We start from the raw sequence: 110,488 nt of genomic DNA on the forward strand, positions 1-110,488 counted from the left end.
GCATTTGTTCATCTTGTCCTTTTCCTTTTACTACGTCATTTATTACGGAGTACTTTTCGCAAATTTTCCATTCAAATACATAATGGCAAATATGTAATCTGCTACCAGAAAGATATAAATACAAGACGGCTCAACGACGGCTTAAGCCGAGCCGGTGACGGTGGAGCCGACTAGTAGTTAAAAGAGGCGCAGTGGCAGAAATGGAAAATTATAGTATCACGCAAGGGCAAAAGGGGAAAGTCAAAGTGAGATTAGAGTTTGACGGAAAGCGGTAACGGTGTGAGTTGGCAATGGACGGATAAGGAAAAACCGCGTATGGTTCACTAGGATGAACAAACGGAATCTTTTATTGTTCGGTTGTGGGCCCGGGACCCACACTCCCAATTCTCGCTTGGTAACTCCCATTTGCGGACCCCACTTTTCACCAGCCTCAATGTCTCATTATTACCACAAGCAACTATACACAACAAACTCCTGAGTGCGGTTATTTTTTTTGTTACTAATAGTGACTTTGTTAGAATCTATTTCGACATACTATCTGTACATAATTACTTTCTTAATATATTAAAGTATAAATAATTAATATTATTTTTATTAAAAATCAAATTTATGACTTTACATTTGTGAGAGTCATTAGATCATAAGATCATTGACTCTGAACGGTATTTTTATGTTTTTTTAAAAATTTTTATTGCATATGATATTTATACCACTATAATGTTGATCTAGATTCGATCAATGTCATATTATTCTTCTCTGATAGAAATTAAACCAGTTGAAACATATATTACAATTTAAATTTTTATCAATATGTAGAGTATGAGCGGTGAATGATATACTTAAGATTGTGGTTCAAACTTATAATATTGAGCAAAAGAAATTATGTTTCTTTACTTAACACTGATTTGGGTCAAAATAAATGTTATTAACATTGGGCATAAGGAGACCAAATGGAATCACAGATTCATTAGATTGGGCTATCCAGTTTTTGGTTGTTGAGTTACAATTTAGAAATAGGCCCAAGGGTAAAACTGTCAGACTCAAAGCAATAACTTAATATATTTCTTAATTGAGTTAATTCCAACAATGGTCCTCCGACTATTACAATTTTTCAAAATTGATTCTCGACTTTTAATTTGAACGAAAAACACACTTGACTTTCAAATTTATTCCAGCAATGGTCCTTCTGTTATCCATCCGTCTCTTAGCTGATAGTTTAGGGGGGGGGGGGGGGGGGGGGAGGGTGATCTTTTCATTATCTACCTTTCTTCTTCCTCATTTGCGTCAGTATTATATACTATATTTGATTTTCACGGCTGTTTGCGTGCGGCAGCCCTGGAAGGCGAGGGAGGTCCGACGGTGAAAATCACAACTATCATCGAAGGAGGTGGGGGTGGCGCACGGATACTGATATTGTTGTTCTTGCTGATGAGACTGGGGTGGCGGCAACGGAACATGATTCCTCGGCGGAAGAGGGCCGCTAAAATGCGGCGGTGCATGTTGATAATTACCGTATCCCCAATTCAGGGATGGCTGATTCCCTTGCGGCTGCCGTGTAGTGGATGCTGGCGGGGCAGTCACATATGTTAATATTCCAAATTGGTAGTCACATGATCGAACCTCAGTTGTATTCTTTGTAAAGAATCATTGAACGCCCGTTAAATATAAGGTGATGAGGCATTATTGATTCTTTGTAAGGAAAAAAAAAAGATTACAAATAAAATAAACCATTAAATTTAATTTTCATACTCCAAAATTCATGTTAGAGGTTAAATCAATTGAATATGTTCTAAAAAAGGTAACTAAACATGATTTTCGTATCTGAATAATCACAAATTTAATTTTTAACAATATTTTATTAATCGAGCTCATTAGTAGACACTTGGTGAAAACTTAAAAAATAAAATAAAATAAAAGTGAAAGCAAAAGAATAATTGAAAATTTCAAAATGTGTATATTAAATTCAATCCCAGACTTCAAGATCTGTCCACCAGTAAACAACTTTTGACTTAATCTGTTTTTAGGTGTGAAAAGTTAAAGACTGCAATTCACATTGACTTAAGTAATGACATATATAATATTTAATGATGAAGAGTTGTATTCAAAAAGATTTTATGTTGTAATTAAGTATTAAAAAAAAAAAAAAAAAAACAAAAGACTCAATGACATATATATCATAAGGTAAAATATATGTTACTTGATACTTTTGTTTGTATAATTTATTTATTACATCAATCAGAACAATGTCAAAAATTAAATACTGTTAAATGCCCATAATAACCAACGCTAAAAGTGTTGTTTGTAGTAATGCTTAGCTGGTAAAGGATCACAAGTTGATAAATTAATCTAAGTTATTTGATTGGCCATTACATGGTTATGTCCCAACTAGCTGAAGCCTACTCGTCTATCTTGTGACCTTAGAAGGCATTCCAGGTAAAATACCACAAGGATGTTACCTAACTTAGGTTGTTTGCTTACCAGATCAAATCAACAAGAAGACCAATAGACATAACTTATAGAGAGTTGAACTTGAATCTTGTAATGATTATCAAACCAATTGTTCGAATAACTTGGTTGGATTGCCCCGACTAATTCAATTCAAAGCTGAGTAATGATGTGTTATGTGATTATAATTATGTGGGGCGATTCGAAATCTTTGAGCGGAGAATATGAAGTTTGATAATTTGGTTTAGGACTAGGAATGTCAACGGGGCGGGGTGGGGGCGGGGGACATACCCCATCCCCGTCTCCGACTTTCTTCCCATTCTCCGTCCCCATCCCCATCCCCGCCGGGGAATGAAAAATTCCCCCCATCCCCATCCCCACGGGGATTATTCGGGGACGGGGAATCCCCACCCCGTTAACAAGTTATAAAAAAAAAACATTAAAAAATATTTAAATAAATAACGCATATATATCCATCCCCAACTCAAAGTTGTATTCAATATTTTACAATTAAACATTTTATTTAAATATGCATGACATACAATGACAAGAATACTTCTAAAATTATATATATTGTATACAAAGTACTACATTTGTGTGTGTTGTGTGGCAATATATATATATATATATATATATATATATATATATATATATATAGGGGACGAGACAGGGAGGGTACTCCCCATCCCCGCCCCCGTCCCCGACGGGGAATTCAAAATTGTCCACATCCCGATCTCCGATCCCCTACTTTTGTCCTCATCCCCATCCCCGTAGGGACGGGAAATCGGGTTCCCCGTCGGGTGCGGGTTCAATTGACATTCCTATTTAAGAGAACATAACGTTCTTAAACAATGCGTAATATTGAACCATCAAATCTACAAGTCGAAATCTTTGATTGGAGATTATGAAGTTTGATAATTTGGTTTAGGACAACATAACGTGCTTAAACAATGCCTAATATTGAACAATCAAAATCTACAAGTGATATCACATTATTTTGGACAGTTTGTGGATTTTCTATCGTGTCAATTAACATTGTATCAATAGTATCAACTATAATTATGTGTATTTTAGGTTGAACATTTGCGTTTGAATCATTGATGAAGATCTTTTGTAATCCTTGATTAGTAATCCTTATTTCTTCCGATTCATTGATGAAAATTTTTTGTAATCCTTGATTAGTAATCCTTATTTCTTCCGAATGAAGACACTTGTTAATCCATATTAATCATCATTAATACTCATGTTTATAGATCTTTAAGCACGCAGCAGGTATTATGGTTTTCTGCTTTTAATTAGGATTATGCCAATCATAAGCAAGAAGACAATACCCCAATTGATATATCATAGACCACGGTTTATTTTATAAGGTGGATCACTGAAATAAGTTTCATTTGTAGTATACTAAAAGTTCATTTTTATTGTATTATATGTTCTTTTTAATATGTTTGTTATATTTTGATACAAGTTAAATTCATCTGTAAATTTCTTTTTAATATGCTACCTAAAAATGAACATGTAATACACTAAAAATAAATTTGTGTCAGTGGCCACGTTATGATCGACATGAATCATGGTCCAAGATTTAAATTACTCAATACCAATAGTTATGTTGTGCAACTGTGTGCACCATAAACGACGTCGTTTTGACTAAAAACGCGCGTCCCATTTAAAAAAAAAAAAATTCAGTTTCGATTCCACTCAACAGCATTATTGTGGATATATAGTTATGAATTATTGTGGATATATAGTTATAAATTTGTGGATATTTAGTTCATTCATTCTGGATTTTGTGTTATTTATTCAGTGTGGATATCTAGTTATGAATTTGTGAATATATAGTTATGAATTTGTGGATATATAATTCAAATTATGCACACAAAAATGTTATTGCCGAGAATTGAACCTGAATTTTTTTTAAAGTGGGACGCGTGTTTTTAGTCAAAACGACGTCGTTTTTGTAACCGTGTGCACCATACATGATGCACACGGTTGCACAGCATAATTTGCGACTCAATACCCCCAAGTGGGCTCCAATGTAATTTGGGCCGGGTTTTATGTTCAAAGATTGGGCCATTCCACACACTTTTTCTTGGAAGATTGTACTATCTGTCCAACTTGTGTGGATCCAATGTATGTATAATGGGTATTGAATTACTTAGCACCAACTTGGAGGGACAAAGTATAATGAAGCTGAGTACTTGAGATATATACAAATGGGCTTGGCCCATGTAGTTGGGCCAGCTTGATGAGTTGGGCTTTCCGACCCAACTTACTGTACCTTCCATTTCTAAATGGTTGCATGCAATCGTTATACCGTGCACCACGGTGCACATAGCACTGTGCTCTCCGCGCTTCCCAAAACGACGTCGTTTTGTTAAGTTGTTAAAAAAAAATCATCTATTTCGAATGCACATAAACTCATAACAGAATACACATAATCTAACATAATACATAATACACATAAATTTTTAACTGAATACACATAATGGGGTTTGGTTAACATAATACACATAAACTCTTAACTGAATACACATAAACTCATAACACAATACCCATAAACTTTTAACTGAATACACATAATGGGTTTGGTTAACATAATACAGAAACTCTTACACATAAACTCATAACACAGTACACATAAACTTTTAACTGAATACACATAATGGAGTTTAGTCTGTTCGGACAGACGGAATGGCGTCTGTAAGAAACGCGCGCGTTTTGTGCTTGGGCGCACATTGCTATGTGCACTGTGGTGCACGATATAAATTGCTGGTTGCATGACATGTAACTATAAGCACACTCGTTATATTGTAGATAAGTATCCAGCAATTGTATTGTGAATAATCCAGGTCTAAATATGTATTTGTAGGTAGTAGATAATAAGTCATATATAGCCGTTGCCATTGTCATGAATATTATTATATCTGGATGGATAATAGGGTAGGCACCCGACCCAGAATCACCTGAAGAAATAAAGGTCTGTGTAACAAAAACATTTACTCTATTGATCTATTCAAGAGGGAATAATTATAGTGAAGACCACACTCAATGTAGACTTGGCTCTTCATTACTATGAAACTGTTACTTGAGCAGAGAGACATTGCACACATTAGTAGAAATAGAAAACTTTTCAGTAGGCAAAGACAGATTCTAATTCTTGTACACAATACTCTTATAAGTAATACGACTCTGATTACTTTTCAAATAGTATTCGATAACTTATTTTCCGTCAATATCATTAACTAAATGAAAAGAATTCTATATAATACTAAATTGAAAGAATGATCTATAGACTTCAACTAAAATCTTAAACTCATAGTTGGACCACGGATTTATTATTTATGGATGTGTGTTGCTCAACAGAATCTATTATAAAAGAAATGGATTGTGTGTCTATTGAAGATTTTTTTGTCTTCTTTTACTTGAATCTTTTATGTGCATATTACAGATTCTCCAGATTCTTGCCATGCAAGCCCATGGCTATATATTTACCTGCATCACTTCCGGCTACTTCAATTCATCCTGTAAATTAATCATTATATTTTTCATTCTCAAATCGAGTTACAATCCATTCACTATACATGAAGTTGATGAAACAACGCTTTCTAGGGTCTGGATCAAACGGAACAGTAAACTTGACCGTCGAACCCGCCGGAAAAACGGAGATTGCAGTGAAGTCCGCCGGAATGGAGAACTCAAGCTCCCTGAGACGGGAAGGACTGTTCTTGCACGCTCTCAGAGGCTGCCCTTACATCGTTCACTGTTTTGGGGAAGACATAAGCGTGGAAAATGGAGAACACGTAGTGTACAACCTTCTGCTAGAATACGCTCCCGGCGGCACCCTCCACGACATGATCGAGGCTCACGGCGGAAGCATGCCGGAGACGGAGGTTGCACGCTGCACTTATCAGCTTCTCAGAGGTATCCACCGCGTGCACAGCCTAGGGTTCGTCCACTGCGACTTAAAGCCGGATAACGTCCTCGTCTTCCCCACTCAACGCGGCCGGAATCGGCTCAAGTTGTGCAATTTCGGGCTGGCGAAGCTGGCCGGCCGACGGAATGACGATTACGGTGATTACCATCGCGGGACGTTACTATACGCGCCGCCGGAATCTTTAACCCGATGGAGGAAAAGATCACGGAGGTAATTTTGATTAATTAATTGTATATGTACATGTTTACGATTGCGATAAGACCTGATTCGACTTATTATGATAAAACATTTATCATACATAAAAAGTTATAGCTAATGACAACTTTATTTTTTTAATAAACCGTCACCATATTTTTGAGAAGTTGGAGTTGGACTTCTGTCCAACAAACTCCAACCACCTCATGCTAGACTTGACCTTTACTTACCACCGTCCAAAAATAATTAATAAAAGAGTAGCCTCATTCTTGTGAAAGTATGACATATTATGGAACCACGTTGATGTGGTAAATACATCGAGAAATATTGATAAGTGTATATACTCAGATATGGTACGTACGTAGAATTGTAGGACTCTGCTTATTGGTTTAAGTGGTAGAGTTCGAGCACGAGTGACAGTGCGTGGGGGAATTCCAAGCTAATTAGGCTTAGGTGGAAAGGCCAAAAGTTCCCCTCCATGTGCAATTAATGCAGTATTTATAGGTAGTGTGAAAGGAAACACATGCCGGGGTCGGGATGTGCGCCACGTGTGACACATGCACGGGAGGTTAGACACATTGCTACTACCCCACTTGTACAAAGATTCCTAACGTTTATGTTCTCTCTGGGATTGGGATGACACGCACAAATCGAGAAATAAGGCTCATCTCTCTCAGACGAGTCTCAGTGGCCTAACTCGGGTTAGTCGTCATGAGTCGTGACTCATGATGACATAGCAAGGTCAGTCCTGATCTTAAGGTAAGGTGAAAGATGCACTCTGACTAGTGCTTTGCTCGGTCTTCGGAGTAAAAGACATTTTTGGTCCTAGACTTATAGTGGCACAGATAATTTTAGTCTTCTTTAAAAAAATCAGACAATTTATGGACACTCTTATCGTAACGAGGACACAGGTTGTCTGATTTTTTAAGAAGGACTAAAATTGTCTGTGCCACTATAAATCTAGGACCAAAAATGTCTTTTACTCTCGGTCTTCGTATCAAGGTCAAATAGGTCTAGCATAACTCATAAGGTTAATCAAGGTCCGGAAATGTTGCCCATGACACACAGGTTGTACCCCAAGCAAGTATATTATAAATACGCTCGGGGAATATTCCCCATCACACGGAAATATTATCAATATATCTCAACATTCTTATTCCGGTTGATCTCAACTTAACTTAACCCGCAGGTCATACGAGGCACCTAAGGATATCTGGGCGCTGGGTTGCATCGTCGTCGAGATGATCACCGGAAAACTTATGTGGCGAGTCGGCAATACCGATGAGTTAACCATGAAAATATCATTAACCAAACCGGAAATACCAAACCATATCTCCCATTCAGCCAAGCATTTCATGAAAAAATGTTTGGAGATAAAACCACGAAAAAGATGGACGGTCGAGAAGCTGCTAAATCACCCATTTGTTAGGGGTTTTGCTGTTCTTGGAGTTGAAGAAGACGAAGGGTTTGTGAATCCGAATGACTATACGCCATGGATTTCCGGTAAGGATCTGTTTGGGTCGTCACCGGCATATCCAGAAGCTCCTTTTCGTGAATATGTTCTGTTCCCTATGAAAGATGAGGAAGATAATGGATGCCGGTTTAAGTTTCCTTGTGGGGAGGACTTGTTGAAACAAATTTATGGATAGCAACGCCGTCGTTTTATTATTCATACATCGATTTTTCTTAATGCATCAAATATCTATCTATCTATAAAGAGATGAGTTAGCAATTCAAAGATCATGCATTGTACAATATAATAAATAAATTTATACTCTTGGAATAAATATTTTAATAATGTTTATTTAAAATAATCCCTTCTAATTATAATTATAATAATTATTGTTGTTATTATTAGACATTAGATATCATGTATGTACATGCATGTGCAATAACATTTCAACAAAAATTGGCTAGGTAACAAAAAATGTCACAATAATGGAATAATTGATTCAATTCGTGTGTAGTGGAGTAATGTAATATCCTTGATCATTGACTACAAGTATGTTAATCAATTTTTTTTTACAACATTCAATATCTTAACACAATATATAAAACTTATTTGAATTCAATTCAAATTATGCACATAGAGTTTTTGTTTTTATTATTTTATTTGTTTTAAAGAAAAAGTTAGTCAAAACTTTTCAACATTATGATCACCGAAAAATATGGAGAAGTTGGCTACCTCTCTATCTTCTTGTCACTCCTCTGTCATTCGGATGGATCAGTTGTCATGACGGGATTCTCTATGTTTTTTTTTTCAAATATTTGATTCATTTATTTGAATAATGTAATTTTGCATTTTCTCATTTTACGTAAAATATCAGAAATAGTTGGCTGACTTAGAATACTGATTGATTCAGTTAAGCGCCTACTCAGTAATGATAGATCATGAAGAGAACATTAGAGAAATAAAAACAAACACACAGAACGAATACTCACAATGTTTACCCAGTTCGATACGGTGTGTATCTACTCTGGGGGACGATCACATATGCGTCCAATCCACTAAATCATAATCCAATGTACAAAGGTAGATATACAATAATCTTACCCAAGTGCCTCACACAAGGTACAAACCCAGTCTACACAGGTTTAGTGGATTGTTGAAGATGGAGAGTCATGCATACAGAAGTCCAATGAAATCCCTTCACTTGGAGAGCCCACTCTGATGCAGTCCACTTCAGTGACGCTCTATAAGGTTGTTCCCACAACAGTGTGATCTTAGTGTCCTTTCGTTTAAGCAGCAGTAACTCTTCTCAAGTTCATCATTTTAATCACTGTGAACATGTTGTATTGAGAAGGTGCATGACAATCAAGGATCTAGTCTCATAAAGCTGATATGGAGTGTTTCTTCTTCTTATTTGGCGTAACCCTAGTTCCCTTCAAGAACTGGTACTTATAGATCATTCAATAAACACTCTCCATAGATATCTTTGAATGTAGAAGGTAGGACTATAAAAGAGGAATGTAATCTTAGCAGATTAGGTCCATTACCTTCTTTGAAGATACGCTGATCGTCTTTCCATACTGGGCTGATAATACCGCGTGAGCCTCTTAAGGAAACAGTTTCCCTAAGTCAGATCTTCAGTGTCAGTTCTTCTGTTGTTGCTTCTGATTGATCAGATATCTGTAGAACCAACCGGACAAACTCTAAACCTATCTTAGTATGCCATAATAATATTGTCAATTATAATATGGGGTTTTTTTGAACATAAAAACACTAATAAATAAAAATATTACCACGTTAATATTTTTTTTTTTTTGACAATAAAAATTCATTAATATAGATCAAAACCAAAATACATTTGAAAAGAAGGAAGGAGGGGATCGGATCTTGATCGAAGACCTCCATCCCATACGATTAGCTATGAATAAAGTTTCTCGCACAAATAGATGAACAGCTTTATTTGCAAACCGTTTAGTAAACACAAAGTTAACATTAGGAAAATCTTTATCTTTATTTAGTGACTAGGAACCAATTCCCTTCTGTTAAATGATGTAAGCGTTAGTACGTAACAATATAATGACTTTGTGGTGTGTAATCTTCACACGTTCACATAATGTTCCAAGTGAGTTCTGAGTCATTTGCCAATATGACAAACAAATTAAAATACTAATAACAAATTAGTTTGATTTTTTTTAACACATTCTCAGTCAAATTCATCATACATGGTCTGATTTTTTTATTGCACTTTATGTATCTTATGTGGTTTGTGAGTTATTACATTAGAGTGAGATTAGTCCGTGCATACTCTTAAATAGTGATTATGAATTTTCTTGACACCCAAAAATATATATATTAGTAACAACAATAATTATGATAGTAACACCATACCCAAGAAAATGACTTACACCATCAACCAACACAGAAAGTGATTGAGGCTAAGAGGAAAGTGTATGTACATATAATGGGTATTGTTGTATCAATTATTATGTATGTTGTATGACTATATTATTTTTTTTTATTTTTTATATTTAAATGGAAAGAGAAACTCGCAGTCACTACTTAATCAAAATATGTAAAATGTACACACTAGAAAAATGGAAAGAGAAACTCTCATGAGAGTAAATATTGAGTAAATGTTGTTTTTGTATAACAACTACAAACCACACAAAATATGTAAAACGTATACACTAGAAAAATTTTATGTGACAAGCTTAACCAAAATTGTATTAACAAAAATTCAATATTCTTACTACAATGAAACAATTCAAATTTAAGTCTAGTCATAGCCATAAAATTTTACTCTTACTTCAAAAAAGAAGTAACTTATAATATTTTAACGTGATAAGTTAGAATATCTTTTAAATAACCATAGAATATCTTTTGTAATCGCATAGTATCCATTATTTTTTGGAATATATCTGGTGATCTTATCATGTTCATTGTTCGAGCCACTCATGTAGCAGGACTGTCAGCTTAAAGTTAAAGAAATACCATTGTCTATTTTATACATAAGCTAGCTATGCCACGTTTTCCACGAGCAATTTAAAGCAAATGTACAACCGATTTGGTGGTTAGGTTTTTTGGCCCGACCTACCATGGCTGAAATATTACACTCAATGATATATATATATATATATATATATATATATATATATATATATATATATATATATATAAGATTAAATTTTGACAAGTAAAAATAGGAATTTCATCCTTTTGTGTGATGATATTTTAACACCAACAAAATTTTATGATATGATTTGACATATAATTGACAAATAGATAAAATAATTTACATAATCAATTAATTAAATAAGATTATTTTAAGCTCTAAAATGGGTTGCAGAGTTGACAAATTGAAATATGATTCTAGATAACAAATTTGAACTCGACGCACATAATTTTATTTATTTTTTTTAGTGTAGTAAGTGTTGGCTTATGGCTTATCTAGTTTACATTTTTATGTAATAATTGCAAATTTTTGTCATCACTCAACAATAACATTATTTTTATTGAGTTTTTTCATCTTTTGAAAACCTAAACATTTTTTTAGATTGTGGGAATAGTATTGCGTTATTAGAAAAAAATTATTTTACTTTCACCAAGTTTTTCAGGTTTTGTCGAACTAATTTTAGACCCTTTGCGGCTAATAGCAAATTAGCAATACTTATCGTTTGATTAGTTGTACTGAACTGTGCAATGGTTTTTTTTTTTTTTTTTGAAAAAAAAAACATATATTGAGCAATTGGAATCAAATGTTGAATACAAGTAGGATAAGAGTAAAACCAAATACGAGGACCAGATTGCGAACTTGCCACCCATGCTAAAACATGAGCTAGCTTATTTCTGATCTAATAATAAACCAACGGATAGACATTGCAATGAAGTGTTGCATTAACTTTTGACATTTCTTGATCACACAACCTGCGTAAGAAAATTCTGTATGTATAGCTTCAAGCATAGAACAAACCATTTGACAATCCAAAAATAAAACCAGACGTTGTCATCCTTGCTCCAAAGCCCAAGAGCGAACTTCTTTAATTGGCATTACTTCAGCCAAATGTGGATATAATAAATAGCGAATGTCTTGATTTTTCGCGGCCAAGAAATTGTTGTTGGAGTTATTAGTTAAACCAATAGACCTAACATTTTAAGTCTATATTAATCTTTAAAAAATCTTTATTGTGTAACTTATTAAGTTGAGAAGTCAATTAGGTAACATAATCGTTTTATTTTTAAGTTAACATAACACATTACCGTCTAAAAAATGGAGACCCGAATCAAGTAAGAATATTAGGCAGGGATATTATTAAGTTAATTAATTCCATTTTAGATATTGGTCGGCGTCGCTCGCTAATGCAAACGTGTCAATCATATAAAGGCGGGGGGCATTACCGTCCTTTAGCTCTAGAATATGTTTATACAACAAGCGTGTAGGTCCCACGACCGGTCTCCGTTAAGCTGTCAGGAGATGACGGCTGAGTCAGCAACGAATTTTAAAACGTTTATCTAAACTCCCTCCCTCCGTCTCTCGCCTTATAAATACGCCTCCTCCCTCCCTCCCCTAAACCTCCCCTGCATTTCATCGAACATCTCATCTCCCTCTCTCTGATCATCGGAAATGGATTCCTTCTGCAAATCAGTTCGCGATTCTTCTTCTCCCTTCGACGCCATCATTTTCGGTAAGTTCTTCTTCTTCTTCTTAATTCTTCTTAGCTTTGAACTGCATTTTTTTTTTTGGATATAGGAAATGCTGAGTTTTTTGTTTTGTTTCCTCTGTGATTTTAGATATGGATGATACTCTGTACTCGTCGAAAGTTGGAATTGGACAAGCATTGAAGAAGAATATTGATGGTTTGATTTTTATTTATTTATTTATTTTGGTTCTGTTTTTTCTTCCTGATACATTTTTTTTATCAGTGATGATTCATGATTCCTGCATAACTGTTTCTGTTACTGATTTTTTTGGGTTTTGAACTAGATTTTCTCGTGGAGAAATGCGGATTTCCAGAGACGGAAGCTTCCGCTTTGCGCGTTGAGCTCTTCAAAAAATACGGAAGCTCTCTTGCCGGTTTACGGGTATATATGTATTTAATCTCTGCTTTGAATCTAAGAACATTTTAATTCTGAAAATAATCTCTGATTGATAAAATTTTCTGTTTCAGGCATTAGGGTATGATGTTGATGCTGATGAATATCACAGGTGAGGGAAACATGGAAAATGGCCATTTTCCTCTTGAAAAAATCTATTTAAAATAAAAAAAGGATTTCTCTAATTTATTGTTCTAATTTCGAATTTTTCAACAGCTTTGTCCATGGAAGATTACCCTACAATCTCATCAAACCAGACCCTGAGCTTAGAAGCCTTTTGCGCAGCATCAACCAACGCAAAATTGTAAGTCAAACATACATTAGCCTGTAAATTTCTCGATTGATTCTCTATTTCTAATGATCTATTGTGTTGATTGTTGAAATTAAAAAAAAAAAAAAAAAATTGCAGATATTTACGAATTCGGACAGAGTCCATGCAATGAAAGTGTTGGATAGAATCGGAATCAAGGATTGTTTCGAGCAGATTATTTGCTTCGAGACCATGAATCCCAACCTGTCTCGATCGTCCCGACCGGACGAGTTCCCCGTCGTGTTGAAGCCGGCCATGGAGGCCATGAACATCGCCGTTGACTTCGCGGATGTTGATCCTCGCCGCACGGTACGCTTCTCATCAATCACCTTTAATTTCAACATATCATTCATTTCGGAACCTAAAGATTGGGATTATATATTTATATATTCCCCTTGTAATTTCAGCTCTTCCTGGATGACAACACGCGAAACATCGCAGCCGGAAACGCCGTGGGACTCCGAACAGCTTTGGTACGTGCAATCTGTTACCACTTTCAATTCCAGTAGTTTAATTACGTATGAAGCTAAAATCTTAACGAATTAAAACAATTGAAGGTGGGGACGGCAACAAAGACGAAAGAGAGTGATTATGCGATGGAGAAAGTGACGGAAATGGTGCAGGTGATACCAGAAATCTGGTTTGAAGAAGAAGTGAGATGCAGCAGAAGCGAAATGGATTCATATCTTGCAACCACATCAGTGGGCGCTTAAAGCATTCATTCCCTGCAGGTTTAGGGTTCGTAAATATGTATGTGTGTATAATGTATGTACACTTCAATTCCCTCCCTGAATGTATCATGTTCATGTATGTATTGAGTTGCCCAGAATGTACTAGAACAAAATGGGCTGGCGTGTTCCACTATATCAATGTAATGTCAAGTGTTAACATGTATTTATGCAATAATAAAATAAGCTTCTGATGACAGACGTGGATTCCTATGAAAACTGTTTGTGATTGGGTGACTTGCCATCTTTATGGACACGAGCCTGTCCACGTTAATACTGGATATGGACGAATTACGTGTTGTTTTAATACTGATACTATATTATTCAAATCATTGATTACTGATTAGTGCATTGTAAGTTCAATTCTTGTGCATAAAAGGTGAATTTCTCTACTTCCAATGTCCTGGCGTTTCAACCCAACAAGAATGTGTGTGTGAGAGAGAGAGAATCAATTTTGACTTATTTGACCATTATTAGCTGTTTGACTTTGTTAAACATTTAATATACGTGTTTGCCCTTAATTAGTTTTTTGTAACAGCTTATTGTTTTAAAATAAAATGTTAAAATTCAAAAAACAGCTCAAAATAGTTTTTTTGAGAAAGTCACTTTGTATATAATCAGCTATTAGCTAAAAGCTAATTTATCAAACTTCTTTTTACAATCAACTAATGCTATCACCTAATCAAACTCACTAACCCAATCAACTAACAACTAACATCTATTTACCAAACACCCCCATAATTTTGTAAGCACAGAGAATTATAAAATTTTCTTCAACTTATTATCAATACATTAACTTTTATTAACTCACAATATGATGAATTGATTCACCTTTAGTGAATGAACAACGTAATTATTAATGGGTGCTTTTGAATAAGTCTTGTGTAAGATCAAATTATCTCACATAATATACATTTTTTATTTAAATTAAAATATATAGTTTTTATAATGTATAAAAAATAAAAAAAATAAAAAGCATTAAACATTTTACTTGAGACAGTTTCACAAAACACCTACTTTTTAATAAATAAATAAATAAAATCAAGTTTAGAGCTATAGTTAATTAATTGTTTCCACGAGAAACACGGGATTGCATTTGTTTAATGGTAAAATAAAGTCATAAAAAATTCTAATGTATCAATTACCGTGACATAAATACACAATTGACAATAAATTAGTATTTTATAGCTTCTATGTATGCTTTCTTTGATGTGATGATGTGAAATGAAGGTGATTGCTTTAATTTCCAGCTTAGAACTGATTCCTATATTTAGATTTAAATAATTGAGGAAAATTGAAATTAATGGTAGTTTATTGAGTTCAGAATAATCCAATGTTATTGGACGATAAAAACAACAACAATAATGCAAAATGCTGGCCCAGGATGTCACCAGCAATAATATAAAACTCAATTATGGAGTATTAAACAATGTTCCATCATCCCTGTTACAATATAAACCATTTTTCATTATATACAAATTCAATTTTATTATATTACAAATTTATTTCTAATGTATTATATATTTATTTTAATATATTACTTAAAAATAAATTTATTATACATTAAAATTGATTTATCTCATTGTGCAGTGATTCTTTATCAGTTAGGTTTATAAGCTGAATTTTACCTAAAATACATAATGAGAGGTCATGGCCTGGGTTCAATCCTCAGTGGAGCGGTACTGACTCTTTGTACTTCAGTAGATTGAGAAAGTAGTTATGAACAGATACTACATTGTAACACAGTCAGTAATACTAAAAAAATTGTGTTTTTTTTTTTTTTTTTTGTAAATCAAAAATTTTCCCATAAAATTGATAATTTTTATTTTTTTGAAAAACCCATAAAATTGATATTATGCACCTAGCTTGCTCACATACACACATTGAATACTGTTCTTTGCCTCCAAAGTGGATACATTATTGCATTTTGTTTTTTGGTATAAATTATAGTCAGTTCTTATCGTGTGAAAAATGGATGTGTCAACCTTCAACTAAAATCCAATCATTGTACATTTGTAGCTTAGTACCCAACGTCATGTCAATTTCATTAATTTTGATTGAGCAGCTTTAATGCGGATAGATATTTTAAGATTTTAATTATAACACTTTCCCTAGATAAAACTATTTTAATGAAACATCATTGATGTTGATAGAGATTTTATGATGACAACAAATTATAACACGTACTTTGATAAGACCATTTTAATTGAAATCATTGATATCAATGGAGATTGATAAAGTCGTTTTATCTAAACATTGTTAATTTAGATGGAGATTTTATCATTTTTATAAACTCTAACACTTTCTTTAGATAAAAGCAAGAAATAATCACACTCGAAATAATATATATTAAAATATCTTTAGTTTCTTACTAATGTTATTCATAAGAATATTTATGCTTTATGTATCAAATTTAAAGTAAATAAGCCAAGCACCTTGTGCTTAGATGACATGTAGTGACTCTTCTATATGGAAGGTCATGAGATTGAGTCTCACTCTTTGTCTCAGGTTGAGAAAGTATGTTTGAACAGATACTACAATGTATTAGAAAAATTTAAAGTAAATAATTGGTTTCCTAATTCTAACAAATAGTGCAATTAGGTTATATTATTACTTATTCGACATGTTACACTTGATATTATAATAAGTTAATACATAGCATCCTATACTTACGTGGATTTTAATTATACAATTATTTTATTCTTTTTCCAATTCTCCACCTTTGTTGGCCTACAAAAACATGCAAAAGGAATACATCTAAGATGGTATAAACCAACACTGAAATTTAAATTCTCACTTTATTCTCAGTAATTCATCTCCCATAGAATTGCAATTCCTTTCCCACGTAAATCCCCCTCCAACCAATTCAAACGCCATGTAAGATGGCTAGGCCACCTTTATTCCCCTAGACGAATGTGTAGTCACCATTATTCATCTGAAATTCGTCACCAGATATGGACCTCTTTGTCACTGGGCAATGGCTATGTATTAAGAAAATTTTAATTTTGAAAAAATTAATATTTAATATTTTTAAACAAAAAGTATTATTTTAAAAATTTTATATTAAAATAATTATATAATTAAAATCCTCACAAGCATCATATTAATAGACAAGTAGGATTAAGATGGGAGCCATGGCCCATGGGGCTACCAGTCACCAGTCTCATCCAAACACTGTTTCGGCAGAGATCATCTAAGTAGAATTAGTGCAAGATATTCAATACCAAGAAACACAAGAAATTGAATAAAACACACTACCAAATAACCTCAACTAAATTAGTCAAATAATTAACTTTAAGAATAAGAGCCAAATTGATCACGGAACGTAATGCAATAGTGCAATCAAACCACTCAACCTAAAAAAAGTACAATTAATCCATTCAATAGCCTAAATACCTCCGGTGGTCAACCATTCTTCCCGGTTGCTCGCTGATGTGGCCTATTATGTTGCATTTTTTATTAGCTTCCTTTTTTTTAGCCAGTGGTGTTTGTTCTATTGGATTATCGGCCACCTAATAGGCCACATCAGCAAGCAACCAGGAAGAAGGACGGATCACCGGCTACCAGGTGAAATTGGAGGCATTTGGGCTATTGAATGGACTAATTGCACTTTTTTTTAGGTTGAGTGGTCTGATTACACTATCGCGTTATGTTCAGTGGCTAATTTGGCGCTTATTCCTTAACTTTATAACCATAACCTCCTTGTGGTCGTTTAACAGCTAGAGTCACAAGGCAGGGTTCACCTAGAGTGCTTTCAAGTTCACATGATTCCCTAAACACTCTAGACTCTGTAAAATTACATCTACAACATTCAATTCAAAACGGGTGTGCACGGCACATAGGCAGGGCATCGTTCTGTAAATCTTTTTCAACGCCACAAACATGTTCGATGAAAGACCTATCGAGTCGCATCTTAACAGTATACACAGACTTTAAAACAACGGTCCAGAAGTGAATAAACTGTTGTAAAGGAAGGCCTCGATTTTCACATTTCTGGCTTCACCTTCACGTCGCCATTTGGTAATGCGTTTTGTGCTTGGGCCAACTGTTTTGCTTCCTGTTTTGGATGTTAAATATCAGTTGTAATATATGTTTTAGAGACAGAAACCAGGATAAAGGGCATATTAGCAATATCAACAAACAAAATACATTCAACAACCTAGTTAGAGTATATCATATGAAGGTCTGACAGAGTGATTTTTGGTAGATCTTATCTGATAAGACTATTTAGACTACATGTTAAATTTATTTGTTTGGCAAAGATCATGGATCATAGTACAGTTTTTAGCTTAACTTATGCCCATAAATCAGTAACTTTTACAATCCAAAATCATGAACTATAATCATAATCCAAATTATCACAAATTTACCAAATGAGAACAATATTCAGGCATACATATTAATTCTCACGAAACCAGAAGTTCTTTATGCAGCCCCGATGGCAAACATGAAGGTCTCACTGCTTGTTTTATGACTTTTATCATATAACCCTCAATGTTAGTACATCCTTTATTCAACCCTAACATTTTTTTTGACAATTCTGAATGTTTAACACTAAACTCACATGAATGACTGCCCTTGTATGATTTTAGCTAATGTGATCTTCTACATTCAATGTTAATCATAATTGCTTGAACTTCTAGTCTCCATATGTTGCAGAGTTTTTAAAGGAAACAAAAAAAAGGCAACCCCACGAGTTATTCTTCTCATCTTGGACTCTCCTGATAGGACTACGGAATATTTCTGAATCGATTCTGACAACTATTATAAACAAAATTTTCTTATCTCCACTTGTAGGGCATTATCCTTTTTTATCTAACTCATTAAATCCCTCAGGAATAGTGCAATTTGTTTCTGTTTTGTGTTTTCATTAAACAGAAATTGTGATGGTGGCCAGCTTGTCAAGCAATGGAACCGAATCAAAATGTTTATTTACCAGTAACCTACCTAAGGCCAGTTCAATATACTGCTCCGGGGAATTGCTACTTATTTAGTGCATAATAGTATTAAGTGCACATATTAAATCCATATAGTTGATGCCAACTAAATTGGGATCAAGGCCATGCTTGAGAGTTGAGTAGATTAGCCTATAGGAATTTCAGCAAGCACAAAAATTGAGAAACTTACTGCTGCAGAAGTTGCACGACTCATCCTATAAGCTTCCACTTCATCAGGAAATGCCTCTTCAAGTTCATCCAAAAGATGCTTCCGCAAACCCTGTGCCACAGTGAGAAGACAAGTAATTTATAGCATTTAATTGAATGAGCCTTTTGGCTCATTCATTTATTTATTTGTTCTTTTTTAATGTGAGGAATAGATTGGAGAATGATCCAATAAGACTTGCAGTTTTATGGCTTCAAGAATGTCAATGGCACATGGATATTACGGTAAGTGATTAGGGGCACTACTGCAAAGGCCTTCACTTTGCTCTCAGACACAGAGAACAGCAGAAGAAAGAATCAAGAATGCCTTGCAATTACAAGTACACACATATAGTCATATAGAGTGCAAATTGAAGTAAAGCTAACCTTGAAAGCATCTGTTTTTCCTTTGGTAATCTGATTTTTGGCAATGCAACTATTCAAAACATCCCTAGTAAACTCATCTGGATTCTTCCCATCATCAATTAAACTACATAGCAATAACCAATTAAAAAGAAAAATGCAATACCAGAATAAGCACAAATTGAGAGAGTAAAATTCACAATAATTAATTTACTTGAAAAACAAAACTTAAATCTTACCTGAGAACCTCCATGGGCACCTGAATATCACACTTCTCTGCTAATTTCGCCAAATTATCAAGCTCCAACACAAGAGCGTTCCTAATTTAATTCCAAACAATTCATAGATCAGTGAAAACTATTCCAATTATAGCGTATTTAAAACAGGTGAAGAATTTGCGGTGCATACATGCGCTGGAGAAATGGAAGCTGGGAGGCGGCGTTGAAGGAAGAGACGGTGAGATAGAGTTGGTGGAGCATCCCTAGGGTTTTCTGTATGGAGCTGATGACTTGGTTGAGATTCTGCTTGGAATCGTCCGCCGGTGAGCCGGTGGTGGCCGACGCTGATGAGTCGGCGGGCGAGGCAACGTTCGACATCGGGAGTATGACACCGTTACCGCCAGCACCGCCGGTTGCCGTCGCGTTCTGCGAATGATTCATCACCAACGGCGGGTTTTGAGTTCTGCGATTGGAATAGCTGTGAACGCTCTCCCTCTGTTTCCGTCGAATCTGACTTTCTCTTCTCTTTTTCTTTATATATATAGTGAGAAACCGGAAATTTGGGAAAATTGGATTAGGAAATTTAATTATTATAGTGTAATTATACTCTTTTCTACATTGTAATAGAGTCAGTATCGTTCAAAAAAATACTGTTTTCTATTATAATTGGGAGAAGGGGGAAGAATCAAATTTCTAAACTTTAGTATAAAATTTATATTTCATTCACTTGATCATCTTTTTAAATGTATTTTTATTGTTTTAAAACATGAGACATGAGAGTTTATCATGTGAAATTAGAGAATGACTTAATGTCACTGAAATCAATACAAATATGAACAAACAAGATTCATAAGTTTGTTCTTGAGCTGATCAACGAGTTGAATTTGTTTCGATCAATATATCTATGATAAAACCAATACATGTGCCAATTCGCTAGTTTTCATATTTTGGGAGTGTTTGGAAAATGACTGATACTATAAGGCAACATTACGAATATTATAGAGATACTAGCATACATCCTACATTTGCAATACATACTAGCTGAGTAAGCACATAAATAGCAATTAAAGGCAACAATGGGATCCAATGACAATCAATTAGCAAGTAATCAGTAAAGCACACAAATCATCTTCCAACCTTATACCAAGTTCCAACTTTTACTCCTCTTCATCCTTATATCAGTTCCAACCTGTACCTCCAAGTCACCCTTATATCGCCTCCCTTATTCCACTGAAGCAACTACATGCCTCACTCTGTAACCACCAACAAGTCCACCAACATGGTAGCACTGAAGCGTCATTCGCATCGTTCGTGCCTCTAGCACCACTACTAAGGGGTCAGCGCATATAGCTCTGATATGACACCGCGGTGCTTATACCCTGACCCAAGCCTTTAGCCAGCAAGTCTAAGGGGTGGTCCGTACCTTTAGCACGATAACCGTGCACTCGCTGTGCATTCCACCAATCACAATCTCATTCTCGTCACTCACATCAATCATGCAAATGTAGGATGCATGCTATCAGTCATTTTCCAGTTGGTTTCACCAAATGTAGTTGATTAACCAAGCCAATCAACCAAAATCAGTGTTTGGTAAAAAAAAATTCATTGGGATAACTTACTGGGATAATCAATTGATTTTCAAAACGCTACTTGGAGCATGTTTCTAAATCAATTGATTCCAATTCCTTCTTAAGCCAAAATTATCCCCCTTTTTCCTCATGGATGTATCTCTCAAATTTTCCCAAAACTCAGAACACATGATTAATGAAACATACTACCAGCCGAATTCAAAAAACAAATTAACATAGCAATGAAATTGTATTAATCATCAAAACTTAAAACACACCGCAAACCTAGATTTATTAAGACAAAAAAAAAACAAACAAAAAAAAAAAGACAACAACAACAACAACAAAAAGACTAGGTACCCGAATCAAGAAATGAGTTAATCCAAGCCGTTTTCTTTGCATCACCATCTTCTTCGTCTCCTTCGACACCGCCGTCTTCTTCACCATCGCTGCCGAATAAATTATTAGATAGGGTTCTGACTTGTGAGTAGGAGGGTTTGACGCGGGTATGAATTGTGGGCTTAATAATAAAAAAATAATAATACTCCGTAATAATGTCATTTTATATTTAAAATTAAAAATAATTCAAAAATAGCGAAATAAATAAAAATAATACACTTACGTATTATATTCTTAGAAAAAGTATAATTGATAACTCAAATTTTAGAATTATTTATCAAGATTAAAAGTTCATACATCATTACTCTCTAATATATTTAAAACTTAAAATAACACAATATATAGATAATCAGCTAATAATAAACAAATAATTTATCAAACACATTTCTACAACAAACCAATCCAATCAATTATCAATTATCAGCTTATTCTCAAACACCCATTTATTCCTTCCAAAAAGATTTAAGTCCTTACTTTCTAATAATATTAGAAAAATCGTATCATAATTTCGAAATCAACCCGAAATAATTCCACATTATAGAATTTCCCGTCAAAAATATATTCTCCAACATAAAAGAGATGATTGGATGTAGTCCAGAGCCCAGTTCCGTGCAACTAGTTTTCAGAGGCTCGGATCTCTTGGGGGAACCGCACACGACGAATTCTCTTGCGTTTTTTCCACGATTCCCAATCTTTGATTTCATATCGTCGTCAAAAGAATCTCCGGGATTTCTCTGTACATAAACACAGGTATACACGCAATCATAGGAGAGAGGGGAAGAAGGGAGAGATGGCATTTGAGTATATGTAAAGAAGGACAGAACAGTGGGAAAAAAATGGGGTCGAAGAGGAAAGCAGCTTCTCCCAAAAAATCACGTAAAGTTACTAAGAAGAAGGACAAAACAGAATATGTGTCGATCGCGGGCAAGTTTCTCTCTTTACTATCTGTATTTGAGTATTTCTCCCTTCCATGAAAGAAAAATGTGAGCTTTGATGTATTGTTCGTATTCTGAGTATTGGGTCTGCTTCAATCTCATTCAAGGAAAGAAATGGGTAAGAATGGAGTTGGCTGTTAATGAATTTAAGATAATTGGATTGCCTGAAAATGTAAGTCCCCCAAAACGGTGTAGTTTAATTGCAGCCTTGCAGGTGCTGTGAATTGTAGTAATGAGCTTATGCACATTACCTCCTTTTAGATTATAGCTATAGATGTGAAAAGTTATACCATACAGAGTTTGGCTTGCAGGTTTAAGAATGGTGAAAGACCTGTTTAGAACTGTCTGCCATATAGTATGTGTTTTTCTCCTTACTGGACAATTGTATTTCAGGGATGCTAGTCTTCATACTTCAACCAAAGATGAAATACATGTTTTTGTGATGTGTTCATGTGCTTTGTTGTTTTGCTTTGTGCTTAGTTAAATTTGAGACAGTTTAACTGACCAACTATGCTTCATTTTATACACAATTTAAGCCAGATTTTGGGATTTGAATTTTGCTTAGAAGCTTCATTGGACAAGTCAAATTTAATTTCAGATAAGAAATTCTGTGGACTAGCTGTTAGTGTTTAGCTTCTTTATATAGATTTTGAATCCATAATTGTATCAAATAATTCTATTTTCTTTCATTTATGGGCATCACTTAAATGGTTAGACTTGAATTAGAAAAACCTTGATTAAAACACTTCAAAGAAAATAATTTCATTTTTGAAAGTCATGCTTGCTGCTAATAGAACTGCTATTGCTTTGCAGGTCTTCAGTCTAAGCACGAACAAGAAATGGCAAATTTGACTCTTATGACACAGCCTTTCAAAACACTGAAGCTTTTTGTTATGGCAGTACTAGAGTGGCTCAGGCAGTCCCTGGCATATCTTTTCTCACATGCTTTATGGTTTGTGCTATTCAGCTGTGTGGCTGTGCTTTCTGGAATGCTGCTTTTGACCACAGATTCAGCCCATGAAAAGGTACGATTTGTATCATCTGTTGTTAAGAATTGCTATGTTTTGTAATGAATTGAAACGTATTGTTATTATGAAGTTTAAGTATTTACTCCCTTCAACCAGCTTGGTTGGCGTGAGTGGCCGTGCACTCTTGTCCCTTAAGAGAGGTCAGGAGTTCGAACCCCCTCTCGTATGGAAAAACCAATCTGGCCAGCACTTTGCCCCTTAATTGGGCCGGCCCAGTGCGAACGGGGATTAGTCTAAGTATGGTACGACCTTAAAGGTGCCTCCTACAGTTAGGACCTGCTCAGGACACCTCATGGTCTGAAAAAAAAAAAAAAAAAAAAAAAAAAAAAATATATATATATATATATATATATATATATATATATATATTTATTTATATATTTATTTATTTATTTATATATTTACTCCCTTCTTTTTTGGGTTCTTTATCCGTGTCACCGATCTGGTAACCTTTCTTGTTGTAATTGACATATGCCTCTCCTTCCCGCCATAACAGATGGAGGAAGTCCTTGAGTATGTACAGTTTGGAGTATGGTGGATTGCTCTCGGTGTTGCATCTTCGATTGGCCTTGGTAAGGCAAATTAATTATTCCCTGCCGATTTTTCCTGCTTGTTACTTCTTGGTCTTCTGGTAATCGAGTGTGCCTAAAGCTAACTGGTATTCTTGTCTTCCCTATAAAATCTTGACTTCCAGTAAGCAGCTTATGAATGAAAAACTCTGATCTTGTACTCTTCGTTTTGGCATAATGCAGGGTCCGGTTTGCACACCTTTGTTCTGTATCTAGGCCCTCACATTGCGTTCTTCACTATAAAAGCAGTGAAATGTGGTCGAGTTGACATTAAAAGTGCTCCGTATGATACAATTCAACTGAAAAGAAACCCTTCATGGCTTGGAAAGGATTGTTCCCAGTTTGGCCCCCCGTTGTTTTCTTCCTCTAATGGCACACAAGTTCCGTTGAGTAGTATCTTGCCCCACGTGCAATTAGAGGCTATTCTGTGGGGCCTTGGGACTGCCCTCGGAGAGCTTCCCCCCTATTTCATTTCACGAGCAGGTAATAACAATTAAACCTCTATCGATCCTTGGCAGTGAAACCCATTTTTCAAAGCAGGTTTTAATTGTTGAAAAATAAAGAGTTAGGTTTATCTATAGGGTTGTGTCTATTAATGAAAAGGTGTCAGTTATGGGTAGTTACCAGTTAGTTTTGGACGTCTTTGAATTGAACATTTCACCTGTGCTTTACCATACCCTTTTTATTTCGTTTGTACTTGCACTTTCATATGCATTATTTTATATATCTAACTGTATCAGATTCTTCTTATGAGCAAAGAACATTTCCGTATTTATTAACATGTTAATATCTCTCCATATCCCCTTTTGCAGCAAGCATTTCAGGAAGTAGTATAGATGAGCTGGATACTTCCTCGACTGAAAATAACGGACATCAAGAAACTAATCTAAATCAAATTAAGCGCTGGTTTCTTTCACATGCTCAATATCTAAACTTCTTCACCATCTTGATTCTTGCTTCGGTTAGTGCAGACTTCTGACCATTTCTTTTGGTTTTATCGCCAACTTTATTTTGCAAATTAGCTGTATTCACCACACAAATGCTGACAAATCTTCCCGTGCGGCCGGTGCAGATTCACCATCAGGTATGCATAAATGCACCACACAATGTTCGGAAATGCACCAATGCACCACAAAACGCACCACACACCAAAAAAATGCACCACACCTCGCCACACCTAATGGTGCATTTCTGAATACTTTGTGGTGCATTTATGCGTACCTAATGGTGAGTGACCGCACGGGAACTTGACTCTATAGATTTGTCTTTTGAGTATTAACAATTTGATGATTGTACTCTAGTTCAATGTTTAAGAGGAAATGCGTAATACTTGTACCAAAAAAAAAAAAGAGGATTTCGGCTTAAAAAAAGGTAAAAAGGAAAGTCATTGGAAGAATTTTCCCTTTTGTTTTTCCTGACGTAGATTTTGTCTTCTCGTTCCATTTTCTTTACCCAACCCTGTTAGGTTAAAGTTCGGGATTGTTTGGTTGCATGTAAATATCTTCGTTTATACTCTATGCATCTCTTGTTGATTATCCAAAATGCTGTGTAGGTGCCCAATCCTCTATTTGATTTGGCTGGCATAATGTGTGGACAATTTGGCATTCCATTCTGGGAGTTCTTCTTTGCTACGTTGATTGGAAAGGCTATCATTAAAACGCATATACAGGTTTGTCAAGTTTCAGAACCCAAACATAATGTTGCTTTGAGATTGAGTTCTTGAAATCTGACAAGAAATTTGGTTCCTCGTTCCCTGGCAGACAGTCTTTATAATTTCAGTGTGCAATAATCAGCTCCTCGACTGGATGGAGAACAAATTCATTCGGGTCCTCAGCTTTGTTCCGGGTATGGAATCCATCCTACCCAACGTGATCGCGAAGCTTCACGCCATCAAAGACAAGTATATGATAACCAAACCGCATTCCCCTTCAAATACTAAGGTGACATAGACTGCAGATCAGATTACTTCCTTTGATAACCCAACAGGGTGGCTCAAGTGGCAAATGAGCTCTCTTTGTGGGGAGAATTCCGGGATAACTCGGGTTCGATTCCCACAACTGACGATTCTCTTTGGGCCAAATTCCCACAACTGACGATTCTCTTTGGGCCAAATAACCCGGGTTCAATTCCCACAACTGACGATTCCCTTTGGGCCAGCTTAATTGGGTGGACCTGGACCGTTAAACGGACAGAGAAAGACCCATACCACCTCGTGGTTTACACCAAAAAAACAAAACAAAAGATTGCTTACTTTGATCACAATTGCTCTCGTTTTCTTTAATCTCAATGCTACTTCTTATCAGGTGAAATGGGACTTCTCATTTGCTTCGATCTGGAACACAGTGGTATGGATCATGCTTCTGAACTTCTTCGTTAAGATCATAAATGCAACCGCACAGAACTATCTCAAGAAACATCAAGAGCGGGATTTTGGTGCTGTGAAGGGCAAGTCATCAATGCAGAGCAGACTCGAATGAATCTTATGAATCATAGAGACGAATACTGTGTTTTGCCTTTTCGATTCATCTCATGCTAGGTTACTGCACAATTACTTACACAATTCACCATTGAACCCTGTGAGGGAACACCCAAAAGGCCAAAACTTGTATAGGATAGAATACAGAAGAATTACAGGCTTATATTATATCAGGTATGGAGTATTACCACCATTCTTTTTGAGTGGCCATTTTTGTTTAGCAAATACATATGTTAATATTTGGCTTTGCAATTGACTTTCCACAGTTTGGAAGTGAAGATTTCATTTTTTATTTCCCCTTTGGTTTAGAGCATCATCAAGACTAGAAATTTGGTTATATTTAGGAGTGTTATGATTTCGGTTATCTTGTTCAATTAACTGAATTTTTTATCATGTGTGCCCGCAATAAACACTAGAAATAATAAGCAAAAACGTAAACAAATAAGTCCAATTATTCTATCAAAATTTTATTTCTAGACGGCTTGTAATGCTGTTTTTTATATCTCAAAGGTTAGCATAAGTTCACCATCTTCTTGTGATTTCCTTATTCAAACCACGGTTTTTTTTGGTCATGTTTTTGTTTTTTTATTCCTTTTCTCTATTTTTAACATTCATGTTTCAAACAGATTGGGTTGTTGGTATTTGATAAATTAAGTCCAATTATTCTATCAAAATTTTATTTCTAGACGGCTTGTAATGCTGTTTTTTATATCTCAAAGGTTAGCATAAGTTCACCATCTTCTTGTGATTTCCTTATTCAAACCACGGTTTTTTTTGGTCATGTTTTTGTTTTTTTATTCCTTTTCTCTATTTTTAACATTCATGTTTCAAACAGATTGGGTTGTTGGTATTTGATAAATTAGCTGTTAGTTGATAGCTTTTGGTGTATATATATATATTTTAAAGAACGTGGTATAATTTCTTTAATCAAAATGCTAATTGATTGAATTTTAGCATTTTGGAGTTACAAAAAAACTAATTATAAGAGATTTTTTTGAATATACAAGAGATGAAGTGACAATATAGGGATCGGAGTTCCAAAGTGATATGAAGCCTTAGTGAACCTTTGACTTGAATTTTGGTTTGATGATAAGTTGGGATGAGAACTAAGTGGTTAGGTTTCGAAGACAAGACATCTTTTAAAGAGGGTAAAGTGTGATACCCCGAATATTTTTACTATATTATTTATTTATGAGACCCAAAATCTTTTAAGAGTACTCTACTTATATTATTTCGAGACAAATATAATTTTACTTGTATTATATTATTCTAAATATATATATTATTTATATGCCTAAATACTAGTCACACGAATCAGCTTTATTTTCTCTAATAATTATTTTATTAATAGTATATTACTAATTTTATTTCTATTGATAAACAATTAATAATGATCAAATAAGTCAAAATTAGCTGATAAGCTAACTATTTTACCAAATGGGGCTAAAGTCTTTAACAAAAAATATAATGTTGGAAGGGACTAGCAAATACATAAACAGGGATTTTAACAGAGTATGAAAATTGATTGAAAGGCAATTACAATGACAAGGGACCAAATTTTATTTTAATGCTCCGTCCAAATTGAATATTATCGCTCATAGCTAGGATGAACAATAGCAATCTTATTGTAAGCATAGAAATGAAAGAGGACTTCATGCATGGCCGATCTCGATCTCTGTCTTCTTCTTCTTCGATCTTCAATTCAAGCCATTTCATAGCTCCTAACATCGCTCCTAAAGAACTTCCGCCACACAGGGTGTTGCTTCCACACTTTCTCCACCATCAAATCCACCGGCACCCCTTTCGTCTCCGGCACGAAGAAGAACACGAACAGCCCCATCGCCACTATCCACGCCGAGAAGAAGAAGAAGATGAAAGCTTGCATCCCGCACATCATTGACAAGAAGGCTTGAGCGATGATGAAGGTGCAGAGCATATTGGTGCTGACGGCGAACGCGAACCCCGCCGTTCTGGTCTCCAGCGGGAAGATTTCGCTGGGGATTAGCCAACACAGCGGCCCCCACGACCAGGCGAACGCCATCACGTATAGGCAGATGAGAATCACTACCACGGTAGAGAGGGTCTTGTCTAGGGAGCCGGTGGTTTTCAGGTTGGTGGCGAGGATTATGCCGACTGCCATCTGGGAAATCACCATCTGAATGCAGCCTTGGAGGAGGAGCTTCCGCCGCCCCGCCTTGTCGACGGTGTAGATGGAGACGAAGGTGGCCAGGACGTTGACTAGCCCGGTGATGATGGAGGAGAGGAGGGACCCATTGGCCTTAATACAAGGGATGAGAATTAGGAAGGAATTATAAAGACTATAGGAACAGGAACTATAAATAAATAAATACATAAACATATAACCAAATATAATATTAGGTACCTTGAACCCCATGGTCTGGAAAAGAACCGGGGCGTAGAACATGACGGCGTTGATGCCGGTGAACTGCTGGAAAACTTGAAGGAGGACGGAGATGATGAGTTGAGGCTGGCCGGACTTCTTCGTCAGCTTCTTAAACGGCCTCTTCACCTGCTTCGCCGCCTCGCATCCCGCCACGATCGTCTCAAACTCCGCCTCCACATTCTCCACCCCCCTTAAATTCTTCAACGCCACCCTCCCTTCCTCCACCTTCCCCCTCTCCACCAAACTCGCCGGCGTCTCGCTGATCACCAGGCTCCCCAGCCCCAGCATCACCGCCGGAACCGCCGCCAGCCCGAGCGACACCCTCCACCCGTTAGGATGCATCTCCAGCGTAAAGTAGTTCACAATATTTGCAATAAATATCCCGACCGTGATGAGGAGCTGGAACAGAATATTCACCGCCCCTCTGTGTTGCACCGGCGCCACCTCCGTCAAAAACAACGGCACCGTCTCGTTCCCAAACCCGACACCGATACCAAAGAAGATGCGACCCAAGATGAGAATCCATTTATGCTCAGCAAAAGCGCTGAGAGCGGCGCCGATGATGAAGAGGACAGACGCCATGAGAATGGTGGGCTTCCGGCCGAGCAAATTACAAGCTTTAGATGCACCGAAGCTGGCCACCAGCGCCGCCATGTACAACGATGAAGTGAAGAGCTGAAGCATCTGATTGTCGAATTTACAATAATTATTCTCCACCGCACGCTTCTTCTTTTCATACACCGCCGGGAAGAATTTTATCAAGAAATCATCCATCCCACTCACTCCACCTATATATATTATTAAATATTAATTAATTTGCATGATAACTATAGTTTTAAAAAAATTAAATTACAAAATAATTAATACCTGAAATCCCGATATCATAACCAAACATCAAACCACCAAAAGCAGCCAGGATCCAGCAAGAAAGAACATAGGCTGTGATTTTGGATTCAAAAACCTCATTACCCGTAGTAGCTGTCATTTTTTACCTCTTTTTTCCTCAAATTTTCAAAAAAAAAAAAAAAAAAAAAAAAAAAAACTAATTTTTTCTTCAAAATGCAAAATAATGGATAAAATTTAATCTTAATTTTTTCTAGGTATGTGTTGTTGGTTGGAGAAACTCCAATTTATTTTTTTTTTTTCCAGAATATGGGATGTATTTTTTTCTCTTGAGTAAAGGATGTACTCAGATTGAAAACTTCACTGTCTATATATCCATCTATTTATACTTAGGTTTCTACTATAATTTAACTAAATTTGCTTATAAAAATGCATTTCCAAGAAAATAGGTTTTGACCCATTACTATTGCTGTTGTTGTTATGCTACTTTTTGAAAAGGTCAGATGCAGAGAAATTTTGATTATTATTACTTTTTAAGATGGGTACGTCTAGCATCTATATAAATTGTATATTAATAATGTTCAAATTATATTATAATTATGTTCGTATTTATTTGTTTACTAATAAAGTCTAATCACTAAATTTAAATTGATCTATAATTTATTACTATTGGTTTCTATTAAATTGTTATTAGTGCTAAAAGTTTAGATTCGTTCAATTAAATTAGAGTATTAAATGCAGTGAGCATTTGTCCAAATTGAACAAAGTTTCATAATCGACAAATTAAAGCTATGTAGTATTGCACCAAAATTGATAATATGTGAAGGGCATTCAAACCCCTTTCAAGATGCAATCGAGATATAGTTAACAATGTTTTAGCATTTGTATTTTGCACTTTATACTTTAATTTTAAATGTGTACTAGCTTTTAGCATTCTCTTATATTATATTGTATATATAGAGATCGAACTCTCATAGAATAAGGCTTCCGGGTGTAGAGAAATGTTAATTATTGATTTAATAGATTTAACGATTGTAAAATAAATAAAATTAAGAGGGAAAAAGATATTGAAGTCAATCAATTTCATATATATTACAAACTTTCAAAAGATCTCACTCTTTTCTCTTATTTCTAGTTATTGATAATTCAAGATGGACGATTCAAATTAGTCCCCCCCCCCCCCCCCACACACACATATATGTTGGGAAAAGTGGCATGAGAGTTTTGAGACTTCTATAAAAAGAGACTCAAGGCTCCAATTTAAAAATTAAACTTGCCCATCTGTTGATGGGCAATCAGTGAGCCAGTTAAACTGGCTCTTGTTATTCAAGGAGTCGAAACGGCTCTACAATGAACGTTTTTTTTAATACACGGGTGTTTTGGGAAAATCATTCTCTAAAACGCTAAAGTGAAAATATTGTAAATTGCAGTGTTTGTATTTTCAGTGGGTTGGAACCACTGTTGCAAAAATCGGTCTAGGCGCTAGGCGCCCCTAGACCGTGGCGATTTCCCCCCTAGGCGCACGCCTAGGTGACCGGCCGCCTAGGCGTCCGCCTAGGCAACCGGTCGCCTAGGCGTCCGCTTAGCGCCTGACTCGGCCGACTAGGCAGCCGCCTAGCGTCTAACTTAGCCGAGTTAACTCGTCCATTCAGCTCGACCTTGCTAATTTTTTTTCATTATATGTGTGTGTGTGTATACATATATACATACATATATATAATATGACATATATACACCCCGTAGACTAAGCTAGTTTGATACTTTGAATCTTTAGATGAATGAAATATTTGAGTATTTTTAATTTTTAATATTGTTTTGATGTTATGACTTATAAATTATCATTATTTCATTTATTTGGATGTGTTATTTGATTGAATGTTGAAAACAATCTCATTAAAATTGTCAAACTGTAAGTCTGCCACTGTTTTTTTTTTTTTTTTTTTTGCGCCCGCCTAGATTCCGCCTAGGCGCAGCCTAGACCGCCTAGGCGCTGCCCGAGCGCCCAGCGCCTACTGCAACCATGGTTGGAACAAATTATTGCTCCATACTGTTGAATAACTAAACACTTTCTATACCATTTTGATGTTTGGGTTACATCATATTTACCACTGTCCAATATATTTGAGTTACATTATATTTAAATTTTTTAAATTTTTACTAGTTCATCTAAATTCCTTAAATTAGGAATTTCTTTATTCATAATAATCCATTCAACAATAATGGTTGAACTAAATAAACACTGAGCTAAACACCTAAAAAAACTAGTACCGTTGATTTATTCATTGATCTTGTATGTGCATCCATTAAATATATTAGAACCCTTTGCAACAAAAATACTTGGTTACTATTTTAAAAAAAAAATTATTGACAATTATAATGAATCTCCTATATTATCTTGTATTCATATACTATGAGTTACATATTTAAATAAACAAATATGACATGAAATTATTTATGTATGAACTTCTCTTCGACATTAAATTAGTTATGTATGAACTTCTCATATTAGTTTCAAATATTTAATTATAAACATTGACTCATTCGCACCGCAATGTACGTGTAAAACTAGTATATATATTTTGGTTCAAATGAGAACATATATGACTTGACTCATTCGCACCGCAATGTACGTGTAAAACTAGTATATATATTTTGGTTCAAATGAGAATATATATGACTTCCCGTGCGGTCAGTGCGATTTACACCATTAGGTATGCATAAGAATGCACCACACATAATGTTGTATTTTCGAACACCGATATATATATATATATATATATATATATATATATATATATATATATATATATATAGGGTGTGAATCTAGTGAGATGACCTAATAAGATGAGATCATAAGATCTCATCTCAACCATTAAAAAGGTTAGAATGGATGGATATGATTAAAAGTCAACTAGCATTTAATCAAGAATATTTTTAAAAGAAAAATGTGAAAGAATAATTGTATTATGGTGTTTAATTTTAGTTATAATTGAAATAAAATATTTACTATAATATAAGGGATCCTATTAATATAAATAATTAATTATATATACTTGTCTAGATTAAATTACTTTCTTAGAGTATAAGTTAGTTTACATTCTTGGGATTTAGGCTAATTTATCTTATGGAGTACGGCCTCAAACAAGGGTTGAGATTTGTTTATTATATGACAATAGTTTATTTTCTCAAGGTCGATTTAAACTGATTTATTTTCTTAAAAGTACTGACAGAGTTTATTTTCTTGAAGTGCTGGACAGAGTTTAGATTACAAGAACTTGACCTCTCAGTATGAGAGAGTTCATCAAAACTTGCATATGCTAATTTATTTTCTCAGACTTCTTTCAGAGCTTGACCTTAGTTTGGAAATGTGAAGGCCGGCCATGCTTTAATTTTCTGTTGGATCATTTCGACCGATCGATCGAGCGGCTTCAATTCAAGCCATTTCATAGCTTCTAGCATCGTTCCTAAAGAACTTCCGCCACACCGGGTGTTGCTTCCACACTCTTTCCACCATTAATTCTACAGGCACACCTTTGGTCTCCGGCACGAAGAAGAACACGAACAGTCCCATCGCCACTATCCACGCCGAGAAGAAGAAGAAGATGTAAGCTTGCATCCCGCACATCATTGACAAGAAGGCTTGCGCGATGATGAAGGTGCAGAGCATATTGGTGCTGACGGCGAATGCGAACCCCGCCGTTCTGGTTTCCAGCGGGAAGATTTCGCTGGGGATTAGCCAACACAGAGGCCCCCACGACCAGGCGAACGCCATCACGTATAGGCAAACCAGAACCACCACCACGGTTGACAGGGTCTTGTCTAGGGATCCGGTGGTTTTCAAGTTGGTGGCGAGGATTATGCCGATTGCCACCTGGGAAATCACCATCTGAATGCAGCCTTGGAGGAGGAGCTTTCGCCGCCCTGCCTTGTCCACGGTGTAGATGGAGACCATGGTGGCCAGGACGTTGACTAGGCCGGTGATGATGGAGGAGAGAAGGGATCCGTTGGCCTTAATACAAGAGAATTAGGAAGGAGTTATAAAGAAAGGAATTATAAATAAATAAATAAATACATAAACAAATATAATATTAGCCACCTTGAACCCCATGGTCTGGAAAAGAACCGGGGCGTAGAACATGATGGCGTTGATGCCGGTGAACTGCTGGAAAACTTGAAGGACGACGGCGATGATGAGTGTGGGCTGGCCGGACTTCTTCGTCAGCTTTTTAAACGGCTTCTTCACCTGCTTCGCCGCATCGCATCCCGCCACGATGGTCTCGAACTCCGCTTCCACATTCTCCACTCCCCTTAGCCTCTTCAGCGCCGCCTTCCCCTCCTCCACCTTCCCCCTCTCCACCAAACTCGCCGGCGTCTCGCTGATCACCAGGCTCCCCAGCCCCAGCATCACCGCCGGAACCGCCGCCAGCCCGAGCGATATCCTCCACCCGTTAGGATGCACCTCCGCCATAACGTAATTCACAATATTGGCAATGAATATCCCGACCGTGATGAGCAGCTGGAACAGAATGTTGACCGCCCCTCTGTGTTGCACCGGCGCCACCTCCGTCAAAAACAACGGCACCGTCTCATTCCCGAACCCGACACCAATACCAAAGAAGATGCGGCCCAAGATGAGAATCCATTTATGCTCAGCAAAAGCGCTGAGGGCGGCGCCGATGACGAAGAGGACGGACGCCATGAAAATGGTGGGGCGGCGGCCGAGCATGTTACAAGCCTTGGATGCACCGAAGCTGGCCACAAGCGCCGCCAAGTACAACGATGAAGTGAAGAGCTGAAGCATCTGATTGTCGAATTTACAGTAGTTGTTCTCTACCGCACGCTTTTTCTTTTCATACACCGCCGGGAAGAATTTTATCAAAAAATCATCCATCCCACTCACTCCACCTATATATATATTAAATATTAATTTTTATGATAACAATATTTATTCAAAAAATGCTCTCACAAGTGACCATCCCCTTTGGGTCAGCTTCTCTGTCTCTCAAAACAAACCAGAGTAGACCTGAACCGTTAAACAGACAAAGACAATTCCTAGACCGCGGACAAAGAAAGACTCGAACCACGTGATTGACACCAAAAAAAATATATTTATTCAAAAAATTAAATTATATTTTTTTTTCTTTTTTTTTTTTGAAAATTAAATTATATATAATTACCTGAAATGCCAATATCATAACCAAACATCAAACCGCCAAAGGCAGCCAGGAACCAACAAGCCAGAACATAGGCTGTGATTTTCGATTCAAAAACATCATTACCGCTTGAGGCTGTCATTTTCTTTACCTTATTTGTTTTTCTTTTCAAATTACTCAAGCAAACAATAAATTTTTATTTTCTGGGTATGTGTTGTTGGCTGGAGAGACTCCAGTTTATTTTATTATTATTATTCTTTTTTTCAGAGTATGGGATGTACAGAGATCACTGTTTTGAAGTTTTCCCTTTTCTATCTATTCCTTTTATACTCAGGTTCTACCATAATTTAGCCAATTTTGTTGATAATATGAAAGAAAATAGGGGTTTGACCTATTATTTCTATTATATTGTTATGCTTTTGAAAAGGTCAGAACAGATGTATCTGTCCCTTGGTTTACAGAATTAGAGGAATTCCAATTGGTTTTAATTTTTAAGGTAAGTGTAAATTTTATATTAATAATGTTTAAATTATTATATTATAATTATGCTAATAATAAAATTTAAATGTACCAGTTTTTTCTTCTCCCAATGTACCAGTTTTTTTTTACTCTATTAGTAGTAGTCAAAGCCCCACATTGAGATTCAAACCTGAGACTTCTCATTTGAGAGACCACACCTATGCTGCTCGACCACAAATGTATCACGTTTACCTAATAATATGCCTATTTCTGGAGCATTTTTTAAAAATAGCTTATGGGGGTAAAAATATGTTTTCTTTAGTTTCTAAGTGCAGAGTATTATTCATACTAAATTAAAATTATATGATTTTATTGCCACAAAATTAAGGGTTCGTAATAAAGTGTTTATAACTTACAAGAGATTGTGTAATACTTTTGATGAAAAATGTAATATTTTTATAAATTAAGGGTTCGTAAATTAAAACTGACATTATTCTCAGGAGCGGGGATTTATCCAATACATACCCTTAGACAATGACAGTGGATTTAATAATAATAATAATAATAATAATAATAATAATAATAATAATAATAATAAAACACTGACTTTATTCTTTCATACAATTCATTGGTAAATTAGAGCTTCAACATTTTCTGGGAAGCAGCTCCAGAGTCTGCGAGATCACCATACATCTCTTCTATAGCTCTAGCAAAGTAAGCTTTTGCTTGCTGTCTTTTGATCTGAAAGAAATAAATTAAAACTAAACCAACTTGTTTTCACACTGTGGTACTACTATGGCAGAGAAAGCTGATCCATTTGCACAGACCCAAGTGGTGCATATAATATAGGGAAATGCTTCCCTATAATATATGTGGGGAAAATATACTGACAGAAATACTGAGTCCCCTAATTATGAAACCTTCTGATTTAATTTCTCAATTATCATCTCATAAAGATTTATAGGAAAACTCGTAGCCGCTATTCAAAGGTGCGCTCTGAGTGAAACTCGCCTTCTAATTGTAACCGACAAATAACCACAAGGAGGTAAACTAGTCCAGATTGTCTATAGCTGACCGACTCAAACCAAAAAGGTCAATAGACAACTCCCACAAGAAGTTGAACTTGGAACCTTGTGGTTACTAAGCCAACTGTCCAACCAACTTAGTTAGGGGTTACCTCCACAGTTATAGTTTCTTAATGACACTTATGACAGGATCAATTTGCCCTTCAAAGTCCTAAATTTACAGGGTTACTTGTGTAATTTACTTCCAAACACTAATATTTAATTGATTCTTGTGTAGTCTCCCTATCAAGTTAAACTTTTAGCTGAAACAAAATACATTTTTCAATTTAATATCAAGATAGTCAAAACTCAAAAGGTCCTAATATTGATGTGTGATGGCATGAAAAGGTGCTGGGATCCATGATATAGTTTGCTACATTCTACAGCACATATCAGTTTCAAGTAGTGTACCTTTAATGTGGGAGTGAGCAGACCATTCTCCAGTGTAAATGGTTCAGGCACCAAAGTCACAGCCTTTGCATATTCAAAACCTCTCAACTGCAAACCATTATGTATTGAGGGGGAACTACCAAATTAAATAAACAAGTTACGGAGTATTTTACTTCCAAGGTTTCTGGAAGAAGAATACCTGTGCTTCTTTTCCGATTGCATCCATGTCAGCCAATACTGCAGACCTTGCTTTTGCGTTGCTACACAGCTCTTTCAGATCATTATACTACACCCATATATTGATGAAATACTACACATTAAACAGGTATGACCGAGAAGGCAACTAAAATAGGAAGACTTTTGGGTTCAGTTGTGGTTAAATCTGATGGGGGAAAGGACTTGGTCTTAAACCGTGAAGTTACCTTGATGCCTTCAGTTGCAGCCCATGCTGTCAGCATCTCTGGATCAACTGAGACTATGGCAACCAAGGAAGAATTCAGGCTATCGCCTAGCATTACAAATGGCGGTAAGCATCAGAAAGGATAAATATGTAGGTAATGGGCAGAAGAGGAGAGTCTTAAGCAACTTTGTATTCTCACCATACACAAAGCATTGGGCGATAAACTTGCTTTTAGCATACACATTCTCTATTTTCTCAGGAGCTACATATTCTCCTTGTGCCAATTTGAAAATGTTTTTCTTCCTGTCAAAACACAGATTAGTAGTTAGTAGTTATTAGTCTTTCATTAAACTCCAAAACTTGAAATATTCAAAGTTGCATTGCAAAAGATCAGGAGGTTAGTCTGGGAAGATTGGGAAGACATTATACCCTTTCTGAACTTAAATCTTTGTAAAAGAAAATGTACCAACCTATCAATTATCTTTAAGCGACCCCTAGGAAGCCATAATCCAATATCACCAGTTCGAAACCATCCATCTTCATCAATTACTTCTCTCCTGGAGAATTCAATCTATTAGGTGATGATTTTAACGAGAATGTTTTCATAATAACAGAGGGAGTCCTAAATAAGAGAAGAGTTTACGTCTGCACTTCATCCTTATAATAGCCTTGGAAGATTATGGGTCCTCGTATACATATCTCACCACGGGGATGAGGCTGATCTTCAGATGTATAATTCATTTCTGGTACATCCACTAGCTTTATTTCTGGGTGATGAGAAGAACATGCAAATCCTTATTCCATATTTCCATCATGTGTCAAAGAGGAGTACAAAGAATCAAAAAATGACTACCAAATACTAACCGCATGCAGGGTTAGGAGCACCAACATGACCAGATAAGATGTCATTCATGTCCATAGTACTTATCGCACAGGATGTTTCAGTCATCCCATATCCTTCGACGACTTGACAACCAAAGCACCTGAAAATACTCAGATGCATAAAATGTCAAAATCTAATTTTTTGCATGACATTAATTAACTAAATTTCATGCATCTGAGTATAACATTTTTTTTTTTTATCAAACCACTACTTTATGTTGTTTCATTTGACTCTGATTATTCAATCCATAGTTAGCACATAGTGGGAAAAACAAAAAAAAAAAAAAAAAAAAAAAACTTACACACGCAAAAAGTCCATGACATCAGGAGACAATGGTGAAGCACCTGAAACCATTAAACGGACTTTTCCCCCTAACCTTGCTTTTATTTTGTTGAACACCAACCTGTCCCACATTTGAGAAGGACTTTTACCTGAAAAGGTAGATTAGAACATAAGAGTATGTATATTAGATCTTTGAGAGAGGAAAAGAGAGGTCTTTTAGAGCCAAAGAGACCTACAATGCTGAGCATATCAATTGAAAGGGCAACACAGAATGTATAAAGAATTTACTTACAAAACCTTATTCCTTACATTGATAGGATACAAACCAATCAATCTGAATGGTTATCAAAACCTATTCTACAGTGACAAAAAGCATGAAAGAGTACCCATATTACTTTTTTTTTTTTTTAAATCACCTTTGTCCTTCTTTGTTATAATATAACACACTAATGCATTGGTGATTGAAGATACTTTAATCTTTACAAAGAGCATTACCATGAATCCAATATAAACACTTGAAATTTTTTTGTCAAGCCTGAAGAAATGCTTGATGAGCAATTATCAAATATGACGAGTTACCAACCAATTACAAACATAGTTAATCAAATACTCACCGGCAAATATTGCATGCTTCTTAGCATTGTAGGCAGTGTTGAACATCCTCTCTCTCAAAACACCAGAGGTTTTAACAACATTCATAATGCTGCAATAAGCAAGAATATGGGTTAATGGCTAGATCACCTCATAAGGCAAAACAAATGAAAGCTCTCATTACCCGGAATATAATCTATTGTATAACCGGGGTACACTGCAAAATATAGTGGGCCTTAACACAACCATATCGTCCGGTAGTTTTAAATTATCCTGCAAATTTAGAAGTACCTGCATAGTCAGCTCACAAAGAAAAAGTCACCCCTTTGTAGTGATCATTTAGCTTTATCTTCTAACTTTTATCATAATTAAACCCAAAGAACAAGAGTCATTCCTAAAATATGATTGACATTTCCAAAATCATATCAAAAAACCAAAATGCAATGTGCTATTGTTCATCTAATAAATATATTCAAAGCAAAAGTTGCATACTCCTTGATAGAATCCAGTTGCCCCTCCAAAATAAACCACCATAACTTGGTTAGCCCGCTCAAATATGTGTGCTAGAGGGAGATATGAGATGTATCTGTAAGAATCAAAAAGAGTTAAATAAAAGCTTGAATATCAAGTGGAAAATTGCAAGTGGTTATTATTTCTTGAAATTGCAACAAAATATAAGGTATGATTGCTTTATCGTATTGCAGTGTGGCAGTAATTGATATTTACATATCTGTGAAATGCATTTTGAGACAGAGACTCAAACCCGCTACATTTGCAACCAAGTTTGCATGGGTCAACACAACTCCCTACAGTATTGCAGAAAAAAAAAAAAAAACAGAATTAGTTGGTGTGTTTAGGCAATCAGTTACGATACAAGGCTAAGTAATATGTTATACCTTCGGTGTTCCAGTAGTACCACTTGTGTAGCATATAGTAGCAACATCATTAGGGTTTGGGGAAGAGAAAGGTTGAAGATTGTCAAGACCCTGAAAGGAAATCATCCCATTTTATTAGGCCCAATTCGGATGAGCTTATTTTCCACTTTTTTGCTGCTTGCTATGAGCACTTATGCTGATCTTTAACTGTGGATGGGCTTATATGGTAAGAGCTTATGGCTTTTGAATAGCTGTTTTGATCTTATTGAAAAACACTTATTTAAGTTGATTATCCAAACTAGGCATTCTTCAAATTTGATTACACAATAAATCTTTTTGGTCCACCAGAAGAGAAAGTGCCCATGCTCACTACAGGGAAGCAATTCATGAAAGAAAGCTCAATAAGACATCAAATTCACATAAAATTGCTAACGTGAAGTGATCCTCTCCTAAAATAGTTATGGACTTATGGTGAGCAAACTGGAACATTTTTCAGAAAGGTCCTATATACAGAAGAATATCAATTAGTTCCATTATTGTTTCAATTAGAGATTAAATATGTTAACGTTAGCAGAAAGCAGTGGGAAGAGATCACACTTCAAGTGTTGCATGAAATGCTTCCTTGATCTAAAATCCATCCATCTACTCACAAGTGCTTCAGGGTGATGGAAATATCAAATTATCAATAACAAGTAAATTTTCCAATGCCTCATAAAAATAAAAGGAAAAGTAATACAGAGTAACTTTTATGAAAGCTTATGATGTCACCTGAGCAAACAGCTTTGAATATGATATCACTTCAACTCCAGTTGATGCTGGAAGTGATGGAATTTTCCCATCTACTCCTCCAACTACCTACTATCCCAAATCAAGTTCACATGAAACACTGGAAGAATTGACACTACCTTTAAGATATAAGGAAGAATCCCGTACCACAATCAACTGCACTGAAGGAATCTCAGACAAGAAGCTTAGTAACTGCAATTTTGAAACAAAAAAAATAACAAATAACAGCTTGTACCAACTAAAAATCTTGTAAGGAAGTCACCGAATATGCTTGTCATGATTTATAAAATATAATCAGATGGTTCAGATTGATTAATCAGAAGGAAATGACTAAATGCTGTTTAGTGTGTTAAAAATGAATATTAACGATGCATGAGGTTCTGGCACAGATTGGAATAAGCACTCAACCACTCTATCCCAACCCACAAACTGATATATGAACATGCTCCCCTTCCTCAATCTGAAAAGACTTCAAACTAAGCCAGTAATCTCACATTATATAACGTTTGTGGCATACAAAATATAGCCTTTATAGCTGCATGATTGGTAATATATTTGGCAGCTTCAGGACCTGCAATGTAAATGCTAAGTAAGCGTTTTAGGAAATTATTTCCATATTTAAAAGTTCTCTGGGTTGAAGAAAGACCAACCAAGGGTATCATACAGGGGAACTGAAACAAATGAATATGCAGAGCAGGCATGGTCTACAATTAACCATTCTGGTCTGTTGATAAAATATATGCCAATAGACGAACCCTGCCACAACAATCAACCAAACATGAAGAAACCCCTCTTAATCAGTTTTTTGGAGACAAAGAACATTTAAAAAAAAAAAAAAAAAAAAAAAAAAAAAAAAAAAAAAAAAAAAAAAAAGTGCATAACCCTCCAACACTTGCAAATGCAGAAAAAACAGAAGGCACAACCAAAATGAATCATTAAAAGTCTTCTAATTTCTAAGTTCTAACAATTAAAGTAAGCTTTTCAAAAGTAAATTGCCTTGGATATTCCACGACAAACAAGAGCTGAACCAATTGCTGACCGTGCACTACCTGCTTCCTCATATGTCATCCATCTGTACCTGTAAAACATATTCCACTAAATACTAAGTTCATGTGCTCTAAAATAGTTCTCTCTCAAGTTCAATTTAAATGACTGACTTACTCCCCTACAGTTCCATCTTCCCCAAGTCGTGTACCTAAGTAATTGCGATGGCTGAAATCCTTAACTGTGCGACTGACATCAATTAAATACAAAAAAATCAAGGTAGGTATCCATATCGGTGTTAAAATGGAAAGGTAAAGGATCTGATCAAGTAAAAATTAGAAGCTCACACAAAATTTTCATGCAAGGTTCCAATCTCAGGATGATCAACAAATCGGCTCACGAGCTTCAAAGGAGACCGTGCTGATCTGCAATTGCAAGTAAATATGTTTCATACAATCATCAAGGAATATATATATTTCAAAAAAATCTTCACTGGTCTAACCTGTACACATTCCATTTTCCAGTCTGCAGTTTCTCGGGAAGCACAACACCGTATCCTTGCTCTGATTACATTCATGATCAGTTGATCACCAATTCACCATCTTAATTAGCTCAATACTTGCATATATACATGAAAAACGTACATATAGTACTATACCAGTATATATACCGTACAATCGTACATCACAGTTCATATATACTACACTACCGCAGCGAAAGGCAGGTTACCAGAGTAATACTCTCCGGCGGTGAGACTTGATCGGAGAAGTGGTGGTGAATCGCCGGCGGTGGTTGTTAGGTGGTGGTGTATTGCTTGAAGACGACGGTTTGCTTTAGTTTCCATGAATGAGACGGTGTCGTATCTCCTCGTCTCTTCCAGAAAGAATATCTACCTAAATTCTATCAGTTTGTTACAGGACCGGAGCAATATAATAAAGAAATGAGTCAAATAAGGTGCATGATTGCATGACACAGGGAAGGGATATAGCCAATATGCCCTTATCCAATTATACTTTTTACTTTTTATTGCAGAATGCCAGAATCTCCGATTAATTTATGACAAAATCAATTAAATTATTAGAGTTGATGAATAAAATAGTTTTCATTATTTTAAGTCGTGAAACGTTTAACTCGTTTAGTAACTGAAAAATTTCTTAAATTTTTTAAAAAATTAGAGAATTAGAGAACATAAAACATAAGATCTTGAAGGAAAAGTAGCATTTTTTTTTTAGAAAAAAAACGTCTATTACAACTTTTAACTTTTCTTCGTTTCCAACAAAAAAAATAAAAATTGAATTTTCTTTTATTTATAAAAAATCTCGTAGCTGCTACACTTTTGACCTTCTATAGTTAATTGTGTTGGTGTAACGTAACTTCGGTTTATATAACTTACTACTGACTTTGATAAAGAATACATTTGATTTATGAGAAAGCTCACAGCTCGTAGTTCATACACCTTTGACCTTTCTTAATAGCTAATTATGTTGGTATAATGTAAACTCAGTTTTTGTAAATTATTACGTAGTAGTATTTCTCTAACTCTCATGTTAAAAAGCACTAAGCTAAACTTTTCGAGTGCGACCCGAAGAACTCTAATAAACGCAATATGTTATGTTAAAAGCTCTATAAAAATTTAAAAAAAAAAAAAATCAAACTCTATAAATACATTTTCATCAAATTCTTCAATATTGATTCTTACTGGAATGATGAATGCTTTTGGAAGGTAGTGTGTTAGCTTTCGTGTGGGGCACAGGAATTGATCCACATCCACCAACCTTATCTAATTTAGTAAAGAGTTAATTCCTTTTTCTTTTTCTTTTTTTTCATAGATTTATTAGGAATTGGACACTTATTGTCTATCATAAAAAAAAAAAATTCTCACATTTTAACCACATTTTAGCCATTCTTATTATGATCATGCCACTTTTTTCTTATTATGATCGTGCCACTTTTGATCCTTCGTCTTCTGTCATTCTATTTCTATGTGCTCTTATTCTCAAACTTTAGCTAAAGGAATTAACTCGTTAGTAGATATCCGGAACATAACATGTAATGACCATATTCAGTAACATAATTAGCTTATTAATTAATTTTAACTTATGTAACCATTATTAACTATTTAACTAAATACAAATATTTGATTAATTAACCTTTTTTAACAACTTATTACTTCAAACCAATAAAATTAAAAAAACTACTCAAAATAACTTTTTCGATCAACTTTTTGAGAAAGTCATTTTACATGTAATCAGCTATCTACTATCAACTAACAACTAATTTATCAAACTAAAGTTATCAAATAGTCCAACCCACTAACTCAATCAGTTATTTACCAAACACCCCCAGTATCACTAATACTTCACCTGAAATGAAATATGTAATAATTTTTAATAAAAAATAAAACACTAATACACTAATATTACAAAAACAAACCAAATAGACAAAAAAATCTACTCCGCAAAAAATTAATTATAAAACCAAATTTCACGTAAATTGTAAATAATTTGAAATCAAAACACACAACACCAACAGAGATTTCAATGTCCATCAACTCCTCTTTACAACATATCATCATAGCATTCAAAATGGACACTATACAAAACAAGTTAACAGGAACAGAAGCACAGCTGCTGTAATTGGAAGCAAGAAGAATCACTGTAAGAGATGCAAGGTAAACTATAATCTCTAGCTATTTGATCTCTTGTGGCATGCTAAAAGAGCTCCATCAATTGTTGCGCAACATCTGCACGATAAACAATCGCACGATGGTTATATGAGACACCGATTAAGTAGATAATGTTAGGACAACAGAAAGAATCAAGTCATTCTTGCCCCCAGAGGTTGAATCCCCAACCCTAAGGGCCCCCACACCCCAACCCTGGCCGGGCAGAGCATTTGAGAAATGTAAATCACAGTAACTCAGTAGCTCAACGGACAGGGCCAAATGCCGATGCATAAAATCAAGACATTTTTTTTTTTGAGTACTATTGACTCTGTTACAATGTAGTATCCTATTCATAAATACTTTCTCAACATACTGAAGCACAAAGAGTCAATGCCCCCACACTGAGGTTCGAACCTGAGACCTCTCATTTGAGAAGCCACAGTTATGCCGCTCGACCACAAGGCCTTTGACAAAACATTCTATTCAGATGACTGATGACCAAAATACCAGCCAAAACGGCGTGTTCAGGTGTTATCAGTCAAAAAGAATGTTATAAAATGGCACCGTTACCAACTGCTATACAGGAAAACTATACATACCTTTGAGTACAGGGGGCGGAGTTTCAAACTCCTGCCAAATTTTGTGGCTTGAAGCCATGTTCATATTTAAGAACTTTGCAGCAAGATAAGCGGCACCAGCAGCAATCTGATGCGGTTTGAATTGAAGCCATAACGAACTTCTAAGCCTGCAATGCAAAGCAGAGACGAGGTTTAGACATACAGAGCGGTGGAATGAATTAACACCTAATCCAGGAGAACGGGATAAATGACCAACCAAATCAATTGCAGCAACAATAGGAGGGACGTTACATTCAGTTCACATTTGCCACGTCAAAAACATGAGAACTAGTAATTTTGGGAGTACTACTTCTTGCCAACGAACAATTAAAATCATTTAAGTCTGATACAGGTAACATTATCGCCAAACAACTTTTTAAGGCGTCAAGTCAAGTATGGAAGTCAAAAAGCAAACCGAAACAATTTTCCCTTACCAACTAACAGAGCAGCAATGGAGATGGATAAACCCAAGAATCTTCTGCAGAATGTCGATAGAGTACCAAGAATATAGCAAATATGTTATAAGCATCTAGAGAGTGCACCAACTCCCAGTCCCAGCTCTGCTGCAGCAGTATATCAACCCCAGAAATATACACAATTCAGACATAAGGGCTAAGAGGGTACGTTGACAAGTCTGAGGGATAGACCGTCTCATCTTCTACTCATGAACAGAACACCCCAATTTGAAATCATTCATGACCTTTCCTAACACAGTTTTCTAGTACTAGAAATAAACCGAAGTCTACAGGGCAGGCAATGATGCAAAATTAGAAACACTATCACATCATACGTAGCCAACTGCCGTATGCACTAGTATCTACAAACAGCAGGATGGAGTTACCTGATAAATTTCTTATCTTTTTTTTTTCTTTTCTTTTTGGAATGTATAAATAACATATATGTACACAAGTGAGCCAACTCTTTCCTTGTTAGAGACAAGTAAAACATCTGCGAAGCACATGATACTCAGCCAACAACACCTTGCTTGAGGGATCCTAATTGGCTGTCGAAGCTTACATAAGATGTTGAGGCACAAACCTAAAGCAATGGAGGCACTTTTCCTATCCAAAGGCTCAGTATAATAGTTACGCATCTCCCCACCCCCAAAGGAAAACTACTACTCAATTCAAGAACCATTCTCAATCACCCCAAGTCCCCATACATCAGCCAATAAACCCCACAAATAAATGACTACTCCCTGCAAGAAGCCCAGTGTAATAGTTTATGCAATATAAACTATTGCTATACTAGGGCTGTTAAACACTTGCCTTAAGTGCCCCAAAAATTTTCAAGCCAATAACTCACCAAACACCTTTTCAGGTTCACTGCCCTATTTATCAGTGTCCTATGTGGACACCAAAAAAATAGGTGATAAGGAAATTAGTGCACCAGGACACAGTAGGTTTCTTCCTTGTGACGTGAAAAACAATGTCATGGCAAAACTGCTTCTGGAGCATCTGTGACTATCTTCTACACCTTTTCAGGTTCACTGCCCTATTTATCATTGTCCTATCTGGACACCAAAAAAATAGGGGATATGGAAATTAGTGCACGAGGACACAGTAGGTTTCTTCCTTGTGACGTGAAAAACAGTGTCATGGCAAAACTGCTTCTGGAGCATCTGTGACTATCTTCTACAGCCAATGAATTGCTATTTACATGTTATGGAAAAAAGCATCCACAAGAAATGGCTAGTTTTAACTTCAGATGAAAAACAAAACATTTGATGAACAGCATATCAACCGCCAGCTAACAATATCATACAAGCGACCAAGATAATCCTTCTAAAGACCCTGCAATTATATGGCAATCCAAATGTATCAACATCAGATTACAGAATGACTACATAGAGTAATTAAGACGGGTAAATTAGAATTTGCACAGAAGTTACAAAGAGTTGTAAGCCAAGGAAGGAAAAGCAGAAGTAAAGAACCAATTTGATCCCATCTATAACCACTGCTCGCAGACTCAACCAAGAAGCAGAAAATTCAGATTCCTACAGCCACGCTTTGGTTGAGCAAATGCCATGATGGAAGCAACAATCTAAGAGAGTCAAATTCTATAAACTGGATATCACAACAACTAGAAGTTCGTAGATATATAACAGCAAAGGAAACAATCAGGCAGAAAAAATAATTGGCCCAAAATACACAGAATCCTCCAGAAAAACTGATGAATGCAACCAATTCACAAGATTGAAATGAAGCATGCATCTTACCCTTCACTGACCAAGTTTAGTGCCAAGTTCACCAAAACTGTTTGGGAAAATCCTAATTTCTCAAGTGTGGAGGTAAGAGAAGTATATGGGTGCTGCACATTGAGCTCAAAATTTAAAGTTGTCAAGATCAATTGCTCAGCCTCAGTAATCCGTTCTCGGTATTGCTCAAACCAGTCCTGTATAAGTTCAATAGACATAAAAACATGTTACAGATACAACTAAAAGCAAAGAGAAAATTATAGAAATAGATAGGAAGTAAAGATACTGACAACTGGGAGTGTATATGATAAATAAGAAAAGTCCTGCTTATGGAAAATCTCAGATGCTGATCTCAACACGTTGTTGAGAGGACATGGAGTCTCTTCTGATTTAGCAGCTAGGAAGAGAGCAGCAGTAGCGACCAACTGCAATAGCAATGATAAGAAACAATCATCCCATGTTGAAATGTATTGGCAGATAGAATTGTCATTTGACACTACAAAAATATTAGCAACTAGAAACAGGACACTTACAAATCTATCATGACAAGCATGAGACCTACGGACAAAGAACCGGTGACAGAGAACCATGGCAGTCCCAATTGTTGTTTGTGGCCTACAGGCAAGTAAAACCAAGATCAGTATCAGTCTAGCAATAGTTGAAATTAAACAACTTATAACAACACTAGACTAAAGACACTGATAGTGAGTTGAATTCCAAAAATGCATTGTTTCGCTCAAAGCGTATGCATGTACACAAGTTCACGCATGAAAGGAAACTCACAGTTCAAGTCGAGCTCCAAGGGTCTGCAGGAATGCACAATACGAATATCGCAAATGCATTTCACACACAGCATCAATACCATCTTTCCTGGAAGGAGAGCACCTCTCAATTTCCTCTCTGGACATAAAAACCACCTCACTGTCATCATCTTCAAATTCTGAGCGGCCACGCTTGTAGTTATTAGAGGCATGCCCATTGGAAAAAGACCTATTACTGGTACTAGTAGTGGAAATTGCAATACTGGAATTATTGTTGCATATTGAGGTGACACTATCATATGCACTCTGATTCCTTGGATGCATGTTGTTATGTGTGCTTGGTTGTCTTGGTGGAACGTTATTACATGCATGGAGTTGCTGATGGTAACTCGCACTACTTCCCCATGAAGAAGATAAGCACTTCCTTCTCTTTGCAGAAGGTTCAACCTCAGGTTTCACACAATTACTATTGTAATTGTAGCCATACTCCATAAAGTTTTTACGGATATCATTTGGATGATCAATATCTCCTTGATGTGTAAAGCTATAGTCAAAATACTTGGTGTTGTTGTAGGTATTGGGAGCAAGTGTGGCATTGTGGTTATTAGCATGGTTTCTACCATGTGAGAATCTGTACTGACCACGCAAAGGACCACCTTTTGTATGGTATGTCTGAGAATAAGCCATTATACCTGTTTAATTCAACAAACAAAATAACTCAATCACTCAACATAAGGCAAACTTCATCCTATGCACTTGTCATTTTCAATTGAATTAGTTCCTCATCAATAAAAAGACACAAAATAACACCATAGTTGAATCTTTCCACTAAAGACAGAGATGGGATTACAACACAGCCTAAGTGAACCAAAATACAACCAAGAAAAATAAAGCTGCAAGTATGGAACTTGATGAAATAAGTTATAGGAGCAACAATCAGGCATTTGAAGTGCTTATGCCTGATTTAAAATAATACAAATTAACATCAAAGGCTCAATTGCTCAAATTAAAAAGTAAACATAAATATTTGATCTTGACTTGAGTAATAGGTACTTAAATTATGCAAATTAACCTCTACCGAACAGTAAAATATAAAAAGATCTAATCTTTCTATATGATGATCTTTTTTTTAAAAAAAAAAAGCCCATAGAGTTGACAATTTGACACTAACGAGTAGAACAATTAAATTACAAATAACTTCCAATTTTACAAACCAAGCAACCAACAATGGTAAAACGGAACATCAAGGGAAAACTTCATCAAATCCCGATTTAATAATTGCAAAACAAAGAGAATAAATTCATAATTAAACATATATATATTGAATTGCTAACAAATCGAGAGAGATCCATGGATAATTAGACCAGAAACTCACCGGATTAGCAGAAGAGCTAGATCAAGCCGTATCCGGGAATCTAAAAACAACAGTTCTGCAAAAAGCGGTTGCTTTTTTTTTCTTCTAATTATTCTGAGGAGAGGTTGGGCGATCGGCGGAGATTAATAGGGTTTTGACGTATGAAACCGACGAAAGAGAATTGTGAAAGAAGAGAGATTTACATAGAAAAATCCATAGATAGACAGAAGGTAAATGGCGGATATAAACGTAAGAATATGTCGCTGTGATCGTGTTGTGTACTTTTGCCCTTTTCAGGTCAACATAAACTAAGGGGCGTGTCAAACACACCCCAAATCTCATTGGGGATTATTCGGATTAGGTTATCTTTATTTCTGTAAAACTCTTCTACTTTAAAAAAAAAACAGATCTTACTTTTACATTGTTAAATTTGTGATTCTTTTTTTATATATACATCTATGCAATACTTTCTCATTTTAAATAAATAAATTTATATATATATATAATAATAATAATAAACTTTTAAAAAAATAGAAGAGCTATCAAATGACAGCAAAAGTTGCGGATTCTCGTGTGAATAAAAATTTAAAAATGAAAATTGATCTTTTTTCCCACCTCATCCTGAAAGTGGTAAAATTTCAAGGTTGAGGATAGTCTTATAAATTATCTCATGGCGGATAGCGAGTTAGAGGCATAGGCCGCATACCAACACTTAAAGTGGTCGTAGTCTTGCTGATCAAGGAATAAGAGATTTAATTATGTAGTAATAGACAATAAAGTCATAGGTGTAGCAATACCTCAAGTTGGCAATTGACCTAACTCAATGAATAAGATATATGATCATATAGTAATTAGCGACCTAACTCAAATAATAAGATATTCGATCCTATGGTAATAAGGTTGGTGGTCTAGCTCAAGAAAGAGGAATTCTAAGAGCATCACCATTAGTTAATTTTTAAAGTTTTCAATCTATTTTCGTAGATAAATGAGAGATACGATGAGAAAGAAGAGTGATTTAACAGTTAAAGATGATTTTTTTTTTCTCAAATTTCAAACCAGATATACAAAAATCTAATGGTGTGCATTGCGCATAACTCTAATCGCATAGTAGTATGTGGTAAAGTCACAAATGTTTGCTTTGGTGGGAGTGTGAGGAAGGAGGTTTAAGAATGTAGTATACGGATTTCACTTTTTACTAAAAAAAAAAAGTTATAAAATCAGGTTTACTAATCAAATAAATTCGTTATTTTAAGGAGAAAAAAAAAAAAAAACTAGAAAAAACAAACATGTTTATTTATACATCTGAAAAGCAGAAAATAGAGAATTGAAGCGTAACCTTACGTTACACTGCTCAGTTGCAACTCAACCTCAACCAAATATACACAAAAAGAAGCAAAAATAACCCCCCACCCAAAAAAAAAAAAAAAAAAAAACAAAAACAAAAAAAACAAAAAACAAGAATTAATTGAATACTATGCACATATAGTTAATTGAGAATGAGATTAGCACAGATCTTCATGCTGGTGGTCCAGACAAAAATGGATTCCCAGGAGTAGTCCTGGAAAGAACAACAAATTGGTAAAGTAAATATACAGCAGGAACAAGATGAAGCTGCAAGTTATGAAAACACATATATATTGCAGATTTGCTGAGAAAATACCTTAGATTTATCCCAGGTCTCCCAAGAATGCTGCCTGGTATTTGGCCTGTCAGATTGTTGTTTTGCAAGAAGCTGCAGCCATAAAAGTAGTATACATATCAGCCATGAGTCTTGTTAAACTATCCAATTAACATCTGTTAACCTAAAATCAGCCATAAGATATAGCATTCTGGTTCACTAATAGTTGGCTTAAATATGCCAAACATAAGAGTTTTTGATGTAGCAAAGGTTCAAATGAATAGGGTATCCTAAACCTTAAGGCTTTCGATTCCATGTTGTCATCAAAGGATAATGTAACTTACAGTTCGCGAAGGCTTTTGATTCTCCCAAGTGACGGGGCAATCTCCCCACCAATTTGATTGTCTTCCAAATGCCTGACATGACAGAACAAACACAGGAAATTGTAAGACATAAGCAAATGGAAACAGCAGTAGTGATCTGAGATGAAGGGGAATGAAGAACAGGCTTATATGTCTGAACTTACAAGATTTCCAATCTCTTTAATGAAGATAAATCTGGGGTAGATCCAGACAAATCATTGTTCCCGAGCCAACTGTCAAAACGAAACATATATCCATTAGTAACTACATACATTAATCTCCCCAAAACTTGCTAGTTTGAGTGAAGTTTATGATCACCTACATGCCACTCAATGCTGTCAAATTGGCAATGCTTGATGAAAGCATTCCCGAAAGGCCCATACCCGTGAGGTTTCTGTGGAAAAAAAAGCGGGGAAAGTACAAGAGTAATCGCAACATTTCTAGTAAGGTTAGGCAAGGACAAACTGACAAAGTGTTCATAAGATATATAATTAAGCTAGCATCACGACTTACAATGTTGTAACACGAATTCTGGTTCCTCCAGAGCAAACAACCCCGGTCCATGAGTACTGTGGCGGTAGGCAGGGATCGCCATTCCAATCGAGAGGAGGATTCTCGAATCCCTCCTTCAATTTCTCCAAAGCTATCACTGCAATAAAGAAGCCCACATTCTAGTCATCCAGAAAACATTAATAAGACAGAAGAACCTGCAGGGGGGCTAGCATACCATCTCTAGTGTGAGTTTTGCCCCCGAGGGGGAGGACTCGAAAGACCTCTCCTGCATTGATAAGAGGAGCAACGGTCGAGCCTGGAGCGCGGGTCAAGGTTACATTTGTGATTCCAGAAAGAGGCCATTGATTTGCAAAGACCATCACACCATCTGCTGTCACACTAAGGTTATGGTAAAACGGGACGCCATTTAAGCTTATATCGAACAACGATCTCCCTGAAGGCGAATCCCGGTCATTGGCAAAGTAAAGGGCAACATAATACGTCGCGCTGGGGAGAGGATATGGAGGCCAGAGTAACTCCATAGCCTCTGATTCTTCACTGGCTGTCAAGCCTGTCTGGAATACATCAATGGGGGGTTGATTCCAGATGCCAGAAACAGACACCTTGCCGGAGTTCAGTGCTGGAGAATGGTCTCCAAATGGCGCCCAGAACCTGTCAAATTGATCTGCAGGATATCTACCCAACAATATCCCTAGTTAAATGCTAAACTAAAACCATAAAGGAAAATTGAAGCATGTGCTCCATCTCAACTAAAAGTTACTAAGCAGCACATCTCAACTAAAAGTTACTAAGCTGATAGTTGGATTGCACGTTAATGGTTATATGCTCAACACGCCCCTCACGTGCTCAACTAAAAGACTAAGCTGATAGTTGGATTGCACATTAATGGTTATATGCTCTGTAAAGTGAAGGGACTAACTGAATAATTGGTCCAGTGTGACCAAAAGTGTGCCGGGCAATCAAACTAAAACCATACTGGGTGAAATCGGTGGAGTTGTAGAGAGATTCCGGCAGCAATACGAGCTCCAACGCAGATATAAAAGGGTCGGAATCCGTATACTTATTAGCTCCCAGACAGACGCTCATAGTTTTCCCGGCGGCGAGAAACACGCCTTCATAGTACGAAGACATCCCGTTCAAATAATCCTCCGTCGTGTTCACGACAGCCCACGGCGTCCCCGCCACAATCTGGTCAAACACCGGCGGATTAGGATGCGCATTCCCGTTGACCCCGCCGTAGAAGTACGTCGTCCGGACCATGTACTTCCGACCCCGGTAAACCGGCACGACGTAGCAGAATTTCCTGAAACTATTATTATTGTTCCCAACCGGGAAAGTGCGCACCGTCGAGAGGGTGGAGTCCAGAACCGATAAAGACAGGTTCTTGGGCGCCCCGGCGGCGATGAAATCGCCGTCCGGCAACCATTTCCGGCCGCTGATCACTCTGCTCACCGTCGCGCCGCAGTCAATCAGGTAGCCTGCAAAAAGAATGGAAATCTAATTAATCAGACCGTAAAAGCTAAGGGCAACCAAAACAGGGCAATTAATTAACACGAAATGAAGTACTTCTGGGGGGTTGAGAAGCGGAAAGAGGGAAGAAGATGGAGAAGAGGAGGAGGAAAGAGAAGAAGGGGTTCACGGCCGCCATGGGAGGTGAAGATGGTGGAGGAGAAGATGTGTAGGTGAGATGGAGAAGAAAAGAATAGTGGAAGAAAGCTAAGGTGAAGTTGGTGAAGAGGAAAAGAATAATGGAGAGTGGACGGCCATTTGAGAGGGTTACGCGGGAAGTGGTCAGAGAGCTCAAATGGAATGGTTAGTTTATATTTTCTTTAATTATATAAAAAAATATATATTAATCTTAGGAATAAGGGCCAAATTGGCCACGTAACGCGAAAGTGCAATCAGACCACCGAACAAAAAAAAAAGTGCAATTATACCATTCAACAAGTCAAATGTGTTCAATTTTACCTAACAGCCGGTATTCTTCTTTTCCTTCCGGTTAACTTGCTGAGTTGGCATTTTTTCCTCTTTTTTTTTCTTCTTTCTTCTTACAGCCTGTCTTTAGCGTCACTCTCCTCCTCCCTAGCCATGGAACCTTCCTCCTCCCTTTCTCTCTCCTAACCCCACAAAAAACCTTCAAACTGTAAATTCTCAGAATTCCCCCTCCTCCGCCACCATAGCCAACCACCACTTCTGCAAGCACTCCCCGTCCGCCACCCACGCCTTCGACACGAACTGAGCTATCCATTGAGTTGCTTGCAAGAATCGCGTCTGCAAATCCTTTTTTACAGTATCAGTTTTACAGTAAGTTTTTCCTCTTTTTTTGCCTCTGCTTTTGCTCGATCTCTTTTTATCTTCTAGAAAGTGATGTTATTGTTGGATAGTTTCAGCTTGCTGCTGGGGTTCGAGAGAGAGAGAGAGAGAACGGGGTCGTCGTCTACTTGATGAAGCAGTAGCTGGCGGTTCATCTGTCGTTAAAGTCTTGTTGGTCGGAGATTTGGGAGTAGGAAAAAGCACTGTTATCCCACCTCCGCTCCGTCGACGTCCAAATCAAATACATCCTGTTCAATTTCTTCTTCATCATCTTTCGATCATCACGGCTGTGATTGTTTTCGAGATCTGCTGCGGCAATCGATCTTGGAAATGCAAGAAATCCAGGTGCAAAAGGCTGTGGAAAGCCATGGAGTTTAACTTACAAGTTCAGGATGAGGAGTGCTTGAAAGTGTGATAAATGTTTAATGGGTTAATAAATTACTGTATGCATGATGATAGAAATTATGTACATACATATATAGCTTCCTTTGATTTATCAGAAACAGTTTTCATTTGTGTTTTTTGCTTGGTTTGTGATTTCCACGCGGTGGGAAGAAAGAAGAAAGAAGAAACAAAATAGAAAAAATAAAAGAAAAGTCAACTCAGCTCCACATCAGCACGTAACCGGAAGGGAAGGGAAATTACCGGCTGTTATGTAAAATTGAACACATTTGACTTGTTGAATGGTGTAATTACATTTTTTTTTTTTTAGTTCGGTGGCCTAATTGCACTTTTGCGTTACGTTCAGTGGCCAATTTGACTCTTATTCCTTAATCTTATCTTACTCTATATAATAGCAAAATGTTTTTTGCCAATTAATTTCCCACCTAAATGAAATTGCATCATTTTAAGGTATTAAATACCAATTAAATGAAATTGCATCATTTTAAGGTATATAATGCAGCATACTTATCTATTTTCAATACATGTTAATCTACAATTATTGTTATTTAATGATGAAGCAGGTAATACATTACAGTATTTTTAAGTTAACATTTTATTATATAAATTAATTTATTGTTAAGCAGGTTTTATTTTTTCTTTCATGTCATGAAATATTTCATATTTAGTTTAGATTTATATATGTTGTACATATATAATAATTATTATTAAGCAATGTTTAAGAAAAGATTTTCGTAGTTAGTTTCAATGTATGATGATGATACTGTATTTTTTATTTATATATTGTCAAGTATATGTACTATAGGCTTTAATTGCAAATCATATTAATAAATGTTTTTATATATAAGAAAATTTAATTTCATAATTTTTTTATTGTACATTGTTTGATTTCCTAATTTTTAAAATTTGTTTAATAAAAATGTGTGTGTGTGTGTGTGTGTGTGTATAATTATTTTAATGTACACTTTTTAAATCTCATGTGGTATGTTATAACACAATTCTTTATAATATATGCTAACAGTATGTGATGTTTGATATAACAACCAATTTAGTATTGTTAAAGAAAAATACATTTCAAAATAAGTTTTAATTTCATGATTAATATTTTATTTTATTGTTTTTAAAATATTATCAATAATAAAGTTACTTAAATTTTATGCCGTGCATCGCACGGGGCAAAAACTAGTGTTTTTAATTTTACTTTTCCTTATTAATATGTTAAAAATCTTTTTAATAAAGATAGCTGGAATAGCTCAGTTGGCTAGAGCGTGTGGCTGTTAACCACAACAAGGTCGAAGGTTCAAGCCCTTTTTCTAGCGACGAATTAGAAGAATTTAATAATTATGATTATATTCTGTATGGAAATGCACATACATAAAAACTACTATAATGGGCTCAATTTTCAAAACGTGACAAAAAAACATGGCTTTCTAAGAGGAAAAGGCAGGTAACCAGAATTAATTTAGGGTGACATTGATAATTGGCATAGCAAATTATTTTTTCTATTTTTTTTATCACATGTTCTTATATTATTATTATTATTATTATTATTATTATTATTATTATTATTATTATTATTATTATTATTATTATTATTATTATTATTATTATTATTGTTATTATTGTTATTATTATTATTGTTGTTGTTGTTGTTATTATTATTATTATTATTATTATTATTATTATTATTATTATTATTATTATTTTAAAAGTTTTGTATTGGTAACTTATTTTTGTTATCTAATTTTTTTTACCTATGTTGTAATTGATAAATCTACTACACACACACACACACATACAAACACTAAAAGCCAATAAAGTTAGGCCTTTAAAGCAAACTAAAAAACCTCAGTCCACTTATTTGATTAAATGATTGAAGCAAATTTAGGTTCCGTTTTTTTTTTCTTTTGTTTCGTTTAATTAATTTTCTTCTAATTATTTAAAAACATAATTCAATATATCAATTATGCTTTTTGCATTATTGCGAACCAGCTAAATTCTAAAATACACAAAATCCCATCATCAAAACCCTAAACCCTAATCCCTAAATAACTAAATCGATCCCCGGCAAAAATAAAAATTAAAAAAATCAAATCCTAAACCTTAAACCATTACCCCTAAGACTCAAACCCTTTTCTCAAAACCTAGGTCACTAAAGCCTAGACAAGCTCTAAACCTATTATCCAAAGCCCGGGTGCACAACTTGTAGGTTTAATGGGTTTAAACGAGTTTCGTGTCATATCGTGTCGACACAACCTAAAATATGTCTATCATGTCAACCCGTTAACAAATTGTGTTTGTGTTTGTGTTAAAAATTTGAACATGTTAATCTTAACGTGTTGTGTCGTGTCCATGTTTCTGTCGTTATCGTGTTAACCAGTTAGCGAATCTGTATACACGAATTGTCCAATCTAATTTACATCCTCGCATATACTTTGTTGAGCCGGGATATGAAAAATCTTTGGAGTTGGAGATTCAACATTTTGGGAAGAACTATTACAAGCATTTTAGTAACTTATCTTTAAAGAAAGGAAAATTATACTTTGTAATGAATTATAAGAAAATATCATTTTCCATCTTTCAACTATATTATGTGTTACTTGTCATCTATCAATTGTATGTAAATTTTTGTAAGAGGGGTTAATTATTAATAGAGCAAATTACACTTTTGGTCCTGTGACTATTGGGGTCTTATTAATTTCAGTACTTGACTTTAAAAACTAACAATTTAGTCCCATAATTATGCAATTTTTAACACATTTGGTCCTCCCGGCCAAATCACCGGCCAAATGTTGCCGGAAAAACATAAGCCTTTTTAAATTATTTATTTATTAGGATAAAATGGCCATTTCATGTCACTTTCTCCTTCTTCCTTCACCTGTTGGCCGGAATTGCGCCTGCTAGACTACTCTGCTCAATTCCACCACCGTGAACACGACAACGAGACATGCTATGATGCTAATATATACTTTTATATATGGGAAATTGATGGACTCTGGTTATTCAATTCTCCCCATCCCAACTTCACTTCCTCGCTGTATATATATATCCCCCCTCACCCTTGGGTTTTAATTTTCTTCACCTCCGCCTTCTCTGTTTGGGATTTCATGTTTTTTTTTTAAGGTTGTCGGGGTTAGTTGGTAATCCTTAGTGTTGCCGCCGATGAGTTGCAACGGCTGTCGGATTCTTGGTAGTGCCACTGTTTTCGTCACGTAACTCTTCGGCCATTGTATTCCCGTCGTTAATTACAGCTGGTAACACTGATGGTCGTTCCATATCGATTACCAAGCTGTCCCTTTTCCTATTCATCTAAAATCATAAACGCAAATACACACCATAACTAGCTTGTATTCAAGAGCTTAGACGAAAACAGTAAACTAAACAATTCCAATCACTAACAATTTCTTGGATGAAGCACGAGACATCTGAGAGGAGAAAGAGAGTGTGATAGTGAAGAAGGAAGATAATCCTAACGAGAGAGATGCTGAAACAACGTCGTCGCTCCAGAGTTTCCACAGAGAAAATGGAAGGTTGGGGCCGGGGGGAGGGGGGGACTGTTTTGTGTTTTTCCCCATAGGGCTATCGGAGGACCAGAGGCGGCGTACGCTGGTTCAGTTTCAGCAGAGGTTTGCGAATGTTTTTCCGATATAAAATGTGTTAGTTTCTTGGGAGTACAATACAATACAAATAATATAACTAAACACCACCAGTGCAGGATTCTCTAGGGCAATGGAGTTCAAAGCTTTATGTTGTGTCTTTGTTGGCTTCAGGTCAGAGTTCAACAGTCACAGGAACTGGGTGGACCAAAGGAGGAGAAACCTAGAAGGAGGAAGAAGAGTAGAGAGTGGTCCAAATGATGAAACCGGCGGGGCGGTGGCTTTAATTGAATTGGTATTGGTAGAAGGTTGCCGGCCTCACTCATATTCCGGCCAGCAGGTGGAGGAAGAAGGAGAAAGTGATATGAAATGACCATTTTACCCTCATGAATAAATAATTTAAATAGACTTACGTTTTTCCGGTGACATTTGGCCGGTGATTTGGTCGGGAGGACCAAATGTGTTAAAAATTACATAGTTACAGGACTAAATTGTTAGTTTTTAAAGTCAAGTACTGAAATTAACATGACCACAATATTCACAGGACCAAAAGTGTAATTTGCTCTTATTAATATAACAATGATGAAAACTGAATAATAATTGTACTGAATCAGTTAATCATATATATATATATATATATATATATATATATATATAATGAAAATATCAAACAAACTAAAATAGAGAATTATAATCTAACTCAAATATAAAGAGTCCTAATAACAACAATATATTTGACTTAAAGCTGAATAATTGCCGTCTCCCAATTTGTAAGTTTCAACTTTTTCTCCACATTTCCTCTCACACTCTTTTTTTAAAGCTGAAGAAGCGATCACTGCTTCACTCGCCGTCTTCCACCAAACCAAACCATTTCCGAGAAACATGAATCTGGAAAAGCCTGAAAACGGTACTTTTATTCCTTCTTTTTTTTTCTTTCCTTTTTAAGATTTTAATGCATTTTCTCTTTGAGTTGTTAATTTTGTCTGGCTGTTGTTCTCATAAGATCTAGAAAGTCATAAGTTGATTTGAAGCAGAGATGGTAGGTAGATAGGGATATACGTGATTTGATGGCATTATTGCAAGATTGAGTAGTTTGAATTTTAATTCATTTGATCGAGTACTTGAAGAATGAAATTAGATGAAAATGAGCAGGGTTATCTTTGTTGAATTTCTGGCCCCCAAGTGAGAACACAAGGAAAATGTTGGTGGATCGGACGGCGTACAATCTTTCTTCCCCTGCTACCATTTTGACTCGCAGGTATGGTTGTCTGAGAAAGGATGAGGCTTTTGAGAAAGCTAAACAAATTGATGAAGCTGCATTTTGTGTTGCAAATAAACAGTATGATAAGGAGGGTGATGGTGATGGGTGTTGGGCAGTGAAGCTGTATGCCAAAGAATGTTGTAAGCTAATCATAGAAGCTCTGAAAAAGGGCCCCAAGACTGAGGAGGAGGAAGAGAGTGTGGAGTCTGATGATGATGTTTCTTTTTCTTGGGTGCTAGTCTAAGCCTGTTTCTGTCTCCCTTGAAACCGGTTTTTGATATCTCCAAGCTTGGTGGGCTTCGATGTATGAACATAACATGTTTATGAGCTTAATTGCATATTTTAGAAGTTCGATCAGTGACCTAATTAACTTTTCGTATAAAATTTAGGATCTATTTTACCTTTTTCTCTCAAAGTGAGGGCTAGGGATGACAATTTCAATCCGACCCGTGGATATCCACCCGAATCCACCCCGTATGGATCGAGTTTTTTTTGGGTGATGGTGGGTGGGTCGGGAGTGGATCTTAAAAAAGCAAACCCGCGGTGTGTCGGGTTAGATTCGGGTTCTATGTACAAGACCCGCCTAGAACCCCACCCAACCCACCATATGTGTGTGTATATATATATATATAATAGTAAAATAAGTACTAGTATGTAGTTATTTATAAAAGTTTATATAACTTCGTGTATCTTTTTACTATTTTTTATATCAAAAGTACTAAGTTTATTTTTAAAAATTAACAATTTAGTTATTATATTTAAATATTTTCATTATTTAAGTTTTAGTATGACTAATTGATTTTATTTTTTTTATTATGTGTAAATAATTTAAATATTATTTTTTGAAAAACATAATAAGATGATAAGTGGTGGGTACCCGTAGTGGGCACCCGCACTCGGTGGTGGTGGGGGTGGGTCTGAAAAAGTCTACCCGATGCGGGTTGGAGGTGGGGGTGGGTGGAGAAAATATAAGGTGGGTCGGGTGATGGATGTAGCCATCCCCGGCCCACACAGCCATCCCTAGTGAGGGCTCCTTGTGCGCTGAGTTATCATGATTTACATCATTCAGATGCTCTGAGGCCCTTGAGAATGAGGATTCAGTCTTTGGGAAGAATTATTATTATTGAGTAGTTTGATGAATGTTGAAATTAAGTTTTGCTAATATTTGTCAAAAATTGAAAGCCCAAAAATAACAAATTTATGAGATTAATTGCACTTTATAAAAGTTTAAAAGATTAATTGTATTTTCATGTAAAATTAGAGTGTCTATTTGACTCTTCAGAAAAAAAAAAAAAAAAAAAAAAAAAAACCTTAATACCCTTCTTTTCCCAAGAATCACAATACCCTTTTGATATTATTAGTTCATGTTCTTAAGCCTTTTTCAAGTATTTTTTATCATTTTAAATTTGCCAGTAGCCGAGTAACTAAAGCAATTATATTGCTTTTCTTATTAATTTCTTCTATATGCTCTATTATAGAGAGTATGCATTACAATACAGTCGTTATATTATAGACCGCGGTAAAAAACGGCGTCGTTTCTTTAAGTAAAGAAACGGTCCGTCGTTAGAGTTAACGGAGTCCGCTTGTTTGGTGTATTAAACACCAACTGACAGTCTGACACTATAGTATATCTAAACCGACACTGCAGTTATATCAAAATGATACTGTAGTTATAGTGAAATGAAACTGCAGTGTATATAAAATGAAACTGAATAACATTTCACATATTTGAGTGTATATTGTACAATGAAGCTGTAATTATATCAAAATGATCATATAATTGTGTCTTAATGAAACTATAGTGTATATAAAATAAAATTAAATAACATTTTCACATATTTGAGTTTATAAATATCGAATGAAACTATAGTTATATCGAAATGATACTATAGTTGTGTTGAACTGAAACTGCAGTGTATACAAAATGACACTGAATAACAGAGTTACTTTTTGTGAAAAGGTGCGAAACGGCGGAAACTAACACTATTTATTTTCATTTAAAAAAAAAAAGACGCGCGGTGCATAATATAATTTGCCATTACAATATATGATTGGTTGACAATCAAGTAACCTAAAAAAAAAAGTTATAAATGCAACTTACATGTATATAATAAAAATCTCTTTGTGATATGACAAACAAGCTTACTCACACATTTATTATATAATTTTTAAAATTAGATGTTTAATAAGTATAATTTTAAAAGGGGGATTTTTTTGATATATTTTAATTAATTAAAAGAATCACATTTAATACGAAAGTGACTAGTATGAATTTAGAATTTATTGGAAGCCAAACTACAAATAAATACTCTTCCTACTACTACTTAATTTTAAATGTTTGAAGTAATGGATTTCAATGGGTGGTTGGCTATGCTCTTTCGAGTCTTTGCTCTATCATTAAGACGGGCGGAGATGATAAATAACAAAACGTGTTCAATTGACTTACATCAATATTATTTATAACTTTATTTTTATACCATGCAATTATTAGTAAAAATAAAATTTATGAATTTATTTTGAGTTATATAACTAATTGAACTGTCCCTCGATTACCTTTCTACGTATTATTTTCCCTCTAATTTCTATATTTTGTTGAATCAAATTATTTACAAATCCTCCTAAAACTTATTTACATTCCGATTTGTTATATTTTGTATTTAGTTAGTATGAATGAAGAAAATGTGGAGTATATATTTTTAAATTATATTATAAATTTTATTTTAGTTTTCATATGACTAAAATAGATGCAAATTTAAATAAAAACTAACGATATTATTTGTCAAAATTGAAAATCAATAACTAGTATAATAAACTATTACAGATAAACCATTTTAGTAACTTACCTTTAAAGAAAGGAAAATGATAATTTTTATAGTGAATTATAAGAAAATATCATTTTTCGTCTTTCAATTATATTATGTGTTACTTGTCGTTCACCAATCCTATGTAAAGTTTGTTAGGGTGGGTTAAATTAGTTGCTTTACAGACAATTGAGAGGTGAAAAATCACTTTACAAATAACTAAAAGACAACATAGGGTGTGTTTGGTTGGTGGGTTTTGCATATAGGAATGGGTATAAAAGTGATTGTTGTTGTTTGGTTGATAGGTTTTAGAACACTACTATGGGTTTCGAATACCCCATACCCAAATACAATAAGAGTTTCATTCCCTTATTCATTTTCAAGCACTACTATTAGTAACTATTCCCATTCCATTCCACCCTACTACCAAGTATTTGATACCCATTCCGATTCCGATTCCGATTCCTATGTGCGAACCAAACACACTCATATATTATTTTGAGACAAAGTGTTTTCTATTTTTTTTCTAAACTATACTCTAATAATTGGGCAATTGACTGAGGTTGAGTTTTTTTTTTTTTTTTTTTTTTTTTTTTGTAAATTTAAGAAATAAAAGGGTTCATATATTTCAGATTTAATTACTAAAATGATTCATTGACTATATCAAAATTATTGATCAATTAAATCTTTTCGTTTTGAAATTTTTAACCAATTTGGTTATCCGATTGTTTTGCCGTTAGACATCTGTTAATTTGGGATCAAATTGGTAATTTTGTAATAGCCAAGGGACCATTCCGATCATCACATGCACCATTTTTTTCAAAAAATTATTTATTAAAATGGATAATTGACTATAGTAAAATTATCAATTTGATATCAAGTTAACGGAGGTCTAACGGTAAAACAAACAGAGGACCAAATTGGTTAAGATTTTTAAAGTGAAGGGACTTAATTAGTCAAAAAAATAGTCAATGACCAAATCAGTAATTTCACAATAGTCAATGGGCCATTTCGGTAATTAACTACATATTTAATTTCAAAAACCTCAGGGGCTCCAAGTGAAATGATCTCAATGCATATTTTGCCGTCCCCCAATTTTTAAGTTTCAACTTTTTCTCCACATTTCCTCTGCTTCTTTTTTCTCTCTCACTCTCCCTCCCTCTTTTTTAAAGCTAAAGCCATCACTGCTTCGCTCGCCGTCTTCCACCAAACCAAACCGTTCCCGAGAAACATGAATCTGGAAAAGCCCGAAAACGGTACTTTTCTTCTTTTTATCCTCTTTCCTTTTTAAGATTTTAATGCATTTTTCATGGAATGTGCTGCTCACATTTCTAGGGTTTCTTTCACCGTATACATTTAGTCTCTTGTCTATGTACACTGACATTTCTGGGTGTTCATAGATTTCCAGATCCTAAAGGTTTGATTTTTTTCATTGATTTGCTATATCCCTTGCTTATTCTTTGGTTTCATGGTGTGGGTATTTGTTTTTCTATCTCTCTTTTATTTTTTTCATTTTTTTTCTGTTAATTTTATGAAGGTTTTGTGGTGAATCTGTTAAGATGCTTATGACTTAGTCCACTTGTATTAGGCTTCTGTATGAGTATACTTAAGGATAAGTAGCTGTAGACAAGACAGATAACTTCCAGTGCAGGTTTTGTGAATGTAACATAGGGATGGCTTTTGAAAAAAGATTGGATTTTTAGTGTTTTTTTTTTTTTTTTTTCCTAGTGACCAGTTATGTTGGGTTTCACATTATTGAAACAAGCCAAAGAATGGTACTTTGTGAAAATTTATGCTTTGGAGAATATATAACCATGGGTATGATTTTTGGGGTAAAATGGACTTAGGTCTGATATGTGGGTGGATTTGTGTCTACATGAAAAAAACCACTTCTTTAAAGTAGATAATGGTTCTGACTTTGAGGGAGTTTTTACTTGCTGTTGTTCTCATAAGATCTAGAAATTCGAAAGTTGATTTGAGGAAGAGATGGTAGGAATATGTGATTTGATGGCATTGCAAGATTGAGTAGTTTGAATTTTGAACGAGTTGAAGAATGAAAGAACTATGGAAATGACCAGAGTTCTTTTCCTATTATCTTTCAATGTTTTGGTTCTATTTTTTTTAGGGATATACACACTTCTTCGAAGCTTATAATGAATTTGCGATAACTAGTTATAGGATGGATAAAAGGTGATCTGCTTTATAGTTGTGACTCATGAGGAGTGACTAAAGTTTGAGTTGTATTTGTATATAGATAATCAAATATCTTTTTTTATTTTTTATTTTTAATTCTATCTTAAAATTAAAATGTCTAATCTGTTCCTTTCTTACGATTTTGTCACTTTTTGGTTTCTTTATCGAGGAAAAATATTGAATTATATACCTGCCTTTGTTTTAGGTGTTTCAATGGATTCCACAGCACCTGCCTATATTGTTCCAATGGATTCCACAGCACCCAGCCCTGAGCGCCGCCCATTTTCAATTAAATTGTGGCCCCCTAGTGAAAACACGAGGAAAATCTTGGTGGATCGGATGACGAACAATCTTTCTACCCCCACCATTTTCACTCGCAAGTATGGTAGTCTGAGCAAGGATGAGGCTGTTGAGAAAGCTAAACAAATTGAAGACGCTGCCTTTTCTGTTGCGAATAATCACTATGATAAGGAGCCCGATGGTGATGGGAGTTCGGCAGTGCAGCTCTATGCCAAAGAATGCAGTAAGCTAATCATAGAAGCTCTGAAAAAGGTGCCCAAGACCGAGGAGAAAGAGACTGTGGAGTTGAAGGCGGCTCCCGTCTCCCGTGAAACCGTTTTTGATATCTCCAAGGGGAAAAGGGCTTTTATTGAGGCGGAAGAAGCTGAGGAGCTTTTGAAGCCTTTGAAAGAGCCGGGAAACGCTTACACTAAGATATGTTTCAGTAATAGAAGCTTTGGGATTGGAGCTGCCCATATTGCTGGGACTATTTTGGCATGCCTCAAGGGCCAATTGAAGGAAGTTGACCTGTCGGATTTTGTGGCCGGGAGACCTGAGAAAGAGGCTCTTGATGTCATGACGATATTCTCGGAAGCTTTGGAAGGTTGTAATTTGAAGTCTCTGAACCTTTCAGATAACGCTTTGGGCGAGAAGGGAGTTAGGGCATTTGCAAAGCTCCTGCAATCGCAAAAAGAGTTGGAGGAATTGTTTCTGATGAATGACGGGATATCGGAGGAAGCTGCACGAGCCGTTTGTGAATTGGTGCCTTCCACCGAGAGGCTTAAGGTCCTGCAGTTTCACAATAATATGACGGGAGATGAAGGAGCCGTGGCTATTTCTGAAATTGTGAAGCGTTCTCCATTGTTGGAGGATTTTCGATGCTCTTCGACAAGGGTAGGCTCGGACGGAGGGAAAGCTTTGTCTAAAGCACTCGAGACGTGCACTCATTTGACGAAGCTTGATTTGCGGGACAATATGTTTGGGGTTGATGGCGGCGAAGCATTGAGCAAAGCCCTCACCAAGCATGAAAATCTTTCCGAGATTTACCTGTGCTATCTAAATTTCGAGGACGAGGGAGCAATCGCAATAGCCAATGCTCTCAAGGACTCGGCCCCTTCACTTAGAATCCTCGAGATGGCTGGGAACGATATAACTGCCAAAGGTGCACCCGCTTTAGCTGCATGTATATCCGAAAAGAAGCTTCTCACCAAGCTCAACCTGTCTGAGAATGAACTCAAGGATGATGGTGCGATCCAGATTGTGAAGGCTCTGGAAGAAGGTCACGATCAATTGAAAGTGGTTGATATGAGCAGTAACTCATTGAGAAGGGCTGGGGCTCGAGTGCTGGCTCAGACTCTGGTGCATAAACCCGAGTTTGAATCACTGAATGTTAACGGGAATTTCATCTCCGATGAAGGCATTGATGAGTTGAAAGATATCTTCAAGAAATGCCCTGAAAAGCTTGCATCTTTGGAGGACAACGACCCCGAGGGCGAAGATGATGATGATGAGAAGGAATCCGGGGATGAGGGTGATGACAATGAACTAGAATCAAAACTCAAAACCCTAGATGTCAACGAGGATGAGTAAATCCCCGCAAATATCAGGTATCACTTCAAAACTATCCCTGATCTGACCTTAATCTGCATCCCGTAAAACTGGTTTTGACTATTTCTTTACGTGATTGAGCAGGACCCTATCCCGACTCTCCAAGAAGCACTAATGCAAAGTTCCGTTGAGACGAGATGTTGTTTCCCTATCGTTAGCCTAGCATCTTAAAGTTTATGTAGCTGCTAGCAAAGATAAATTTTACCATTTCAATTTGTTTGTCAGATTTGTAGACTCATCATTTCTACCATTTCAATGTACTATTGCTTTTAGCTAAAGGCTTATGTATTACTCTATTTAGAAAAACTGAAACTCTACTGAGTATTTAGCCTTTACCAATTATCATTGGTTTTACTACCATCTAAGTGCATGCTTAATAATCATTGTATCTTACCTTTCTTCCCTTCAAGCATCATATTCTATTATTGTATTATTACAAATCATCATTTTTCAATAGGCTGAGTTATATACTTTATGGTCTAGAAATATTCATTTCAAATCAATTTTGTATTCTGAGGTTGAATTATATTGTTTGGTCTAAAAAAAACTTTTCCCTCTGTTCAATTTTATCTGTCATGTTATGATAACTGTTAGTTGATTGGATTAGTATGTTTGACTATTGATAGCATTAGCTGATTGTAGAAAGATGTTTGGTAAATTAGTTGTTAGCTGATTATATACAAAATGACTATAAAAAAATTGATTGAAAAAGCTTTTTAGAGAAATAAGCTATTAAAAAAAAGCTAATTAATTAAACACTTGTTTAACTAAGTCAAACAACTAATAATAGTCAAATAAGTCAAAATTGATTGATAAGCTAACTATGTTACCAAATAGACCAATATCTTCTTTTAAAAAGATAATCCGTATAATTTTAATGGTTGGTGAATCAAATATTTTAAAATAGTAAAAACTATATCTTCAAATTTTACATCCTTCTACATTTGGTAGGCATATTCTTTACAAGAAATCAAAGAAGTGAAGTGGGTGATCATCTAATGATCTAATCCATCAAATAACATTTTATCTTTATCTTCAACATTCACATCCCCACTGGAATTTTCAAAACTACTAAAATGAAAGGGAAGAAAGAACAAGAAAAAAGAAACTACTAAAATGAAAAGGAAGAAAGAACAAGAAAAAAGAAAGATTGGAGTAGTTCTGTATCGAACTGAATTCATGTATATATAAAATTTAAATAAATACACTAAGGTTCAAGTACATTAGAAAAAATTCTATTGTTGGTGTCAAAATCTAAGAAAATTATGGATGTATTATCTTTAGTACGCTGCGTTTTGGCTTCATTCAACAAAACATTAGCTATCTTTTCCGCTGACATGTTTTCATTGATCGAGCTTCTCTCTTTACACTGCATAGAGTAGAATTTTAAACGACTTCAGATAAAGAAAATTAAAAAAAAAAAAAAAAACTGCGAGAACACAACAAAATTACCTGTTGAACAAGTTGAACTGCCTTCTTGATATTTATCACATCCCAAAAGCCATCACTGCACATTCACAAAGTTAAAATTATAACTAGAGTGGATGGAAAGAGATTTATCGGTAAATACAAAGACAAAAAAACGATAGTTTAGAAGTATAACAACCTTGCTAATAATGCAAAGCCTGTGCTAGTCTGGTGTATGTACAAAGCTTGACTTATATAAGGTTCTGAACTAAACCGAGCATCCTGTTGTTTTAGAAACTTGTCTCCAAGCATCCTGCCAAGGTTTAAGCCTGGAGATGATAAAGTATAATTAGTTAATTATTGACCTTTAACGAATATTAAAGTACCAAAAAAAACTAAACTATCATGTTACCACAAACTCGTGTTTCCCCCTCTTTCAAAGGTTCACCCGTTGCTTCAAAACGAAGCCTTTCTGAATAACTAGTTATTCTGTGATCTTCGGTCATCTTAATCTGCTTTCCGTCAATACTGCCACATGCAATATTAGAATCTTATATTGAAAAAGATACAACACTACTAAATGGTCTCTAACAAGAAATGAACAAACGGATAATAAATGAAAGAACTTTACACGGTTGCATTAACGCCCGCAGATACATATACTAGTGATGGAATTAATAAAGATAATGCGAAAAACATACTTTACAACACAAGCTGAATCGCCAACATTTGCACATTGCGCATAGAAATTTTCTTGACCATCCGCCCAAACTAGAAGCATTGTCGCTGTACAACCCTGAAATTATTTTGATTATCAAAATGCATAAGGTTCGTACAGATACAATATAAGTGAAGTTCTATGTAGGACAAAAGTAGCATTGAACCAAAGTTCACAAACATTCATGATAGTCATCTTGCTTTTCGGGGTGATCAAAATAGTAAACTAAACTTGATATTCGACAAACCACCATACTTTAAAATACATAGATCCTATAGCATGGGCAGAAAGGTGATGCCAACAAAACTTTGAAACTTCTAACTAATCAAATGTGAAAATATAACACAACGGAGGCAATAACAAAAAAAATGCACTCCGCCATTATCCAAGCCAGCAGAGTGGTAACCTAGTATTGCATTGAGCATATAAGGTCAAACCTCACATTGCTTTAAGAGCATATTAAAGCAACATAGAGCCACGAATCCCACATAGAGCTATAAAAAACATACGACCCCCACAAAAAAAAAAAAAAAAAACAGAAGTATGGGCCCCAACCTCATAGTTGTGATTCAAGGATGCTTCTGCTTGAGAAAATGCTTCTCTAAGAACATCTGAAGCATCGCATTGAGATAAAACCTCCTCCCTTTTGAAGGAATCTGACAATATGCTAGCAACAACTTGTGGCAGTATTCTGACAGAGGAAAAGAAGACAGCAGATATTAAAATGTGTCCAGCATCATCAAAGGATTTTAACTGGTTAATGATACTAGTAAAATATTTTAGACAGCCCTGCTGGAGATGAATTTAAAATTTTAATTAACTCATGAAGCATGATGATTATGCCAGTTTAACACTAAAACCATATCACTAATCAAGCAAATATCAAAATCATTCACATCAACGCTTGTTTCCAGGTTGAAAAGTTTTTCAAAATTCAATAAATTCAGTTTTTTCCAGTCTTTTGACCAGATCTACTTGCAGCAAGTTTTATCACTAGTTGGAATTTAACGTATCCATAGATATACATTTGGTAATGAATGGTATCGTGGAAAACATATCAGTTCAAACAACTTTTCTTGTGGGACAATAATATGTTCTTTAAGTAAATCTACATTCATTTCAAGAAAGATTTTTACCTAAACAATAATACAATATACAGATGTAAATTCTAGATGCTATATTGCTATTTAACTTTCCGTCAAATGGTAAAGCGATTATAATAATAAGATCATCATAAATTCCCTTAGGAACAGAAACAAATACGACCTCATATTTTTTAATCTGAAAAATGCAGCTGAGAAAGTAACACGAAAAATTAAGATACTAACTTGCTAGCAGATGAAGCAGCACTAGCTCCACCATGTCCATCACATATACCAAACAATCCAAACTGCAATAAAAAATCGCAAGCATTTTAGGCCACCCCAAATTCATCTAAGTGCATACGAAGATATAAGTAAAAATAAAAATAATAATAATAATAATAATAATAATAATTATTATTATTATTATTCAACTGTATGACCTGATCAGTCCCCGGAAGAGGCCATTGGTAAAAGGAGACATCTTCCATGGGCAACTTCTTGGCTCCTCGGCGTAAAGACATTGGGTCTGCTGCCAGGCCAACCCCAAATGGAACATGGCACTCGGATTGGGATGTAACCTGTACCTGAAAGAACAGACACTGCATAAGTGAAACAACCAAGTCTAGTAATACTCAGTAGTTGGACAATACAACATTGATGCAGAATTTCATCAACTCACAAGAACTTTTGAACTTGTGCCAAGAGTTATAACATCTCCATTTGCAAGCTCAACTGGATCACCCCACTGTCTATTTCCCAAATGAGGGTTGTGAGCTAAACGAGAATTTACAAGTGTTCCATTCAAGCTACCCATGTCAACCAGCTCCCACTTCATTTTCTGGAAAAAAGAGGTAAATATTATGAGCAAGGCACACTAACACTGCACAACGGATTGCATATGGAGTCCATAGATTTTCCTAACACCTTACATTTATGTTCCAATTTATTTGGGCATGTTTTCCAGAAACTTCTGAATCCTTCAACGTGACATCACTGGGTGGAACTCTTCCAAGAGTGAACGGAAGCTTGGATGTATTACTTGACTGTATTGAATACTGAAGGCCACAAGAAGGCCCTGAGATAACCTCCAGCATAAGGACACTTCCTGCACTTCTAACAGGAACATATGATGACATGTTTTACATCCCAATGACCCCCAAAAACAAAAATATGAAAAAAACAAACAAAAACAAAAAAACAGAACACTTCCATGATTCATAAAAGAGGAAATTACTTTGATCAGTGGTATACTTGGGCACAAATTCCCTAATTTTCTCATTCTCCTTGCCAAACCTAGAAACACTCTTAGTATCTTCATTTCTTCCTTGTTTTTGCTCTTCATGAAAGCGAGCAATCCCAACTCCCTTAAGTGTTTGCCCCAGTACAGCATCTTCCGAAGTATCACCAATATCAAGGACAAAGCTATCACCTGAAAGAGAACCAATTGTTAACCCTTTCATGAGTTTCATATCTAAAAAGGAGAAGGTAAATATAACATAAATTGTAGCGGCATACTGTGTGTCAAATGTGATGTTGTAGAAGGGAGCCTTGGTTTATGAACAAGCCCGTGAGTCCGAGGAGAATCAAAGGACCCTTGTGCATTGTGACCTGCACTTTCAACAGTATGACTTCTACTAAACTCACCACCTAGGCTCTCGGCCAGATTAAGAGCATCTGTTATAAGAGGCCTCTCCACATCTTCAGCCTACAAAAACGCAGTATTGCACACAATCACACCTTTCATCACATAAGAAGCTAATATGGATAGAATAGACTTTACCTTTATCAATCATTTGTCATTTCAACACATAAGAAGAAGAAGCTAATGTGATAGGAACAACTTCCCCTTTCAATCATTTTTATATCACAGCTCCCATCCCCCCATAATCAACCAGTAACACAAGATATCAGATCCAAAATCCAACAATTTGTCCCAAGTCACCACAAACAAACATCAAACAATCCATCCTTTTCTTTTCCATCTCAGAAACATCCCACCAGACTAATCCTACATTCCCACCCAATTAACAGAAACGAGAAACCAAACAAACAAACAAATTCAGTCCAAAATCCAAATCATTTCGTTCCATAGGTACATAATAACAGATACAGAAACAGTCAGACGCAACAAAACAAAAACAAAAACAAAAACGAATTTACATATATCATCGAGAGTCGAGACTAGAGAATCAAAAAATAGAGTAAGGAGAGAGAGAGGTGAAAGGAGGATCGGAGGGGACCTTGATCGCGGTGCGGGAGCGGGCGGCGGCGGCGGAAGAGAGGAATCGCCATGGCTTGAACTTGCAGGCGAGGAGGATGAAGAGGAGGACGAGGAGGAGCATAACAACGGCAAGTACAAGAAGGGGCTCCACCGAAACCGCAATGTTGGTGAGGAGGACAGTAGTGTGAGCGAGTGGGATCCTATGAGCACCACCTGGCAACGCCTTCGCCATCGGCGAGGAGGAGAGAGAAAGCCTGAACCACTGCCTCACCATCCAATGGCATATACAACAAAACAACAACACAAACAAATTGCGACGATTATCAGATCCAATCACTCTCTCTCTCTCTCTCTCTCTCCCTCTCTCCCTCCCTCCTTCTCTCTCTCTCTCCTCTCGCGACAACCCCGCTTCTTTGAAATCGTCGCTTTTCTATTTTATTCTACTTTCCATTTTCTTTATTATCACCATCTAATCCATATTTACTCCTCCGTCTCAATTTCTTTTTATTTATCCTGCTTATTATGGTCAAATCAATTTTTCCTTTATTATTTTTTCTTTTAGAAATTTTTAAATTTAATTTTTTGTGTTTAATAGTTTTTTAAATATTTCTAAATATATAAATTTTATATACGGATACTAAATTTAATATTATAAAAAATAAATTTAAAATAATTTTAGTCAAATCTCGTTAATCGAATTAAACAATAAAATGGGATGAATGGCGTGTATTTAATGAGGATTTACGACTTAACGTGAGAACATGCTTTTTATGTAAAAAGTGAAACTTACCAACTTATTAATCGCAAGTCAACCGTTACGGTAGTTTATTAAAGAATTAAAAAAAAGAAATGATGAGAGGCTTTTTTTATAAATATTGTAAATTTAAAATTTTACAATAGTTATAAAATTGATATTATATTTTTCACTAAAACATTTAATCATTGATGATTCATAATAGACTAATAAGACCATGTTATCATTTGATATCGCGTTGTATTTATTTATTATTATTTATTAGGTGTATTTTATTTTTTGGGCCGAATCTGATTAGGCCCAATTCGGTTTCTTATCAAGTTGTGCTTTGTGGGCCGTCCACTCCACTTAACTGGGCTTATAACTTATAAGGTTCTTTGGCTTTAAATGGGCCAACCACTCTTCCATGCCTTTTTTGTTGGGATTTAAAAAAAAAAAAAAAAATCAGAACAATGAAATTTACGATTTATTAAGATCGACCGTACTATACCTCCTTCAAGCTCCAATTATTATGTGAATCTGGGTCTAAATGTTCACAAATTACCTTTTAAAAGTTCACCATTTGTATATTATGAATATACAATGTTAACATATATGTAATTGATTACCTTGTTTTGTATTCACAAGTTCCTTTCAAATATTGCAGTCACACGATATTAACATATTGAAATTTGATAACCCTGTATTGTATTCACAAATTCCCTTCTACCGTTGTTATGTGTTTTGACTTACAAACACAATTTATATTCTAGAAGTTTACAATTACAATACTAAAAATATTCAATTTATACGTTGTTTACGATCAAGGTCCACCTTGCAAGGTGGACTCTGGTACAACAACTCTCCATTCAGGCCCTTTGAATCACGATTTGATTTACCTAGACTGAATGGCATCTAATATTGATGCACCTTAGCATGAGCTTTGAGAATTGAGACTCTGTTGAGGGACTCTGATCTAAAGTGGTGTTTTTCATAGGGGTATCAGTTGGCCTACCGAGTTATTAGTTAATTAAGGAAAAGGTTCCTAATTATAGAAAGGAAAGCTAGGCAGCACTTACTAACATGCAATGGTACGTGGTCAAAAAGGGTATGTAGTAAATGACAACTATCCTCATTAATTTATATGCTTATGTAAGCTATTGGAATCTCTTGTCTTTTAAGTTTTAACTAATCGTGCAATAGATTAGAAAAGTTTATTGTGTGGATCAACATTGGTATTTTTAGAATCATATGGACCCTAATTGTAGGAGGTACATCGGGCCAACCTAATTAAAGAACAAAGTGTTGGTCAGATTAGTTTTTCCATACGAGCGGGGGTTTGAATTTTAGACATTTTTTAATCTTAAGAAACGACAGTGCACAGCCACTCACGCCAACCAAACCGGTTGTATTTTGATACTATTGATTAGTGGTATTGGGGTTCTCTTGTCACAAAAAAAATGGGAGATATTTTCTCCTCAAAGCAATGAAATTCTTCACATGAGGAAGATTTCAAATTTGATACACCAACATTAGATTTTGTCAATGTTAAATATGACTTCAGAACACAAAAAATAAAATAAAAGTAATAATAATAACAGTACTCTTAAAGAATCCTTACTGTTTCGAACGATATAGTGTTTCGTTATCAATAATCGATCGACATTTTAAAATTTTCTAATGTTCTTATATTAAAAAGTTTTGATAAATAATTAAAGATGAATACCCTCTAAATCAACTAACTTTGAGTGTTGTTATAAGATTAAATATGGGAGGTAAGCTCATCATCTATCATAAAAATATCAATATCCAAAACATAATATCTCCCTACCAAGGACAAGGGGAGATGACGCGTTTGGGTTAATTGTTTTTCAATTCGATGGCATTACTCGGATAAATGGAAAAATACAAAAAATATAAAATATAAAAACGAAATGGATTCTGATGCCGATCGAACTGCTGATGTGTGGCTACTTTATCCCAGTGGATGACTGGATCGGACGGTGTTTATTTTATCTTATTTTATTTTAAAATAAAAAATAATAATGTCGTCACTCGTCAACACCATATATTTAATTATGAAAATTGGTCCTTCGATTGTCAACGCGTTAACACGAGAAATTTCCTACTCTCTCGACGATATATTACGTCATGCTTTAAAAACCCCCCAAAAAAGAAGAAATTTTATTTTTGGTCCCTCATTATTATATACGAATCACTTGGTCTTTGACTATTAAATTTTTTTAATTAAGTGCATGATTATGTAATTTGTATTATATTTGGTCCTGTCCTCTAAATTTTCGGCCAACTATTGCCGGCTTCCAAAATAAGCACTTCATTTGTTTCTTCCATAATAAGGAGTACTCTTAGAAGGAGCACTACATTTGCTTCTCCCGGAAGGAGCACTCCTGGCAATAATTGGCCTGGAAATTAAAAGGCATGACCAAATGTGATATAAATTACATAGCCATCCACTTAATTAGAGAATTTTCACTGCTGGAAATTATAGAATTTCAGATCACTTGAAAGTGATCTTAAATCAAGTCGAAAGTCTTGTTCTGACCACTTTTGATATTCGGAAAAACTTTTTTTGCTATTTTCGACCACTTTTTTGCTTTCAACTTGATTTAAGATCACTTTTAGGTTGTCGAAAATTTTATAATTTCTAATAGTGTTTAATAGACAATGACCAAGTGTCCAAGTGTGATTCATGTATAATATAATAGTCAGGGGAACAAAAGTGAAATTTATTAAAAAAAAAATGAGCATCTTGTATTAGTGTAATAATCAAGTAGTTTTTGATGCATACCTACTTTATGTAGGAATAAAATATATGGATTGTGCATGCATACAAAAAATTAAAGATAATTAGCATTAATGATTTATTTATTAGTCCAAAGTGGGCTGACCTAATATCTTTCTGGCTTGCTAATGAAGAAGCAGCTTTTTATGTACTTAAAACAAGAAAAGGACTTAAGAAAGGCATGCTCGTTTAGAGTCACCAAAGGTTAATTGAGTTTATTTATGTGGGTGTTCATGTATCTTTAACTTGGACCACTTGATTAATTAATTAATCCATGTTTTATTAAGCTTAACACTAAGGTCTTGTGGGAATTAAGTTTGTGTGGAGCACTTGCGGTTTTCCCCATTCGCTTACTACTACTTTTGGTAAGCTAGCAACTTTGTTCTTACATAACCCTCTTTAATTTTCACCAACTTTAATTAATAGGCTAATAAATTATATGTTATGCTTCTCATAATCATACGAGCATATTCATGAGTAGGCATGGGAAAACAAGACACCGACAACTTGTGATCTAAGCGGGAGTGATTTCTGTGTTGTGCGTTTAAACCTTGTAAAATATGTCAGTAGATGATTTGATCTCCTCAGATAAAATATAGTTAGCAAGACCAATTCAAAAATATTAAGATTTTAATTGTACTGTTTTCGGTAATTAAATAACTCTTAAGTTCATATACTTCGCTTTTACTTGTTTTGCATCTTATTGTATAAAACGCTATCACTCCCTTAACGATTTTCAACTTCTAACAAATAGATTTTAAGTTAGATGTTCTAAATACAGACATAGTATAATGTTAGTTAAATTCAGTTTTTTAAGTAACAAGATAAATTTTCAATCACTTCTCAAAAATGTGCATTGAGTAGATCTGCGCTTCTATGTAATATATTGCAAACTCGTAAGAAAAGTAAATTACATTAAAAAATTGTGTGACGGACACGATCAAGAAACTATTTGGCAAAAGAGATTTAAAATGAGTATGTCACTTAATTGGCTCCGCACTAATATGCAAAACTTCCGCCGATAAGACATCCTGGTCTATGCTTGGTGAAGAATTTTCTCCCATAATTATTATTAATGCAATGTGACATAAAAAACAATAATACAAAAAAAAAAAAAAAAGAAGATAATTTGATGATATGACTTTGAAGTCGAATTGAAGCAATCATTGTCAAAAGCTGTTGGCCGGGGATAATAATGCCGTCATTAAAGAACAAAATTCACGGCAATAGACAAGGATATAAATAGGTATGAGAACCGCATATAAGTTGGGCAACTTTAGTCTAATTCGCCAGGACATTTGGTATAATTAATAATTACAGGATTTCAAGTTTGATTCTTTTTGAAAACTGTCTATTGACCTTATTAGTTTGATTCAGTCAACTATGTGCAATATAGATTGATACGGTTAACATTCTCGTGGTTCAGAGCCCATAATCTTACACTATTTCTAAAGAGGTGACTAAGTGAGTAAAATATGATTTTCATACCTAAAGATTACATGTTTAATTATTATTAACACCCTCTTAATCGAGTCTATCACACGTAGTTTTCTTAATGCGATTTATTTTTAATAGTGATTACCTAATACATACTTTTGGATAGTGATGGATGATTTCATTCCCTCATTGCCCCAAAAACAATCTAAAAGTTACATTTGTAATGTGAAAATAATTGAGGCTCTAAATCTTTAATCAAGATTGCTTCCCTTAAAAGTGACATGTGCATGACAGGGTGGAACACAAAGTTCTATTAATCGGTGGCACGATATCTTAAATCATGAAGCATGGTGACGTTTACATTAAAGATCTCATTCAATCTCAAAATGGATAATAAATTATATATCTATATACCAATTCAATTGTAAAATTTTGTTAGTAACACACAACACCCATTTTTTAATCAACGGGAGAAAAGAAAATTGAGAAATACCCAAGGCATTGTTGGGTAACACTCGCTTGAGCAGTTTCACAAAGAGAAAAATCAAACACCTACCTTGTATACCTTTAGCATTATTAGGATTAAGCGTTTACCGTTAGTAGCGAATGAGTAACTTCATTTCTTTATACTGTTACATTTTCAAAGGACGGACATAATGCTAAACTTGGTCCTTTAATTTATCAACCTCACCCAACAATTCCCCCCGGCCTACTCACTTAGTGCTAGATTTGATCATTCACCCGCCTCTGCCTAACAATTCTCCTAGCCACTAAATCAAACTTTTCCCACCAAATTACAATTTTTTAATACAACTTTTTCTATGTAATTTGCGAGTTATTACATAAGAGCGAATTTTTTTCAGTACACTCCTTGAGTACTGACTACACTATTCCTTGTCACCCATAAAAACTCAAAGAGTAAATACCCAAAATGGTCCCTCGACTATAGCTAAATTCACAAATTGGTCCTCGACTTTTAATTTCAACCAATTAAGTCCTTAACTTTGCAATTTTAACACGATTTGATCCTCCGTCTATTTGACCGTTTGTTGACTGTGATTTTTGAGGATATATATGTAATTTCATGGTCCACCGTCGGTTTTTTTAAGGTTCCGGTTGCATTTTCAGACCGCACTCTAGTTGAGTTCATACCAGAGTGAAGAAGACGACGTGTTTCCGAAACGGTGCAACGTCATCCTGGAGGCCTATATGTGCTCCGACAAGAGCTGCAGGTTTTTCTGGAGATCGTCGATGACGGCGCAGCCGCCGGCGATGATGCAGAATCGCGGCGAATGATGCAGAATCGTGAAATTACATATATATCCTCAAAGATCACCGGTCAACAAACTGTCAAATAGACTGAGGACCAAATTGTGTTAAAATTGCAAAGTTAAGGACTTAATTGGTTGAAATTGAAAGTCGAGAACCAATTTGTGAATTTAGCTATAGTCGAGGGACCATTTTAGATATTTACTCAAACTCAAATTTAAGAATATGTTTAAAGTGTGGCTTTTATCATAGCATAATAAAAGGTTGTAAAAATTAGTGTACGAACAAGAGATTGTAATCACAATATAATATTCGTATTATACTAAAATATTATTATTTAATTCTTTGTAAGTACATCATTAATAACATAATGTACTTAAGAACAACTTATTTTTATTCCATTTATGACAGCTGCGTATGGGTAATTGCTTTTAAGGTTTTAAAACTTGCATTGTATTGAACTAGCCTAGCTAGGTATCTAGCTAGGGTCTGCATACACACCCTGGCTTGATCACCATTATAAACTTCTACACTTGGAAACCCACTCCAAAAATAGTAAAATTAGTACAAATTTTAATACATTAAAGTCTTTGTGATCTGTGGAGGTTCTTTTTGTTGGGTCAAGAGCCCTAGTAGCACCCAAAAGGTGCACTTTAAACATTTTTTCAAGCAAAAATAATACACTTATAAAAAAATAGCAGTTAGTTTAAGAGGTATACATCTCATATGTAGACTTAATTCTTTAGTAATTTGAGATTTAGGTTTTTATAGAGTGGTGTTTTTAGTCATAGTTTTGATCGGACTTTTTCCTAGATTTCAGGTTTTTTTTTTAGAAAAGTTGGGGCTGGTGCTCGTTGGTGACCACTTTGCTCATTTTTTTTTGAGGTTGCACTCACTAATAACCACGAGATTTTCTGAGTATATACTAACTATAGGAGACACCTTTGAACCCATATCATACTCAGATTTATCCCCGTTTGTACGGGTCGGCTCAATTAAGGGGCAAAGTATGGTCATATTGGGTTTTCATATAAGATGTGATTTTGAACTCTCGACTTCTCGAAAAGGACAAGAGTGTACAGCCTCTCACGCCAACCAAGTTGGCTATTTAAAGAATTTTTTTGAAATATATATAGAAGGAATGTTGATACTTAAATGAATAAATTAACCTTACAAAACAAGGATTTTCAAACTTTTACACCAGGAACTAACAGAATTTGCATGTAAGGGACTATAAACACCACTTCAATAAAAAAAAAAAAAATACAAAAAAAAAAAAAAAAAGAAAGAGAACAAAACCTACACCTCAAATTATTAAGGGGCAACCCCGCAATATAGAATGATTGTTAAGTGAATTGTTAATACAACTGTACGTTAAAATCAATCAAAATAATTTTTTCCACAAAAAGAAAATTATTTAACCAATTTACGTATTTTGATTAGTTGATAGTAAAATAAAGATATTTTTTTTTTTTTTGAAAGTAAAGATATTTCTTTTTTAATTTACCATAGAATAGTTCAGCACAATGTGTCCGTAACAAGAAAAAAAAAAACATATGTCATGTAGTGATTGGGCATTAAATTAATTAGGTGAATAGTTGACCCACTGATTTGGGTTGTCTACTCACACAGGGATGGGTTTGGAATCAAATTGAATTCAATTGTCTTCATTAAAAGTATGTTTGAAGTACTGTTGAAAGGAGGAATTTCATGTAACATAAAATATGAATGATGATATCTTAATACTAGGTTAAACACCTAGCCGACAAACCAAAAAGGTGTGGCTTAGTGGAGGATGATTTCATATTACTTTAATTTGTTTCAAATGTCATATATATATATATATATATATATATATATATATAAAATTCAGTTCCCGTGCAGTTGAGTGTGTTCCGTGCAGTTATGCGGTTAAATTTGATCCATTGATATTGCCTAAATCAACGTTTAGGATTAACAATGATTAAAAAATGTGGTGGTAATTTGGTCTTTTTGCATCTAGATCAAATTTAAGGTGCGTGATTTTTGTACTGTGTGGCTTAAGGTGCATCAGTTGTTGAAAACTTAAGTGCGTTGATCTAAAGTTTTATGTGCGTGATTTTTTTTATTAAGGTGCGTGATTTGTGTGCTTAAGGTGAGACAGTTGTTGAAACTTAAGGTGCATCGGCTTGAAGCTTTAGGTGCGTGATTTGTATGCTTAAGGTGCGTCAGTTGTTGAAACTTAAGGTGCTTTGTTTGTGTGCTTAAGGTGCGTAGTTTGTGTACCTAAGGTACGCCATTTTAAAACTTTAGATGCGTGGTTTGTATTCTTAAGGTGCTTTGTTTGTGTTCTTAGGGTGCGTGGTTTGTGTATTTAAGATGCGCTATTTTAGTGCTTAAGGTGCGTCTTTTTGTATTAACAGCATATGAAGCTATCTTTGCACCTGATCCCCTCTCTCTCTCTCTCTCTCTATATATATATATATATATATATATATATATATATATACACACACACACTAGTAATTCACCCGCGCGATGCACGGGAAAAAATTATGTTATTATAAATATAAATAAAAAATAGAAAAACTAAAATATTTTAAATTATTTAATATAATAATATTTTTGAGCTTCCATTGGTCAAGTATTTATTATTTTTATAGAATACAAAATTACAATTAAAATTATAATTATAATTATAATTTTGTATGGTTAATATAATCTCTAATTATGTGCATATTCAAATAAACTTATAGAGAGAATTTGCATAATTACATTGATTTATTCTTAATTGTATTTCATCTATATTATAATTTTCACAATACGAATAATAACTAAGATAATTACATTTGGAAAGCAAATTTAAATTTTTGTATGTATAAATTTAAACTCTAATTGAACACATTTTTTATATGATTATATAATATATAGCTATTTTATTTTTTAAAAGTATATTTTTATATGATTATATAATATATAGCTATTTTATTTTTTAAATATTGTGTTTTTTTTTTCACAATACAAATAATAATTAAGATAATTACATTTGGAAAGTAAATTTCAAATTTTGTATGTGTAAATTTAAACTCTAATTGAACACATTTTTTATATGATTATATAATATATAGCTATTTTATTTTTTAAAAGTATATTTTTTATATGATTATATAATATATAGCTATTTTATTTTTTAAATGTTGTGTTTTTTTTTTTTATAATAAATGATGTTTTGCCATTAATTGTAACATTAATTATTTCCCAAATCATATAGCTTTATTATATAAAGGATGTATGTATGTATATATGTATATGTATGTATGTATGTATGTATGTTATGTATGGGATCATATGAGAACAAGTCTTTAAGAGAAAACTAAGAACCAATCTCAACTTTACATCTCAAAAATTTGGATGGATATTTAAGTGTTCAAGTTTGCATAGTGAAGTTGATGATAATTATGAAAATGCCACCGCATTTTTTTAAAAAAGTTATGATCAAAACCATCAAATTTTTACAGATGTAAGACTAAAATTTGTTCTTAATTTTCTCTCTCGGGGTGTGTTCTTAGCTTATGGGATTCAAAGCATATATAAATAAAATTTTTATCGAGTACCATTGAGTGTCCCCACAAAACTTAGTACAAATTTCAAACTTATAAAACCTTTGGCTTACTCCCAATCCAAGAGATATTGATATCGATCAATACTGGATTTTTCTATGGAAAATATTACATGTACTCTATCTTCTACTCTCTACTTTTATTTTACACACAAAATCTTGATGTAGACATTTACATTGAGATTCACATAAAAAAAAAAAAAAAGCAACATATACACATCGAGTAAAATTTAAGGAGTATGATTTGTGAGTTTATGTAGTAGAACTCTTTTTATATATATGCACACTATTAATTTCTACTTTTCTAGTATTAAACTCACTTTATAGATTAAAAAAATCTATTGGTTTAATAAACGGAAGTGACTTAAATCTATGAGATCAGAAATTTAGACTCATTTAAATGAGGTCTAATCATAGTAGTTAGTGAAGGGTAAAATTGGATGGGACTTGTGGCTACCTAACACAAAATAATATGTATTATCCAAAATTTTCACAAGCTATGTAAGCACACACATTTATACTAAGGCCATACCATATATGCCCTTTGACTTCTTCTTTTTTGGAATGTTTATTGCAATTTTAATCTTGAAAGTGGATCCAACAAGAGAAGGTGGGTAGGCTACTTTAGGCAAAACACAGTTTCTGGAATTTATTAATATTATTATTATTATTTAAAAAATATTAGTCATAGTTTGGGCATGCAGTAAGGAATTTTCAGATTGTGTGGGCTGGGGATGTGTGATAATACAAAGACATGAAAAACACAGATTATGACTATGAGGACATGCAATTAATGGTAAATTGGAAATTTTGAGGCAATTTTTTTTTTTTTTTTTAAAGATGATTCAATCAAGGAATGAAGGTTGTTCTTCTGTCCCTATCAAGAAATATTTGAGGATCAACTTTGTTTTCTGGACATAATAGGTTGGCTTTATTTTGGGAAAATTTAAGAAAAAGAAACATAAATTTTGTTTATTTTGGAGGGGCAACTGTGCAAACCTATTTGTCCTTTCCAAATATTGACAGTTCCACGAAAAACATGTTTCTATATATTATCTACATATATATCCATTTAGAAATTTTGTCATATTGTTGATTTGGTAACCATAAGGTTACAAGTAGTTTGCCTCTTAGCGGTGACAACCTATGTTAACCATAGTAGATCCTTTGTCAGTTAATTGGGATTACAAGACTCTGAAGCATGCACAAAGAGTCAACAACGTCTCAGGCCTACTTTCTCAACCTAATGGCTTTTGAATGCTACTGACTCTATGAAGCACAAAGAGTCAACAACGCCTCCACTGAGACCTACTTTCTCAACCTAATGAAGCACAAAGAGTCAACAATGCCTCCACTGAGGCCTACTTTTTCAACCTAATGAAGCAAAAAAAGTCAACAACGTCTCCATTGAGGCCTACTTTCTCAACCTAATGACTTTTGGATGCTACTGACTCTATGAAGCACAAAGAGTCAACAATGCCTCCACTGAGGCCTACTTTCTCAACCTAATGAAGCACAAAGAGTCAACAACACCTTCACTATGCTTTCACTGAAGTTCGATCTCATGACCTGACATCCCACATAGAAGAGGTCACTACATGTCATCTAAGCACAAGGTACTTGGCAGAATATTAACCAGTCTAATTTACTATCTTAGTATCTGATTAACTTGGCTGGAGTTTCCTAAAATTCATTCCCAAGTGGTATTTATAAGGAATGGAAGAAAAAGTACTACAAGGGAATGGAAGGAAATGATGATGGTACATGGAATATTTTCATTCATGTGGAGTGTGGCTTTTATTATTTAGTCTATTATATAATGAATTGTGTGGCATCAACATTATATTGTGTGTACTAGCACATCAAGTGGTTTACAAAGGCTTAAACCCACCCCCAACCCCACCCCCCACCTTCACAACACCCACCCTACCTCACCCCAAGTGGTCCCCACACCACAAAACTATTCATGGGCAATTGACACTTTTTTGGGCTACAAATTCCCCCCCACTCCTTCACTCATCCTTCATCCAACAATTCCATATATCCTAATCTCTTCGCTCTTCTTCTTCTCCATCTTCTTCTTCTTCTATCTTCTTGTGCTGATTGATTGAAAGTTTCTGTTACTTATCCATTTACAAACCTTAATTCCGTCGAACTTCTAGATCATATTTTTATATATTATATATTCTTAGAATATTTTGTCCACTTCCACCATGTCAACCATAGTATATCATCAACAAGGCAATCTTCAGTCGTGTTTCGAGCCTCAAATCTTCGAGATGACGGCCACCCTAAAGCTGAAGGTGCCGCCGCCGCCGCCGTGCCACCAGGAGGTTAAAGACCTGGGCGGTTGGAGTATGCTGCAGAGCCTCTCCGGCATTAATATTTCCAAAGACGCGGCGGGGGAGAAGGAAGCCGCCGTGTACGTTCACCCCCTTTTGCGGCGGCCGTCGTCGTCGCGGCTGAGCGAGAAGAGCTTGGCGCTGTGCACGGAGGCGCTGGGGAGCGAGACGGGGACCGACATGACGACGACGGAGAGCAGCATTTTCTCGTCGGCGCTTTCTTCCCCTGAGCCGACGAGCCGCCGGCGGGAGGAATCGCTGCCTCCCTTGTTTCCGTCATCGCAGCAACATATCGAGTCACGAAACGTTACCTCCGGCGCCGGCGCCGGCGCCGCATACAGGCCGATGAATAATAACGGCACCAGAAATTCAAGAAATAATAATTTCCCACCTCCCCTGACAACGATAAGCGGCGGCGCGAATTCTCTACGCGTCTGCAGGCCCCACCGCGAAGATGGCAGGTTGATAATCACGGCGGTGGAGACCCCATCAAAGCGCACTTATCTCCAAGCCGACCGGAGCAATGGCCGCCTTAGGCTATCCTTTTTCAACGCCGCCGACCTCGCTGATCATCACCAAAGCTTTGATCCTCAAATCACCACGAGCGAGGAAAGCGACGGCGAGGAATTCAAAGAGGAAAGCGACGAGCTTGAGGGCGACATTAACGGCGAAGATGAAGTTGCAGAAGTCCAAGAGGTTGAAGAAGATGAGGAAGAAGAAGAAGAAGAAAGTGACGTGTACATGGCAAGGGACATGGATGGGAATACGTCGAATGTTGAGGTGGAAATGGGAATTACGCAATGTCTGCTAGGCAGGTGCAAGGAAACTGGTGGACATAGCAACAAGGGATTGAGTCAATGGGGGGAGCCTAAGACTTTGTGGGTGTCTACTTGAAAAACCAAAAAAAAAAAAGAAAAAAAAAGTTTTTTTTTTTTTTTAAAAAAAATTAATTTGAATTTCTTTTTCTCCAATTTTAGTTCCACAATTCCTCTATTTTACCATCTTTTAATTAATTTCCTTCTCTATTATCCTTTTTTTTTTTCATCTTCAATACAACATATATATACCCCCATGCATTCATGGAGGTGTGTATATATTGTGGCTGGTAGTTAATATTGTTATACATGAACAACGGTTTCATATATGTATGACCTTTTAAAAACTGGCAGAACTTTTAAGTAGTTGAGCTTGTTTGGTGACTCAGATATGTAAAATATATTATACATCTCTCACTGTGAAACTCACCGTACAATAAATAGAGTAGGCCAACACTCTATTTTAAAGAGACTGATCTGAACTCTTGATGTTAACATGTCACACAGATATATGATTGATACAAGAAAAGTAATGTAGAACTTTTCATCCTTTAAGCTACAATATCTCATAACAAAAACTTTTTTTTTTTTTTTTTTTTTTTTTACACAAGTCCTACTTCGATGATGAATCAGTCCTCATAAGTCATAATGTCTTTATCATTATTATTTATTTTCAACTGGATTAGTTATTAAAATTTTGAAAATTAGTGTAATACTATACATACTACTTGGCTTCAAAAACAATATAATGCAAAAATTTTCTTCCTTTGAATTTCCCGCATCTCACAATAAAACCTGATTCAAAAGTCATCCATTTGACTTAAAATGTTTAATTTTTCTATACCGTACCATAGGGCCTTAATTTCTACAACAACTGACATCAACACAAGAGGTGAAATGACTTAAGAGTCGGGAGCACATTGTTAAGTCTAGTGGGTATGTAGCATATCGAAAGTGTGTATGAAAATGATAGATATATAAGAGTTAGCTAGGATATTAAACTTGAACATATCTATAAAGAACAAAATAGAGTACAGTTACTGAATTTTTAGTTATAATTTTGGTATAACATAATAGGGGATTGCTTAGTTTTAAAGAACCTTCTATGACCATTTGCTAGGTTCTTGAGGAAGACATAATGGGATACGCTCTCTGGAGTGGCGAGTGATAGTTTTTATTTTTATTTTAGGGTGAGCACTTTTTTCTACTTTTAAAATGTATAATTTAAATTCAAATAAAGACTAAATTTAAACAAGTTTGTTGAGTATTTTGTGCTCAGTTAACATCTCTGTGGCTCTCCTTGAGGGAATGTCACATGATTGTCGGTGGTGAGAAATTGACTATTTGGACTACAATAGATGAAGAAATTATATTGAACATATACTAACTTGTAATAGAGTTGATAGTACTAGTGAGAAGACAAGATTATTTATATGATTAATTAATATTCTAAAGTGAGTTAATTAATTAATTAACAAAACTAGGCTATTAGATGCTGAATCGGCTAGATAATGATGTTTCATGTTCCACGATGTTGTCCTAAGAATGCATTATGTCGTCCCCACTAGGCATTTAGCTGTACGACGTCGTCACAGTTTAACAACAAGAGGGAGAAGTGTCAAAATCTAATTAACTCGATATGTTTTGCATGCCACAAGTATATGCAAGTATAGGTAGCTAATTTATATTTTTATGATTATTTTTTAGTTAAGGTTATAAGTAAAGTTTATTCAGATTACGAGTTTTTACATTTTTTTCAAAATGTTGAACCCCTCAATTCTAAGACTCCCTTATATCCGATCCGACAGAGAATCTGGGAGAATATAAATTATGGTAATTCAGTTGAACACATATGCTAGATCTTTGCTTACTGTGCATTAGAGGCTTTTACTAAATCAATGTATGCAAGTGTAAGACAAAATTATTGTTTTCTTAATAATCATTCAAATCAATCTTAATTGTAGTCTATACATACAAAGCCTTAAACATTTTCATGTACCATATGTCACAATCATATCATTGTTGTCTATCATGTGCATTCTAGTCACGTACATATGCAACTGTCATGCTGCAACTGCATGTTTTTTTAGTAGGTTGATTGACGTTGATCGAGACGATCTATCGCATTAATAATTATGAGCGAGCAATACACGTGATAAAGAGTTAAATATTTTTAGATATTACTTCGATGAGGTCCCTTTTTTATTATTTAATAATATCTATCGACTCATTTAGTAACACTTGAATAAAAATATAGACAGACTTTGTCATTTATGATGATGTATCATGTAATTATTAGTCGTCACCACATATACCTCTCAATGCAAAAATTTAACAATGCACTAGGGTACAAGTATTTCTGTGTTTGAAGGCCTTTTAGCCAGTTGTGCAATTGTTATATTGCATTCAGGGTGGACCCAGTCCAAATTATGTACATATTATAATTAACATATTAAATATATGTATAATATGCAAGGTGAACCATAGTCTATGGTATAATATGTGTCAGTTGTGACATATCCCATGATTTACCCCATCCATCTGTCTCTAAGGTAAGAGCTAGCGATGAGGGACTTAAATTTAATTATTAATAATGCATAATACATTGATTTCTCTTTTATACATATCAACCGCAACTTTTTCAAGACAGAAAAATCGCACGAATTGATTGATTTTATGCTAAAAGATTGCAACTAACATGCAACTTATTTAGTTGCATGTTCTTGGTGTTGAAAAACAGGTTTTTTGTCAAATTGAAGTATCTAACAAAAATGGGGTTCTCACACATAGCTAGGGTAGTGCAAGCTAGTCCAAACTTGAATTTCAAAAGCTCTAAAAACTTTTTTTGCTTTTGTTGACAAAGTTAGGCTCAATTAATATTGAAACGTGAAAAGATTCCAAATGTCTAAATAAGTGGGAGAAAAAACCAAATGTGTACCTTCAAAATCTTCCATGGGAAATTAATTCTAAGAGACATATATGAAGAGAGGAAGTGTGTGTGCATGATGATGACAACGTTACGTTCAATTCAAACTTTGCTAAACACTCATTTTGGGGTTTCAAAAGGAATTTTTTTTCGTTGGATTTTTATTGCCACACACCAAAGTTATTATTATATGTGAATAAATAATGTATAATGTAGTCGCCGTTGTTCTTGTCAAGAATGGTATCTAGCTACCTAAGCCTATCATGGGCTAACCTAATATTCTCTTAGGTCAATGTTTGACCTAATTAAAGCACCCATGGAATACTATTATATAAATGCTTTTCACTTGAATTGATGGCTTGGTGAAACCTTGGATAGTTTGATAACGGGTAAACAGCTAAACAAGATAGATCAGAGTAGTCCCCTAGATTGAGGTTATATATATATATATATATATATATATATATATATATATATATATATAGTGCATTCACGAATAGTGCACTTAAGATTTATAATGATACTCAAGTGTGTACATTATATCTTATTCACTAATAACTGATAATTTACTCATGATCTATAATGGTGCATTCAAGTATGTGTATTAGTAGTTATCTGCGGGTGTGTTATTAAATATTTTTCAATGCATTATAATAATTATGAAAATATCATCTTTTTTAACTCTATTTTTTCTTATTTTCCAAGGTGATTGATAGAAAGTAATTAAATGTTATCGCTTGACATGAGAAAAAAAAAGTTTGCCACAATTAAAACAACGTCAACTATATTGATCAGACAATTGACTTCATAACCATAAGATTTTAAATTAGACTCTCCGTGAGACTTTCTGGTAAATTAAAGTATGAACGTTTTGAAGACCGCCTCAGTCAAGTTGCTCAAACACTTGACTTGGTAAGTAAAATGTTATTAAGTAATTAAGTTTGACTCTCAACAGGAATGGCTTATTGGCTTTCTTGGTTTGAGTCGATTAGCTATGCGCAACATAGGTTGATTTACTCCCTTATGGTCTTTGACGATTAGGGTCACAAAACAGGATTTACTCCATATACATTCTCGAGTAGTAACTGCAGATTTCTCTCATCACTCAAAGTATGAACCCTATTAAGAGAGAGATTTCGCTTTCGTGAGCAAGTTTGACGCAACTCATGATTGTAATTAGCATGATAATGTTGGCCTAAAAGAACCATGTACAACGTGTACCACGAAGGGTCGAACGTTTCCTCTTTCTTGTATGTTCTGTTCATGTACGTCTGTTCAAGATCTGGAAAATCTATGAAATGTTATTTTGAGAGATCTGACCTCCTGCCGTATATAAACATTCAACTTTATACCAGAAATCCCAGCTAACAACATTAGAGTGGGTGACCGATCTATCGCAGGAATCTAATCACTTTAGAGATTGTAAAACTATGAGAAAAAGATGCCAATCAAATCAGTTAATATAATTGTAAGATCAAAAAATTAATTTTATGAATTTTAGGTTAAACTTGTTACAATTAAGAGTTAGATTGTGGGCACGGCTCATATCAAATCTGAATTACTTTTATAGTGATAGAGTTATCAAATGGATACCTCAGTTGGTAGATGGTAAACAATATAATGATACAAGAACAAGCCTGACAATCACAGCGTGTAAGATACATCTAATGTTTTGAGTTTCTTGTGGGTATCAAATACTGGTCCTTCCATCTATAATTATTATATTATGGACCATAATCTATCTTGCAGATAAACAATTGTTATACCATGCATCATGGTTCATATTGCATTGTGAATCCTGATACAAAAATTCAGTATGTTCTGTTAACACATTTTGTACATACATTTAACCGTTTCTATATACGTAAACAAATAACTGGATAATTACTGACAAATAATATGATAGCTACATGTACAAAAATTATCAACTGCAGATACAAAATGTGTCAACTATAGATACATAATCTGACTTGATAATTGCTGACACATAATATAATAGCTACATGTACATAAACTATCAACTGCAGATACAAATGTGTCAACTATAGATACAAAATTTAAAGGTTATTTTTGGACCAGGGTCTACAATGCAAGGTAGACCCCGGTCCATGGTATAATTTACCATAGATGAACCATTGACATAATGTTCATTTTTAGTAATTGAAGGCTTATTTTCTAAAGTTTTTTTTTTTTTTTTTTTTTTTTTTGGGTATATTGAAGGTTTATTTTTAGGTATACTACCAAAAAATTAACTTTCAGAACATTAGAATATTCAGCATACTAAAATTAAACATTCATATGTGGTCCATATTGCAATGTGGACCAACCATGGTCTATAGTATAATTATCCTCCTATCTATGAGGTGGTTGAGTTATCCTAATTTACTTATCTACTATCATTCTTCCAAAAGGTTGAACGACATCCCTAACTTAGCTGAACGTGAACCATAGAGGCTAGACATTTGCTTACTGTGCACAAGAAGCCCCCCTCACTTTGAGAGGTTGCTCCCACACTGCCGCTGAGGAGACTCGATCCCTAGTCATTCTTCCAAGTTTTCACCTCTATAATCAGTTGAGCTGTCCATGCAGGCTACTCATCTACCATCATATTTGATCAGGATGTGGACGGTGACCTTTGAAACTAAGGAATTTTATATTTTGTGGGCAAGTATGAAACTGATAAAAAGAAAGAGAGAGAGAGAGAGGGGGCAGAAGATGATGATGCACTATGCAGTGTATCTAACAGCCAAGATTTGTACCAGTCCCGTACACAAAATTTGGACCAACACACACATCCATGTCTGTGTGTTCCAGCACGGTATAGGTACGTACACTGCTCTAAATTTCTTCACATGCTTCAATCACCCGTATATTGACCACTTTCCCTTATATGTATGTATAGCCCTACCTTTCTACATCAACATTATATACTTTTGGTCTGCCCAAATCTATCTCAACTCGATATGATCATGCTTGTGGAAGCCATATATTTTGAATCTGCTACTGCAACTGTGCAAGTTGGTTTGTACCTCCACTGCCCCCACCATACTGCGCCACTATATATATATATATATATATATATATATATATATATATATATATATATATATATATATATATATATATATATATATATATATTCGTTGTAATAATAATAAAGAAAATAGACAAGTGGAAATAATTATCTTCTTTAATTGTTTTCCTACTCTCATCAACTCTTTAGAGCAATTTTATTTGTTGAGGTTTTTTTTGAGTTTTTAGGTGGATGACAAGTAGGAGAGAGGAGAGAGTAAAATGTGAGAAAAAGAAAAAGAAAAAAATATAAAGGACTTTTACGTGCCCTGGCGTGTGGTGTGCACGTACCCGACTGGGCCCTACTTTGTGCCTCTCAAATTTAGGAATATTGTTTTTTTTTTTTTTTTTTGTGGGACCCATTGTGGAAACAACAACTCACTATAAAGACACGCTTTGACAAAATAAAATGTCAGAAGGCAAGCCCACTAACATAACTCGGGATCAATATATCCTCATTTAGAGTAATTACCTCAAAGTACAAAAAGATGAAATTTGATCTCGATTTATGTAAAGTATTGTCAAAGACCATGCACTAGATCAAAGCTACCTTCATGTGTTAACAATCGTTACATTGTCGTGGATTCAGTAACTCGTTATATATACATTATATCTAGCTAGCTAAACAACAAGTTGCTGAACTTTTGTTATATAAACACCTGATTTGAATATCTCTTTATTCAGAAATCTCATAATCACGTGAAAACTTACACCGAAAAAAAGATAGAAGATCTCAACAATCACAAAGGAGCTGAGAACAACGTGCAAATTAAATGAAGGGTGGTTGAATACATGAAAGGAAGAAAAAGGATGATCGTGGAGTGAAAGTATCCATTCGTTAAAGGATTGGGAAGGTACAGGTGGTTGATAAGGATATATATATATATATATATATATGTTGACATATATACACTGACAGGCATTCGATCTGCAAATTAAATTGATTCCTTAGCATGAGGAGGAGGAGAAGAGAGATAGATAATTTTCATGAAAAGAATATCTCTCAATATGGTACACTTTTGGATGTCTTAACTTCATCGTATTTGTCTATGGCATTTTCCTAGAAAATGAAACCTCAGCACAAGATACACCAAATCCATCCAATTCAAAAAGGTAGGGAATATCATATCTTTTTCTTTAATTTCTTTCTTTCTTAATCTTTAAAAAAGTAAATATATACTATGGATATTGTGTAAGCAAATATAAAGAGCCCTCTAGTCTTCTCACTGCTTAACATTCATTCCTCATACACCATCCAGAGAGGGTTGAGAAAGTGAGAGAAACATATACTTTTACTCTGCCGCAGCAGTCCCGTGATTACTCAATCATCGGAAGCTATGGCTGGAGGTTAGTACTTAGTACTTTAATAAGATCCTATCACGTAGGAACATAAATACGTGATGGGATCTTATTAAAGTACTAAGTACTAACCTCCAACCATAGCTTCCGATTGATGATGATTGAGTAGTCACGGGACTGCTGCGGCAGAGTAACAGTATATGTTTCTCTCACTTTCTCAACCCTCTCTGGATGGTGTATGAGGAATGAATGTTAAGTAGTGAGAGAACTAGAGGGCTCTTTATTTAATAACCATATGCAATCAATATGGTAGCTGAATACCTTCCTAATGATACTCCTTATCTTTATAATCCAGCATTACCTTAATTATATTATTAGAAGTATGTATGGAAGAGTTACACCACATATAACAAATTACCTTAATTATTATAAGGTTGACCTAATATTATAATAATGTAATATGGGAAAACTTTACATATTGTTATGTATTCGTATGTCTCATATATTAACGAACACTAGAGTAATTCTCTAATGTGTAATTAGGGTTATCTATACATATGTTGTTTGTTACCTTAGGTGTATTATCATCACAATTAATAAAAGATCTCATTCACCCATTATATGGGCGTACGCAACTACCCAACCATGTAAATCTTCTTCTTCATTCTTTTTTTCTATTTTTGTTCGTAATCTTTTGCTCTCGTTTTACCCCAACAGGTCGCCCACGATATTAACAAAAAAAAAAAAAAACTTTTTTTTTAAACGTCATATAAAAAATAAGTTTAGAAAAATATATTCGAAAAGTTGAAGAGGCTGAACTTGAAAGAGATGTAAGTGTCATACTTGTGATAGAAAAGTGTTATGATATATTTGGAATAACTATTCTCCTTACAAGGGGAATTGTTCATTGCAATGAATAATAGTTTCAAGAATAAAAAACATTCAAAAACAACGGAATAAGTCTATTCCGTGAAACAAAAGTGATATTAGGGATATAGATTTATGGTTTATATTTAGTTATTAGTTTGTGTGTGTGTGTGTTTTGTATGTATTGATAATATCATTGTCCATCTTTCCCCTCTCTAATATCTCATGGCTCTCTACCCTCCCCCTTGTATATGCAACTTTGATTATGATCTTGCATTGACTTCACAAAAGATTATGACCTTGTTTAGTAAAATAGTTAGCCTATCAGTCAATTTTGGCTTATTTGACTACTATTAATTGTTTGATTTGGATAAACAATCAATATGAGTATTTGATTAATTGTAACAATTTATTGTTTCAAAATGCTACTCAAAATAGTTTTTTGAGAAAGTCATTTTGTATGTAATCAGCTAACAGCTAACAACTAATTTACCAAAACATGTTTCTACAATTAGCTAATGTTATTAACTAGTCAAACTCAGTAACCCAATCAGCTAACAACCATTTATCAAACACCCCCTATGTAGTGATACTTGAGTTAATGTCAAACTTCAACTCTTAAACTAACTGTTGCGGTAGAGTTAGAGTTTTATAGATGTCATGTTATTGGTGCTCTCATTGAAAGGTCAATAGGTGACCCATGACGAGAAAGAGCTACCTAGTTACTTGGTGTCGAGAAGAGTCTAAAGTTGAACTACTAAAGTGACTTGAACTTTAAGAGAACTCAAATACTTAACCATTAATCCTTGCATTTAACTACTAAAGCACTAATTAATTAACGTTAATTAAGTTATTAGTGGGTCAATTTCAACTTCCAAAATAGTAATTAATGTTCTCTGCTTGCACGTGTAATTATATTGCTAATGTTAATTAGTTAGTGCGTGATTAGTTAAATCCCTTCGAATTCTATCCTCAGTATATGCAGTTGAATTTTAACTTTTTTTTTTTGGGCATAAGAAAGATGAAATTAAGAATAATTATAAAAATCAGGGACAAATTATCCTCCAACGTGTCATCTCCGAATCTAAATCATCAAATTTTATTCTCATCTAATTCATACTCTTTTGTGCATGCATAGAGACTAGGATTTGAATGATGGATTGATTGTATGACTAGTGACTTAGGCTTTAGTAGCGAGGAGTTTAAGATTGTTGGTCTCGATACCGAAAAATAAGAGTCTAGAGGAGGGGTGAATAGACTCTATGTGATTTTTAAAACTCTGTTTTGAAAAAGTTATGCACAGCGAAAGATTATGTTCTTTTTAGTTTTCTTTGCACACTTTCGTTAGAAATTGTCTTAACGAGATGAGTATGAATGCAAGGCAATGCAGTTAAATGAAGATAAGTAACGAGCGAGCGAGAGAGAGATTTTTATAGTGGTTTGGAAGTTAACTAAGCCTACTCCACTCTTCTTTCACAACTCGTGTAAGGGTTTGCACTCTCACTCCTTAGTACAAACTAAGCTAAGCTTGCTTCCTTGATCACTAAGCCAGACAGCAACTTGCTAAGTTTTTCAACTCCTCTGAGTTTATTCCGCCTCTATCAACTACAACATAGTGCCGTCTTCAAAATCCATGAAGAATCAGGCAAAAGCTATGTGGAAGGAATGAACTCCATAGAACTTGTCTTCTGGTGGAACAATGGAGTAATTATATTCCAGGCCGAAACATTCTCGAAGCATACAATAATTACATGAGCTACACACTGACAGAGAAATATGCAGAAGTAGCCCGAGACAAAGACATCCGAGCATTCAGGAAAATCATAAATGACGAACTTGATTATAAGAAGATGCTCAAAGACAGGGAAGCCGAGGAGAAGGAAACTCAGAGAGAAGAAGCTCTACAGAAAGAAAGATTGTTGAACATGTAATAGGTAGATATCTCTTTTGTAATGTGAACCTAATATGAATGAAATCTATCCTTTTTGCGGGTTCTTTTGAGTTCTTATAATTGTCTTATTTACTTAGATCAATCTTGTAAACTCAACTATATGACTGTTTTTTTTCGGATAACTTCGGCCTGATAGCGAGAGTATAGGTTTTGGCATCATCAAAAAGGGAAAATTGTTAGGAACATGTGTATTTAGATTTTGATGATACCAAGCTCACTAAAAATTTAAATTCTTAGTGAGCTTGGTATCATCAAAATCTAAATACACATGTTCCTAACAAAGATTAATCCGACGAAATTGATCTTTTTTTTTTAGTATTATTAACTCTGTTACAATGCAGTATATATTCATAACTACTTTCTCAATCTCAACCTCCCATATAGAAGAGCAACTTGGTGCCACTAAACCACAAAATCCTTGACAAACCTGTATATTAAGCTTTATTATTCTGTATCATATTTTTCGAGATTGAGTGACTTCATTACAATTCTGAAGTGGATTCTCATGTTGCAACTAATTTTTTATTATCTATGATTCACAAGAAAGCCTACCGCCACTACCCGAATGTGCACAATAGGTAAAGTTTGCTTTGTGATCCTAACTAGCAAGGACCACAAGAAGGTAAACCAGTCTAAATTACTCAGTTAACTGGCTCAAACGAAAATGGCCAATAGACAATTCTCACAAAGAATCAAACTTGTTCAAAAACGAAGTTGGATTGCTTGGGATTTAAGTATTTGGATGAAGGGAGATGAGAATTAAAGTGAAATAACATAAGCTTATCCGTTTTAAAAGTTAGGGTTTCACTTATCCATTAGCACAAATTAAAGCAATGAAAAGATGTTGCAAATAGCATTAAGCACTTTTTTTGACAATTCATATATATATGGAAGCATGCACAAGCATGATGCACCTAATATATATGCTTCCTAACTAAGTAAGCAATAAAGATAATTAGAAATGAAAACTATGATAATATTCTTTTTGCTTACATAGCAATGTGCATCATAGTTGATAAAACAACATATTCTTAATCTTAGGCGGAGGCTTGGAAAACCAAGTATTTCATCATTCGACAATTGAAACGTAATGATGACTGCAACATAAGTATAAAAAAGTTGTGTATTCAATTCGTTATTACTAGCTATAACTTTTGACATAGTGACTAGTGTTTGATAATGATGTTTAAAATTGAGAGTGAAACTTTCGACGTTTGTCAATATTTTAAGACCATATGGTACCTTCTAAAAAAATTTTAACCGTTGATCTATCCGTATGAATATTCAAAACTCTTTTGGAGGAAATAATTTTTTGCATTTCGGTTATATTTTTTTTCTTAGAATATATGAAAATTCTTCAAAACACTTTAAAGTCATTTCCGTAATGGTGAAATAAGTTCAAGAACTTATTTTCTAAAATGAAATGCCTTCTATAGGTCTAAATGAAACACATTTTGAGGGTTTAATTGAAAAAAAAAAAAAAAAAAAAAAAAACCTAGGGGAATAAATATTTGTTTTAGAATTGTCATTTTTCATATACACGTATATTATTTTTTAAAAACATAATAAGTGTGAATGAAGGTTATACCCTTCATGTATGTACGTTTTTTTCATTAAGGTTTTTTTTTTTTATATATATACATTGTGCTATAAAAGTTGTACTTTACAATAATTTGGACAAACATACCCCTACCGTTATAATTTCCATTATCTTTTTTACTATTGTTATCATGCATATGCATCCACCATATATTTTCTTATCTTCTTCAATAATAATAATATATACACATTATATATTGGATTTATATATTAGTTATTTCCTAAAATATAAATATCAAATTCATAAAAATATTTTGATTTCAATAGCAACAAATTGTAAATCAATTGGACCAAATAGCAATTAATTACAAATTAATTTATCCCTAAGTGATTATACTCTATTGTTTTTTCAATTTAATAGCAACAAATTGTAAATCAATTGGACCAAATAGCAATTAATTCCAAATTAATTTCTCCCTAAGTGATTATACTCTATTTTTTTAGTACTATTGATTCTATCACATTGTAGTATATGTTCACACCGCCTCCACTGAGGCGCGATCTTATGATCTTCCATATAGAAGAGTCATTATATATCATCTAAGCACAAGGTGCTTGGTAATTATACTCTATTATATAACCCTAGTCAAATTAGTCGGGTAGTTGATTTGGTAATCACCTAGTCTTTTGACAACTAGGATCATAACTCATAAGACGAATTTCACGCAAAGCGTACTTTCAGATAACGATAACAGGTCGATTTTTTCATAAATCATAGAAACCTCTATCATCTTGCTATAACTTAATAGATCGAGTTGTATCATAAAACTTTTAATTCAACAAATCAAACTTCAACTAAATATTTTTAAACTTTCCTTCTTAAATATTTACATGAATTTTTTTTTTTCATATTTTTCAATTGTATTTCAAATAACGACCATATGACTTAAAAGAAAAGAAAAAAAAAAAAACATTTCTCTATAAGTATCCAACATATAGTAGTGGTAATCTTACACACAATGCTCTTTCCTAAACGTGATGGTATAAAAATAGTCATTTATTGTTTAATTACAAGATCATTGAACAAAATAATATATATTCTTTTTCAAAAATTTTCTGTGTTCTTTTTGTGACAATTTGGAACAACTTTTTTGACAGAAAGGACCATAAAGCTGTATTAGCAAGATACACACTTGTTCTAGTGCCGCAAATACTTGACCACTTTTAATTTGCTTTAATAATTAATTTCCATTAGTTTTATATGTTTTGTACCTTTCACTCCCACCCCCCCCCCCTCCCCTCCCCCCTTTTGACGAGGGAAACTCCCGTTACCTAAAGGGTCTGTTGGATAAATCTCACTTCAGAAAATTACAAGATCGATTCTTGACAATATCTTATCAACGGAGTCGATCATTCAAGGTATTTCTAGTACAATTTAACTATCATGAATGATAGATTATTTTAATCAAACATTGTAATTAAACTGGTGTCACTTTATCATAAGGTGTTGAATAAATCAGAAAGAGAATAATTACCTAAAACAAAATATTAAAAAAAATAAACATACTTCGTTGCCAAGTATAGCATCATCAAGAAAAAGGTCTCATTAACTTTGTGACAGAAAGCTACAATTTTTTATTTTATTTGTAATTTTAATTTCTAGACCCCAACAAGATGTGCACACAAACTTTCTACAAAGATAATTAAAAATCAATATAAAAATTAATATACAAAAAAATCTTTCCATAAAAAGGGGATGATGCATGCAATTTTTGTGTTGTCTTCTTCTTCTTCCTGTCGTTTTGGATAACACGTTTGCAAATTGTCAAATTTTAATTCCTAAAAATAAATAAATAAATAATTAGAATCAGAATTATCATTTTTTTTGGGCAACTTCCACCAAGTTAGTTAAACAGTTAGCTTGGCAACCACAAGTTTAACTTATTATAAAAGTTGTTCAATAGGTCAGCCATTGGTCTCACCCAAAACGCCTCTTTAAATAATGATTGCGGATTTTCTCATAATTTTTTTTTTTTTTAAAAAGTATCTATTTCGATTTAATTATCAATTCTATGTACACATGTGTTGTATATCGATATATTTCATTTTCATAGAGACTTTCATATCGAGTAATTTCTTTTTAAAAAACAAAAATAAAAATATTTCTATGGATATGTTATTTTTCAATTACAAATAAAAATGAAAAAAATTGGCTACTGCACATAGTGCCCACCAGGAGGTCGCCACTTTCAATGGTGAAGCTCAAAGTGATTTTAACAAAAAATTAAAAGAAAATAAATTAAATTTTAATCCTAAGGTGTTAATTAGCACCGTGCTGATTTTTATTGTATACATCCCGAAAGTCTACGAGTTTGATTGTTGTCAATAGTTGAGCTTATTACACACTGTTTTTCTAGTGTGCTTTATCTCTCATGTGTGATTTGTAGGCTATTATACATGAGTGAGATTTACTCAATGCACACCCTTGAGTAATGGTTGCAGGTTTTTCTCGTGATGGAAAATAATAATAAAAATTTGTGAAAGGTCTTGGTGTATGCTCATATTACGGACAAAGAGGCAACAAGAGTCTCGAAATGAGTGACCGAGTGGGTGGAACACGATTCTCATATCAAAAGGTTAAGAGTTCAGTTCTTGCCAACACCTCTTGGTCAATCCCGTCACACAGAGTACGTCTTCCTAGTACAATTTACCTCTCCTATATTGTTTGCGAGTTATTATACCAAAATAAAATTTATCCAGTGTACATCCTTGAATAATGACCGCAGATTTTCTTCATTAAGGAACAACAACTCAAAATTAAATTGTGTGGAGACAGATTTTGAACATTCTTCAAATCAATTCCCACGAGATTCATTGATGAAGCTAAATTTGGGAGAAGATTGTGATCCACATTATTGGCCTCAATCAAAGCCATGAGTTGAACCATAATTCCAACATCGCAACAATAATGTCCCAACACAACACCAATGTTGCCTGCGTGTGTTGACCAACTATGTAAGTGGTTGGAAAAACAGTCTATACATACAGAGATGACACACACATGAGGCATGCATGTTTCTATTAAGGCTGGTTTTTGAGGAGGTCAAGCTTATATGGAGGAGAAAGAATATATAAATGAAATCTAATCTCAAGGAGTTTGATTTCTATCAAATCAGTGGGCTCCACTAAGAAAGAAACAAAATCAGGCTGCCTTGCGTTAGGTGCAAACCGGTGGGCGCATAAATCTTTACTCTTTTTTTTAAAAAAAAAAAATTATTTTTGTTTTTTTTCATTTTCTCAAAAACTACAACTATTGGGAATGCTCACCAGACTATGTATTTACAAACTAGTGCGAATAGTAGACATGCAAGTGACATGAGCTTGCCTTAATGGACATTCTTTTCAACGACAATGAACACTGCACTAGCTAGTGTTACATATTTGTTTCAAATTTATACCTATTGCCTACTTGTGATTGCTCAACTTCAATTCAATCATTAGGTATAAATTAATAGGGGGAGATATATATAAGATTTTACATGAATAATATTTTACGATTTTATAAGAAATTATTAAAAGTTACGATGCACTGCAATTCTTAAGATTGAGGGGACTCGTATTTCAGAAAAAGTTTCCTCTCAAAATATAAAATCTGATATAAATAGTTTTTTTTTTTAATTTCATATAAAATTATTAAAACGGCTATGATACATGAAAATTTTCTTGGTGAGTGTTTTCGTTGTTTTGAAAATTTTATAAAACATTTTGTGAACTTTTTTGTTTTTTGTTTTTTGTTTTTTTGTGATATTTATACGTTTTTCTCATGTTGCGTATCTTTTATTTTTTTATTTCTAATTTATTATGTGCTAATTAGGTTATGAAGAGTTGTTATTGGGCATTGATAAACCTTATATTCAATGTTAAAGGTTTCAATTGTAGCATAATCTATGTTATGCTTATCCACAATTAAGGTTTCAAATGTAGTAAATAATCTATGGTGTGACATAATAATGAAAAATATATAAAAATGGTTACAAAGATGATGGGGCAAGAAAGAAGGTAGCACTTGGTAGTTGGTACTTTTAGGTACACCTTCTAATAATTTTGTAGAGACCAATTAAAGTAGTAAAGGTTACCTCACTCAATATAATAGATTTGAGAGAGAAAGATGTAGATTTACTTTATGGAGGAAAAAAAGTTGTTTCTTTTATTTAACAAAAGGTAAAAAGGAAGAAAATTTCAATGCCAATCAACAAATTTTCTCTGCGTGTTAGAAACAAAGATTAACATGGTTTGTTCACAGTTTCTTTCAACTTTATTAAGCACCGTTAAAGAGTTATTTTCTGTCACGGTCTTAACTTTACCACAAAAACTCGTTTAAGAGTAAAGATTTCACCTCAACTTAAATATCACTCTGCAATTTCTTGTAGAGACGATGTAGAATCGTATCATATAGGGCTCAGCAAAAAAATTATTTTAATATAAGAAAAATAAACTTACTTAGAGTAGAAATATAAAATTATACAAATATGTAAACTATGTATGTACCCCACACTTAAAGTTACACCTGACAGGACTTTAACCTAACTTTTTGTTCAAGGAGCCTTGCTCTTTGCAAGATCACAAAGCAAGACACAGAATATTCTTCGACTTACAAACTTTCAAGATTGTATATATCATCACGGCTCAACTTATTAAAAATTAGAGTTAATTTTATTTTTGATCCTATATTTATGAATAATAGTCCATTTTTTAATTTTTTTACCATAATATTCTCTTTTGGTCATAGTATTATTGTGACATGGTCAATTTTGATCGGGTTAGCCGAGTTTAACCCATGCTTGATTCGAGACATGACGTTGTGGCTTACCATGGAAGGGTGTGGTTAAATGGTTAATGTACTTGGTAGGATATATCCCGACCGACATAAGTTTGGTTCTTCTTGTTGTTTATGCAGGATCTTTAGGTCGGGTGTCGTTTAGCCAGAGCGGTCGGACCCGACCGTTGGACTTCCCCGACCGAAGTCTTTTCCCGGTCGTCGTGCCTTTACCTTATGGAGAGACAGAGATGTTGAACAGAGGCACGTGGCAATGCTATGCGTTGACAGAGAAGGCTCGCCAGGTGAAGACGCGTGGACGCTACGTAGGTTACATGCCGGTAGGCCGGAAGTTTGTCTCCGGCCAAGGGCTATAAGTACCCAGGGCGGCTACAGTGAGGGGGACTTTGGACGATCAATAGGTTATTTACAGAGCTGCCCGACCGCAGTCAGTCAGCCCTCGGGATAACCATCTAGATTGTACTAGGACCCATTTTGATTAATAAAATCCCCTTTTATTATTATATTTATTCTCATTCAGTACTTTGACCGCAACACGTGGATATTAGTACTATCAGTACATATACTTATTATCAATTAGTTTTAAGTAGAATATGACAACTATAGCCAAAAAACTTTATAGTTAAACGTGTTTAACTTATCACAGTTACAGAATGAGTGTTCCCTGATAAGGCTGAGATCCATCAAAAAGGATGATAATCATCGTGACATGTGAAAGAAAGTTTATTTACTTATTTATTTTGGGGGTTGATGATGAGTGAACCATATATACTTGAAGCCAAAGATAAGAAGAATCTGCAACCAAATATTTGACTGACTAGCTAGCTCACCAACCAATTAACTGAAAGAATCATGGTGAAAGATTGCATTGTGGGTGAGTGGAAACATATGGAATTTCGAGGGGATACGGAGTATGATGATATATGATGGGAAAACTTTGTCAAAACATGTTGAATATATGTACGTACAACATGAAACATGATTGTCATTTCATGGGGCGGCCGGGCAGTTGAGTAACATTTAGGTGACTTCAAAAGTCACCCTGTTCCTGTTCCTTCACCACACACATCAATCTCATTTCTGCCTAACTCTCTTTACACTAATTTCTTCTTCTTTGAATTCAATTCTACAATTAGCCGGCACTGCCACTCATTCCTTTCTTCCTTTTTTCAAAGATAAAAAAGAGAATTATATATGAAAACAACACCCAAATTTTCGGAAAAATATCGATTTATATGCTTTGTATGCTGAAGTAATCAAATAATACTACTCTTACTTTTACTTTTTACATCACATTAATCTTACACTCTAAAAAAAAAAATTAAAATCATAACATGTGATAAAAATTTACTTCTTACGAATAAACTTACTATTTTCCTAGCTAACCACATTAACTTATTCAAACCTAAAACATTATTTTTTCTAGCATGGCTAAAACAGTTTTGAATCAAAACATGTAACAAAAGTTTACTACTTCATAAAAATATACTTACAGCTCGTTTGGTTCGCTAGGAAATATTTGAAGGAAAATTGAATTCAAATTATCAGAAAAATATATTCAATTGTTTGGTTGGTGGAAAAGAAATTACTGGGAATATGAATTTCATTGTTTGGTTAAGTTTGGAATGATAGGGAATTATGAATATACCCTAATATTATATATACATGTGTAATTAATAAACTTTGATGAGAGTAAAATAGTCCAATTGTGTTATACTTTCTTCCCAAATCCTTTGAGAAACAAAATACTTAATATTTTGCTCAGGTTTTGTTTTCCTTTACTTTCAGGAAGTGAAATTCCAATGGAAAATATTTTCCATCCAACCAAACAACATTTTCCTCCACTTTTAGGAAAAACTTTTCCATGAAAAATGTTTTTCATCCAACCAAACACCCCCTTGGTTATGCAATTCATTTGGTAATTAGAAGCTTCCAAATTCAGTTTCAAGTTTAACTTCTTAAGCCAGTTAGCTATAAACAACTTAGATTGATTTACCTCCTTGTGATTCCCTTTCCGACTACAAACTTTCCTCTTAATTAAAGAACAAAAGTCTCTAATCTAATATAACAAATATAACTAAATTTTACGTACATTGCACTAAGATATTTTTCATATTTGTAGAACCACTATTAGTGATGATTCCACCGTAAACGTGAACTCAACTCAATATTAGAAAACTAGTCATTTCAATGATTTGAACATTAAAGCATAAGCTATGATTATGATTTATGACTTAGCAGACACACACATGCTTTAGTGCTTAAGACGAGGAAAAGGAAAAGAAAACAGTTGAAACGTTAGTTACAAAAAACTTTGAGAATACAATAGTCACCAAGAAGCTTACAGAGTTTAAATAGGAAGCTCTGGTAGTGTAGGCATGAGGTACTCTCATGGTGACACAATAGACGCAATAATATGTACTAAAAGCAACGAGAAAACGTATGATTCCTTCTTTGGTTTTCCCCCTGCTGTATTCTATGGATGGATGGATGGATGTATACACTCACAAGCCAGGATATCACCATATCAGGTTCAAGTATCTTTTGGTGAATATTATTCTCCTCCTCAGGGAAAATTGCATTTCTCTACAGCAGACTGGGACATCAAGAACCTATGGGTGCAGCAATTGCCAGATTTGTTAAAGTAACATTTTTTAAAAAAGCACACGCACTGATTTCATAATAAGTTGTGTGGTGGCTGGGGCGTCTCATAACCCTGGAGATGCAGCAAACCTCAGTCGATCTTTGAATCGATTTGGTGTTCGATCCTTGGGAGATGATGTCTTCAGTACACCGGCCTGACGCATAATCTCTGCATTTTGCAATTTTGGTAGTCAATGCATCAGAAAATCAAGACTTGCAATAATAGAATTAGTTTAATGACATTTGACAGCAAATAACCACAGAAAATTGTAGAGGGGGATTACAGGGGTGTGGTTGTGTAGAAACCAAAAACTATAACTGCTGGAATGAGTATCAGGAAGACTGTTTCTAGCTTGAATAAGTACGTGTCCAGACAAGCAGTAAAAGGGAAGACTAAATACTATCTATGGTAATAAAAAATAAAATAAAATAAAATAAAAAAGCAAGATTTCCAGTTGGACCATTGGTTCTAATAAAATGATTACTTAAACATAGAACATTAGAACAAATGGACCTCTGCAAAGATTCTCTAGATCTTTTTCCTTACAAATTCACAACAATAAAAGATGGAAACAGATTATAGGAATGATTGATTGTAGCAGATCAAGTCAAGTAGTCTGATGGCTTCGACTACCTATTGGAAGTTGAATGGTGTAATTGTGTAAAGGTTTTTGGCGCGTATATGACAAACAAGAGCCAACTAGCTTGATAAGCAGGAAAAAAATCAATCTGTGAACTGGGTGCAATGAACAATTCTAGTTCATACAGATTTAACATGATCTTAAACCGGCTTAAGCTGGGTATCACAGCCAAGGTCATATATATCTTAGTTACAAAAAAATAGCCAAATTTACTAGACAATTAGACATGTACCACATCATTGTCAGTTCCAGCAATGCATGCAGGTAGAAGTGTAGAACATTTAGTAATTAGAGATGTATCATTTAGTAACTAGAGATGTATCATTGATTAGAAGGTAATGCAGAACAGTAAAGAACACATCAAAACTTGCCTCGTGTTCTCTCAATCTCTTCACCAAGCTCTTCTTCCCATTTTTTCTTTATCTCAGAGTCACTTGCATTATGAAAGGAAACTATCAATTACTCAAGTTAAACGGTTACTGAAATTTATGTAGAGAAAATAAAGGAAACACAAGAGATTATCGAAATGGCAAACCTTGGATTGATGATTGGCTCGGGCTGTGAATCTAGAATGAGTTCTTTCAATTCACCAAGTCTAGGTGATTGAACATCCTGTGTAGCCTCACAATTAAAACCACCAATATTTGATATCCGTTTTGAATGACAAACTGCGCTGGGTTTACTGACAATTTCAACAGCAGAAGAAAGTCTTCTGCTAAGATACCGCTTAGGAGATTTGCCTTTAGGCGGTAAGTGCAGATTATTTGGAACATTTTCCTTATTATTGGCAGGACTTGGAGTGCTGGAAGCATTCAGGGAATTATAAAATTCTTCATATAAAGGTGTTTGCAGCTTCTTCAGATCTAGTGCCTAAAACAGAAAGAGGCTATTGAATCCACCATCTAACATGTAAAACAACAAGCCAAGTATCTTTTTATGAACATATATTTGAGCAAACAGTACCTTTTCATCAAGAAATGCTCTAATTTTTGATTCAGTCAGTTCATCATCATCCTCAGTTACAGAGTGCCCATGTGGAAATGTGAAGCCACTGTCCTTATCCAAAGCTATGGGGCTATTATCGAGTTCATTATTAACTTGACTAGGTAGAATATTTTCTCGGCTTTTCTCCAACTCAGAGCTTGCATCAAATTTGGATTGCCAATCATCATCAGGCTCACAGATAGGATTGAAACTCTAGGTTTAGAAACAAGTGTAAATTCATGAGTTTCTCAGCTATCCCTTTGAGTTACTATCCCACACAACACAAAAGGAAGGATCTGGAATGAATAATTACCTTGTTAAGATCATGGGAAGTCAATTTAGATGAATAATTCATAGAATCACCAAACAGAAGATCATCTTCATAATCAATCTGACACATATCATCATCAGAATTTCCAGGCTTCCAAAATGACTCTCTTTCACAAAACTTCTCAGGATATATTGTCGAGCACCTCACACCATCCATATTGCAAACATCTTTCAAACCAGTGCAAGAAATTCTCGTCTCAGAGTTCAATCTGCAATTCAAATATAATCTTAGGTCAGGAGATCTAAAATTCAGAACCAACCTAAACCATAAAACTAAATGCTTACGACTTCTGTCCTGCCATCTTGTTTCCAGAGTTGTTCTGAAGATTTTCAGATAGCAGGTATTAGTGAAGGTACAACTACAGCAAAATAGCACAATCTGAAAAGAAATATGTCCAAAATATTGCTGACCATAAATGAATTGCGTTGGATAGGATGGCTTTCGTGATATTCTCCAGTAACAAATGGATGCTGAACAAAATTAGAAAAGATCAGTCAGAAGCTTGATCATGCGTATTCTGATATTCCTGTTGTCATATCATTCTTTCCAACAACTAAGACTAGGCATAATGTATCCACATGTCATTGTGTCTTGGCCTCCGGAATATTTAAAAAGAAAAAAAATGGAGGGAAAAGAAACAAGAAAAGAAGTTGTATTAGAAAAGTACCTGCAGCAAATCAGAAGCTGTAGCTCTTAGGTTTGGTTCCCTGAAACAAAATTATGAGAAGTTAAGGATACCCATATATTTGCAAGGCATCTAAAATAGTCTCATAATATATAGAATATTAAGGCATACTTCTGTAAACATTTTAGCAAGAAATCTTTGGCTTCCGGAGAGAGATGTTCAGGGATAGGAGGATGAGATTTAGTTGTCCCAATATGAAAAAGAGCAGCAACCTGCAAAATAAGCAATTTACATTATTAGTACATCAAATATGCGACTTTACTTTTATAAGTTCAATGATAGACTCTAGTTAGTGAACAATAGAGTGACAAGACAATCATTTATACCTCCTGATACTGTTGGCTCCATGGAGGCCTTCCAGTGGCCATCTCAATAACAGTACAACCAACACTCCATATGTCAGCAGAGCTATCATGTGCCAGAAACAAATGAGTCAAACAGCAAAAAGGTAGAAATCTGATGTTTTCCACATAATGTGTAGTAGGATTGTAGGAAGAAAGAAATCAAGAGCATAACAGGAACAACACTACAACAGCACTTAGAAAGGTTTACAATGGAGACAGTAATGACTAGTAGACAGCACAAACTAACAGCTACATCTAAAACAAATTTCACAAAAAATTTGACAACCGGCAAATTTGATTGTTTTTTATACTTACAAGCTATGCCCAGTCTGGAGAATAACTTCAGGAGCCATCCAATATGGAGTACCCTTCATTGACTTGGCACCAGTCATAGTGGCCTGCAGCAAAATTGCCCAGTTATGGCAGTGCTTTCTAACAGGAACACAAATTTCAAAATGAAATCAAGCAAAAATGTTCATACTAATTCAACGACTTTCTTTGATGCGCCAAAGTCAGCAAGTTTAATGCAGCCTTTGTTATCCACAAGAATGTTTGCTCCCTATATGAAGAATGCACCTCATTAATTCAGTTGCAATTGAAAAGCACACTGTACATGCAGAAATTTTCATATATACAACTACATTAGATGAATGAAATACCTTAATATCTCTGTGCATAATCCCATTCTTGTGCAAGTACTCCAGTCCTATTAACAATTGCTTTGTGTACATTCGTATAACCTAATTAGAAGAAGACAGAAACATGTGGAGGTGTCAATAACCAGATGCCCAAATTTCAGCAGCCTTTAGTATTTTCAGGAATAAATCAAGGAGATTGGTAGTACAAACATTTTGAGATTCCACCCAATTCTATATATCATTGGCAAAGAAAATTCATTATTTAAATATGAGTAGGAGGTTACTACTTACAGGTTCTGGAAACGAACCAAATTTTCCTAAAAGAGATGAAATTGAGCCACCTGGAACAAATTCTAACAATATATTCAAAGACCCCTCCTCTCTTGCAGTTCCCAAGTATCTCTGAAAGACAAAAGAACATAGTCTTTAAACTGCAAGAGAATATAATTCAGTCTCATAGAATACAAGAGACTATACTCACCACAATGTTTGGATGCGTGAGATTCTTCAGTAAATTCACTTCTTCCTCGAGCTCTCGAATGTGAGCCTAAATATTTCCAATACATATATTCAGTAATTTTTACAAACTGACAGAGCAACCCCTCAAAAAATAACTTGTCTATGGCTCTATGCATCTCAAAATCAATCATGAATTGCTCAACTGTTACTATGAAATGAGTAGTAGCAGGTTGAAGTTCTGCAACAAGCAAGTTGTGCCTCAAATTTAAATCAACACTGTTAAACCCGTCTGTAGTGCAAAATATTACTATCCTAAAGTGTTATAGCTAAAACTGTCAAATGGTTACTAATTTGAATTAAAATCCAATCAATTGCACAAGAAAGCCGGTTATCCTCATACTTAGACCAACTTGAAAGAAATAACTACACCCTAAAAGGTAAAACCAACAAGATATCAGAGAAAACATATATGATGTCAAACTAAGCTAGTACAGTAAAAACAGCCTAATAGATAAATCGAAACCCCTTACTTGCGTCCTCTCTCTAGAAGCACTATTGGCTGCAATCGAGACCTGCATTTGAATAGAACGAAACAGTTCAAATGTAAGCCCCTAGCAAATAATAATAAATACATAAATTATTTATTTATTTATTTTAAATATTTGCAACAGTGAACATGAATGCTTACCTCCTTTACAGCGATTAATTCCCCAGAATCGAGGTTCATCCCCATATAGACTCTCCCAAAAGCACCGCAGCCGATCATTTCTCCCTTACGCCACCGGATTGATGGTGCTTCGTCTTTGGAATGCTTCATTTGCTCTGGTTTGGGAATCGATGGCAGAGCCGGCATCTGAGCCTTCGAGAATATACCGATGCTCGACTTCCGGATGCTGGATCCGATCTTCTCCACAAAACCACCAAAGCCACTGCCGCCATTGTCCAATTCTCCGGACGGTTTGAAGACCAGAGATCGGCGAACTGATCCGATGAAATCCTGCATTTGAGTGAAGAACGCGCAAATTCGAGCAGATTTGAGTTAGAGAGAGATAGAGAGAGAAAGAGAGGATTTATCTCTAGGTTTCTCTGGTTAGCATTCGAACGTTGGAGTGATGAGTGATGAAATACAGGAGAGGGAAAAGAGAAAGGGATCTGTTTTTCAAAAATAAAATAATTGGAGAAATAGGCAAATAATTTGTAGATATTTGAAATTGTACCCAAATTTTCTATAAGTTATCGAATTATACCTCATTAGTTATCTGCTTTCTGCTTTTAGCCTAGCATAATTCAAACTATTTTATGTAATAAAAATTTAGTGTGTCAATCAGTATCTTTTTAGAATGCATATTCAAATAGTAGTCGTAAACTTAAAAAAAAAAAAAAAAAAAAAAAAAAAAACCTTGTCTAGATACTACATATGCATTTATTTTCATTATACATGATACAACTATGCATGTATTCTTTAGTGTATATATTATAAGAAGATTTCACATACATTATTTTTATCTTTTGTGTGTGTGTGTATGGAAATTGTTTTGTGTTCTTTGTTTTTTCCTTAGTTACTAGACAATGACAAGGTGTAAGCCTCTTCTTGCACTCATTATATAATATTGGTGTCAAGTTTAATAGAGATTAAAAAATGATAGTTAAATGTATAAATTAATTGACATTTAGTTGTACTTTTCCGGACTTGTCTTGCAATTTTGGATGATTTTCTAAATTGATCCGCTCATTGATGACAGATAGAAGTGATTCGCGCTAGATTTATATAATTGCTATATCAGTCCACTCATTACTGACGCGATAGAAGTAATATGCGCTATATTTGTATAATTGTTAAACTAATCCACTCATTGCTGGCACGATATAAGTGACCTGCATTAGATTTGTATAATTGATGACAAATAGAAGTGATTCGTGCTAGATTTGTATAATTGCTATATCAGTCCACTCATTACTGACGCGATAGAAGTAATATGCGCTATATTTGTATAATTGTTAAACCAATCCACTCATTTCTAGCACGATATAAGTGACTTGCATTAGATTTATATAATCGCTTTTATCCGTTTTTAAAAATGTTTTTATAGTACTCCACACGTGAAGAACAAAATGACTATAGGCGTGATATATTGAATTTAAAAAATCTTATGACATGTTTGGTTCATGGAATAGGTCACGAATGGAATGACATTCTTTAGAATAAACTTATTTCATTGTTTGGTTCGTCACTTTGTCATGAAAATACTATTCCTAGGAATGACATGTTCCCTTTGCAAGGGGAATAGTCATTCATAGGGGGCCTTAGTATTAGCTATTCCCATGCTTATTGAAATA

General features: G+C 34.8%; 13 protein-coding genes and 1 non-coding gene across 20 annotated transcripts; 6 read left to right on the forward strand and 8 right to left on the reverse strand.

Annotated features, from left to right (window-relative positions):
• Positions 1–6,029: 6,029 nt before the first annotated feature.
• Positions 6,030–8,226, forward strand: LOC109175449 (mitogen-activated protein kinase kinase 7-like). The gene is made up of 2 exons (XM_019324709.1): positions 6,030–6,592; positions 7,767–8,226. Exons 1-2 carry the CDS (start codon positions 6,030–6,032, stop codon positions 8,224–8,226), a joined length of 1,023 nt encoding a protein of 340 aa, XP_019180254.1.
• Positions 8,227–12,580: 4,354 nt separating this feature from the next.
• LOC109176143 (uncharacterized protein C24B11.05) lies at positions 12,581–14,355 on the forward strand. Its single transcript, XM_019325584.1, has 8 exons — positions 12,581–12,709; positions 12,816–12,881; positions 13,009–13,106; positions 13,193–13,230; positions 13,335–13,422; positions 13,528–13,737; positions 13,836–13,901; positions 13,986–14,355. Exons 1-8 carry the CDS (start codon positions 12,649–12,651, stop codon positions 14,139–14,141), a joined length of 783 nt encoding a protein of 260 aa, XP_019181129.1. The 5' UTR covers positions 12,581–12,648; the 3' UTR covers positions 14,142–14,355.
• Positions 14,356–17,844: 3,489 nt separating this feature from the next.
• LOC109176144 (mediator of RNA polymerase II transcription subunit 10b-like) lies at positions 17,845–21,858 on the reverse strand. The gene is made up of 6 exons (XM_019325585.1): positions 21,807–21,858; positions 20,069–20,409; positions 19,900–19,980; positions 19,685–19,787; positions 19,284–19,373; positions 17,845–18,213 (listed from the first exon to the last, which is right to left on the reverse strand). The coding sequence occupies exons 1-6, from the start codon at positions 21,852–21,854 to the stop codon at positions 18,142–18,144; spliced, it is 735 nt and encodes a 244-aa protein (XP_019181130.1). The 5' UTR covers positions 21,855–21,858; the 3' UTR covers positions 17,845–18,141.
• A 509-nt stretch (positions 21,859–22,367) lies between these two features.
• LOC109175305 (vacuole membrane protein KMS1-like) lies at positions 22,368–27,148 on the forward strand. 2 transcript variants are annotated; one of them, XM_019324552.1, is made up of 9 exons: positions 22,368–22,578; positions 22,609–22,769; positions 23,594–23,805; positions 24,305–24,380; positions 24,561–24,860; positions 25,190–25,338; positions 25,930–26,046; positions 26,138–26,317; positions 26,681–27,148. In XM_019324552.1, exons 2-9 carry the CDS (start codon positions 22,682–22,684, stop codon positions 26,852–26,854), a joined length of 1,296 nt encoding a protein of 431 aa, XP_019180097.1. In that variant the 5' UTR covers positions 22,368–22,578; positions 22,609–22,681; the 3' UTR covers positions 26,855–27,148. The 2 variants fall into 2 exon arrangements, with proteins under 2 accessions (XP_019180097.1, XP_019180096.1); XM_019324551.1 differs by having other exon boundaries at positions 22,368–22,769.
• A 1,199-nt stretch (positions 27,149–28,347) lies between these two features.
• LOC109175369 (sugar transport protein 6-like) lies at positions 28,348–30,272 on the reverse strand. The gene is made up of 3 exons (XM_019324633.1): positions 30,125–30,272; positions 29,237–30,045; positions 28,348–29,131 (listed from the first exon to the last, which is right to left on the reverse strand). Exons 1-3 carry the CDS (start codon positions 30,240–30,242, stop codon positions 28,556–28,558), a joined length of 1,503 nt encoding a protein of 500 aa, XP_019180178.1. The 5' UTR covers positions 30,243–30,272; the 3' UTR covers positions 28,348–28,555.
• A 3,042-nt stretch (positions 30,273–33,314) lies between these two features.
• Positions 33,315–35,700, reverse strand: LOC109175368 (sugar transport protein 6-like). Its single transcript, XM_019324632.1, has 3 exons — positions 35,278–35,700; positions 34,197–35,005; positions 33,315–34,109 (listed from the first exon to the last, which is right to left on the reverse strand). The coding sequence occupies exons 1-3, from the start codon at positions 35,393–35,395 to the stop codon at positions 33,534–33,536; spliced, it is 1,503 nt and encodes a 500-aa protein (XP_019180177.1). The 5' UTR covers positions 35,396–35,700; the 3' UTR covers positions 33,315–33,533.
• Positions 35,701–36,274: 574 nt separating this feature from the next.
• On the reverse strand, positions 36,275–42,933 carry LOC109176170 (long chain acyl-CoA synthetase 6, peroxisomal-like). Its single transcript, XM_019325614.1, has 23 exons — positions 42,697–42,933; positions 42,470–42,530; positions 42,315–42,392; positions 42,145–42,216; positions 41,980–42,061; positions 41,634–41,739; positions 41,478–41,554; positions 41,131–41,175; positions 40,966–41,052; positions 40,219–40,308; positions 40,049–40,128; positions 39,815–39,908; positions 39,507–39,595; positions 39,346–39,434; positions 38,751–38,880; positions 38,431–38,549; positions 38,210–38,333; positions 38,037–38,123; positions 37,766–37,869; positions 37,589–37,674; positions 37,366–37,452; positions 37,188–37,274; positions 36,275–36,453 (listed from the first exon to the last, which is right to left on the reverse strand). The coding sequence occupies exons 1-23, from the start codon at positions 42,809–42,811 to the stop codon at positions 36,349–36,351; spliced, it is 2,094 nt and encodes a 697-aa protein (XP_019181159.1). The 5' UTR covers positions 42,812–42,933; the 3' UTR covers positions 36,275–36,348.
• Positions 42,934–44,449: 1,516 nt separating this feature from the next.
• LOC109175735 (cyclin-T1-4-like) lies at positions 44,450–49,843 on the reverse strand. 4 transcript variants are annotated; one of them, XR_002053313.1, is made up of 8 exons: positions 49,583–49,843; positions 48,230–48,899; positions 47,980–48,061; positions 47,737–47,871; positions 47,468–47,643; positions 46,091–47,042; positions 45,232–45,991; positions 44,450–44,710 (listed from the first exon to the last, which is right to left on the reverse strand). XR_002053313.1 is itself a non-coding variant. In XM_019325080.1 (7 exons), the coding sequence occupies exons 2-7, from the start codon at positions 48,892–48,894 to the stop codon at positions 44,679–44,681; spliced, it is 1,236 nt and encodes a 411-aa protein (XP_019180625.1). In that variant the 5' UTR covers positions 48,895–48,899; positions 49,583–49,843; the 3' UTR covers positions 44,452–44,678. The 4 variants fall into 4 exon arrangements, 1 of the variants encoding a protein (XP_019180625.1); XR_002053312.1 differs by having other exon boundaries at positions 45,232–45,377; positions 45,684–47,042; XR_002053311.1 differs by having other exon boundaries at positions 45,232–47,042.
• A 985-nt stretch (positions 49,844–50,828) lies between these two features.
• Positions 50,829–53,854, reverse strand: LOC109175734 (probable LRR receptor-like serine/threonine-protein kinase At1g67720). Its single transcript, XM_019325079.1, has 9 exons — positions 53,621–53,854; positions 52,974–53,532; positions 52,269–52,729; positions 52,055–52,190; positions 51,864–51,935; positions 51,706–51,774; positions 51,524–51,595; positions 51,222–51,293; positions 50,829–51,119 (listed from the first exon to the last, which is right to left on the reverse strand). Exons 1-9 carry the CDS (start codon positions 53,700–53,702, stop codon positions 51,077–51,079), a joined length of 1,566 nt encoding a protein of 521 aa, XP_019180624.1. The 5' UTR covers positions 53,703–53,854; the 3' UTR covers positions 50,829–51,076.
• A 2,157-nt stretch (positions 53,855–56,011) lies between these two features.
• On the forward strand, positions 56,012–56,088 carry TRNAN-GUU. Its single transcript has one exon. It is a non-coding gene; the product is annotated as a tRNA-Asn (tRNA).
• Positions 56,089–59,165: 3,077 nt separating this feature from the next.
• Positions 59,166–66,890, forward strand: LOC109175733 (RAN GTPase-activating protein 2-like). 3 transcript variants are annotated; one of them, XM_019325077.1, is made up of 3 exons: positions 59,166–59,272; positions 64,826–66,506; positions 66,592–66,890. In XM_019325077.1, the coding sequence occupies exons 1-2, from the start codon at positions 59,248–59,250 to the stop codon at positions 66,487–66,489; spliced, it is 1,689 nt and encodes a 562-aa protein (XP_019180622.1). In that variant the 5' UTR covers positions 59,166–59,247; the 3' UTR covers positions 66,490–66,506; positions 66,592–66,890. The 3 variants fall into 3 exon arrangements, with proteins under 3 accessions (XP_019180622.1, XP_019180621.1, XP_019180623.1); XM_019325076.1 differs by lacking the exon at positions 59,166–59,272 and adding an exon at positions 63,527–63,683; XM_019325078.1 differs by lacking the exon at positions 59,166–59,272 and adding an exon at positions 63,759–63,844.
• A 763-nt stretch (positions 66,891–67,653) lies between these two features.
• Positions 67,654–72,350, reverse strand: LOC109175731 (protein phosphatase 2C 70). The gene is made up of 13 exons (XM_019325075.1): positions 71,958–72,350; positions 71,233–71,422; positions 70,952–71,146; positions 70,647–70,822; positions 70,397–70,555; positions 70,158–70,301; positions 69,961–70,022; positions 69,188–69,323; positions 68,616–68,710; positions 68,327–68,442; positions 68,114–68,243; positions 67,960–68,014; positions 67,654–67,876 (listed from the first exon to the last, which is right to left on the reverse strand). Exons 1-13 carry the CDS (start codon positions 72,210–72,212, stop codon positions 67,715–67,717), a joined length of 1,875 nt encoding a protein of 624 aa, XP_019180620.1. The 5' UTR covers positions 72,213–72,350; the 3' UTR covers positions 67,654–67,714.
• An 11,424-nt stretch (positions 72,351–83,774) lies between these two features.
• Positions 83,775–85,221, forward strand: LOC109175736 (protein FANTASTIC FOUR 3). The gene has a single exon (XM_019325081.1). It carries the CDS (start codon positions 83,992–83,994, stop codon positions 85,012–85,014), a length of 1,023 nt encoding a protein of 340 aa, XP_019180626.1. The 5' UTR covers positions 83,775–83,991; the 3' UTR covers positions 85,015–85,221.
• Positions 85,222–103,701: 18,480 nt separating this feature from the next.
• Positions 103,702–109,275, reverse strand: LOC109175324 (mitogen-activated protein kinase kinase kinase NPK1-like). Its single transcript, XM_019324579.1, has 17 exons — positions 108,840–109,275; positions 108,682–108,723; positions 108,174–108,239; positions 107,984–108,094; positions 107,714–107,794; positions 107,536–107,613; positions 107,370–107,452; positions 107,037–107,118; positions 106,822–106,922; positions 106,693–106,732; positions 106,436–106,495; positions 106,310–106,344; positions 106,008–106,233; positions 105,674–105,907; positions 105,246–105,580; positions 105,082–105,143; positions 103,702–104,238 (listed from the first exon to the last, which is right to left on the reverse strand). Exons 1-17 carry the CDS (start codon positions 109,152–109,154, stop codon positions 104,135–104,137), a joined length of 2,055 nt encoding a protein of 684 aa, XP_019180124.1. The 5' UTR covers positions 109,155–109,275; the 3' UTR covers positions 103,702–104,134.
• Positions 109,276–110,488: the final 1,213 nt, after the last annotated feature.

Source organism: Ipomoea nil, unplaced genomic scaffold, assembly GCF_001879475.1.
Source record: "Ipomoea nil cultivar Tokyo-kokei standard unplaced genomic scaffold, Asagao_1.1 scaffold0688, whole genome shotgun sequence".
In the NCBI taxonomy this organism is placed as follows: Eukaryota; Viridiplantae; Streptophyta; class Magnoliopsida; order Solanales; family Convolvulaceae; genus Ipomoea; species Ipomoea nil.

Excerpts from the sequence above, each read along its gene's own strand:
- LOC109175449 (XM_019324709.1), top strand. The coding sequence starts at position 6,030 with ATGAAGTTGATGAAACAACGCTTTCTAGGGTCTGGATCAAACGGAACA. Across the intron at positions 6,593-7,766 it reads TGGAGGAAAAGATCACGGAG|GTCATACGAGGCACCTAAGG; the intron begins GTAATTTTGATT and ends CTTAACCCGCAG.
- LOC109176143 (XM_019325584.1), top strand. The coding sequence starts at position 12,649 with ATGGATTCCTTCTGCAAATCAGTTCGCGATTCTTCTTCTCCCTTCGAC. Across the intron at positions 12,882-13,008 it reads ATTGAAGAAGAATATTGATG|ATTTTCTCGTGGAGAAATGC; the intron begins GTTTGATTTTTA and ends GTTTTGAACTAG. Across the intron at positions 13,902-13,985 it reads TGGGACTCCGAACAGCTTTG|GTGGGGACGGCAACAAAGAC; the intron begins GTACGTGCAATC and ends AAACAATTGAAG.
- LOC109176144 (XM_019325585.1), bottom strand. The coding sequence starts at position 21,854 with ATGGTGATGCAAAGAAAACGGCTTGGATTAACTCATTTCTTGATTCGG. Across the intron at positions 20,410-21,806 it reads TAACTCATTTCTTGATTCGG|AAAAAGAGAAGAGAAAGTCA; the intron begins GTACCTAGTCTT and ends ATATATATAAAG. Across the intron at positions 19,374-19,684 it reads GAAAAACAGATGCTTTCAAG|GGTTTGCGGAAGCATCTTTT; the intron begins GTTAGCTTTACT and ends ACTGTGGCACAG.
- LOC109175305 (XM_019324551.1), top strand. The coding sequence starts at position 22,682 with ATGGGGTCGAAGAGGAAAGCAGCTTCTCCCAAAAAATCACGTAAAGTT. Across the intron at positions 24,381-24,560 it reads TGCATCTTCGATTGGCCTTG|GGTCCGGTTTGCACACCTTT; the intron begins GTAAGGCAAATT and ends GGCATAATGCAG. Across the intron at positions 25,339-25,929 it reads CCATCTTGATTCTTGCTTCG|GTGCCCAATCCTCTATTTGA; the intron begins GTTAGTGCAGAC and ends AATGCTGTGTAG.
- LOC109175369 (XM_019324633.1), bottom strand. The coding sequence starts at position 30,242 with ATGACAGCTACTACGGGTAATGAGGTTTTTGAATCCAAAATCACAGCC. Across the intron at positions 30,046-30,124 it reads TTATGATATCGGGATTTCAG|GTGGAGTGAGTGGGATGGAT; the intron begins GTATTAATTATT and ends TAATATATATAG. Across the intron at positions 29,132-29,236 it reads TCCAGACCATGGGGTTCAAG|GCCAATGGGTCCCTCCTCTC; the intron begins GTACCTAATATT and ends CCTTGTATTAAG.
- LOC109175368 (XM_019324632.1), bottom strand. The coding sequence starts at position 35,395 with ATGACAGCCTCAAGCGGTAATGATGTTTTTGAATCGAAAATCACAGCC. Across the intron at positions 35,006-35,277 it reads TTATGATATTGGCATTTCAG|GTGGAGTGAGTGGGATGGAT; the intron begins GTAATTATATAT and ends ATATATATATAG. Across the intron at positions 34,110-34,196 it reads TCCAGACCATGGGGTTCAAG|GCCAACGGATCCCTTCTCTC; the intron begins GTGGCTAATATT and ends TCTTGTATTAAG.
- LOC109176170 (XM_019325614.1), bottom strand. The coding sequence starts at position 42,811 with ATGGAAACTAAAGCAAACCGTCGTCTTCAAGCAATACACCACCACCTA. Across the intron at positions 41,176-41,477 it reads TGCCACAAACGTTATATAAT|TTACTAAGCTTCTTGTCTGA; the intron begins GTGAGATTACTG and ends TCAAAATTGCAG. Across the intron at positions 37,675-37,765 it reads CGCCCAATGCTTTGTGTATG|GCGATAGCCTGAATTCTTCC; the intron begins GTGAGAATACAA and ends TTGTAATGCTAG.
- LOC109175735 (XM_019325080.1), bottom strand. The coding sequence starts at position 48,894 with ATGGCTTATTCTCAGACATACCATACAAAAGGTGGTCCTTTGCGTGGT. Across the intron at positions 48,062-48,229 it reads CTTGGAGCTCGACTTGAACT|GCCACAAACAACAATTGGGA; the intron begins GTGAGTTTCCTT and ends ACTTGCCTGTAG. Across the intron at positions 47,644-47,736 it reads TATCATATACACTCCCAGTT|GACTGGTTTGAGCAATACCG; the intron begins GTCAGTATCTTT and ends GAACTTATACAG.
- LOC109175734 (XM_019325079.1), bottom strand. The coding sequence starts at position 53,702 with ATGGCGGCCGTGAACCCCTTCTTCTCTTTCCTCCTCCTCTTCTCCATC. Across the intron at positions 52,191-52,268 it reads CAAAACTCACACTAGAGATG|TGATAGCTTTGGAGAAATTG; the intron begins GTATGCTAGCCC and ends TCTTTATTGCAG. Across the intron at positions 51,775-51,863 it reads TTGACAGCATTGAGTGGCAT|TTGGCTCGGGAACAATGATT; the intron begins GTAGGTGATCAT and ends TCGTTTTGACAG.
- LOC109175733 (XM_019325077.1), top strand. The coding sequence starts at position 59,248 with ATGAATCTGGAAAAGCCTGAAAACG. Across the intron at positions 59,273-64,825 it reads TCTGGAAAAGCCTGAAAACG|GTGTTTCAATGGATTCCACA; the intron begins GTACTTTTATTC and ends CCTTTGTTTTAG.
- LOC109175731 (XM_019325075.1), bottom strand. The coding sequence starts at position 72,212 with ATGGTGAGGCAGTGGTTCAGGCTTTCTCTCTCCTCCTCGCCGATGGCG. Across the intron at positions 70,823-70,951 it reads CAAGTATACCACTGATCAAA|GAAGTGTCCTTATGCTGGAG; the intron begins GTAATTTCCTCT and ends TTAGAAGTGCAG. Across the intron at positions 68,244-68,326 it reads GGGGGAAACACGAGTTTGTG|GCTTAAACCTTGGCAGGATG; the intron begins GTAACATGATAG and ends TATCATCTCCAG.
- LOC109175736 (XM_019325081.1), top strand. The coding sequence starts at position 83,992 with ATGTCAACCATAGTATATCATCAACAAGGCAATCTTCAGTCGTGTTTC.
- LOC109175324 (XM_019324579.1), bottom strand. The coding sequence starts at position 109,154 with ATGCAGGATTTCATCGGATCAGTTCGCCGATCTCTGGTCTTCAAACCG. Across the intron at positions 106,733-106,821 it reads TTGCTAAAATGTTTACAGAA|GGAACCAAACCTAAGAGCTA; the intron begins GTATGCCTTAAT and ends ATTTTGTTTCAG. Across the intron at positions 105,144-105,245 it reads GAGCCAATCATCAATCCAAG|TGACTCTGAGATAAAGAAAA; the intron begins GTTTGCCATTTC and ends TCATAATGCAAG.